The sequence below is a fragment of the Aotus nancymaae genome, unplaced genomic scaffold (genome assembly GCF_030222135.1).
Source record: "Aotus nancymaae isolate 86718 unplaced genomic scaffold, 86718_ANA_hifiasm-v0.15.2.pri h1tg000072l, whole genome shotgun sequence".
Classification (NCBI taxonomy): Eukaryota; Metazoa; Chordata; class Mammalia; order Primates; family Aotidae; genus Aotus; species Aotus nancymaae.
This window is the reverse complement of record NW_026988487.1, coordinates 12488135-12620139: the sequence shown is the minus strand read 5'-3', so window position 1 is coordinate 12620139 and position 132005 is coordinate 12488135. Positions and strand designations below refer to the sequence as shown.

Genomic DNA, 132005 nt, shown 5'->3' with positions numbered 1-132005 from the left:
GGACCCTCCGAGCAAGGAGGGCGGGCTGGGGACGTGTCTCCGGCCTGGCGGAAGGCGGCGGGGGGGGGGCAAAGGCGTGCGCGCTGCCGCCTCACGACCCTTGATTTCACTTCTTCAAGAAATAAAGCAAAGGGGAGTCCCCTAGTCGCTTTCAGAGCTGAAGGCACCCACCGGGGCCACTTCTGTCCCCAGAGTCTGCCTGGCTCGTGCAGGTTGGGTTCATCAGTGCCCATTCTCGGTCCACAGAATTGTCCCTTCTCTGAATCGGCTGTAGTCCAGGGCCTCACCCCACGTCCCAGCCCCGCCCGCCCCGGGCAGGCAATGTCTGGATCACCGGCCGTGCCCCTTGGCCTGGGTCTGCAGAGGTCATTGAGCGCGGACACCCGCGGGACTTAACAGGCGGGGCTATTTTTCGAGGCGGAAGAATACTCAAGTTGCAAGAATGGCAACTTTTTCAAGAAGGGGAAAGTCCCTTCCACTTCGGGCCCGTTGGGCTTCCTCGCAGTCAGTTGTGCGCCTGCCGCCACCTGGGAAGGGCGGGACGTCCGTGCGGCGGCAGCGGTGAAGCAGCCCTCTCGAACCCGCAGCCGATGGCCGGGCAGCTTCCGGTGCCTGGGCTAGGGGCACCGGGTCATGGAACGCGGCTGGCGCGGAAAGGGACTTGGTTTTCTCTCTCATCCTCCCGAGCGTGGCGCGCAGCTCTGGCGTCCACTCTGGACCCCACCGTCCCCGACGCCCCTCGAGCCCGTGTTCCTAGACAGCCGCGCAGCTGAGTCACTGGCGGGCTTGGGCGGGGCCGCACCCGGGCACGTGGCGGCGCTCCCCGCCCGCCATCTCCTGACCCCTGGCCCGCCGCACCCCTACCCCGGGGTGGAAAAATCCCGGGAGGAGCGGCCCGAGATAAGGGGCGGGGCGAGAGAAGAGACTGGACGGGTGGCCGGGCAGGTGGCCTGGGGTTGGGGCTGGGAGGCTGCGCGTGCCGGCGGGGCGGGGAGCCGGGGTGGGGAGAGGGCGGCGGGGGTGAGTCACCCCGCGCGGGCTACCCGGGCGCCGACGGGAAGAACCTCCGAGGTGGGGCAGGCATAGCTGCAGAGGATCTCGGGGCGGACCCTGCACTGGCCCCAGAGCCGGCAAGATGAAGAGCTCTACCGACAGCAGAGATCCACCTCTGCAGTGCTACGAGCAGGGTCCCGGAGGAACCCTAGGCGTTCAGAAGTTCACAAAGGGCTACCCGTCCTCGGTCCATTCATTTTTGTTCACTCTCGATTTAACCCCATTCTTTGATGGGCTGGGACCGTGCGCTGAGCGCCCACAGTCGGTGGAGAGAGGGGCTCCTTAACGACAGAGTCCACGCCGGGCGACAAGTGCTTTCCCAGCTTTATCAGTCGGGCGCCAGGCCAGCCGAAAGGGCCTGTCTAAATTCGTCTCCTGGCCCCGAACTCATCCCCGCGCTGGCTGGCCTGGAGAGGGTAGGGGTGGGGCGGCACCGAGAATGGCCGTTATGAGGACCCTGAGAGGTGAGACCCTCTCGCCTTCTGAGTAGGGTAGGGGTTCAATTTTAGACCTCAGAGTTGCTCAGAAGTCCCGTTCCTTCCCCCACTGAGGGCAGAGGCCCGCCCAGCTATCTGAGCATGTGTGAACGTCAATCCTGCAGCCCCTCTTCCAGGCCCCCTCCCCAGCCCTGCAGGGCTCAGGTTACTCCTGGCCTTTCCTAAAGGTCACTCATGCTTCTTGACGTTTGCAAAAGGGGAATGTAATCCTGGAATGGGGGGACCCTCTAATCTGAAGCACCTCCCCTTCTCCTCCCAATGGGTGGAATTAAAAGAAGGGACTGTTATTGGGGGACAGAAAGAAAGTGGGAGATAGTAGTTGACCTTTGGTAAAGGGGCAGGTGCCCAGGGCCAGAGGCTTCTGCTTTAGGCTGTAGTGGGCACTTGGCTGCCGGCCCAGTGTGAATCGGGGAGGATGGAGAGAGAGAGAGGCGGGGCTGGCTGGGGACAGGGTGGCTCAAGGATAAATTCGCAGCCTGAGAGAGGGTGAGCTGACACTGTCCCAGCTGCCACCTAGACTCGGAGCTCCATCCAGCTCTCCAGCGAAGACATCCCAGGTTGGGTGAATCTTCCAGCCCCAGGGGGTGGAGGCAGTAAAGGGTGCACATGGTGTTGGCTTGGAGGAAGCAGGGGACATTTCTGCTTTTTTCCTCCTGGGATTCGGGGTGCTAGAAAAAGCTGCGGGAAGGGGCGGCTGGAGCAAGCAGATGGGACAAACTCTGGGAGCACCAAGAATCTAGGGAAAGGAGGCTGTGAGGAGGGGCAGCAGGGATGAATAAAGAAGGGCAGTTACAGTTGGAGCCTAACTGGGAATTGTGGGCCCACAAGGATTTGGGAGCAGGAAAACGAGAACCAGAAAGGATTTGAAGGCTGCCAGCCATGGAGAACAGACTGTTCAACCAGAAGGGTGGAAGGAGAAGGCAGGAGTGCAGCCGTGGGAAAGGTGGGGGCTTGGGGAGTAGTGGAATCCGAGGAGTTACAGATGAGAGGCCCCTGGAATCTTAGGATGAGAGGGTGGAATGAGAGCTGTTCTGAGTGGGGGAGGGGGCTGCGCCTGCCTCTTTGGTCTGTGACCTTTTTGTAGGGTATTTTTAGTTCCAGCACCTGCCTTCTTGGAGTGAGGAAGACTCTTAAAGGGCAAGGGATTTCTGATTCCTTAAGAGATCAACTGTCTACACTCACTCACACCTCCTGCCCCGCAGCCATGGCCATGCAGAAAATCTTTGCTCGGGAAATTCTGGACTCCAGGGGCAACCCCACAGTGGAGGTGGACCTGCACACAGCCAAGGGTAACACCAGGCCCATTGAATAAGCTTGCCTCAGAACACCCCAGCCCTTTGGCCTTTGACCCTCATTTCTGTGCTGTATCCTCCCCTTTCTCTGGGGTTCCCTTTCTCAGACTTCTTCCCAAGCTCTCTTCTTCCAACCTGGCACCAGAGCTAGAAGCTGGGAGACACAGGAGTCTCTCTCTGCACTGCGTCCTGTCCCTGAGCTCAGAGAGGATACCTCAGCCCTTTGAGGGGTAGACGGGACTCCCTGTGATCTCCCTTTTTTTTTTTTTTTGAGATGGAGTCTCGCTCTGTCACCCAGGCTGGAGTCAGTGGTACATTCTTGGCTCATTGCAACCTCTGCCTCCCAGGTTCAAGCGATTCTCATGCCTCAGCCTCCTGAGTAGCTGGGATTACAGGCCTGTGCTATCATGCCCAGCTAATTTTTGTATTTTTAGTGAAATGGGGTTTCACCATGTTGGCCAGGCTGGTCTTGAACTCCTGACCTCAAGTGATCCACCTGCCTAGGCCTCCCAAAGTGCTGGGATTACAGGTGTAAGCCACTGCACCCAGCCATCCCTGTGATCTTGCAATTCCTCCTGCTCCAGGCCGATTCCGAGCAGCTGTGCCCAGTGGGGCTTCCACGGGTATCTATGAAGCTCTGGAACTAAGAGATGGAGACAAAGCCCGCTATCTGGGAAAAGGTAAGGAGAAACCAGTGCAGAAGGAGCCTTTAGGACATGGGTGTACAATGGGTAGAGGACTGGAAACCCCAAAGCTCTTGAGGAGCTGGGGTCCACAGAAAGAAGCCCGATTGATTGAGATCCAAACCTCGTCCTCTGGCCTCTCTAGGAGTCCTGAAGGCTGTGGAACACATCAACAAGACTCTAGGCCCTGCTTTGCTGGAAAAGGCAAGTGGAGAATCCTGCTCCCTGCAGCCTCCTCCCGGACCCCTGCTTCCTCATCCCTCAAGGGCCTCTTCCCCCAGATATTTTCACTTATCCTCCTGCTGCATGTGCCCTGACTTCTGTGAAATCTGACCTCTGCGAAATCTGACCTCTGCTCTCCCCTCTCACACCCACCCTTCCAGAAACTAAGTGTTGTGGATCAAGAAAAAGTTGACAAATTTATGATTGAGCTGGATGGGACCGAGAATAAGTGTGAGTGAAGGGCTAGTGGTAGGGGCAGTAAGGAAGGGATGAGGTGTGGGAGAGGTGGCAAGAGGCCACAGGGGTGAGGCCTGATGGGTTATTTCTGGGTCCCCCGTTTTGGGTCACACCACAACTGGGTGGATTTGTCTTCATTCCACAGGCATTTCCTATGCCTGCCCTTTGCCAGGCCTGGGCCGGGCTGTGGACACAGACATGCAGCTGACGTTCCCTGGGGGTGGGGGCTCCCAGAGCTGCTCAGGCAATTGGGGAGAGATCTGTTAACCAATTCTTCATGCTCAGTGGTTTGGAGCTCTGGCTTCTTCCTGGACTGGCCACCCCAAACTCTCCAGAAGTTCTCACCCTTTATTCCCACTTGCCTCCTTCCAGCCAAGTTTGGGGCCAATGCCATCCTGGGCGTGTCCTTGGCCGTATGTAAGGCGGGAGCAGCTGAGAAGGGGGTCCCCCTGTACCGCCACATTGCAGATCTCGCTGGGAACCCTGACCTCATACTCCCAGTGCCAGTGAGTGCAACTGCCCACCCCCACCCCCTGCCAGATCTCTCCTTGCTAGAGCCACCCCTGTCCAGCCAGGGATGCCCCGCCGGAAAATTCACCTTTCAGATGAGCTCCTAAGAAGCATTTCCTGAAACTGAATCTCTCTTGCTGTGGTCCAGCCCCTCCCTCTTTTCCACAATCCAGACCTTCCCTGAAACCTCTCTGTGCTTCCTTCCCTGCCATATAACCCCATTCCTTTGCATTCCAATCCTAGGCTCGATAACTCCTGCCTCTTTCCAACCCCACACCCCACCCCTCAAATCATATTGAGAGTTTCTTTGTGCCAAGGATCTTGGCATTTCTTTGTATCTTCTTGAGTCCCCTTTTTTTTTTTTTTTTTTTTTTGAGACGGAGTTTTGCTTGTTACCCAGGCTGGAGTGCAATTGTGCGATCTCAGCTCACCGCAACCTCCGCCTCCTGAGTTCAAGCAATTCTCCTACCTCAGCCTCCCGAGTAGCTGGGACTACAGGCGCGCGCCACCATGCCCAGCTAAGTTTTGTATTTTTAGTAGAGACGGGGTTTCACCTTGTTGACCAGGATGGTCTCGATCTCTTGACCTCGTGATCCACCCGCCTCGGCCTCCCAAAGTGCTAGGAGTATAGGTGTGAGCCACGTCCCTGTTTTGTTTTTTTGAGACAGTCTTGCTCTATCCCCCAGGCTGGAGTGCAGTGGTGCAATCTCAGCTCACTGCAACCTCTGCCTTCCGGGTTCAAGCAGTTCTCCTGCCTCAGCCTCCCAAGTAGCTGAGACTACAGGCATACGCCACCATGCCCAGCTAATTTTTGTATTTTCAGTATAGATGGGGTTTTACCATGTTGGCCAGGATGGTCTCGATCTCTTGACCTTGTGATCCTCCACCTCAGCCTCCCAAAGTGCTGGGATGACAAGTGTGTGCCACCACACCCAGTCCTTGAGTCCCTTCTAAAACCAGTGCCTTCTTACTGAAGGGAAACCTTTTGAATTTAATCTCACTAATAATGTTACCATTTCTTGTTAGTTACTAGGAAGATTGCCTGAGAGCATGGACTCTAGAGAGAGATTGCTGGGTTTGAATCCTGGCTCTGCCTGTTATTGTATGGTTTTAGGCAAGTTCTTTAACTGCTCTATGTGTCCCTTTCTCCATCTGTAAAATGGGGGTTAATAATGATACCAATTAATATAGGTGTTTTGAGATCGAAATGAGCTAAAATGTCAAGTACTTAGTGCCTGGCATGTAGTAAATGCTATAAAAGTGTTAGCTATTATATACCAGGCACATGCTAAGCACTTTACACTCAATTTCTCTAATTTTCAGCAAAAGATCCTACAGGGAAGTTGGTGTTATCCCCATTTTATAGAAATGAGGAAAGAGAGGCCGGGTGCAGTGGCTCACACTTGTAATCCCAGCACTGTGGAAGGCTGAGGCAGGCGGATCACGGTCAGGAGTTTGAGACCAGCCTGGCCAACACAGTGAAATCCCGTCTCTACTAAAAATGTAAAAATTAGCCGGGCACGGTGGTGCGTACCTGTAGTCACAGCCACTCAGGGGGCTGAGGCAGGAGAATCACTTGAACTCAGAAGGCAGAGGTTGTGGTGAGCGGATAGTGCCACTCAACTCCAGTCTGGGCAACAGAGCAAGACTCTGTCTCAAGAATAAAAAAGAAAAAAAAGAAATGAGGAAAGAGGCTCATGAGCAAAATTACTCATCCTAGACCACTGAGCCAATAAGTAGTGAAGCCAGGTTTCCACCCCAACACCCCCTGCCCCCATCCCTTCTTGAGCCCTTATGCCCCTGCCCAGGTCCAGGCACCCTCTCCCCATCTCAGGCTTTCAACGTGATCAACGGGGGCTCCCATGCTGGAAACAAGCTGGCCATGCAGGAGTTCATGATTCTGCCTGTGGGAGCCAGCTCCTTCAAGGAAGCCATGCGCATTGGTGCTGAGGTCTACCACCACCTCAAGGGGGTCATCAAGGCCAAGTATGGGAAGGATGCCACCAATGTGGGTGATGAAGGTGGCTTCGCACCCAACATCCTGGAGAACAATGAGGGTCAGTGTTGAGCACCCCGGGGGGCAGACCCCCTGGATCTCCACACGGGCAGGGGAGGCTGCAGACAAGGGGGCACTGGAGTCTCAGGTCCTGTCTTGCTCCTCTCCCAGCCCTAGAGCTGCTGAAGACGGCCATCCAGGCAGCTGGTTATCCAGACAAGGTGGTGATCGGCATGGATGTGGCAGCATCTGAGTTCTATCGCAATGGGAAGTACGATCTTGACTTCAAATCACCTGATGATCCCGCACGGCACATCACTGGGGAGAAGCTCGGAGAGCTGTATAAGAGCTTCATCAAGAACTACCCTGGTGAGGCTCTCACGTGCCCTAGTGTCCCTGCCCAAGTCCCATGCAGCTCCCTACCATACTGATGTCAGTGACCTGCTTTACCATCGACTTGGATCCTTCCTATCCTTAGCCCCACGGAAATCCCCATTTAAGCTCTTCTGCCGCGTCACCCCTCCATGAGGCCCCTTCTGACCTCTAGCCCTGTCTCTGCTCCCAACCCCCACCAGTGGTCTCCATTGAGGACCCCTTTGACCAGGATGACTGGGCCACTTGGACCTCGTTCCTCTCGGGAGTGGACATCCAGATTGTAGGGGATGACCTGACAGTCACCAACCCCAAGAGGATTGCCCAGGCCGTTGAGAAGAAGGCCTGCAACTGTCTGCTGCTGAAGGTCAACCAGATTGGCTCGGTGACTGAATCGATCCAGGCGTGAGTGCCTCCTGACCCTGAGGCTCACCGTAGCCTCCCTCTGCCCCAGCTCTGTTCATTTCAGCTACAGTCTCACTCACTAATTCCAAGTTTACCCTTCTCCTGGCACCTGACCTACCCACACCTTGACCTCAAGGCTTTGACTAATCCTTGGCCTGACTCCAAGAGCTTTGCCACTGTGGCCCTGGCATGACGCTCACCCCCACCCCACACTATTCCTCTCTGATTCTGCTGTTCTTCTCAGCAGCATCTCAAGAGCCCAAAATCAAGATAAGTCTTTTCCTCTCCTACTTCTCAACAAAGTTAGTCACTGCCCTCCCTGCAGAGTGCCTACTACTCAAAACAGAAGGGAGAGGCCCCACCCAACCCTGCTCTCCCACTGAGGAGGTTCCAGAAGTCCTCATCAAATGTCCTCCCCACCCAGGTGCAAACTTGCTCAGTCTAACGGCTGGGGAGTGATGGTGAGCCACCGCTCTGGGGAGACTGAGGACACATTCATTGCTGATCTTGTGGTGGGGCTCTGCACAGGACAGGTACTTGTAGCTTCTCTCTACTGAGTGTCTGACCAAGTTTTCTTGGGGTCCCTGGCCTCCTCCCGCTAAGGTGAATGCTCCCTTGGGGCCGGGTCCAACCCCCTCCTCTCTAGCCTCACCCAACCCTCCAAATCCTTCTTCCCTCATCAGATTAAGACTGGCGCCCCCTGTCGCTCGGAGCGTCTGGCCAAATACAACCAACTCATGAGGTACAGTGGGAGCATTGGGCCTGGGCATTGGGGTACTGAAGGCTGTTGGGTTGGAAGGCAGCAGCCCTGACTTTGCCTGCATTCTAGGATCGAGGAGGCTCTTGGGGACAAGGCTATATTTGCTGGACGAAAGTTCCGCAACCCGAAGGCCAAGTGAGAAGCTGGAGGCTCCAAGACTCCACTGGACAGACCCAGGTCTTCCAGACCTGCTTCCTGAAATAAACACTGGTGCCAACCAAGACTGCTGTGTGCTTCTTTGTGGGAGGGAGGAGAGGGATGCTGGTTTCTGGACTGAGCTGGGAAAGACAGGCGGTGGAGAGATAGGGGCAGGGAGGGGAGGCAAATAGATGTGTAACCTACTAAGACAAAAAGGAGATGAGGGACTCAGAGAGGAGCCTGGTGGATCTAGAACAACAGAGGCATTCACATTTCTGAAGGAGGTAGGGGGAAGCAGATGCTATATGTTAAATGAAACTGCAGAGTTGCCAGTGGAGCCGGGCATGGTGGTGCACGCCTGGAGTCCCAGCTACTTGGGAGGTTGAGGTGAGAGGATCGCTTGAGCCCAGAAGGTCAAGGCTGCAGTGTGCCATGTTCACACCACTGCACTCCAGCTTGGGCTGCAGAGCAAGACCTTGTCTCAGAGGAACAAAAAAATGAAAACAAACAAAAAACTAAATAAAGAGTTGCAGATGGAATAAGAAACCAGCTCCAGGCCAGGTGTGGTGGCTCATGCTTGTAATCCTAGCACTTTGGGAGGCTGAGGCAGGTGAATCAAGAGGTCAGGAGTTGAAGACCAGCCTCACCAACATGGTGAAACCCTGTCTCTACTAAAAATACAAAAATTAGCTGGGTGTGGTGGCGGATGCCTGTAATCCTAGCTACTCGGGAGGCTGAGGCAGGAGAATCATTTGAACCCAGGAGGCAGAGGTTGCAGTGAGCTGAGATTGTGCCATTGCACTCCAGCCTGGGTGACAGGGCAAGACTCTGGTTTTTTTCCAAAAAAATACACACACACTCCATCACACACACACACACACACACACACACACACACACGAAGCCAGCTCCAGGAGAGGGAAGCAGTGTGGGGAGGGTCCCGCCATCACCACGAGGGGGATGCTGGCTGTGGAATTGAAATGGTCTGCAGAGGACACTGGAGTGAGGCTGCAGTCCTAATGAGGGCTTTGTGAGGATGAGATTGATGACAGCAGCTGCCTCTCGTATGGAGCTTACAGGATCTGAAACTGTTCTAAATATTTGACTTATATTGCCCTGTGCAATCATTCAGACAGTTCTGTCAGATAGCTGCCATAATTATCCTTATTTTATGGGGGAGGAAACTGAGGCATAAAAGATTAAATGCCTTACCCAGCAGCTGGCAGGACTAGGATCCAAAGCCAAGGTATTTGACTTTAGCGATTATAATCTTGTATATTTATTTTGAGCCAGCTTCTTCATCTGTCACCCAGGTAGGAGTACAGCAATGTGATCATAGCTCACTGTAGCCTCAAACTCCTGGGCTCGAGCAATCCTCTTGCCTCAGCCTGCAAACTAGCTGGGAGTACAGGTGCATACCACCACACATGGCTAATCTTTAAATTTTGTATATTTTATTTTCTTTTTTTGTAGAGAAGGTTTGTGGCCTAGGCTGGTCTCAAAACTCCTGGGCTCAAGCGATCCTCCTGCCTTGGCCTCTTAAAGTGCTGGGACTGCAGGTGTGAGCCACTGCACCCAGTCAATTTTTTAATTTTGTAGAGACAGAGTCTCACTATGTTGCCCAGGCTGATCTTGACCTCATGGCCTCAAGTGATCCTTTAGCCTTGGCCTCCTAAAATGCTGGGATTACAGGTGTGAGCCACTGTACCCAGCCTGACTGCACTTTTTTTTTTTTTTTTTTTAAAGACGGGGTTTCACCATGTTGGTCAGGCTGGTCTTGAACTCTTGACCTCAGGTGATCCGCCTGCCTTGGTCTCCAAAGTGTTTGGATTACAGGCGTGAGCCACTACGCCCGGCCACTGCGCTCTTAAAATACTGCTTATAAAACCCTCTAGGCCAGGAGCAGTGGCTCATGCCTATAATCCCAGCACTTCAGGAGGCTGAGGCAGGCAGATCACCTGAGGTCAGGAGTTAAGAGATCAGCCTGGCTAACATGGTGAAACCCTGTCTCTCCTAAAAATCCAAAAAATTAGCTGGGCATGGTGACACACTCCTGTAATCACAGATACTCAGGAGGCTGAGCCAGGAGAATCACTTGAACCCTGGAGGCAGAGGTTGCAGTGAGTCAAGATCACACTACTACTCTAGCCTGGGCAATGGAACAAGACTCCGTCAAAACAAACAAACAGAAAAACCTGTGATAGTGCCAATTGGCCATCTTCAACACATACAAACAGCAATTTTATGCTGCTCAACTGAAAATTATTCCCCTTCTTTCCTACCAGTGGCTCCAGGACCCACCTTTCTGTGTTAAAACAAACCAGGACATTGGGTTAAACAGTATTTATTGAATGTAAAGTAACCCCAGCCCCATGGGAAAAAAAATTCCAAGAACGGGGAACAATACAGATTAAATACCCACTTGTGCATTCACACTCACGCACACACACTCACACACAAACACACCCCACACACATCCAAGCTCCAACAGTGACAAATAAAACATCTGTTTTCCCCCAGCCTGAGGGACAGCTGGTAGGAGGCGGTTCAGAGGTGGGGCTACAGGATGGGTTCTAATAGCAGCAGCCTTGTCCCTCTGTGTTCCCTGCCCTGCCCCAGGGGTCAAAGGGAGCTGGGCGGGGTGCCTAGGACGTTGGTGGCAACTCTTCCCCACTCTGCCGCAGACGCTTCTTTGCTCTGATCTCATTCATGGCCTCTTCAATGGAGCGGGTGTCCCTCTTGTTGGCCACGGGCACTAGGGGCAGAGAGGAGGGTAAGGAGGGCCTAGAAAGCCGTGCCTCAGCCTCCACTCCCTCCCCTCACATCCTAGGCTCCCCTCCCAGCCACCCCAGCTGCACTGTGGCCTCACCACAGCCGTAGGTCTTATTGGCCTGTAGCATGTGGGCTGCATCTTTGGCTGCTCCCTTGCCGATGAGGTGGCTGTACTTGTCCTTGTAGTCGCTGGCAGGGCTCACCACCACAGGTCCCTGCTGGGCTGCCTCCTCCTCCTGCCTCTGGGCCAGCTCCTAGGAGTGGAAGGGGAGGGCACTGGTGCTCAGAGGCCCAACCCAAACCCCCACCCCTCTCAGGAATGAAGTAACTCACCTTCAGCTTCCGCTTCTCCTCGGCCTTCTGGGGGTCCCATTCCTCCCCACGACGGTAGGAGTCTAGCTCTTCATCTGAGGGTGCAAACTCCTGGAGAAGAGCAGAATGATGGGGTCAAAGTCCACACAAAGGTTTCATCTCATTCCTTGGTCAGGGAGCGGGGATAAGGCTATAAAGGGGAGAGGAGAGAGTGAGGAACTCAGGCTTTTTACCTTTTTGAAGATCATGACATAGCGACAGTCATCATCTTCCCCAAAGGAGAAGGACGTCAGGCCAGCCACTTCCACCACATCATGTCTGGGATGGGACAACAGAGGGGAAAGAGTATCTTGAGCCAGGAGGGGGCCTAGTGCCCTCCTCCTCTAGAGGAGCCTGCTGCCGGCCCTTTCAGGCCCCCGAGCCACCCGTTTCCATCCCCACCCCAGCCCAGAGACACTCACAGTATGCTCCTCTCTATCTTGTTCATTGGCTGAAACTTTTTCTTGACCTGCCCACTGTCTTGAATGAAATCTGACACCTCCTTCTCCATCTTGGGAGAGGCGAAAGGAAGAAGATATGAGACAATGGTTCCACCCAAGTAGCCCTATCCCCAGCTGAGCCAAAAACGCTTCTACACCTCCCCATTATCCTCCCCAGCCTCCATGCTACTGGCTTCCAGGCGTCACCTCTCTCAAGACATTTTCAGCGAAACTGAGTCCTCAACCTTCCCATTTTAACTTATTGGAAGTCCTTCCTGACTCTGCCATTGATCACTCCAGTTGATCTTACCCTTTTTTTTTTTTTTTTTTTTTTTTGAGACGGAGTCTCGCTCTTGTTACCCAGGCTGGAGTGCAATGGCGCGATCTCGGCTCACCGCAACCTCCGCCTCCTGGGTTCAGGCAATTCTCCTGCCTCAGCCTCCTGAGTAGCTGGGATTACAGGCACGCGCCACCGTGCCCAGCTAATTTTTTTGTATTAATAGAGACGGGGTTTCACAATGTTGACCAGGATGGTCTCGATCTCTCGACCTCGTGATCCACCCGCCTCGGCCTCCCAAAGTGCTGGGATTACAGGCTTGAGCCACCGCGCCCGGCCCTGATCTTACCCTTTTACGAAACTCCACTTTCTGTTGTTTCTCTTGCTCTTGTAGTTTCTTCAGGCGGGCAGCCTGTTCTGGGGGTGAGAAATGGCAGCATGAGGCCAGGGCTGGAAGCATGGGGGGGAAGGTTTTTTTTTTTTTTTTTTTTTTGAGATGGAGTTTCGCTCGTTACCCAGGCTGGAGTGCAATGGCGCGATCTCGGCTCACCGCAACCTCCGCCTCCCGGGTTCAGGCAATTCTCCTGCCTCAGCCTCCTGAGTAGCTGGGATTACAGGCACGCGCCACCATGCCCAGCTAATTTTTTGTATTAGTAGAGACGGGGTTTCACCATGTTGACCAGGATGGTCTCGATCTCTTGACCTCGTGATCCACCCGCCTCGGCCTCCCAAAGTGCTGGGATTACAGGCTTGAGCCACCGCGCCCGGCCTGGGGGGAAGGTTTTTAAGGTTTCAAGTGAAGTGTGGTGTCCGTTGGGAGGTATCAAGCTGGGAAGATAGGGTTAGCGTTTATTCATCATGCATTTTTATTTTTATTTTTTTTTTATTGAGACGGAGTTTCACTCTTGTTACCCAGGCTGGAGTGCAATGGCGCAATCTCGGCTCACCGCAACCTCCTGGGTTCAGGCAATTCTCCTGCCTCAGCCTCCTGAGTAGCTGGGATTACAGGCACGCGCCACCATGCCCAGCTAATTTTTTGTATTTTTCAGTAAGCCGAGATCACGCCACTGCACTCCAGCTTGGGGAAGAGAGCGAGACTCCATCAAAAAAAAAAAAAAAAAAAGAGAGATTAAGAATAACAATAATAAAGTAGAACAATTATAACAATGTACTGAATAAAAGTTTGTAACTATGTTCTCTCTCTCTCTCTCAAATACCTTATTGTATATAATAGTTCCAGACTGCAGGTAACTAAAACCTTGGAAAGCGAAACCTTGGATCAGGGAGAAGCGGGGACTATTGTATCTGACACCAAGTGAGACCCTGAAGTACTGAGATGATTAAGACATAAGGTGGCCCTTCAAGAGCTCCCAGTTTGGTGGGAGTGACAAAGATCAGAATAATGCTTAACCCTCTTTTCCAACTCTACTGAGGAAACTGATTCACAAATATACATACATACATACTTTATTTATTTATTTATAGATGAATCTGGCTCTGTCACCCAGACTGGAGTGCACTGGCATGATCTCAGCTTACTGCAACCTCTGTCTCCTGGGTTCAAGAGATTATCCTGCCTCAGTCTTCCTAGTAGCTGGGATTACAAGCAAGCACCACCAAACCCGGATAATTTTTGTATTTTTAATAGGGATAGGGTTTCACCATGTTGGCCAGGCTGGTCTTAAATGCCTGAGTTCAAGTGATCCACCTGCCTCAGCCTCTCAAAGTGCTGGGATTACAGGTGTGAGCCACTGCACCCAGCCTATTTATTTATTTTGGGGATAGGATCTCACTTCATTGTCTAGGTTGGAGTGCAGTGGCATGATCACAGCTCACTGCAGTTGTGATCTCCCTGGCTCAAGGGATCCTTCTACCTCAGCTTCTCAAGTAGCTGGGACCACAGGCGTGTGCCACCATGCTCAGCTACTTTTTAAAAAATAATTTAAAAAATATATTCGTGAGATGAGGTCCCACTACGTTGCCCAGGCTGGTCTTGAACTCAACCTCAAGTAAACCTCCTACCTTGGCCTCTCAAATTGACAGGCTTGAGGAGCCTCTGCACTCAGCCTTGGATAATTTTTTTTTTAATTTTTCTGTTAAGATAGGGTCTCAAGGCCAGGTGTGGTGGCTCACGCCTATAATCCCAGCACTTTGGGAGGCCAAGTAGGGCAGAACATGAGGTCAGGAGATCAAGACCAGCCTAGCCAACATGGTAAAACCCCATCTCTACTAAAAATGCAAAAAAAGTTAGCCAGGCCTAGTAGAGCATGCCTGTAGTCCCAGCTACTTGGGAGGCTGAGGCAGGAGAATAGCTTGAACCCAGGAGGTGGAGGTTGCAGTGAACCAAGATTGCGCACTGTACTCCAGCCTGGCGACAGAGTGAGACTCCATCTCAAGAAAAAAAAGATGGGGTCTCAGTTTGCTGCCCAGCCTGGTCTCCAATTGGCCTCAAGCAATCCTCCCACCTTGGCCTTCCAAAGTGCTGGGGTTATAGGTGTGAGCCACCATGCCCAGCCTAGAGTTAGTTCTTTGTACATTGTTGGCATTAAATAAATGTTTGGGTTGAGCGTGTGCAATCCCAGCACTTTGGAAGGCTGAGGTGGGAGAACTGCTTGAGGTCAGGAGTTTGAGACCAGCATGGGCAATATAGTGAGACCCTGCCTCTACAAAAAATAAAGAATTAGGCATGGTGATGCATGCCTGTAGTTCCAGCTACTTGGGAGGTTGAGGTAGGAAGATTACTTGAGCCTGAGAGGTCTAGGTGACAGAGCAAGACCCTGTCTTAAAAAAAAAGAAAGAAAGAAAGAAAGAAAAAAGAACTATGATGCATCCAGGAAAGTGAGGAGAACAGACTAAGACCCTGGCCTCAAAGAGTCTATTATCTCATTGCCTACATAAGAAAAGGGCAAAAAAAAAAAAATTGTTTTTGAGACAAAGTCTCGCTCTGTCACCAGGCACCAGGCTGGAGTGCAGCGGTGCAATCTCAGCCCACTGCAACCTCCGCCTCCCGGGTTTAAGCAATTCTCCTGCCTCAGCCTCCCGAGTAGCTGGGACTACAGGCATGCACCACCATGCCTAGCTAATTTTTGTATTTTTTAGTAGAGATGGGGTTTCACCATGTTGGCCAGGATGGTATAGATCTGTTGACCTCGTGATCCACCCGCCTCGGCCTCCCAAAGTGCTGGGATTACAGGCGTGAACCACCACACCCGGCCAAAAAAAATTTTTTTTTTTTTTTTTTTTTTAGATGGAACCACTCTGTCGCCTAGGCTGGAGTGCAGTGGCATGATCAGCTCACTGCAACCTCTGCCTCCTGGGTTCAAGTGATTTTCCCGCCTCAGCCTCCTGAGTAGCTGGGATTACAGGCGCCCACCACCATGCCCAGCTAATTTTTGTATTTTCAGTAAAGACAGGGTTTCAGTATATTGGCCAGGCTGGTCTCAAACTCCGGACCTTGTGATCCTCTTCCCTTGGCCTCCCAAAGTGCTGGGATTACAGGCGTGAGCCACCACGCCTGGCCAGAAAGGGGAAATTATTTAACTTCCTATATTTTGTGAAATCCCCCACTTTCCACTTCTACGGACAGGATGAAGCAGAAATGGATAATCTTACACCCTTCTCCTTTAGGAGTGTAGGTGTCCAAGGTTAGCTGTGAAGTGTCTTTTTTTTTTTCTGACCTCCTGGGCTCTAGAGATCTGCCTGCCTCTTGCCTGAAGATTCCTGAGACCCCAACTTTAAACTTTTTTTAAAAAATTAGGCCGGGTACGGTGACTTATGCCTGTAATCCCAGCACTTTGGGAGGCCGAGGCGGGCAGATCAGAAAGTCAGGAGTTCAAGACCAGCCTGTGCAATATGGTAAAACTCCATCTCTACTAAAAATGCAAAAATTAGCTGGGCATGGTGACATGCGCCTGTAGTCCCAGCTACTCGAGAGGCTGAGGCAGGAGAATCGCTTGAACTTGGGAGGTGGAGGTTGCAGTGTGTTGAGATCACGCCACTGCACTCCAGCCTGGGCAACAGAGCAAGACTCCATCTCAATAATAAAAAAAAAAAATTAGCCAGGGCTGGGTGCAGAGGCTCAAGCCCCTCAAGCAATTTGAGAGGCTGAGGTGGGAGGATAACTTGAGGCTAGGTGTTCAAGACTAGCCTCTCAAAGTGCTGGGATTACAGCTATGAGTCCCCTCGTCTGGCTAGGGGTCTTATTTAACTTTCTTCCTCTTCCTTAGATCTTGCCTCTGCACCACATCTCCTCTGCCTCTAGAGGAGGAGGATGAATTTCTAACCCGGGCTCCCTACTCTTGCCTGTCTTCCCCACAATGTGATTTTACTACCTCTCGAGATTTGGGTGCATGCTTCTTCCTATTCCTGCTCTTTGGCCTGAGATGTTTTTCTCTTTTGCCATTTCAAACCCTTTACATCCTTAAGGCCTACTTCTTCCACAGATCTGAATCCCCTCCAGCTGCACTGAACCTCTTCCCATCATTTATTGATTGATTGACTAATTGACAGAGTCTCGCTCTGTGCCCAGGCGGGGGTGCAGTGACACAATCTCGGCTCACTGCAACCTCTGCCTCCCAGGTTCCAGCGATTCTCCTGCCTCGGCCTCCCAAGTACCTGGGATTACAAGTGTGAACCACCACACCCGACTAATTTTTGTGTGTGTGTGTTTTGTAGAGACGAGGTTTCACCATGTTGGTTAGGCTGGTCTTGAACTCCTGATCTCAAGCGATCTACCCACCTCAGCCTCCCAAAGTGCTGGGATTATAGGCATGAGTCACCACACCCAGCCCTCTCCCCATTTTAAAATAACTCCATGCCTTTACACATGTTGTTCCTCTGCCTGGAATGTTTTTCCTTCTCTTGCAAACGTCGAGATCTTGCAAACGTTGAGATCCACCGTGAGTCAGAGTTACTTCTTCCCCTGGGCTCCAAGCTCCTTTGGCTCGGACACCCAGCATAGCATAGACAGAGAACTAACATATCATAACTTTTTGTCTCCTCCAGCATAGTATGAGTTCCTGGAAGGCAGGAACACTGTTCATCTACTGTTTAGTTATCCTCTGGAGCCCCAGGGCCTGATAGCCTAGGAGCTCTCATCCCTCTGTCCTCACTGACCATCAGTGCATCTCGTTTTTTGTTGTTGGAAACAGAGTCTCAACTCCATCACCCAGACTGGAGTACAATGGTACGATTAATCACCTCTCACTGCAGTCTCAACCTCCCAGGCTGAAGCGATTCTCTCCACCTCAGCCTGCCAAGAATTGGGACCACAGGAGCACACCATCACACCTGGCTAATTTTTTTTTTTTTTGAGATGGGGGTCTCACTCTATGGCCAGGCTGGAGTGCAGTGGTGCGATCTCGGCTTACTGCAACCTCCACCTCCCGAGTTCAAGCGATTCTCCTGCCTCAGCTTCCCGAGTAGCTGGGATTACAGGCACACACAACCACGCCCAGCTAATTTTTGTATTTTTAGTAGAGACGGGGTTTCACCATGTTGGCCAGGATGGTCTCGATCTCTTGACCTTGTGATACGCCTGCCTCGGCCTCCCAAAGTGCTGGGATTACAGGCGTGAGTCACCGCGCCTGGCCAATTTTTGTATTTTTTTTGTACAGACAGGGTTTCTCCATGTTGCCCAGTCTGGTCTTGAACTCCTGGGCTCAAGCAATCCGTCCACCTTGGCCTCTGAAAGTGCTGGGATTACAGGTGTGAGCTACTAGTTTATACTCGGTTTTTACTTGGTTTTGATTCTTCTCTGCATCTAGAGAAGTGGTATACGATTATGGTTAAGAACACAGGCGTCAGGCCAGGGGTGGTGGCTCACCCCTGTAATCCCAACACTTTGGGAGGCCAAGGTGGGCGGATCACCTGAGGTCAGGAATTCAAGACCAGCCGGGCCAACCTGGCAAAACCCCATCTCTACTAAAAATACATAAATTAGCCGGGCCTGGTGGCACACGCCTGTAATCCTCAGCTACTTGGGAGGCTGAGGCACGAGAATCGCTTGAACTCAGGAGGTGGACGTTGCAGTAAGCTGAGATCGCATCATTGCACTACAGCCAGGGCAACAAGAGCTAAACTGTGTCTCAAAAAACAAACAAACAAAAACAGCCTTCAAACCCAGTCACACCTGGGTTTGAAACTCTGCCACCTACCAAACTAACCATGTGACCTCAGGCGAGTGACTACCTTAAGCTTCCTAGTCTGTCAACTCCGCTGGTGATCCCCCACTTAGACAGTCATCGGAGCATTAAAGAATTCCAGTTCCCCATTCCCATCATGCTTCCTCCTTCCTCAGAGATTTCAAATAGACTTCTCTTCTGCCTGTAACGCTTTGCTTCTCTCTCTCTACGAAATCATCTGTTCTGATCTCGGCTCACTCCTGACTGGGGGAGAACCTCAGGTGGCCGCTCTCACAATTATTTTTCTCTCAGAGCACCATCAAGTTGGTTATTAAACTTCCGTGAGATCACTGTATCATTAAGCGTCCCAGCCCCGGATTTTGGCCTGAGGGGTATCCCTGGCCCCTAACAGTGGTTCAGGAAATAAGGGGACGAAGTGTAGGCATTCAGCAGCCTTTAAACATTTGAAGGCGTCCTGCCTGCCCTGGCCCCCCTAGGGCACGGTGAGGAGCCGGGATAGGGCTCGTTCGCGCTCAAGGCTTGCAGGTTTGGAAGTTGGAGTCCAGCGTTCCACCAGGGTCATCTCACGCCGCGGCACAAGCAACCCCGGGGAGACTCCCACCACCCCACCGGGTCGCGCCCTATGCCGGCCGCCGAACTCCAACCCGCCCGCAAGGAAGCTACTCAGAAAACGCAGGCGGAGACAGTGGCCAATCGGACCCAGCGAGCTTTCTCATCCCTCCTCCAATCAACACCACGATCCGCCCGGACAGCTCGGGAATTTAAGGCTACAGATGAGAAAAAGATTGTCGGAAGAAGGCAGAAGGGACGGGGTTAAATGAAGCAGGAGGGGCAAGAAGACACGGAAGACCCAGCAACCAATGGGAGTGCTGAGGCTGGGGTGGGTCTGAAGGAAGGTCTAACATGCCTCAGGGGGCAGAGCTTTGAGATAGCCAATAGAGATGAAGGCATAGTGGATGGGCGTACCCCAAATTCAATCGAAATAGAGGTGGGCGGGGAAGGAGTGAGGCAGGTTGGAGGCATCTTACCAATCAGAGCACCCAGGCAGCGGACAGGCGGACAGACCGGCTAATGGGAAACAAGGACTACGGAAGGCCAGGGTCGGGAGAAGAGGCAGGAGGCTAGCGCTATCTTTCAGGTAGCCAATCACTGTCCGCTAAGAACAGCGGGCGTGTCAGCAGCCCTTTTAGGGACTTTGAGGGTCTCGGAAGAGGCCTGTGAGGGGGTCTTTCAAGGTTGAGGCGGCGGCATTGTCCAAAGAGAGAAAAGTGCGGTCGCGAGAACCGGGCGAAGGAAGGCGGTTGTGAATTTGGGATCCTCACCTCGGGCCTTGCGCCGAGTCTCCTGGTCACCGAGGCTGGGTGGCTTCTCCATGGAGCTCAGGATGGAGCCCAGTAGGTCCGCCATCTTGGGAGTGACTGAGAGGGGGGCGGCGCGTCTTAAAGGGAAGAGCGGAATGCCTTTAAGGCCGGAAACACGTCGGAGGCGGAAAACTCCGCGCCCGCCCTGCTTGGGTGCAGATCCAAGGCCCGCGGCGCGTGGCGGCTTCCAGCCGGCCGAGGCCCCGCCCCGCCCCCGCAGACAGAGGCCGGAGGCTTGCTGGTGCAGCGATGTTTAATGGCAATTCGTATAAACCAAGCCCATGCACAAGTAGAAAGTGCCCGTGGAGCCGGCAGGTAGCCCCCACCGCGCCAGAGAACCACAAGCCCGGCCGTGCAGCCCTCTCTGCGGCGCCTTAAATAGATTCTTCACTATACTCTGTATCTTACAGTATGTACAAGCCCCCTCCCCTCGGGGGACGGGGCAGACTCCGCAATGCGTTGCTATGTACACCACCTCCCCTTCGGCCCTGAGGTCGGTGGCCAGAGTCGGGTGATGGGGTAAGACAAGGCCAGAGAGGGAGGAAACAGACGCAAACATGCGGAGTCGAGTGGTGGGCACGGTCAGCCCTGAAATACGAGGGGCGTGTGCAGCGAAGGCTGAGGTCGGGACCGAGGTGGATACATTCAGAGACGCGTCGAACAAATAAATAAGGCAAGTCAGGAGGGGGCCGAGTCGGGTGCAGGCAGGAGGAGCTGGGGACCAGGGGCAGGCAGGGCTCCGGAGGTCACAGCGGAAGATGCAGGTATGTGGGGCGCGGGTCTTTTGGAGCCAGGACCAAAAGAGATGGGGCACAACCAAGAGGGAAGAGGAGATCGGTTTGGGAGCAAGGCGTGGGGAGGAGGGAGGAAGCCTATGAAGGGCTCCAGCAAAGGTGAACGGGAAAGCTGCCGACAGGGGATCCCCCTGCCCCAGAAAGCGCTCCCTGTTAAGACTGCACGAGGTGCCCCCAAGGGTGGGGAGAAAGGCGGTGGCCAGGTCAGGTGGCCAGTCCCGGCTGGGGAAGCCCTTCCAGCTCCTGGTTCTGCTTCAGTTCCCTCATCCTGCAGAGAGAATGATAAGAGTCAGGAGAGACTGGTGGATCCCGATGGGTGGCAGCGCAAAAGCCTAGGGGAAGAAAGGATGAGTACCTGTGTCGGCAGCGCCGCAGGAATCTCATGATCTTCCGGGCTGCCTGGTCCTGCTTCTTGGTGAGAAAGGAGCCTCTAGTGAAAGAAACAAAAGATGGACCTCACAGAACCCCCAGGCACCGCATGCCTTCAGCCCCCCAGGAACCCTAGGCAGGGAATGGCTTGGACACAGTGGGTGGGCACAGAGAGCTGGGGGCGGACCCTACTTGTTGCGGGCAGGCAGGGTGGCCGAGGGCCGGTGGGGAGGCCCAGGCCTACGGCGGTAGGAGCGGTAGTGCTGCTGGATGAGCACAGCCGCTCGGCGGCTCTGCTGAAATCGCTTCTGTTCATAGTAGCTTCGGAACTTGCTCTGGATCAGGATGGCCGCCTGGGTCATCTTCTTATAGAGTGCAAACTGCAGGGGTGAGAAGGAGGGACAGGGGCTGAAATAGAGGGACAGAGACCCAAAGCCCTGAGGGTCACCCAAGTTAGGCTGATGCAAGGCTCTTTCTCTAACCCACACACTCAAGGAAAGACTGAATCATCACAGACAACTCACACTCAGACCTCATGCCTAATACCTTAAGTGCAATCCAGGTCAGCTTGTGGAGAGAGAAGGGGAGTTAGGGCTCTGGCAACATTGTGTAATGGTTAGGCGTGGGTGTGGATGTGGGTATGGGTTGGTGGGTACGCTTTTGAGGGAGAAGGGTCTCACCTGCTTGTACTTCCGGTAACAGCGCTGGATTACAGCTGCTGCTACCTCCTGCTGCTCCTTCAGCCGCCGGCCCTGAGGGGAGAGAAGTCTCAGCACCTCATGACCCATATAACGGGATATCTGATTTGTCCCTCCAACTTTTCTGGAGTTTCTCTGGCCCTTTACCCCATCCAAGGCCTGTCTGCATGACTGCTCATCCTCCAAAAGCCCGGGGAGCCCACGGTCTTCCCTGATTCAAGACGGTAGCTCATCCTGAGACCCATGCCCCTCTGACCTTATACTTCCGGAAGGCCGTCTGGATGACTCGGGCTGCCTCATACAGTTCCCGCTGCTCATGATCTGATAGTGTCAGCAAGGCAAAATCGCTTTCCATCTTGCCACTGGTAGATGCAGAGAGAAACTCTGCCCAGGAGGGTGCTGGAGGGACAGCCAGGCGACCTCGCTCAAAGGGCAGTTCGCTGTGGGGGACAAGGAAAGAGGGTGTCATGAAGCATCTAAAGTCCCTTTTCTGCCACCTATGGATGGCTATGAAGGAATCTGGAGAGCGGCTTAAGAGTTTTTCAGCCAGTTCAGTTCCCTCCTCCAAGGCCCTGGGGCCTCTGCCAGAAAGGAGCTTTGGCTGTGGGAAAACCAGCTTTCTTCCTTCCTCCCACTTCCTTTGAAGAATCTGGAGGCTTTGTCCTGAGCTGGTCACCTGGGAGGGGTTGAGCTGGGGAAATGGTCCACATTCTCCAGGTAGCTGGCCAGCCAGGACATTGTCTCACTGAGCCCCACAGCCCCTGTCCGCTCCCGCATTGAGGCTCCAGCCTCAGGTAGCCCCACGAAGTCCTCTTGTTTAATCCGCTCTGGTGTGGCTTCGATGATCTGCTTGGCCAGTGAGATCATGTCCACCTGGATGGAGGGACAAACTGAATGAACCCTTAGGGGCCCCACCTGCCCGATGTTCCTGCCCTGCCAAAGCTGTAACCTCAGTCCATTCCTTTCTCGTTCCTTCTCTCACTGGCAGGCACTGGTAACCTTGTCTTTCTGGGTCACTGTTCCAGACTCATTCATTTATACTGATTGGGCTGCCATTTGGGGGTCCCTCTGTGCTGCAATGCTATGGAGAATATAGGATAAAAAGGAGATACTTCAAATGGGGATTCAGAAGCTGAACAAATGGAGGACTTGACACCCTTTTAGGCCAACCATCCACTGTCCTACCTGGGCCTGCCTTATGCCAGCTGGCCAGCACATCATCCTCATATGCTTGGCTGTGCCCACCCCCTACTCCCCTTCAGCTCACCAGGAACCAGCCCAACACTTGCCAACTATTACCCTGATGAATGGTTCCCATCTGGCCTTTGCTCCAGCACTTACTGCTGGACACACTCAATACAGCCTACTTGTGGAGTTCTCAAATTTTTTTGTACTTAAAATGCCACCCACTTACTCCATTAGTCTCTCTAAAGCAGATATGTCCCAAAAGTCTCTAGCAGAGAAGAACAAGGCTGTACTTGAAGATTCACTTTCATTCCACAAGACTTTCTCAGCTTTATAATGTGCAAGCTTCCTTCCTGCATCAGATCACTGCCAGATACCCTCATCTTGCCAACCTTACCTCTCCACACAACTCCCAGCTGCCCTCCATCATCCTGGTTCTCCTAGAACCTTGTCCCTACATGGATCAACAGGTAACTCGTACAACCTAGCCTCTAACTGAAGATATTCCCCAGAATTTTTGTTACAGAGACAGGGTCTGTGTTGCCCAGGCTGGGGTGCAGTGGCATAGTCAGCCCACTGCAACCTCATACTCCTTGGGGTCAAGGGTTCCTCTTACCTCAGCCTCTCAAGTAGCTACAATTACATAATTTAAAAAAAATTACATTTTGTGGAGATGGGGTTCTTGTTATGTTTCCCAGACTTGGTCTCAAACCCCTGGCCTCAAGTGATCCTCTCACCTTGTTCCCTGAAAGTGTTGGGATTACAGGTGTGAGCCATCGTACCCAGACAGAATTTTTAATACTTTTTATATTTTTTGTCTTTTAAAAAATTTTTTGAGACAGAGTCTTGCTCTGTCACCCAGGCTGGAGTTGCAGTGATGCAATCTCGGCTCGCTGCAGCCTGTGCCTCCCAAGTTCAAGTGATTCTTGTGTCTCAGCCTCTCAAACGGCTGGGATTACAGGCATGTGCCACCATGCCCAGTTCATTTTTATGTTTCTTGTAGAGATGAGGTTTCGCCATGTTACCCAGGCTGGTCTCAAACTCCTGGCCTGAAGTGATCCACCCGCCTTGGCCTCTCAAAAGTGCTGGGATTACAGGCATGAGCTACCAAGCCCGGGAAAAAAAAAAAAAAAATTCCCAACATCTGAATTATGGGACCAGCTGGAATTTTTAACCTCTGCTGCCTCATGACTCCAAGTCACATGGTCTGAAAGGAGCTAAGCAAAAGCCTACTTTGCCTGTCCCAAAATGAAGTAAATGGCCCCTTCCTAAATTGAAGCCAGACTTTGATTCTGCGTCATGGAAGCTGGCCTCACCCCATCTCTACACCCTACTCCACTTCTAGCCCCCATAACTCCATCAATATAAGCAGTACCGGGATCACATCCACAGCCTGTGGGCTGTCAGCATCCTCTGGAGTAGCCCCATCATCTGAGGCTGGTGGGAAAGCAGGAGGGGAGGAGAGAGGCCCCTTGGAATTGGTAGCCTCATAGTCCATGAGAAGTAGGGGGGCCTCTGGGGCACCAGTGGAAAGCTGGCCTGGGGCCATGTCCTCCATAGTAATCTCAGAGGCTGGCAGAGGTGCAGGGGGGGGACTGCCATCTGGGGCACTAGAATAGGCAGATGTGACGGAGAAAGTGCCATCCGACAGCTCCGAGGGTGAGGAGACGCTGCTCAGACCTGTGTGAGGAGGGAAGAGAATGAGGGCAGCAGGAGCCATGGCCATCCCTCGCTTGAGTCTCCTGCCTCCCCCATCCTGTTCTCAGTCTCCCTGTTTTTGCTTCTGTTATCTCCCATCTCTGTCCCTGTGATTTGTCTCCTCTCTTACTTGTTGTTTCCCACCCTTTGGGTTTGCCCTGACCTCTCCTTCTATCCACATCCCCCTCTCCAGAAGATTAGGGCCACCCTCACCAGTGTCTGGGCTGGAGGAGGGTGGCGATAGGGCAAGCGGGGGCTCCATTGAAGCTTCCTGTCTCTGTAGTTCCTCAAGGCAGCGGGCAAGGCGAACATGACCCCGGGAATGAGCGACAGACAATGGCAGACGGCCCAGAGAATCGGGAATGCTCAGTGCCTGTCGGTTCCAACGGAAAAGGAGCACAGCAGCTTCCAGGTGTCCCAGGGCACAAGCCCACATCTGAGAAAGGAGGCAGGAGACGGAGGTGGAGGTGAGGCCTGGGGCTCCTCCTCCAGGTAGTCAGGTCTTCAGACCCTAGCCCCCGACTCTCTGCGTTCCTCAGGATCTTCCCTTTCAAGGGCTGTTCCCATTGCCCACTGCCCATGTGCACTCAGGAATCATCATCCTCACCAGAGGGGTGCAAGAGAAATGATCCACGTTGAGCGGGTCAACCTCTTGCTCTAAGTCCAAGCTTCCAGTCTCCACACTCCTGGAGGGTTTGGGAGAGAGATGACAGAGCCCAATCAGAGAAAAAGTGGGCAAAGTAGGAATATCAGAAGTAAAGGGACTAGCAGGCAAGCTGTACAGGGCCAGTGGGAAGAGGCAGTCAAGGACACTAAGGAGGTCAAGAAGTGAAAGTGTCATAAATCAGGATATGAAAGTTCCCCAAGATATCAGTCCTCTCTCAGCCCCCTCCCTTCCCACAATGACCCCAGCTCCCTCTTGGCAGGGCCCCAGGTCCTCCAGTTCCTCCTCAGTCCCCTGACACTTCTGTCCCAGAGGCTGCCCAGCCCCCACCCAGCTGCCATTGCTCACCGCCACTGGCTCAGGGTCTCGATGAGGCGGGCATAGCCCTGGGCAGCAGCCAGGTGCAGAAGGCTCATGCCCCGGAAGGGGCTTCCATGGGCCAGACGTTCAGGACCCTTCCAGGTGGTGCGTGGGATCATGCTTTCTACCAAGACCACTACCCGTGCCTCGAACCCAGGCCCCTGGCCTTCATCCTGTGATATACACACTCTTAGGCAGAGACCTGAACATCTGCTCCCCTGGTTTAGAATGGCCACCTCACATCTGTCCTCCCAGCTTCTAATTTTGCCCCGTCCCCACACGTCCCATTCTAGGATCCCGCCATCAGGACCTTTGATGGCCCATCAAGTTCCTGTGTGGCCTCAGTGTCTCCTACTCCCACAGCCACTTCCTCCAGCCCATCTAGCAGCCACACCTCACACCATCTTGCCCATTTGCCTTCCCATCAACTCAGAGTATTGCCATATTCACACGTGGCTTCTCCCCCCTCAGAAGCCTTCTCTGAGCCTTTCCTCGGCCCTCTTCTTTCAGAAACTTGGGACCCACAGAGATCTGAGCCCCAATGCTCCTGACCCCTCCCCCGCCCTCTCCTTCACCTCCACCCTTCTTCAGACCAGAAATAGCTGAAGCCTGTCATGCCAAGAGGGTGCCCAGAATAGCCACTCTTGCCACAAGGTGGGGATGGGACAGGGTAACGTCAGGGAGAGGGAAGACTGGCTGAGGAGGCTAGGGACAGGAGAGGGAGGAGAGTCACACACGCTAGACATTTTCTTTAGCTGCGTCCTCCCCCTGCTCCCCACCATAGACCACTTCCCTCCTCACAGAAGTACCTGAATTGGAGGAGCATCAGGACCCTGGCAAGGCACCTGCCCAGCTGCTGCAATCTCTGCCATCCGCTTCTCCATCTGCTCCAGTCGCTCTAGTATGGACATCCGGAACTGGTTGTCTGAGGAGGAATGGATATGGGAGGCTGAGTGGGCAGAGTCTAGGTGATGCCCTGAACACCAAGGCTGGACCTGTCCCAAGATCTGGGGATGAGGACACAGAATCATATTCTTTTATCTTCCCCAAAACAACAGCTCCTTTACCCACTCACCTAAATAAAGCACACCAGAACTCAGTCCTTAAACTAGGGCTCCTAATATTACCCACTGACCTAGAACCCAGATCTGGAACCAAAACTGTTTCCTTCAAGGTACAGAGATAGTAGGAATTCCCAAATAGCCATCCAGCCCCCAGCTGCCCCAAATTTCACATGTACACACTCTTCCCCTAAGCCTTTTTCTGGGTGCAATGTTCCATCAGTTTTTGCAGCAGACACTACCTTTGTCCCCCATGCTGAAGCTGAAGGATTCCAGAGTCCTCCTCTCTAATAACGGCTGCCCCAAAGAGCTCAGGGACTGTGATTTGAAAAGCACCTCCCCCTCCTCCCAGCCCCCCGCAGCTGTCCACAAAGACTGTGGTGGGGGAGGGAAGGTGACAGAGATGGATAGCCATGTCCATTTTTCCTCCTCCTCCTCCTCCTCCTCCCCCCATCCACAAATATACACACACACACCCCCAAGCTATATCTGTCCCCTCCTGAGATCAAACAAGAAGGGGAGGCAGGAGGGGATCAGAGCCATAGGAAAACTGACACAGAGAAACAGGGTGAAGGTTGGAGATGTTCTGAGATGCCAGGATAGAAGGGGATGAAGGCCCAGAGGTGACAGTAAGGGAGGACAGGACAGAGAATGATTAACAGAAACCCAAGTAAGACAAAGGGAGGAGAGAGCAAAAAAGATGAAGGAGAGAGAAAGGACAAAGGAGAGATAGGGGAAAGTGCCAAACAAGCAGTAAGAAAGGACGATAAAAGGGCCGGGCGCGGTGACTCATGCCTGTCATCCCAGCACTTTGGGAGGCCAAGGCGGGTGGATCACGAGATCAAGAGATCGAGACTATCCTGGTCAACATGGTGAAACCCCGTCTTTACTAAAAATACAAAAAATTAGCTGGGCATGGTGGCGCGTGCCTGTAATCCCAGCTACTCAGGAGGCTGAGGCAGGAGAATTGCCTGAACCCAGGAGGCGGAGGTTGCGGTGAGCCGAGATCGCACCATTGCACTCAAGCCTGGGTAACGAGCGAAACTCCATCTCACAAAAAAAAAAAAAAAAGAAAAGACAGAAAGGACGATAAAAGAGAGGCAAGTTAAGACACTGGTTCAAGAAGAAATGAAATGAAGAGGGATGGAAGAGACTCACAGGAGAGATGGTAAAATGCAGATTAGACCGGCACAGAAAACTAAGGTGATAAACAGTCAGAGCAGGACAGAGACAGAACAGGACTGAGAGACCTGGCCAGATCTCTAGGTAGGCTCGCTCAAGTCAGAGACAAGCAACCCAACACACACACACAGTCTTTGTGATGGGGGCCAGCTCCAAGAGTGAGGCAAAACTAGGGACCAGAGCTTCGGAGAGAGAGAAGTAAGGAGAGAAGGAGACTAAGGTAAACAACACGGACAGCAGTAGAACTGAGAGAAACCAAGAGGCAACAACAAAGACACAAGAGGAAGAGACAGAGAAAAGCAAACCTTGAGAAAGCAGCAGGTGCAGACAAACAATTCTCAAGGCCACAACAGAGATAATCAGTAACAGGAACAAAAACAATCCCATTTTTTTTTTTTTTTTTTTGAGACGGAGTTTCGCTCTTGTTACCCAGGCTGGAGTGCAATGGCGCGATCTCGGCTCACCGCAACCTCCACCTCCTGGGTTCAGGCAATTCTCCTGCCTCAGCCTCCTGAGTAGCTGGGATTACAGGCACGCGCCACCATGCCCAGCTAATTTTTTGTATTTTTAGTAGAGACAGGGTTTCACCATGTTGACCAGGATGGTCTCGATCTCTTGATCTCGTGATCCACCCGTCTCGGCCTCCCAAAGTGCTGGGATTACAGGCATGAGCCACCGCGCCCGGCCTGTTTTTTTTTTTTTTTTTTAAAGACGGAGTTTCACCATGTTGCTCAGGCTGGTCTTGAAGTCCTGACCTCAGGTAATCTACCCACCTTGGCCTCCAAAGTGCTTGGATTACAGGCGTGAGCCACCGCGCCTGGCCACAATCCCAGATTTAAATAAACACACACACATATACATGTATGTGTATGCATCTGTGTTTGTATTAGTATACTATGATATTAGCAATGGATATCGCTGAAAAGTAGCAGTATAGGAAATTTTTATTTTCTATTTTGTGCTTTTGTATACTTTCCGTATTTCCTTTAATGAACACGTCTTTATAATCAGAAGAGGAAAACCAATAGAAATTTAAATAGATAAGTATAGCCAGGTGTGGTGGCTCATGCCTGTAACCCCAGCACTTTGGGAGGCTGATGGGGGCAGATCGCTTGAGGTCAGGAGTTTGAGACCAGCCTGGCCAACATGGTGAAACCCCATCTCTACTAAAATCACAAAAATTAGCCAGGCGTGGTGGTGGGCGCCTATAATTGTAGCTACTTGGGAGGCTGATGCAGAAGGATTGCTTACATCTGGAAGGCGGAAGTTGCAGTGAGCCAAGATTGAGCCACTGCATGCCAGCCTGGGGGACAGAGCGAGACTCCATCTCCAAAAGAAATAAAATAAATATATAAGCATATATATACTTGTGCATAGTACCTATATATTGCTCTAGACCCTGTTCCTGTCCTGCCTCTTGGCCTTCCTTGTCTAGATACCACACTTTGAGATTGAGAGGGCAGGTCAAGAATTGGTATAGCCGGGTGTGGTGGCTCATGCCTATAATCCCAGCACTTTGGGAGGCTGAGGCAGGCGGATCACCTGAGGTCAGGAGTTTGAGACCAGCCTGGTCAACATGGAGAAACCCCGTCTCTTAAAAAAAAAATTAAAAAAGAAAAAGAACTGGTATAAAGGCCGGGCACCGTGGCTCATGCCTGTAATCCCAGCACTTTGGGAGGCCGAGGTGGGCAGATCATGAAGTCAGGAGTTCGAGACCAGCCTGACCAACATGGTGAAACCCTGCCTCTACTAAAAATACATAAATTAGCTGGGCATGATGGCGTAAGCCTGTAATCTCAGCTACTCAGGGGCCTGAGGCAGGAGAATTGCTTGAACCCGGGAGGCGGAGCTGAGATCGCACCATTGCACCCTACCCTGGGTGACAGAGCAAGACTCTGTCTCAAAAAAGAACTGGTATAAAAATGACCCCAAGATTTATGGGGAAGATGAGATTCGGGAAGTTTGTTGCTGCAGTTAGAAATCAGTAATGAAATGATTGAAAAAAAAAAAAGAATGGTGAAGTGGGGGCTCAGTGGTGGCCACCTGAAACCTGAGGGGTCTAGGAGGATGTCATGCTCAAAGGCTGTGGGCCTGATACTTGGGGTCAGAGGGCTAGGTACTCACCGTCCAGTGACAGCCAGTCAAGTTGAGTACTAGGCAGAGACAGGAATCGGCGGGCTCGATACTCAAAGAGCACAGAAGCAGAAAGAGGCCCCTCCTGCCCTGCCACCTGCAAAGACACCAGCCCTACCTCATGGGCTGGAGAGGGCAGGATCAGCAAGAAGGGCTCTCTTTCCCTGGCTCCTTCTCTGGCTATCTGTGTCACAGCCATAGACAATCATTCCATATCTATTTCCCCTACTGCCCTGCTGTGGGCCAAGAGGCCCCTGGCTTCAGTGGCCTTGGCACTAACTGGGAAGGGAGTCTATTCATTTGAGAACTTACTACATATTATAGGCCAGAGATCCCTTGGATTCTAGACCCTGTAGTTGAAGATACTTGTTATTCAGCAAGAAAGTCTGCAAACTGAGGGTCAAGAGATTCCTATAGTTATGAACAATCTGATGGTGGATAAACCTCTTGATCCCCAGATTAGAGTCCAGAAGTTATGACCCTGTTACTAAGATGGAGGAAAGGGGAGCTAGCTGCTCATAAACAGTGTCCAGTAGCCATAAGGATGGAACCAGCAGGCCCTGATCCTAAGACCAGGTGCTGAGATGTTTTCTCCCAATCCCCAGCTTATCTGGTCTCATCCCCTTTCCTTACACACATGTTGAATGGGGCTGTAGAGACTGGGGAGAACACACTCATAGACAGCAAAGCTGCCAATCTGTCACTCTGGTGGTCCTTGAGGTCCCATAGTAAGGCTGATTTTTGAGTGCAGGGTAAGGGCAAGGCTGGTGGCAAAAGGGCAGAGACGAACCTTGGCAATGAAGTCTAGACTAGTGCTGTCCAATAGGACATTTCTGCAATGACAAAAATGTTCTATATCGGCACTATCCAATAGGGTAACTACACCAGTCAGGTGTCGATACTGAGGACTTGAAATGTGGTCAGTGAGACTGGGGAGGTGAATTTTAAGTATTTTTTAACTTTAATTAAATAGGCACATGTGGCTAATGGCTACCATACTGGACAATACAGGTCTAAAAGCCAATGTCCTTCTGTCCCAAGACTGGTTAGAGGAAAGCCACAGTTCTTCTTTCTCATTCTCCCTGGATTGGAGTTGGAGACTCTAGCTCTAACCAAGCCAGAAAGCCTGGGTGGACATTAGAAATACCTTTGGTCAGTGCCTAACCCTACAGGAGGGGAGGCCAAGGACTTCAGGAAGGATCAGACTCATCTGAGGTCACTGGTCAGCTAAGGAGTATATTTCTTGGACCAGAACCTAGATCTTCTGACACCTAAGTCCAGGCTCTTCTGCCTGCTGGGAGAGCTTGGGGCTCAAACTCAGGACTGGATGAAGTCCTTATGCTCTCAAAACAACCCATTTGTTCCCAATGCTTTTTGGAAGCCTGGAGGTCCTGATCTGTCCTAACTGCCCATGTCAATCCCTCCCTCTATGGTTCCCAATCCCCATACCGGGACAGTAGCAGCGTAAGACACCAGGCTGGACAAGTGAGGCTGGCACTGCGATGTGATCAAAGACACAGGAGTAATGCTCGGAGGCCTCGGTCCAAGGACCTGTGATGAGCACCTTGACCCCACCCTGCAGACAGAAGTCAGAAAGCATGTGACTGGAGTTGGGCATTCATCCACCCACTCATTCATTCATTTATTCAGACCCTTAGAGGGTATCTACCATATGGCAGGTCCTGTGCTAGAGTCTGGGGGTACAGGGATAGACAGGATCCAGTGGGGTGAGGTCAGTTAGTCTATCCCTCCCCAGCATTCCTGCCAAGTGGTTACCTGGCCTCTACCTGAATCTGCCACCCACTGGGGATTCAGGGCCTCCCCCAAAGCTACCACAGAGCTGTCACCAGAAGGAAGTTCTGTTCTTGGGCTAATTCACCCCCACTGTAGTTCCTCCTTTTCATCTCAGAGGCAGCATAAAACAGAACTTCTCTACTGCTGAAAACAGTCTTTCAGCTACTCAAAGTCTGCAGTCACATCCCCGGTGTTTTTTTTTCTTCTCCAGGCTGCACAGCCCCCAGTTCCCTACCCCTGAAAACAGTTAGGAAGGGAATGAGGTCCTAGGAAACTCCAGAAACCATGCTAACATGTGGAAGGGAGAGGAAAAGAAAAAGGGTTAAGTTGCTGAGGACTCTGGAAACAGGAAAGTAGTTTCACTCTACATAATAAAAAGATTGGCAGCCAGGTGCAATGGCTCATGCCTGTAATCCTAGCACTGTGAAAAGCCGAGGTGGGCAGATCATGAGGTCAGGAGTTTGAGACATGGTGAAACCCTGTCTCTACTAAAAATACAAAAATTAGCTGGGCATGATGGCAGATGCCTGTAATCCCAGCTACTCGGGAGGTTAAAGCAGGAGAATCATTTGAACCCAGGAGGTGGAGGTTGCAATGAGATGAGATCACGCCAGTGCAATGAGTGACAAGGGGAGACTCCGTCTAGCCTGGGTGACAGGGCGAGACTCCATCTCAAAAAAAAAAAAAAGAGATTGGGTAGAGAACTAAGAAGCCATGAAAACAGGGAAACTAGGTCACAGACTACAGAAAACAAATGGGAAAGGCTGGGTGCGGTGGCTTACGCCTGTAATCCCAGCACTTTGGGAGGCCGAGGCAAGCGGATCACGAGGTCAAGAGATCTCGACCATCCTGGCCAACATGCTGAAACCCCATCTCTACTAGAAAATACAAAAATTAGATGGGCATGGTGGTGCGCACCTGTAGTCCCAGCTACTCAGGAGGCTGAGGCAGAAGAATTGCTTGAACCCAGGAGGTGGAGATTGCAGTGAGCCAAGATTGCACCACTGCACTCCAGCCTGGCTCCTGGTGACAAAGCAAGACTCTGTCTCAAAAAAAAAAAAAAAAAAAAAAAAAGAAAGAAAGAAAAAGAAAACAAATGGGAAGGAGAAAGGAGGATAAGCATTAGGCTCACCTCTGGGTAGGACCACTCTGGGGAGAAGTCTGTGATGGTGCTAAGAGCAGGAGAGAACTGGGGGGTTGGGGCAGGGATGCTCGGAGCTTCGTCACTGATGAGTTCTCCCATAAGATCTGGGAATGATGAAAGACTGAAGGGCTCCAGTTCGCTGGCCCCAACAGGTCCTCCAAACAAGGTGTCTCCTCTTCCTACCCGGCTTGATGGCTCCAAGGGGGCAGGTGAGGGTGGGGGTGAGGGAGGGGGTGAAGGTATGGGTGGGGCAGCCCCCTGACCCTTGAGCTCCTCCCCACTGTCATCATCTTGGATGAAGAAGCAGTTTCCTCTTCTCCCACCTGCTCCCAACTGTGGAGGGGGACCCCGAGTGGCTGCCTGGGGCTCCAGGGCAGCAGCAGGCTCTAGGGCAGAACAGGGGGTATGAGCGGCCTCTGCCTCAGGGAAGTCTGGGCTTACTCCCTGCCCTCCTCCATATGTCTGGCCCCTCTGGGGGCTGTTGAGAAAACGATCAGGGTCAAAGGCAGGACTGGGAGGAGCCGGTGGGGCAGAAGGCTCAGTGCCTACAACCACTGCCAAACTCATGGAAGGCCTAGGATCAGCCTGGGGAGCCAAGTGCCTGGTGGGTGTCAAGCCCCCAGCCCGCTGCTCCAGTCCTGTCAGGAGGAGGATAGCAGTGCCTCCTCTTGAAGAACCCCCTCGAGAAGTGGGAGGGCTAGGTCTGATTTCTAGGGGCTCTGAAAAACCTGATGAGGAGGAAGAGGAAGAAGATGGGGAGGTGTGTGCCTTGGGAAGCTCTGGGGGAAGTGGGGCTATTAGTGGAGGAGGCTCTGGGGTGTGAGGGTGGGGCATAGAGGTAAGGGTTAAAGCTCGGGGCTCCATTTTGGGAGAAATGATGCGGTGTTTCGTGCTGCTGCATTTGTGGGTAAGGCTCCCAGAACCTGGAGTGGAGAGGAGTAGCAAGGAGAGGAGATAAGACACATTCTTCTGCAGCCTTCCACATCCTATCTGGAAGTCCTCAAAAATATTTCCTGGGACTGCCCTATAGACCAGAGGTGTAATACTGATTGTAGCCACAGGGAGGCATCAGAAATGTCTGGTTTTTCCCTCAATCCTTTATTGCCCCTCCCCCTCCCCATTTCCCCTCAAAACTAGCAGGACCAGAGGAACACTGTAGAGGAGAACAGAGGGATTGGGAGAGTAGCTAAAAGCAAAAGGTAAAGGAATAGGAAAAGGACAAAAGAACAGAACCAAGGGGTGCCAACTAGGAGTAAGGCTGGGTGTAATTGGTGCTGAAGGGACAGGAATTGCTAAAGGTAGAAGACAGGAAGGGCAGAGGCTGCCCCGACAGCTGAGTAGAAGGCTGGAGCCAGTGTGCACCCAGATGGGAAGGTCTCTGTTCATCTGGCCCCTCTTTCTGGGACATGCAAAAGACTTGCAAATCAGCATGCAAATCCCATCAAGACAGATATCCCCCTGGCTTGAGTAAGAGCAGAGTGGCTAGGTGGGAAGACAGCCACAGGGTCAGGGAGTAACTTACCAAGCCCCCCACTGCAGAGACAGGCGTGGGTTCGGGGTGCAGGCTTGGTTGGGTGGGTGTCCAAAATCTGCTGCACCAGCTGTTCTACAGAGAACTCTTCTGCTCCATTCCCACAGCTCCACTTGATGCCATGAACTAGAGAAGTTAGGGGGAAGTGCTGTGGGACTCCCACAAAATAGGCTCCAGAGTACCTTGATGGCTCCTCCAAGCACCTGACATGCTTCAAGACTTCTGGCCAGGTGAACAGAAGCCAGCAGCCTCAAAACTGCCCAGACATGTAGCTTTCGTCCTTTCGCCATTTTCTTTTTCTTTTTTTTTTGAGACGGAGTTTCGCTCGTTACCCAGGCTGGAGTGCAATGGCACGATCTTGGCTCACCGCAACCTCCGCCTCCTGGGTTCAGGCAATTCTCCTGCCTCAGCCTCCTGAGTAGCTGGGATTACAGGCACGCGCCAACATGCCCAGCTAATTTTTTGTTTCTTTAGTAGAGATGGGGTTTCACCATGTTGACCAGGATGGTCTCGATCTCTTGACCTCGTGATCCACCCGCCTCGGCCTCCCAAAGTGCTGGGATTACAGGCTTGAGCCACCGCGCCCGGCCCCCTTTCTCCATTTTCTAATACCTAAGAACACGGTGGGAATCCTAGCATCCTCCCAGCTTGAAGGGAAATGATCACCCCACAGGCTTTGGGTATAGAACCATGGCCCCTCTGGGAGCCCCTGTTTCCACTCTCCCCTTGGAGCTCTATCCCACCCTGCTGCCTTACACATGGGCTTCAGCTGTCCCAACAACTCCTCCCGGGACCACTTCAGCCACTCTCGACGGTCGCTGCTGATGGAACAAAAGATGGGGCTGCAGCCCTTTCCACAGTCCTCCAGGGCTGGGACGTTCAGGTAGTGCACAAGGACGATGTCGGGGTTCTGAGAGCATAACGGGACACAGAGCCATGGGGTCCTGAGGTCCAGGGGCTCAGCTTCCTAATCCTCACTTTCTTCCTGGGCACCCTCCTCACCTCACCCCCAATTTCTGGCTCTCTCCATCCCCAAGCCCCTTTCTCTTCTTCCCAGGCCCCTTTCCTCACTCAGAACCTAGTCATCCTTTCACTTCATTCTTTCAGACCCATGTCCCTCAAAGAGCCAGGAAGAGTCTGGCTCCCTGGGCTCCTGTCCTTACCTGGAGCAGCCAGTAGCAGCGCCGATGGAATGTGGGGACGATGGAAGAGTGAACGTAGCAGCCATAGAGACACTGCCAGGAGACAGGCTGGGGTGGGGGGAGGGCTAGTCTGCTCCCCAACTCTTCCTCTGTTCAGTCCCTTTGCAGGAATCCCAGTCTTTCCACCAGTTCCTCTTCACCCCTTCCCCCACCCTCAACCCCACCTATTTTCCCACCCCTTTTGAATCTCAGCAGCCCTGTCATAGATGAGGGATGGAGAGAAAGGAACAGTGAGGCTGGGACCTTACAATAAGGACCAGATTTGAGATATGGGACCATCTAGAAACCAGAGGGCAGAGCAAGAATGCATCTGAGATGAGGGGCAATGATTTGGGGAAAAGAAATCTGTGCTGAGATAGTCACTGCTTAGATCCCTGAGGGAAACACAAGAGCAGTGAGGGGCCTGGGCATCAGTTCTGGAAGGGAGGCATGGCCTAAGAGAGTTGAGTCATGGAGGGAACTGGGAAGTGGAGAGTGGCCAACGCAATCAGTCAGCCGATCCAGAGTGAGAGAGAAGGGAAGACTGACTGGGAGGGAGCTGGGGTGGACAATGTCACCAAGCCCTGGTAGGGCTGGAGCCCAGCTAAGGGTGGAGGAGGGCAGGCTTAAGCAGATGAGCTGAATGTCTGAGTCTCTTACCTCCATGCCCTGGACCTTCAGCTTCATGTGGTCCTCTCGCGTGGTCTTCCCATCCTTCCGCTTCTTCCAGAGGTAACCATCCTTCCGATATTTCACCTTCTTCCGATTGTAGAGGATGATGGAGCCATTCTGAGGCCTGGGAAGGGAAGAGTTGTCCTGGAGTTCTGTGAACAGAACCCAGGGCCCCTGCCACTCCCCAAAGTTCTCAAACTTTCTCACCTTGTTTTTGGGGCACAAGATAGCCACTCATCATGCTTCTCAAATGTGATCAAGTAGGATGCAATCTCCTGTAGGAGAGGAGGCACTCAGGTGGGTGTCTCCTTCATAGAGAGTATCAGCCTGGCCTCTTGGTCATCCCATCAGTGTCTCACTCTGCTAAGTTGTGGCAGCTAGTGGAGGATGTGGCAGCTAGCAGTGGACCCAGCAAGACCCACTGCCCTCATAAGAACCCCTCTTTTGTCCTAAGACAAAAGTCTAACATTTTCTCCTTCTGTTGCTCCCACCTCGGGCCTTTATCTTGGGGACAGGTCCACATTCTTCATCATCCATTCATCATACTGTGAATTATTTTATTCTCCAACAATTTCATTTCTGTGCCCTTTTTTTTTTTTTTTTTTTTTTTTGAGGCAGAGTCTCACTCTGTTGCTCAGGGTGGAGTACAATGGCGTGATCTCGGCTTACAGCAACCTGTATCCCCTAGGTTCAAGCTGGGATTACAGGCACCCGCCACCAATTTTTGTATTTTTAGTAGAAATGGGTTTCGGCATGTTAGCCTAGCCAGGCTGGTCTCAAATTCCTGACCTCAGGTAATCCACCCACCTCAGCCTCCCAAAATGCTGAGATTACATGAGTGAGCCACTGCGCCTGGCCTCTGTACCCCTTCCTGACTCAAAAAACTTCAGTGGTTTGACACTGCCAGGAATTTCCGATTCTTTAGCTTGACTCCAAGGTTCTCCCCCACAAGGAATCAAACCACTGTTCCCACTATTTACCCATATTGCTCCTACAATTCCTGCCAGATGGGACCACTGATTCCTTCCTGAACATGCATTGAACAGTCACCTCCTGCATGTTAGCGCCCTACAAGGCAGGTACTATGTGCATACCTCTCTGTGTCTGGAAATTCTAGCCATTTCCATAAACCAAACCCCTTTTCGGATGCTCCATGAAACCCTGCTGACCACACTGGCCCTTCTTATTTTATTTTATTTGAGACAGAGTCTCATTTTGTCACCCAGGCTGGAGTGCAATGGCTCGATCTTGGCTCACTGCAACCTCCGCCTCCTGAGTTCAAGCAATTCTCCTGCCTCAGCCTCCCAAGTAGCTGGGACTACAGGCACGTGCCACCACGCCCAGCTAATCTTTTTTTTTTCAGTAGAGATGGGGTTTCACTGTGTTAGCCAGGATGGTCTTGATCTCCTGACCTTGTGATTTGCCCACCACAGCCTCCCAAAGTGCTGGGATTACAGGCATGAGCCACCGCGCCCGGCCACACTGGCCCTTCTAAAGGCTCTATAGCACTTACAACAATTACACATACACATATACACCCTTTTACTGACACTCCTCTTCTGACATCAAATTGATAATTATTGACAACCAACTGCATACGAGGCACTAAGTACGCAGAATACAGAAGGTGTGTAATACAAGGACTGTGCCCTCCAGAAGGAGCCAGTATCAGTAGTGGTTAAAAACAAAGGCTCCAGCAGGGTGTGGTGGCTCACGCCTGCAATCCCAGCACTTTGAGAGGCCAAGGCAGGTGGATCATGAGGTTGGGAGTTCCAGACTAGTCTGGCCAACACAGTGAAACTCCTTTTCTACTAAAAATACAAAAATTAGTCCAGCGTGGTGGTGTGCATCTGTAGTTCCAGCTACTCAGGAGGCTGAGGAAGGAGAATCGCTTGAACCTGGGAGGCGGAGATTGCAGTGAGTGGAGACCGTGCCACTGCACTCTAGCCTGGGTGACAGAGTGAGACCATGTCTCAAAAAAAAAAAAAAAGGCTGGGCATGGTAGCTTACGCCTGTAATCCCAACACTTTGGGAGGCCAAGGTGTGTGGATCACCTGAGGTCAGGAGTTCAAGACCAGCCTGGCCAAAAAGGTGAAACCTCATCTCTAAAAAAATAGATCGGGCGTGGTGACTCCTGCTTGTAATACCAGCACTTTGGGAGGCCGACATGGATCACTTGCAGTCAGGATTTTGAATCCAGCCTGACCAACATGGTGAAACCTCATCTCTACTAAAAAATATAAAAATTAGCCAGGCGTGGTGGCACATGCCTGTAATCCCAGATACTTGGGAGGCTGAGACAGGAGAATCACTTGAATCTGGGAGATGGAGGTTGCAGTGACCCAAGATTGTGCCATTGCACTCCAGCCTGGGCAAAAAGAGTGAGACTCCATCTCAAAAAAAAAAGAGGCTCTGGAGTAAGTTACATAAACCATGAGGTAAATCAGTTTCCTCTCAATAACATGGGAGCAGTAACAGGGCCTGCTCTATAGCATCCTTAGAGGATTAAATGAAACAAGGCAGGCCAAGTGTTTAGCACAGTGCCCAGTATGTAAGGAATACTTTCTTGGCAGTAGCTTTTGTTTTTACCCAGGTGGCTATGCCACAGAGAACAGGGATTCTACGAGATCCATGACTTTTTTTTTGAGATGGAGTCTTACTCTGTCACCCAGGCTGGAGTGCAGTGGTGCAATCTGAGCTCACTGTAGCCTCCGCCTCCCAGGCTCAAATGATTCTCCTGCCTCAGCCTCCTGAGTAGCTGGGATTACAGGCATGCATCACCATGCCTGGCTGATTTTTTGTATTTTTAGTAGAGATGGGGTTTCACCATGTTGGCCAGGCTGAACTCCTGACCTCAGGTGATCCACCCGCCTCGGACTTCCAAAGTGTTGGGGTTACAGGCATGAGCCACTGCGCCCAGCCAAGATCCATGTCTTTATACCTCTCCTATGATCCCCAAAGAGTGGAGCTCTGCACTTAGGAGTGTCGACAGATAGAGAGAGACCCCCCCATTCACCCTCCTCCAGCCCACTAGGTCTTGCTGGGCCCCAACCCCAGCCTCCCTAGAAAACCTCATTTGTATTCCACCGTAGCCTCTCTGGAGGCAGCAGCGGGCAGCGAGGAAGACACTCCAGCAGCTTCTTGGGGAGAAAGATCTTCAGGTGGTGGCTGTTTTCTAAAGGGAATTAGAAGGGAGGGCTTAGTGTGCCACCCCAGGACATCCCTGTGACAGCCCTGGGGGAAAGGGCTGAAGGTGATACAGAGCACTGGGGAAAATGAAACCTTGCTAAAGAGAACAGGGAATCCAAGAATTAGAGGGCCACTAAAGCATGGGGAGAACAAAAGGCTGTGACCCAATTGGAAACCTGGTTTGTGAACTTACCAGCAACCTCAGTGGTGTCCTTGGTATTCATGGTGAGGGCTCCAAGGGGCAAGGTCACCCCCGGCCTGAGGGGCCGGGGGGAGGGGGAGTCTGTGCTGGGAAAGGAGAGAACAAAGTCATGGCAGAAGCCCTCATATTAATCCTGAATGAGATGTATGAGGTGGGGAATGAATATAGAACTGGGTCATGGTGTCGGGGAAGGATGAGGAAAGAGAGGAAGGGACTAACTATGATGTGACAGTATAAGGGAGAACCAGACACAGTGCCCGGAGCCAACATGAGTGAGGATACAGGACAGAAAGAGTGACCAGGAAGAAATGGGTTGGGGTGGGGGAGGGGAGAAGACTGGCAGGGCTGAGGCCTCAGAGGCCCTAAAGCTTGAGCCTTTGCACAGACTGGGGCTACGGTTGGGTCAGGTCTTGGGGATTGGGACTCAGGCCATCCAGTCCTTAGAGGATGGTTCGGCAAGACAGCCTGGATCCTGGAGGCAGGGCAGGAGATTCTACCTCCGGTAGAGAGCTAGGCCTTTAGAAGACACACCCTGAGTTCCTTCTCTATTTGATTTTTCCAAGAGGAAGGGCTGATCTGATAACTGAGCCTAACCTATTCTCTCCTCCAGGTTGGTTAGGGCCTCGTAGAATCTGGGCCAGATACCCAGCTTCCCACCTTCAGGACAATCAGCCCTCCGGCTGACAGCCCTCTCTACCTCCCTCTCCCCAAACGCCTCTGCCTCCCCTGGCCTTCAGGCCTAGTCTACCCCATCTACCGCTCTGGTTCCAGCCTGAGCCCCCCCGCCCTCCTGGGGGAACAGATGGGAGCTGAAGGAGGCTCTCAGCACGGGCTCCGCCAGGTGTCCAGGATGGAGAAGGGAGGAGGCCCGTCGGGCACAGCTGTGTGCAGTGAAGCTGGGGTTGGGGTAAGGACTCCGCCCCAGGGCGCAGGTGCGCACTCCGGGCTAGGCAGCCAGCCAGGGTGCGGAGCGGGAGCGGGTCCTTGGGCTGCAGGCCTTGGGGCAGCGCCGGATTGGACGCTTGGCCCTCTGGGCGGCCCCCCGGCGAGGTGGTGGTCCCAGGAGAACCTCCGAGGTGGGAGGGTCCCGCCCGCACAGAGGGATGTTCTGGAGAAGCCGGAAGCAGAGTCCGTGGGCACGGAGTGGAGGGACAGTGTGGGTGCCGGGTGCGGTGGTCCCCGGGACAGTCCCCGGCACGCGCTGGTTCGCTGTGGGGCCCTGCGGGGAGCGGCGCCCCCTGGCGCGGGGGAGGAGGACGGAAGCGGGAGGTGAGGGCGAACCGAGAGTAGGGACGGTGGTCTCCGGCGCGGCGATCCGCGTTGGGACCAGAGGGAGCTGCGCCCCCTGCCGCGGGGGCGGAGAGACGGGCGAGAGGCCCTGGCTCTTACCTCCAGGGGTCCCGCGGGTGACGGCGGCAGCGGCCATTCTACCCCACACCGACCCCCCCCAGCGCCGGCTCACAGCGGCGTCCGACGTCACTGCGCACGGGGCGGGGCCTCCCAATTAAGGGGATGGGGTCAGGAAGGGAACCTGGGGTCAGCACACGTGGGGTTCTGGGTGGGGCGCTGGGCAGAGGGACTTGGCTTCTAGGGCTCTGAGCCAGGCCGAGGGACAGACTGCCGGGAAGTCCCCAAAAGGGCAGCAGCGCTGAGGGCCAGGATTCCAGGGTCCTGGAGGCGGAAGCTCGGCAGACTGATGCCCCATCCGAGAGAATGAAACGGGGGCGGCGGTCCAGTGCTGGAAACCTAGGGGCTGGGCGAGGAACGCTGGACGGGGAGCAGGACCCTTCTCGCCTCGGACAAGACTCCTTGAATTTGGGGACCCAGCCCGACCTCACTGTAGTTGGGTCCTCGAGAAAGTGAAAGGAACCCTCCTCAATTGGCCTCTCCATCACTGCTTTCCAGGAAGAAAGATGACTCGGGCTCCACTTGCTTGCTTTTTAATAATACAGTAGAGAGAACACAAGGCCAGGAGCGGGGCCTAGAGGAAAACAGGACTTGGGGGTGCTCTTGTGAGAGCGGTGGGTTGAGATGGGAGCCCGGGGTCGCGGGGAGGCTGTTAATGCCTAGTTCAGAGAATGGGAAAGGCAGTTGGTGAGGCTAAGGAAGGGGAAACACCTTCATGTCAGCAATGGGGTTGATTCTAGTGTCGAACTAGTCTTGGGTCCCCGAGGCACCACTATCATCTTGGCATCAGATCTCCTTACTCTTCAGACTCCAACTCCATCCCCCAGGGATTGTGCAGGGGGTTCCTCCTGGCTGTGACAGTGCTGAAGGAGGTCAGAGAGCGCGGCTGCCTGAAGGCACAAGCCTCCTCCTGACCCAGGGGACTCCAGGGAGACCAAAGCAGCTGTAAAGATGAGAGAAATTGAAAAAGAGAATGGAAAAGTAGGTCTTTCTCCAGATTTCCTAGTCCCCAAGCTTAGGTACCTCCAAGTCTCTGGCTCTCACCTATGTTGTTTTTGTTCCTCTCAAATCCAGCTATCTAACCTGGCCCTCGGCTTCTGCTGCCTCTCCATGCAAGATCAGAGGCCCTCATAATTCCCTCTCACTCCACCCAGTTCCACTCCAACCATACCTGGGCTCTGCCAGGAGTGAGAAAACGGTTCTCTTCCTGTGGATAGGTTGCCCTCTCCTCTTCCAGATCAGGGTATTCATTGGTGCTGGAGAATCCACAGCCCTCTTTGCCAAGCACCACTGGCTCAGATGCAGCCCCAGAGCTACCCCACTGGGCCTTCTTCAGTCTGTGGAGACTTTAGGCTGAGGAGAGAGGAGCCTGGAGGCCAGGCTTCCTGTCTCTCCATTCTTCACTTTTCTGTTCTGAAATACTTCCTGCTGGAACTCAAGGGTGTTGTCATTTGACCTCTAACTCTCCACTCCCAAATTTTCTGCTCCCTTCGGAACTGAAGCATTTTGTCTAGGAACCCAGAGGTAACCCCAACCTCCCCACTGTCATCCAGTTCTATAGTTTGCTTTCCTGTGTTCAGTGATCCAGTTTCTAATCCTTCCAGCTCATGTGGCTCATCCCATATCGCAGTTCCCTCTTTCTTTCCATATTACAGAAATCTGTTTCAATCACACCAAAGCCCACAGCTCCCTCCCAAGCAACGTGCAGTTCCCTCAAAGCTCTCAACCCCTTCCTTAGCTCAAACTGTTCTGCCCCCAAACCCTGCGTGACTCCCAGAACCCAGATGTCTCCCTTCCTTACTCATTGATGATGCTCTGACGCCTTCTTAGGTCCTCCAGGTGGTAAGTGACAGCCCTCACCCGGGCGGGGACCCCCCCAAATCCCTGCTGCATTCCTTCCAAACACAGCCTCCTCTTCTTTCTTCTGCAAAGCATCTCAGGGGGTGGGAGCTGCTCAGGAGGATACAGACCAAGCTGGGAGCAACCAGTGGTTCCCTGTGCCAGAGAATGGGGGAAAAGAGCTAGAGGAAAGAACTGACTCTCTCAGGGGAGCTTGGGTTGAACTAGGTAGGGAGTCTGGGAATCTTGGGAAGATTCCTGTGATCTGGAAAACATGATGACTGATTCATAGAAAGGAAGGCCTCGTCAGTGCACTGGTTGGGGAATAACAGAAGGACGCAGTAATAAGGAGAGTTTGGGACAGGATAGCAGTGGGTGCAATTTTAACAGAGAAGTGTTGAGGGGCAGAGGGTCTGTCTTACCAGCTTGGGTGGTATGTGCTGTTCCTCCATCCAGCTGGGGCTGTGAAGAACAAAAAGGGGGCTATAAGTGCAGAGGGGATACGTCCATCCAAATTGCTTCTTTAATGATCTCTCCCAACCTCCTTTCTGTCATTAGGAGCTATAATGTCCATCAGCCAGTGGGAATTAACCCCAGACTAGGACTTATTGCTATATGGATTTGTGGTAGTTTAAAATTGTACATCCTCAACTTCCCACATCCAATTAGACTCCATTTTCTTCTCTACTCACCTGGGCCTTTGACTGAGGTTCTTCCAGAAGACATCTCCATAACGCTGGGGCATTGGTCTGAGGCTCTGGGAAGGCAACCTGGGGAGTGGAGATCGGCTGACCACCCTGGAACACCTGAGGTGAGGACAAGACAGGCTCGGGTCTGGCTTTTCCCTTACAGCAATCTACTTACCCCAGGGATTCAGGGGCCATCTTTCCATGGGACTATAATGCTGCCTGGGTTCCCTCAGGCCATGTCTTCTCCTAACCCCTTTAGCTGAGGAAGGTGGGTTAGGCCTCTGCTTTGAAAGGAAATTGAAGCTGAGTTGAGGGTAGAGATTGGCTATGGTTTGAGCCTCAAATCTCACTGAGTCTAAGCTCTATACCAGGGATATCCAATCATTTGGCTTCCTGGGCCACACTGGAAGAAGAAGAATTGTCTTGGGTTACACATAAAATACACTAACACTGGCTGGGTGCAGTGGCTCACGTCTGTAATCTCAGCATTTTGGGAGGCCAAGGAGCGCAGATCAACTGAGGTCTGGAGTTCGAGATCAGCCTGGCCAACATGGTGAAACCCTGTCTCTACTAAAAATACAAAAAATTAGCTGGGCATGGTGCCGGGTGCCTGTAATCCCAGCTACTCTCTAGGCTGAGGCAGGAGAATCCCTTGAACCCAGGAGGCAGAGGTTGCAGTGAGCCGAGATCGCGCCATTGCACTCCAGCTTGGGCAAAAAGAGCAAAACTCTGTCTAAAAACAAACAAACAAACCAAAAAAACCGAACAACACTAATAATGACTGATAAACTAAAAAAATAAAATCACAAAAAAATCTCTCTTTTTTTTTTTTAGTGGAGTTTCGCTCTTTTTGCCCAGGCTGGAGTGCAATGGCGCAATCTCTGCTCACTGCAACCTCCACCTCCCAGGTTCAAGTGATTCTTCTGCCTCAGCCTCCCAAATAGCTGGGATTACAGGTGTGCACCAGCATACTCGGCTAATTTTATATTTTTAGTAGAGATGGAGTTTCACCATGTTGGTCAGGCTGGTCTCAAACTCCCAACCTCAGGTGATCCATCCGCCTCGGCCTCCCAAAGTGCTGGGATTACAGGTGTGAGCCACCGTGCCTGGCCTAATCTCATGATGTTTTAAGAAAGTTTACGAATTTGTATTGGACTGCATTCAAAGATGTCCTAGGCTGCAGGTTGGACAAGCTTGCTTTATACCTCATAGTTAGAGAAGGCAATATTTAGCAAGCAGAGTTGTTAAAGAGGAAGGCCTTGGCTACTCAGGTGATATGACAGATAGGGTTCATTTAGTTCAATGCAAGGATCCAGGAGAGAGAATTTCTGTTTACCTCTAGTTTGTCTCCTCTATCTCAGAAGGACTAATATCCTTGTAGATAAGAAGTGTGCAAAGCTGTTTGAGAACAGTGCTCATCAACTCCAAAGCCCAGACTGAATGATGACTGCCCTCCTGCTCTCTAAGAAATGGAATATCTTAGGGCTTAGGGCTGGGACCCTTTATCTTCTCTGTTTTCATCTCCTCTTAGGTGATCTCACCCAGTCCCATGCTGCCAATAAGCTAATGACTCCCAAATCTATATATCTAGCCCTGGTTCCTCTCTGGGCTCCACTCAACATCTCCCCAACCTTCCTCCTCTCAATGAAAGGCATCCAAATGCCCAGTTGCTGAGGCCAAAAAATGTCTCTTTCCCTCACCTCCCACATCTAATCCATCAGCAGTTTCTGTCAGTTCTATGTCTAAAATACTGTGTACCTGAATTTGACTCCTTACCATTCCCACTCCTACCACTGTATTTCAGGTCATCTTCCCCTTCCTGGATGGTCGCAATGGTCTCTTCTCCCTCTCTCAGCTTCCATTCCCATCCCCCAACAATCTATTCTGCACAGAACTCTGAGAGTAATCTTTTAAAACATGATCATGTGAAATCATATAAGGTTTGAGATGTGCTTCTAAATAATTTGAGAAGTAGGGGACTACATGGGTATAGAGATGAAAAGATTATCCATATAATGGTAATTATTGAAGCTGACTAAAAAGGGTACATGGGGTTCATGATACTATTTTCTCTACTCTGTTTGAAATTTTCCATAATAAAAATGTTTAAGGAAAAAAGGTTGGTCATGCCACTGTCTGCCTTAAAACTTTTCTACTGATTTTTACTGCCTTTAGAATAAAATCCAAACTGTTTTTTTTTCTTCTTCTTTTTTGAGACAGTCTCACTCTGCAACCCAGTCTGAAGTGCAATGGCTGGATTAGAGCTCACTGCAGCCTCAAATTCCTGTGTTTAAGCAATCCTCCTGCCTCAGCTTCCTGAGTGCTGGGACTACAGGCATGTGCCACCATGCCTGGCTAATTCTTTTAAATGTTTATCAGAGACGGGGTCTTGCTATGTTGCCCAGATTGGTCTCCAATTCCTGAGCTCAAGCAATCCTCCCACCTTGGCCTCCCAAAGTGCTGGAATTACAGATGTGAGCCAGCAAACCCGGCCTATACTTGTTTTATTTATTTCTTCTCCCCTCCCTTCCCCCACTTCCTTTTCTTTTTCTTTTCTTTTTTTTTTTTTTGACTCCATCAGCTCTAGTACTTTTTCTTTTCTTTCTTCCTTTCTCTTTCACACCTTTTTTTCCTCCTTTCTTTCTTTTTAGAGACAGGGTCTTGCTTTGTCGCCCAAGCTGGAATGCAGTGCTGTGATCATAGCTCACTGCAGACTCAAACTCTTGGGCTCAAACAATCCTCCCACCTTTGCCTCCTGAAGTCCTGGGATTACAAGCATGAGCCACCACACTTAGCCTAGTGTTTTTGTTTTTGTTTGAGATGGAGTTTTGCTCTTGTCACCCAGGCTGGAGTGCAATGGTGCAGTCTTGGCTCACTGTACCCTCTGCCTCCCAGGTTCAAGTGATTCTCCTGCCTCAGCCTCCCAAGTAGTTGGGATGACAGGCGCCCACCACCACACCTGGCTAATTTTTGTATTTTTAGTAGAAATGAGGTTTCACCATGTTGTTCAGGCTGGTCTCGAATCCCTGATCTAAGGTGATCTGCCTGCTTCAGCCTCCCAAAGTGCTGGGATTACAGGGGTGAGCCACCACACCCGGACTTGTTTTTTTTGTTGCTGTTGTTTCTTTGTTTTTTGAGGTGAAGTTTCACTCTTGCGGCCCAGGCTGAAGTGCAATGGCATGATCTCGGCTCACAGCAACCTCTGCCTCCCAGGTTCAAGTGATTCTCCTCTCTCAGCCTCCTGAGTAGCTGAGATTACAGGCATGTGCCACCAGGTCCGGCTAATTTTGTAGTTTCAGTAGAGACGGCATTTCGCCACGTTGGTCAGGCTGGTCTCGAACTGCCACCTCAGGTGATCTGCCCACCTCAGCCTCCCGAAGTGCTGGGACCACACCTGGCCCAGACTGGTTTTTTTGTTTTTGAGATTGAGTCTCATTCTGTCACCCAGGCTGGAGTACAGTGACACAATCTTGTCTCTCTGCAACCTCTGCCTCCTGGGTTCAAGCAATTCTCCTGCTTCAGCCTCCCAAGTAGCTGCAATTATAGGAGAGTGCCATCATGCCTGGCTAATTTTTTTATTTCTAGCAGAGATGGGGTTTTGCCATGTTGGCCAGGCTGGTCTTGAGCATCTGACCTCAGGTGATCTGCCCGCCTTGGCCTCCCAAAGTGCTGGGGTTACAGGAGTGAGCCACCATACCCGGACCCCTGTTTTATGTTTTAAATAGTACTCATCACTAGCTGAAATTATATTTGTTTACACATTCTTTGTTCCCCTCTCTAGAATGTAAGCTCTACAAGAGCAGGACCCCTATCCTGCTAATTGCTGAATCCCCAGTGCCTAATACAATCCCTAGAACATTGTAGTATTCAAATTATTTGTTTTGTTTTGTTTGACATGGAGTCTCCCTCTGTTAACCAGGCTGGAGTGCAGTGGCGCAATCTCGGCTCACGGCAATCTCCGCCTCCTGGGTTCAAGCGATTCTCCTGCCTCAGCCTCACAAGTAACTGGGATTACAGGCGTGTGCCACCATGCCTGGCTAACTTTTTTGTATTTTTAGTAGAGACAGGGTTTCACCGTGTTAGCCAGGATGGTCTCGATCTCTTGACATCATGATATGCCCACCTCCACCTCCCAAAGTGCTGGGATTACAGGTGTGAGCCACCTCGCCTGGCCTTCAAACTATTTGTTTAATAAATTAATGAATCATCAATCTCCTGAGACCAGGGATTGCACTTCCTGTTCTTTAGTTCCTAATCCTTTTAGGGAAAGACCCAGGCTTGCAATCTTCCCTCCATCCCATCCACATGCTGCCCACCCAGTGGGAGGACTCACTTGGCAAAGGGGATGAGATTGTCTCCATCTTCCTGGACCTGCATCACTGGACTGGGCTGGGTAGCTAGTTTCCTCTTTGGTCCTGGGAGGATAATGGAAAATAAGTCGTTCATTCATATAATGGCTATAGGGATGAAACCAGTAGCAGGTCTAAAGATTGAAAAAAGAATGTGTGGATGCTGAAAAAAGAGAGAGCTTAAAAGGCATTTGTAGCAGCCAGGCGTGGTGGCAGCTCATGCCTGTAATCCTAGCACTTTGGGAGGCTAAGCAGGTGGATCACAAAGTCAGGAGATCAAGACCATCCTGGCCAACATGGTGAAACCCCATCTCCATTAAAAATACAAAAATTAGCTGGGCATAGTGGCACATGCCTGTAATCTCAGCTACTCTCGAGGCTTAGGCAGGAGAGTCGCTTGAAGCAGGGAGTCAGAAGTTGCAGTGAGCTGAGATGGCACCACTACACTCCAGATGGCACCACTACACTGCAGCCTGGCAGCAGAGCAGGACTCCATCTCAAAAAAAAAAGAAAAAAAAAGTATTTGTAGTGCTGGACTATTAATTGAACATTCACGTTGAAGACAGCATAGGAAAAGTGGATGTGGCAAAAGATAAAGAAAGAAAATCTTCTGAAGTTAAATGTGCAGAATAAGTGAAATTTACAGATGGCAGTTAAGCAACAACTGGCAATATGGGACAATGAAAATGAAAAATGATGACAGTGGAGACTGGATGGGGTGGAGACATTTGGGGGTGGCAAGAGAAGTGGCAGAATTGAGGGTTATCAACGAATCAATTAGGAGTGGTTAGTTGAAGTTTAAGTGTGTGCCTGGGCGCAGTGGCTCACTCTTGTAATACCAGCAATTTGAGGGGCCGAATTGTGAGGATTGCCTGAGCTCAGGAGTTGGAGTCTAGCCTGGGCAACACAGAGAGACGTCGTTTCTATTAAAAAAAAAAAAAAAAAAGTTAAGTGTGGAAGTAATGGGCAACTGGTGACAGGGTGGGAGGGGGCAGTTGGGAATGCCTATGGATAGGAAGGTGAGCAGGGAGGTCAGTTGCATAGCTAAAATTAGGGACAGCCAAAGATGACCTGAAGGCCAGTTGGGGTGGGGAGAAAAGGCAGTTAAGGCTGGGCACAGTGGCTCACGCCTGCAATTCCAGCAATTTGGGAGGTGGAAGTGGGTGGATTGCTTGAGCCCAGGAGTTTGCGACCAGCCTGGGCAACATGGTGAAACCCTCTCTCTACAAAAATATTTTAAAAATTAGCCAGGTGTGGTCGTGTGCACTTGTACCTGGAAGGCTGAGGTGGGAGGATCATCAGAGCCTGGGAGGTCAAGGCTGCAGTGAGCTGAGATGGAACCACTCTGCACTACAGCCTGAGTGACACCCTGTCTCTAAGGAAAAAAAAAAAAGTAGACTGTAATCCCAGCACTTTGGGAGGCCAAGGCGGACCACCTGAGGTCAGGAATTCGAAACCAGCCTGGCCAACATAGTGAAACCACGTCTCTACTAAAAATACAAAAATTAGCCAGGCGTGGTGGTGAGCGCCTGTAATCCCATTACTCGGGAGGCTGAGGCAGGAGAATCGCTTGAACCCAGGTGGCGGACGTTGCAGTGAGCTGAGCTTGCACCACTCCACTCCAGCCTGGGCGACAGAGCAAGGCTCCGTCTGAGAAAAAAAAAATGCTAGGGCCGGGCGTGGTGGCTTACGCCTGTAATCCAAGCACTTTGGGAGGCCGAGGCGGGTGGATCACGAGGTCAAGATATCGAGACCATCCTGGTAAACATGGTGAAACCCCATCTCTACTAAAGAAACAAAAAATTAGCTGGGCATGGTGGCGCGTGCCTGTAATCCCAGCTACTCAGGAGGCTGAGGCAGGAGAATTGCCTGAACCCAGGAGGCAGAGGTTGCGGTGAGCCGAGATCGCGCCATTGCACTCCAGCCTGGGTAATCAGTTAGGAGAGTGCATGTAGGCTAGGACAGAAGCAGCTGGTTGGAACTGCAGAGGTAACTCGGATTTATCCTAGGGAACTAGGGATGGGCTGAGAAAGCAGGTGGGGTGAAAAGCAGAGAGAGAAATACGCGGAACTGAAGCGGCAGATGGGGCTAGCTGGAGTTAGGCTGAAAGGGGCTAAAGTGGGGTCTGAAAGGGATGTCCTGACTCGGAGGGCGGTCGGCAGAACCTGGGGGGCACGGGAGCTGCGGGACATTTGGGCCTCGGATAGTTGGGCCGGAGCGGGTGACCTAGATCCAAGGGCAGGACAGAGCTAAGGAAGCCAGGAAGGATCCTCCACAGTTGACCTCGGGGTGGCCCCGGCCTGGGAGGGTGGATGAGGACCCGAGGGTCAGGCTGGGGCTGAGGGGCTGCCTGGAGCCTGGAGCCCCGCTGGAGGGAAGCGCCGGGCCGGAGGGCGCGGCCTGGGCCTGAAGGGGCGACTGGGACCCTCTGCAGGTGGACCGGACGTGGCCGGACCTTCCGGGTAGCCCAGCCCGAGGGCACGACTGGGGACCTGCGTCCCCGCCGAAGAGCGGCCCTGAGGTGGTGGGTCCAGGCTGAGAAGCAGGCTGGGGCCTGAGGGGAGTCCCGGGCCTGAGAGCGGCTCCAGCCTGAGGCGGCACCGGGGCCTCAAGGGATTGTTTGGGCTTGAGGCGGCGGCCGGGGCGACCGAACTTGAGGGCCAGGCTGGGACAGAGCGCCCGAGGAGCCGCGCCACGACCGGCCACACTTGGCCTCAGCACCTGAAGCAGCTGCGCGGCGAATTCTAGAACTCGGCGGGGAGGGGAGGAGAGACCGCGATTCGAGCAGCGGGAGGAGCTGGCAGGCGGCGCGCGCCTGAGGGTGGGACCTGAGCGGAGCCACCTTCTGGGCGGGGCTCGGCAGGAGGCTCCGCCCCCTGAACGCGCCTCCGACGGTGGCGGCGTGCGTGGGGCCTGGGCCTGCGTCCCGCAGTGGGTCAGACCCCGACCTTTCCCTGCTCTTTAGGCGTCCACAACCCTCCTGTATCGCATCGTCTGCCCGCCCTTCCGCGTCCGGAGCTCAGTTCCCGCGTCCCCGCTCGCTGGGCCCCACAGGCCGGGAGCGTTGCCCCTTTAACAAGAGAAGCCCGGGTCGCTCCCGGCCCCTTCCTGGGACGGCGCGCGGCCGCCCCTCCGCGCGCGCTCGCGCGTCCCCCGCCCCTCGCTCCCGCCCCAGCTCGCGCTGCCCGGGCGGGCGCCGGCCGCTGGCGCCGCTACTGCTGCCGCCCCCGGGGCGCGAGTCCGCCGCCCGCCGCCCGGGGACCCGGCGAGGGGCGGGGGCAGCTCCGAACCGGCCCCGGATCCTCCCCGCTGCCGCCTCACGCTTCCCGGAAAGCTTGCCCCTCTCACTCGGCCGAGCTGCTCCGGGAGCCCCGTCGCGCCGAGGTGAGGGCTGGGGAAGGGGGAGGGTAGGGACGCCCGCGGAGGAATGTGCCGGGTTGCGGGGCGGGGAGCCGGGGTCCGGGTTGCGTACCCCGGCGGCGCGATCTAGGCTCGAGAGCCAGAATCATGTGCTGTTTGTTCCGCGGAGGCGCAGAGAGGTGCCAGGCCCGGGCGGCCGCCGGCTGGCTGGACAGGAGGACGGGTCCGCATGGCCGCCCGGAGAGACCAGGCGGGGACCTGTGTGAGAAGCGCTGGGTGGGCAAGGTGCAGATGGCCCGAGACCCCCTGTCGGCCCCACCCCAGCCGCCCAGTATCCTTCTTGTAGCCCTCTGCTCCTTCACAGCTGCACCGGCCAACCCTGTCCCTACCTCTATTCCCTTACCCCGCCGGCCCCCAGCCGTGCCACCCCATTCTCTGTCCCATTAGCCACAGCAGCGGCGTCATCATTGCTTGTCGCCACCAGTGTCCTTCCCTCCCCTGGTCAGGGTCTTGGGGGTCAGGGCTGTTCTTCCTGAGCCAGCTTCTGTGATTCCAGCTACTCCCTTCCTGTCTGGGGACAGACCAGTCCTCTCATCGTTCCATACTCTGCCCAGGAAGGCTGGTGAGGGGAGGCAGGAGTTTGGGGCCCATTGGGGCCACAGGAGGGGGCTCAGCATCCCTTATCCTTCTTCATAGTCCTCCTCCCTGCTCTCCGTGGGCGTGGGCTACTCAGCCTCTCCTCCCAGGGTGTGGGCACCCGATCACCCACATTCCTGGGCTTCAGCCTGGCACCTTCCCCAAGACAGTGGACGCCATAGCACTAGCCCCAGGCTGGGACCAGCCGGCTTCCTTTTCTTTTTCTCCCTTTCAGGGAGGCCCTAGGGACCCTCTACCCTCAGACAGGTATTTCTGGGTGCCTCAAGGGTGGTGCCCTGAGGGTTGGTCTGATGGATACAGGATGACCCCACCCTCCCCTGCCCATTGTCCTGGATCCTGAGGAGGAAGTGCTGGGGGCTGGTCAAGGGGCTTAGAGCCCACAAAGTAGGCCCTGTGGAGCCCAGTCCTGGGTTATATCTCCAGTCCTTGGACTTTGCCCATCAGCAGTACCGGCCTGGTGTGTGGAGATTGTGGGCCCTAGGTGGGAACTGAATTCTCTTTTGCTGACCCTGTGGGGGAATTTTAAGACAGTTTTTTTTTTTTTTTTTTTTTTTGAGACGGAGTCTCCCTCTGTTGCCAGACTGGAGTGCAGTGGCATGATCTCGGCTCATTGCAATCTCTGTCTCCTGGGTTCAAGCGATTCTCCTGTCTCAGCCTCCCAAGTAGCTGGGACTACAGGCGTGTGCCACCATGCCCAGCTGGGTTTTGTATTTTTAGTAGAGATGAGGTTTCACCACGTTGGCCAGGATGGTCTCGATCTCTTGACCTTGTGATCTTTCCGCCTTGGCCTCCCAAAGTGCTTGGATTACAGGCCTGAGCCACTGTGCCCCACCCAAAGGACAGGTTTTGCATTTGCATTTTCCTCTCCTCTCATCTCTCTTCTGGGCTCCCAGTTTGTGCTTTGGCCTGAGAGTTCCCTACTTTGCCTCTTTAACACCTTGTGTTTGCTGTTCTCTGTCTCTTCTTTCTTTCCTCTCCCCTTTTTCCCTTCATAGCATGACTGCAGACTTGCCTTTTGTCTTATTTCTCTTATTTGCTTGGTGTCTATGACTCTGCTCCCTTCTCTTTCTTACTGCCACCCTCACGTCTCTGCCCATGTGCCCCTCTCTCTGAATTACCTCTGTCCAGCCTCTTTCTTTCTCTCCTCTATCTGAACGTTGAGTACACTTGCAAGTGACGAGGAATAAAAATATCACTCTCCCTGTCCTTGGATTCACATTGCATTCAGCCACTCCAGAGGGGCAGCTGTCCGTACCTTTCCTACCATTGTTCCCCTACCCTTGGCCCTCCAACCTGGGAACCCCACATAGGTCTCTGGAGCCACAGGTGCTTCCTAACAACTCTTCCCCCACAACCAGGGTATCTCCCAGAGCCCCAGCTGTGTGGCCAGGCCCCAGGAATAGGATGGGGCTCCCCCTACGAGGGCCGGTGGCAGCCAGAACTGATACAGCCCCTTTGGTCTGGGGCCAGGACACCAGGTAACTCTGGGAAGATGACCCAGGTCCCGGCAAGCTGGAATATGGCTGGGGAGAAAGGCAGAAATACCTGTGGGGGTCTCTCAAGACAGTGATATTTGGGAGGAAAGCCAGGAGAGTGAGAACTGGGTCCTTGAGAGGCTGGGTGGCTCTGGGGAGATGTGAAGAGGCTGGTTCCAGGAAGAAGCCGGGAGACAATATCTGGGTCCCCCCAGTGGCTCTGACCCTACCATACCTTTTTTTGTCCTCCAGCTGAGGAGGGCAGGAGTGTCTGGAGCCATGGCTGGTGCTTCAGTGAAAGTGGCAGTGAGGGTTCGGCCCTTTAATGCCCGTGAGACCAGCCAGGATGCCAAGTGTGTGGTCAGCATGCAGGGCAACACCACCTGTGAGTGAGTCCCTGGGGCCTGGTTGGGCACAGGCAGGGAAGGCCGAGCCCATCACACAGGCCAGTCCCGCTGGGCCAAACTAGGGGGAGGGCTGTGCTGGGCACAGAGCAGGTGCTAGTCGTAAGGGCGGGGGCTGGGGCAGGCTGCCCTTTCCCGTGTTCCCAGTCCCTGGGAGGGGGAATGTTGGCCTGGAGCCCTCCATTGCCCAATCCAGGGAGGCAGCTCAGTGGGGGCGGGTCCTAGGAAGCCAAAATTAGCTTTGATGGCTGGAGGGGGTGGGGAATATCAAAGGGGAGAGATGAGTCAGGACAGTGGTGGGGAATGGGATGCTTGGATTCCCGGGGCTGGTGGGGATATGGGCAGGGGCTGGGAGTACCTGACCTTGACTTTCCTTTGTTTACCCTTTCCTACCCCTTAGCCATCATCAATCCTAAACAGAGCAAGGATGCCCCCAAAAGCTTCACCTTTGACTACTCCTACTGGTCACACACTTCGGTGAGGTTGTTGGGCTGGCTGAAGAGCAAGGCAGTGAGAGACAGTGGATTTAGGTCCTGGGGAGGGGACATGTTAAGAAATAGGACCTCCAGGGGATTAGTCAGGCTGGATTGCAGGATGATCCTGGGCAGGGGTGGTAGGACCTTTGGGCTATGATTGAGGCCCCGAAGGGGAAGGGAGAATCCCTTGGGGCAATTAGGACTAGCAGGGGCTGGATAGGATCCTCTGGGCAATTAGGACAATAATGGGGATGGGAGAGCACACAGGACCTTTGGGGAATCATCAGTGATGGAAGCAAGACCCTTGGGACAGAGACACGAAGGATAAAGTCATCCAGGGTTCCTTCTGTTTTTCTCTGCTGCTGCTTTCTCCTAGGCGGAGGACCCCCAGTTTGCATCTCAGCAACAAGTGTATCGGGACATTGGAGAAGAGATGCTGCTCCATGCTTTTGAAGGCTACAACGTGTGCATCTTTGCCTACGGGCAGACTGGGGCTGGGAAATCCTATACCATGATGGGCCGACAGGAGCCAGGGCAGCAGGGCATCGTGCCCCAGGTACTCCCAGGACCTGGTGAGGCAGCCAGGGCAGGAATATCTTTACCTGCCCCCTGAGGGAGGAAGGACCAGGGTCTGAGGATTATGAAACAGAGACCTGGCTCTGAGGCCATTGGTGAAAGGCAATGTAATGGGAGATAGAGGCTGATTGCAAGCTGGACAACCCTTTGGGGTGGGGGGGTCTTTGCCCCATGAGAGACAGCAAGCCTTGGTGAGAAGAGTAAGGCTTTGGCGTCAGTGAGCCAGTTTTACCACTTACCACTGTTTTACTTAGTTTCATGATAATTTGTGAGTATGGTTATCCTACAGGCTTGTGTACCACCGGCAGGGTGTTAACTGTAGAAATGCCGGTGGGGATAACAGAGTTAACTGCAATTGTTCCCAGCTGTGCAGCATAGTGACCTGGCACACAGGCTTGGGAGTCAGGATGCCTGGGGTTTGCACTCTGGCTGGCTGAGTGCTAGCCTGTGATCTTGGGCAAGTGGGAACCTTTCTGAGGTTATTTTCCCATCTGTAAAATGGGAATAACCCCTCCCTCAGGGCTGTGGCAAGGGTTCAGTGGGGTCACTTGGGACTGGGCCTGGCCTGTGGCTGGACACTTCAGGTATGCCCTGAACAGGAGTGTCTGTGTTTCTCTATGTCCCTCTCCAGCTCTGTGAGGACCTCTTCTCTCGCGTTAGTGAGAACCAGAGTGCTCAGCTATCCTACTCTGTGGAGGTAAGCCCAGGTCTCGGTGACAGGGCTGAGAGGGGATCCAGACTGCTGAGGACAGTTGCTAGAACCAGATAGCTTGGGGTCTAATCCTGTCTGATGGTTACTAACTGTAACTTTGGGCAGTGATTCTGTCCTTCAGTTTCGTGTGTTCATCTGTGAGATGCTAATGATCGGACCTACCTCCTGGTTTGTTGCGCAGGCCACTGAGCCAGCATCTGCAGAATGTTTCACACCATGTATTAGCTGCAGTCACTGGATCCTGTCCAGTGGATTCAGATCAAGTTTCATTGTCAGTGTTGTTGCTAGTTTTGTTACTTCTAATTTGCTTCTCCCACTCAGGTGAGCTATATGGAGATCTATTGTGAGCGGGTACGAGACCTCTTGAACCCCAAGAGTCGGGGTTCTCTGCGGGTCCGGGAGCACCCCATCCTGGGCCCCTACGTGCAAGACCTGTCCAAATTGGCTGTGACCTCCTATGCGGACATTGCTGACCTCATGGACTGTGGAAATAAAGCACGGTGAGACAGACTGACGGAGCGGAGGGCAAGGGAGCCAAGGCTGGGAAGGTGAGAGGCAGAATCCAGTGACGGCTCCCTTTGCCCCCAAGGACTGTGGCTGCCACCAACATGAATGAGACCAGCAGCCGTTCCCATGCTGTCTTCACCATTGTCTTCACACAGCGCTGCCATGACCAGCTTAGTGGGCTGGACTCGGAGAAGGTGGGACGCCCCCGCCAGCCTCCCCTGGCAACAGGAACAGTGACATGGTAGAAGGGTCTTGGGCCCTCTCTGCCAATGCTGGGTTGAGTGCCTCCTTAAGACTTCCATGACCGCCCCCTACCCAGATTAATCTGTCCCCCTCTTCTACTGTTTACTTGTTTGGTTTGTCCTTTTTTTTTTTTTGAGATGGTGTCTCGCTCTGTCACCCAGGCTGGAGTGCAGCAGTGTGATCTTGGCTTACTGCAACCTCCACCTCCCAAGTTCAAGCAATTCTCCTGCCTCAGCCTCCCAAGTAGCTGGGATTACAGGCACACGCCACCATGCCCAGCTAATTTTTTGTATTTTTAGTAGAGATGGGGTTTCACTCTGTTAGCCAGATGGCCTCGATTTCCTGACCTCATGATCTGCCTGCTTCGGCCTCCCAAAGTGCTGGGATTACAGGCGTGAGCCACCGCACCCAGCCATTTTTGTTTTTGTTTTTTTTAGACAGAGTCTCGCTCTTGTCCAGCCTGGAATGAAGTGGTGCAATCTTGGCTCACTGCATCCTCCACCTTCTGGGTTCAAGTGATTCTCCAGCCTCAGCCTCCTGAGTAGCTGGGATTACAGGCATGTGCCACCAGGCTCGGCTAATTTTTTGGTATTTTTAGTAGAGATGGGGTTTCGCCATGTTAGCCAGACTGGTCTCGAACTCCTGACCTCAGGTGATCCACCTGCCTCAGCCTCCCAAGTGCTGGGATTACAGATGTGAGCTACTTTGCCCAGCTGTTCTTTTTACTAGACCCAGGACAGGGCTTGGATCCCCCTGTGTGTCCCTTGTCCCTGCCTGCAGTGAACTTGTAGCTATTTGTAATTGAGTGAGTAACCACCGTCTCACTGTTGTCGTGTATTCTATTTCCCCTGGCCTCCTCCCTTGCTCCCTCCTGGCTCTTTCCAGCCCTTGCCAGCTGCCCACATTCCCGCTGGGTGATCCCCTGATTTGCCTGTCCCGTCCCTCAACCCTACCTCGTCTCCTGCCTGTTTCCTTTGACCCCAGGTCAGTAAGATCAGTTTGGTGGACCTTGCTGGGAGTGAGCGGGCTGACTCCTCAGGGGCCCGGGGCATGCGCCTGAAGGTGAGGGGGCTGCAGAGGGCTGGTTGGTTGGAGGGCAGTGTTGTGGGCTGTGTGTGGAGGTCTCCATTCGGAGGAACCTGGGACTCTCGTTGGGGAGATACAAAGGGGAAGTGGATCAGATTGAGAGAGGAGGGCCTCATCCCTACATTCCTCATCCTTTTCTAGGAGGGCGCCAACATCAATAAGTCCCTGACTACTTTAGGGAAGGTGATCTCAGCCCTTGCGGATATGGTGAGACCTGGGTGTTGGGAAGAGAAGGGGCTTGGGAAAGTGGGGGTGACCCACCCTAACTTCCTTCCCTCTTTTATCCTCCAGCAATCAAAGAAGCGGAAGTCGGATTTTATTCCCTACAGGGACTCTGTGCTCACCTGGCTGCTCAAGGAAAATTTGGGTGAGGGCCTCTCCTCTCTCTCTGCTGACCCTGACATATCCCACAAACCCCTTTGATACATCTGACAGATCCCCTTGCCATGCCAAGAATCCCAAATCCTGTTGTCTCACTTCTCCCTCTGACCCAGGGAAACATCCTTTGAAGATTTCCTGATGCTGAGATAAAGGCCGCACCCTCCCTGCCAAGCCTCACTTACCTGGCTACTCATGAACCCTCCCTGATCCCTAATCCCAGATCCCAGATCCCATACCCACTGCTGCACTGCTGACTGCATCCCCCTCCCGTGGTTCTGTGACTATCCTGCAGATACCTGGTATCTCCCTGACCTCACTGTCTCCTGTAACCAGATATCATGGTCAGTTCCACACTCTTAGCTTCCCTTACCTCAGACCGTGACCCTATCAGACCCCTGCCTAAGCAGTGAGGCCGTGGCCCCATGACCCAGTCTGACTTTTTTTAGCCCCTACCTCAGCTAAAGCTTTTCCTTGCATTCCATTCATAGGTGGGAACTCACGCACAGCAATGATTGCAGCCCTGAGCCCTGCTGACATCAATTATGAGGAGACTCTCAGCACCCTCAGGTGGGGCTTCTGGCTGTAGCAGGGATGGGGCAGAACAGGAAGAGTGCCAGGAGTTCAGAGGCGAGTTGCTTAGGACCCTGCTAGTGAGATGGGGTAGATGTCTGAACCCTGCCACAATATCTTGAGACCTGGGAGAGGGAGAAGGAGAAACAGGCAGCAGACCAAGGGTCCCCTGCACCCAGGCCTCACCGATCCTTCTCTTCCCTCACCCAGGTATGCTGACCGCACCAAGCAAATCCGCTGCAATGCCATCATCAACGAGGACCCCAATGCCCGACTGATTAGGGAGCTACAGGAGGAGGTGGCCCGGCTGCGGGAGCTGCTGATGGCTCAGGGACTGTCAGCCTCTGCTCTGGAAGGTAGGGGTTCCAGGGACAGGCAGCTCAGGATGCCCCTTGGCCCACCCCATCCTTCTTCTCACATGCCTTTGCCCACTTCTGGAACCAGAGAGGGACCATGAACTATGACTCAGTGACTTGGAAACAGATGTGGAGAGGGGACGTATGTCTTCAGATGTGACAGAGCTGGGAGGGACTAATTCTCTCGGGGAGAGTCAGGATCCAGAGGGACTTGTCAGCCTCCTGGAACTAATAAAATGACAGGTACAGGAAATAGGTACTTATGGGTCAAACAGTAAATTGTTAAGAGGCTAGGCTACTGGCTAACTCTGTTGGCAGACGTTCTTGTAAAATATCAGAGTCAAAGTGGATGATGGTGTAACAGTTCGCAGTGGAGTGGTTTCTAACATGTCGTACTCAGCCTCACTTATAGGAAACAGTGTCCAAATGAGAGCATGTATAATCCATGCTGACTGGGTCAGGAATGGACCCTGCATTCAGTCTTGAGATCATCCCATTGAGGATAGGGTGCTAAGGGGCACAGTGTGGGGAATGTAAGTGGGAAGAGAAGGATAATGTAGATAGGATATTTGCCTTCCAACATTTGAGGGATTGTCTCGCAGAAGAGAAAGCAGTAAGGTCTTTTGTCCCAAAGGGCAGAACTAGAAACACTAGTACACATGATGTGGGGCCTGTTTCAGCTCAACACAGCTAAGAATTCTTACCTTTTTTTTTTTTTTTTTTTAATTGAGACAGAGTCTCACTCTTGTCTCCTTGGTTGGAGTGCAATGATGCAGTCTCTGTTCACTGCAACCTCCGTCTCCTGGATTCAAATTATTCTCCTGCCTCAACCTCCTGAGTAGCTGGGATTACAGGCACCTGCCACCTCACCTGGCTAATTTTTGTATTTTTATAGAGACTGGGGTTTCTAGAGACCATGTTGGCTAGGCTGGTCTTGAACTCCTCCTAACCTCAGGTGATCTGCCCTCTTGGCCTTCCAGAGTGCTGGGATTACAGGTGTGAGCTACTGCGTCCAGCCCAGCTAAGTATTTTCTTTCTTTCTTTTTTTTTTTTTTTTGAGACGGAGTCTCACTATGTTGCCTAGGCTGGAGTGCAGTGGCATGATCTCATAGGTCGCCGCAACCTCCGCCTCCCAGGTTCAAGTGATCCTCTTGCTTCAGCCCCCTTAGTAGCTGGGATTACAGGCATGCACAACCATGCCCGGCTAATTTTTGTATTTTGAATAGAGACCGGGTTTTGCCATGTAGGCCAGGCTGGTCTTAAACTCCTACCTCAGGTTCTCCATCCATCTCGGCCTCCCAAAGTGCTGGGATTACAGATGTGAACCACTGCGCCCAGCTCCAGCTAAGAATTTTCTGATGGTGCAAGTCATCTAACAGTGGAAAGGACTGGCTGCCTCATTCAGTAATGAGCTCTGCACCCCTGGGGTTCAAGTAGAGAGACTGGGTACCCATTTGTCATGGCTGTGGTAGGAGGGCTCCCTGTCTGGTAGGAGGCTAACCAGCTGTCTTCTGTAGTCCTTACAGACTCGTCCTCTGTGAAACTCTTGGTCTCCTTGATGTCTCTCATCTGCTTCTTCTTTCCTTAGCCTCATTCTTTTTCCTCTGTCTCGCACCCAGGCTTGAAGACAGAAGGGAGTGTTGGAGGTGCCCTGCCAGCTGTATCGTCTCCCCCCGCTCCGGTGTCACTGTCATCACCCACCACACATAACGGGGAGCTGGAGCCGTCATTCTCCCCCAACACGGAGCCCCAGATTGGGCCTGAAGAAGCCATGGAGAGGCTGCAGGTGGGAAGCTGGAGCTGGCAAGGGCTAGGGGTCTGGGTGTTGCTGGGAGTTTACTTCTCCAAAGTCAAGCTTGAGAAAGAAGGAATTCTAGGAGTAGAGTGGCCCCAGGGTAGATGCTTGTCCCAGACCATCCTGAAACCTACCCACCCTTTTTCCCCAGGAGACAGAGAAAATTATAGCTGAGCTGAATGAGACGTGGGAGGAGAAGCTACGCAAGACAGAAGCCCTGAGGATGGAGAGGTGTGAGGGCCGACAGCTGGGGCCCTGGGAGGAGTTGGGGGCAGCAGTGGAGGTTGGGCCCCAGAGGGAAGGAGGTCACGGGCAGTGAAAGTAAGACCGACATTTGCCTGTCCTTTGCACACAGAGAAGCGTTGCTGGCTGAGATGGGGGTGGCCGTCCGGGAGGATGGGGGAACTGTGGGCGTCTTCTCTCCAAAGAAGGTGAGTGAGGAATCGGGTGAGGAGGCCTAAAGCGCTCTCTGAATGCTTAGAGAAGAGGCAGCAGGTGCAGGGTAGTGAATCTCCGATCTCTCCCTTTGAGGTCCCTGGCTTGTCCCTCCATCATTTCTGTCCCCTCCCCTGCCACCTTCTCTTTGTATTGTCTAGTCATCCCTGCCTTCTCCCTCCAGCCATTTGATAGCCTCAGGAGAGAGGGAGAGGACCTGGGAAATTGGAAGTTGGTTGTGATAGAGACTGAGACACTGTACATACCTTTGTCTCATTTGAGTTTTATATTCTTTACATGTGCTCAAAAAAACAACTAAAGAAATCTGTTTTTCAAAAGGATAACTTGGGAAGACAAGACTAAAGGGAATAGAGGAGGCATAAGCACTATGCTGTAAGGTAGTGGGTACCAGTACAGCGAGGGGTTGGTTAATAGATGGAGGCACCAGTATGGCCTGGAGCTATGCCGCAACTGGTTTCCTGGAGAAGGTAGTTTGGAAAGTGGAACCTGAAAGATGGACAGGACTTGCAGGGTATGGAGGAGTAGGGACAACATGAGGTTGAACAGCCTGGGGTACATGTTGGTCTAAGTGGGACACTCCAGTGCCTGACACGTACCTGCTGCCAGATTTTAGGTGCCTCATAAATCTTTGCTGAAAGGAAGGAAGGAGCAGGGCAAGGAGAGGTCAGGCTCAGATGGAGGCAGGAATAATACTCAAAATATGAATAACCAGCCAGCACAGGGACTGACCAATCAGAAGGGACACTGGCTGTAGACAGCCAGCACTGCTGTACCAGTGCATACCAGTGAAGGAATGGGCAGAGGCCAGTTTGAGCAGAGCAGGAACTTCCAGTTCCACCAGGGAACCAGCCCAGCCTGTCTGGACCATAGTGTGAAGCAGCAGAGGATCAGGCCCTAAGTCAGATACACTGTGCTCTGGGCCAGACAGAGTCACTAGGGGCTACCTGGAAGAGGTGATAGGTTACCAGAATGAGGCTCCTCTCTCTTTTGTAAAGTCAAGTCCATCTAGGGGACTAAGCAAGCAGGGATCACTGAACCCCTCTTCTGAAAAGAGAAGGGTTTTGCCTTGTCTGGCCCAAGCCACAGCAAGGGAGTGAGAGAGCTGTGGGCAGCAGGCCAGGCTGCTTGTCTGGGGTCTTGCCTAGGTCTGGGGACCCTGGGCTTTGGAGTCCTTCTGAGGGAGCCAGACTCTTCTGGGACCCAGCCACATCTAGGTGGAGAGAGGGGCTACAGATCCTCTCAGCATGGCTTCCAGCCACCTTTACCTGTACCTGGGATGCTTCCACCATGGTTGCAAGGATGGAGAAAAAGCAGAAAGGAGTGTGGAGACTGATGGGGTGGATGTTTCTTCCTTGGACAGCTTGCAGATACGCCACCTGCCAAAGCCTGGAGACCAAAGGAGGGGGATCTTGTTTTATTATTAATTGTTCTTATAAAGGTAATACACACCAGAGAGAACATTCTAGTAGTTCTAAAAGGTGTATACAGTGAAAAATGAGTCTCTCAGTTTACAACATTTTGTTAAAGAAAAAAAAAAAGTAAGTCTCCATCCTTCCCACCCTTAAGTTCCTCTCTCAGAGGCAGCCTCCATTATGAGGTCTTAATGTGTTCTCCTAGAGATAGTGTCTAGAAGGTGTTACAATACATGTTACAGGCATGTGTTATATAGAGCTATACACATTTGCACACATTTACAGCCTCTCTCTCTGATAGTTGTAGTTGCATACCTTATTTTATTTTATTTTATTTTATTTATTTATTTATTTTTTTGAGATGGAGTTTCGCTCGTTACCCAGTCTGGAGTGCAATGGCGCGATCTCGGCTCACCGCAACCTCCGCCTCCCAGGTTCAGGCAATTCTCCTGCCTCAGCCTCCTGAGTAGCTGGGATTACAGGCACGTGCCACCATGCCCAGCTAATTTTTTGTATTAGTAGAGACGGGGTTTCACCATGTTGACCAGGATGGTCTCGATCTCTTGACCTCGTGATCCACCCGCCTCGGCCTCCCAAAGTGCTGGGATTACAGGCTTGAGCCACCGCGCCCGGCCTTATTTTATTTTTTTGAGAGAGAGTCACATTATGTTGCCCAGGCTGGAGTGCAGTGGCACATTCTCAGCTCAGTACAAACTCTGCCTCCCGGGTTCAAGTGATTCTCATGCCTCAGCCTCCTGAGTAGCTGGGATTACAGGTGCCTGCCACCATGCTGGGCTAATTTTTGTATTTTAGTAGAGACAGTGTTTCGCCATGTTGGCCAAGCTGGTCTCAAACTCCTGGCCTCAAATGATGTGCCTGCCTTGGCCTCCCAAAGTGCTAAGATTACAGCTGTGAGCTACAGCACTTGGCCTCTGTACCTTATTTTAAAGATTCCTTTATTTTTTTCACGGTGTCAGGGTATTCTGTTGTGTTGATGTAGGGTAATTTAACCAGCTTCCCACTGACAGACATTCAGATTCTTTCCTATTCCTTGATGATACAAACAAGGCTACCATGCATAGTCTTACAAATGAGTGTTATCTGTAGAGAGATTCCTAGAAGTGGAGATTTTGGGTCAAATGGTAGCCATTTAAAATTTTAATCTATATTGCGAAAGTGCCCTCTGAAGATTATAACGATACCAGTGTATACTCCCAACAATAGCATGCAAGAAAGGTTATTTCCCCTCACCCTTTTCCACATACTGGCTTAATGAGACTTTTATCTTTGCCGGTGTGATTGGTGAAGAGGTGTCTTAGGGTAGTTCACTTTTACGTTTTTCTCAGGGTGGTGAGGGTGAACATATTCTCATGTTTAAAAGCCATGTGGTCTGAAGCCAGAGAACTGTTAGATACATGGGGAAATGGGTTTGGTGGGGGTAGCTCCAACAGGGAATGGTTGGGCCCCAGAGGAGAAAACTACAGTTTGTCTTGGAGGGAGCCCCCTCTCGCTGGGATCCCCACCACTGGGGCTAAGCACTGCTTAAATCAGTAGTATTCAAACGTAGCTCTGAACTTCCTTCTCAGGGTTGAGGGGGGAGGGACAAGACTAGACCCTGGGGCTCCCACCCCCAGCCTGGGCCTGAGCAGCTCCTTGCTAATCTGCTTGATGTCCTGGGCTTCTAAAGAAGGTTTCGCTTGGAACAAAGAGTTATAGGGTTGAACAAAAAGTTGAAAAGCACTGCCCCAAATAGTCTTCCCTCTCCCCAGGGATAGATTGCCTTCTGCTTCTGGAGCCCATAATGTTTGCCAGTCCCAGAGCCGGCCTGACACTGCGGTGTAGGGAGAAGCATGGGTGTCCCTCAAGAGAAGTGTTGCAGGAGTGGTCCTTGGAGCACTTGGGTGAGGGGTGGATGAACAGATATACAGATACCCGTGGGGGACACAGCCTTGGGCTCTGACTGTTCAGGTGGCTCCCAGAGAAATAGGGGTTCAGCTACGTGCTGTTTCCCTTCCGTACCCTGTGCTTTTCTGCCTCTGTGCTTCTGTGCAGGCTCCTTTCACCTGGAGCGCTCTTCCTGGTGTGTGTACACACCCTCCTCTTTCTTAAAGGCCAGCTTCCATGTTGCCCTTCCCATTAAGTCCTTCTGATCCCTTTGGAATCCCAGAGTTCTTCACTTTATTCATCTTTGCCTTTGAGTCCCTCCTAGAACACAGGGGCACTCAACCCCCTGGGAATGAATGAACAAATGAACTTAAGGAAGGGCATGAGAAAATCAGAAACTCCTCCGTGAAGCATCCATTTCCCGCTTGTAACAGTGATTCCACACCAAGCCTCACATCCCCTAGCTGACTTTGATTTCCTGACTGACTGGACAGCAGTGCCTGGGCTTGACTCATCTCTGAACCTCGCCTAGCGCTTCACCAGGGCAAGGTAGAAAGGCCATAGTAAATCCTTCTGGAGCAGAGGCAGGAGGTCTTGTGTTCTGATAGAAGGCTTAGGAAAAATTCCTGGAGGAAGTCACATTTAAGACAGACTGGGAGGAATGGGAAGGAAGTGAATGATTTTGGCTGGTGGGGGTGGAGCGGGAGCGGGGGCTGTTGTGGGGGCCGTCGGATGCAGGAGGCCTGCTTTGGAGTGAGTGCTTGGGGGTCCTCTGAGTGGAAGTACAGAGCCTGGGAGAGAGGCCTGGGAGGGGGGCTTGGACAGGTGGACTGGAGCCTGGACATGGAGGAGGCCCCAGGGATGCCAGGGTAAAAAGCAGACTCAAGTCCAGTGGGCCTGGGGTTCCAGCTGGAGAGGTCTCAGCAAGGACATGGCCATCGCTAGGTGTGGGCAGGAAGCTGGGAGACCCGAGGGGTGGCAGGAAGGCAGGTGGGCCTGGGGCAGGGTGGTGCCCAGGGGTATACAGGTGTCGAGGCACAGGCAGCAGCTGGCATGAATGGGGGTATAGAGGCAGCAAGGCCTGTGTGCTGCCCAGAGTACTGCCCATGGAGGGTAGGGCTGTTGTAACAGAAACAAGTCAGGAGAAGGGAGTGGGCTGGGTTTTTAGCACAAAGGAGCATAGCAATCACTCAGGTATTCAGGATGGACTTGGTTGGGGACTTCAGGCAGGGACAGCCCCAGGCAGCTGCTGCAGGGACCCAGGCTTGAGGGGAAGGGGTAGTCATTGGGGAAGAGTCAGGGAGACTGACAAGAAACATGTTGGTTCCATTTGCTTTTAAGTTGAAGTGACACTTTTTATTTTTTAATTGTGAAAGTAATTCATGTGTGTAAGAAATTCAAGGTTGATGAAAGGTGGGGAGTACCAGTGTGCTCACTCAGTCTCCCCACTTACTCTCCAGAATTTGCACATTACATTTTGAGGAAAGAAAAGATGGGACCTGGGACAGAGGAATATAGGGAAGAAGAGAATGCAGGGGTGTCCGGGGCTTTTGGTCAGGGAGCCTGGCAGGTTAAAGTGCTTCTGAAGAGACAGGCCTTGGGAAGGGTTGCAGACCTGGACGTAGCTGGATGAGTGGGGCAATTTTTTAGGACCCTTGCGTGAAGAGAGGGTGGATCAGGCTGTCCCAAAGGCAGTTGGTGTGAGAAGTGGGAACCAAAGAACCTAATGATCCTCAGGGTGGAGGGATGACGATGGGAGGAGTACAGAGGGCGTAAGAGCTCTCCAGAGTGAGGGGGCACAGCTGGCAGTGCCAGGCCTGGAGGGGTGTCTCCTCCCACCCCTTCCTTCCTTCCTTTCCATGGCACCCCTGGATGGCTCCCCCAACCATCCTTCTCTCCCACCTTAGACTCCCCACCTGGTGAACCTGAACGAAGACCCTCTGATGTCTGAGTGTCTGCTCTACCACATCAAAGATGGCGTCACCAGGTAGCGTGTACCCAGCAGGGGTGGCCTCTGCTTTTGGGGTGTGGCTGCAGAGATTGGCCACATTGGTGACTCCCTTCCCTGGTGGTTCCTGGAGACACCTCAGATCTCTCTAAACAGCCACCTCCACAGCCCTGCATGCCCTCCCAGCTTCAAGAGAAGTTGCTGAGCCTGCCTCCTCAGTGGCTGTCTCGCCTTCATCTGCCAGTTTGGTTAGGGTGAGAGATCTTTGTTTACTGGGGCAGGAGAGTTAGGAAATGTAGACCCCCACATTCTTAGCCCCTGATGCCAATGCCTTGGCATCCCTTGGTGGGGCCTTCCCTAGGGGCGGGAGCAGGGAAACATGACCTGGTCTGTGCTGTTGAGGGCTGGGTAGCTAAGGGCAAGTGGCTCCTTGGGCTGGTATTAACAAGTCCTGGGGGTCGATGCCTCCCCTAAAGGGGTGAGGGTGCCCTTTCCCTCCCACCATGGGCATTTGTGGCTATCTTTGGTAATCATCGTGGATAGGGAGTGAGCTCTCAGGATCATCAGCCTTAAGGAGGGTGGAGACCTGTGGCTGAGGGTGCCCATTTCTCCCAGATTTGCTTTTCCCCTTTGCTGTATAACATGGTGCCTAAGAGCATGGCTTCAGAGTCAGGCACACCTGGACTCAGATCTGAGCTTCACCACTGCCCACCTGAATGACCCTGGGCAAGCCATTTCACCTCCCGGAGCCTCTGCTTCCTCATCTGTGAAATGGGGAATAATTTGCTTGGCTTATTGAGTTGGATAAACTGGTGTTCAGGAGGGGCTTGGTTAAAGTCTGACACATGCTCAGGAATGTTGGCCATTGCTTCCCCAGGGTCGGCCAGGTAGATATGGACATCAAGCTGACTGGACAGTTCATTCGGGAGCAACACTGTCTGTTCCGGAGCATCCCCCAACCAGATGGAGAAGGTAATGGCTGAGGGGGTAAGAGAGGCCCCATGTTCCACTCCAGACACGAAACACAGAGGCCTGAGATGGGCACTAGGGAGTGCGGCCATATAAAGAGGAGTGGTAGCCTTGTCCTCAGAGGGGCTTCGGACTCATGAGTATAAATTGAGGACTATCACAGGCCTGGCCCTCTGCACCCACCCTGAGAGGGCAGACTACTGTGTGGTCAGGGACTGGTGAGGGTCCCAAAGCAGAAATGGAACACTGGTGAGCCAGAGGGTGGGATTTTGCTGACGAGATCCTGCCCTTCTTGATCTTGTTAGACAAAACTAGCACTCTGGTCCTTTTTAAATGAAAACCTGTATTTGAATATCTGAACTTTCCCTGTAGAAAACCTGCTTCTATCCAGTTATGACTACAGAGGTTTCTTTTTTTGTTTTTTCTTTTTCTTTTATTTATTTATTTATTTTGTTTATTTGTTTGTTTGTTTGTTTTTTGAGACATAGTCTGCTCTGTTGCCCAGGCTGGAGTGCAGTGGTGTGCTCTTGGCTCACCACAACCTCTGCCTCCCTGGTTCAAATGATTCTGCTGCCTCAGCCTCCCAAATAGCTGGGACTACAGGTGCATGCCACCCTGCCCAGCTAATTTTTGTATTTTTAGTAGAGACTGGGTTTTACCATGTTGGCCAGGATGGTCTCTATCTCCTGACCTTGTGATCCACCTGCCTTGGCCTCCCAAAATGCTGGGATTACAGGTGTGAGTCACTGTGTCCAGCCTTTTTTTTTTTGAAACAGAATCTCACTCTTGTTGCCCAGGCTGGAGTGCAGTGGCATGATCTCCCGTCACTGCAGCCTCCGCCTCCTGGATTGAAGTGATTCTCCTGCCTCAGCCTCCTGAGTAGCTGGAATTATAGGAGTGTGCCACCACACCTGGCTAATTTTGTATTTTTAGTAGAGACTATGTTTCACCATGTTGGCCAGGCTGGTCTCAAACTCCTGGCTTCAGGTGATCCGCCCCCCTCTGCCTCCCAAAGTGCTAGGATTGCAGGTGTGAGCCACCTCGTGGGGCTGACTGCCAAGGTTTCTGAGAGTTAAGGGGCCATGCGCCCCTTTGGTTTGAAACTTCCAGGCTTTAGCCCTTATATGGCCATAGCAGCAAAAGCTTTTAAGAATCACAAACTCTAAGGGTAAAGTCAATAGCCTGACATATTAATAAAACAATACTCATGAGGTTTAAGGTGTATTATTATTGTTATTTATTACTTTTTTGAGATAGGGTCTCACTGTGTCACTCAGGGTGGAGTAAAGTGGCATAATCACTGCTCACTGCAGTCTTAATCTCCCAGGCTCAAGTGATCCTCCCACCTCAAGTGGTCTTCCCACCTCAGCCTTTCAAGTACCTGGGACCACTGGCGAGCGCCACCACGCCTAATTTTTGTATTTTTTTGTAGTGATAGGGCTTCACCATGGTGTCTGGACTGGTCTCACACTCCTGAGCTCAAGTGATCCTCCCGCCTCGGCCTCATAAAGTGCTGAGATCAGGCGTGAGCCACCGTACCCAGCCCATTTTTTAATTATTAGTAGTAGTAGTGTGGGTTTTTTTTTTTTTTTTTTTTTTTTTTTTTTTTTTTTTGAGACAGAGTCTCACTCTGTCCCCCAGGCTAGAGTGCAGTGGCACAATTTCGGCTCACTGCAACCTCCACCTCCCGGGTTCAAGCAATTCTCCTGTCTCAGCCTCCCAAGTAGCTGGGATTACAGGCGTGTGCCACCACGGCCAGCTAATTTTTGTATTTTTAGTAGGGACAGGGTTTCACCATGTTGGTCAGGCTGGTCTTGAACTCCTGACCTCGTGATCTGCCCACCTTGGCCTCCCAAAGTGCTGGGATTACAGATGTGAGCCACTGCGCCCAGCCATTTTTTTTAATTTTAAATTTTTATATATAAAAAAAGAGGAACACTATCTCATTATGTGTCCCAGGCTAGTCTCGCAACTCCTGGGCTCAAGTGATCCACTTGCCTCAGATTTCTAATGTGTTGGGATTACAGGTGTGGGTGACTGTACCTGCCGAGGTGTATTTTTGAGGTTACCAGTTTGTTTTAGTTCTGACACTTAAAAAAAAATAGAATGATTTGGGTTCACATAAGCTCAATGAAGTCACGCTCTGTGAAAATGAGTTGGGCAGGGAGGCAGAACATGGTACACATATGCTATCTGTCAGCTTGGACCTGGTGTATGCATTGTGCCTCAGAGACCTAGGAATGCTTAGCCTAACACCTTCCAGGGGACAAGGGACCTGGGGTGGGTATGGTCAACACATTTTGTTTTTTGAGATGGAGTTTTGCTTTTGTCGCCCAGGCTGGAGTGCAATGGCGTGATCTCAGCTCACTGCAACCTCCGCCTCCCAGGTTCAAGCAATTCTCCTGCCTCAGCCTCCCTAGTAGCTGGGATTATAGACACATACCACCACATCTGGCTAATTTTTGTATTTTTAGCAGAGATGGGATTTCACCACATTGGCCAGGCTAGTCTCAACAGAGTGAGACTCTGTCTCCAAAAAAAGGAAAAAAAAAAGACAAACCTTTTGGGTTTCCATTTGGTTCAGGGTCAGCAGATTAAGGTAGTTGTTCTGGTCTGATTCAAGTCCTCAGTGACAGCAAATGTTTCCAGCATTTTGGGTTGAAAACTGTTGAATCAATTCAGCCCCGTGAGTTATTGCCAAGTTCCTGTTGTGTGGCTGCCTCAAGCCATTTTCTGGGGGAGATGTGAAAGCCATACAAGTCACCAAAAATATACTTCAGCAGAGCGAGCCCAACAGCAAGGAGCTCAGATTGTGGGGAGATGACACATGTGTGCAAGACTGTGACATAAGTCACAGTAAAGGCAGCCAATGTTTCTGTGTTGCAAAGGGTGCAGATTGTGATGGTTTAGTCCCTGTGGGTCTTGGTTCTTAACAGCAGATTTAAGACCCAGCCAGAGGTTGGGCTGTACACCTGTATTCCCAGCACTTTGGGAGGCTGAGGCGGGCAGATCACGAGGTCAGGAGTTCGAACAGCCTGGCCAAGATGGTGAAATCCCATGTTAAAAAAACCCCTACTTAAAAATACAAAAATTAGCTGGGCATGGTGGCACACAACTGTAATCCCAGCTACTCGGGAGGCTGAGGCAGGAGAATCTCTTTCTTTCTTTCTTTCTTTTTTTTTTTTTTTGGAGACAGAGTCTCACTTTTCACCAGGCTGGAGTGCAGTGGTGCAATCTCGGCTCACTGCAACCTCTGCCTCCCGGGTTCAAGCAATTCTCCTGTCTCCAACCTGGGCAACAAGAGCGAGACTCCATCTCAAAGTAAATAGATAAATAAATTGCATCCATCACAATGAAATACTTTTGATTATCTTGTTTATTGTCTGTCTTACCAGCCAGAAGTAAGCTCTATAAAAGCAGGGATGTTTTGTTTTATATCACCACTGTATTTCTAAGGCCTAATAAAATAGTGTCTAGAAGGTAGTAGGAGTGTGATATATTTGGGTTTGAATCAATAGATGAATTTTGGGTCATGGTGGGAAATGAAGTAAAGGTGGGGATAGATGGCATCCCGCTCTACACACCCTGCATCCCTTCTTGCTGTCCACTTCTGCTGCTGCTGTTCCCTGACTCCCGTGATGCCCTTGGCTGTCTCTGCCCATTCTCTTCTAAGTCTCCCTTTGCACTGGCTCGTTTCCCTTCCTCTGCCCCTAAGCTGAGTCCTCTGCTCTCCTTGTTCTCCCAGCAACATCATTTGTCCCTGTCCTTGCCTGATGTTATATAGTTCATCCCAGTCTCTCTGTTTCTCTATTACTTTTAGTATTATAATAATAAAACTCATGTTTGCATGTTATTTTATGGTTTACTTATTTGGGTCTTCTAACCACTCTTTAAAGGAAGATTTCATTATCCCATCTTTTTTATTTTTTATTTTTTTTTGAGACAGAGTCTCACTCTGTCGCCCCCGTTGGAGTGCAGTGGCGCGATCTTGGCTTACTGCAACCTCTGCTGCTGGGGTTCAAGTGATTCTCCTGCCTCAGCCTCCTGAGTAGCTGGAATTACAGGCACACAGCACCACACTCAGCTAATATTTGTAGTTTTTGGTAGAGACAGGTTTCACCATCTTGGCCAGGCTGGTCTTGAACCCCCGACCTTGTGATCCACCTGCTTTGGCCTCCCAAAGTGCTGGGATTACAGGCGTGAGCCACTGCACCCGGCCTATCCCATTTTATAGACTGACACAGAAGTTATATTGACTTGTTCAGCATCCCTAGCTAAGGAGATGCAGAGCCTGGGCCTTTGGGATACCAGGGTTCCTCTGTGGCAATAGCCACTGCTCCTCTAGGGCAGGGAGCTGCCTTGTGCATCTTCATGTCCCCAGAAACGGGCAGACTCAGTGATTTGTACTGAGGAGCAGCTTGATGGATGTTTGGGTTGGGTTGACTTTCTCTTGTCATATGTCAGCTGTGGTCTGAGAAGATGAGTCAGATGACAGTTTGCAAGATGCATGAGGCAGAGAGCTGGGCTTGAAGCCTGCTGGAGGAATCCAGGCCCCACCAGGGATAATGTCAGTGGGAAAGGTAGGAATGGATATCTGGAAGGCAGAAATGATAGGACCTCTCATCAGTTAAACATGAAGAATTAATCCTTTTGAGAATTACTGGTTTTCTAAGCTGCTGCTGGGGAGGGTAGAGGTGGGTGAGTCAGGAGCCACTGCAGAGGCTTCTGGGAATTGTAGTTGGGGCTCTAACCCTCCTTCTGCTCTTCCTTTCCCGTGCTGCCTGCCACCAGAGGGGCCATGGCACCCCCCACAGGTACTGGGGGTGGGACTGGTGGTGCATGTGTGGTTTTTCGGGTTAAGGCAAGGTGGGAATCTGACTATGACCCACCTTCCTCCAAGATCTAATCTTTCCCTTTGTTCTGCCCTTCTGTTCAGTGGTGGTCACTCTGGAGCCTTGTGAAGGAGCTGAGACATATGTGAATGGGAAGCTTGTGATGGAGCCGCTGGTGCTGAAGTCAGGTAGATAATGTGTTGCAGAGTGAGGGTTCTGGGGCGTAGCTGTGTGTAGGAAGTCTCAAGGGAGGGCCTTCTGGGTGCATCCTAGAGGAGGACCCTGAAATCAGAAATAGCATGAGGATATAAAGAAGGAACTGGGAAGTGAAGGTAAAGGAGTCAGGTCTTGGTTTCTCTTGCTGCCCCAGGGAATAGGAAATGGATGCCCAGCTCTTGCAATTCCCTTTCGCTGGCAGGAATGGGGTTGGTCCCTGGGTGTCAGCCAGGGGAGCATAGGCTCTGGCTGCCCTCAGACTTGGGGTGATGGAAGAGAGGGTGTCACAACCCCCGGGGCCAGATTCTCTATGCCTTGGGTGTAGGGATGGGTTTGTTGTTGGGGAGCACGTTTACTTTTCCCTCCTCCCATCTCCAGGGAATAGAATTGTGATGGGCAAGAACCACGTTTTCCGCTTCAATCACCCGGAGCAGGCGAGGCTGGAACGGGAACGAGGGGTCCCTCCGCCCCCAGGACCGCCCTCTGAGCCAGTCGACTGGAACTTTGCCCAGAAGGAACTGCTGGAGCAGCAAGGCATCGACATCAAGCTAGAGATGGAGAAGAGGTACGAGGGGGTTACCCACATCCCCCATGGCCCTCTAGGCTGTCCTTCCTGGGCCTCTGCACCCCAATGTCCTCCTCTTGTTAGATACCCCACTGAAGTTGCTCTTCCTTCCCTCCCGGCTCAATCCCAGGCTGCAGGATCTGGAGAATCAGTACCGGAAAGAAAAGGAAGAAGCCGATCTTCTGCTGGAGCAGCAGCGACTGGTGAGGGGAAGCAGGGACTGGGGATGGGCTGATGGGCAGATGAGCAGCAAGCCTGAGTCCGAGTGCAGTGCTCACTGCCTGAGCCAGAGTGGGAAGTGGGCATGGGGATAAGGGGAAGGGTCAGAGAGGAAAAAGCCAGGAGAGAGATGTGACTGCTGGAGGAATCCATTGTGAGGAAGGAAGGAAGATTCCTCCAGTTGACCAGAACTTCCCATACTCTAGTTGAACATGCCAAGTTTTTGATTTTCACCATATCCAATTATCACCTGTGTTGCTATTAAGATTGTTCTTCTTTTTTTTTTTTGGGACAGAGTCTCACTCTGTTGCCAGGTGCCAGGCTGGAGTACAGTGGCGTGATCTTGGCTCATTGCAACCTCCATTTCCTGGGTTCAAGCAATTCTCCTGCCTCAGCCTCCTGAGTAGCTGGGACCACAGGTGCGCGCCACCACGCCCAGCTAATTTTTGTATTTTTTTAGTAGAGACGGGGTTTCACCATGGTCTCGATCTCTTGACCTCGTGATCTGCCTGCTTCAGCCTCCCAAAGTGCTGGGATTACAGGCTTGAGCCATCATGCCCAGCCTCTTTTTTTTTTTTTTTGAGACGGAATCTCCCTCTGTTGTCCAAGCTGGAAAGTGATGGCACGATCTCAGCTCACTGTAGCCTCTGCCTCCTTGGTTCAAGCAATTCTCATGCCTCCCCAGTAGCTGGGATTACAGGAGCCTGCCACCACGTCCAGCTAGTTTTTGTATTTTTACAAAGGAGGTTTCTTTTTTTTTTTTTTTTAAAGATCAACAAACATTTTATTAATTTTGATTCCTTTTATCGTATGCTTTTTTATACAAAGCACTTTCAAATAAATCATCTTAAATTTATAAGTTTCTTTCTGATTCAGTTTAAAAATGACAAATAGCATTTGTTGTGCCCAAGTTAGATTTATACCAGAATTACCATATGATGGCACATACAGTCATCCTACTGGTGGCTGGAAAACTGGCTTGCAGGAGTATCTGTCACTCAGATGGGCCACCATACCAGTGGGCACATGGTGGAGATGAGGGAAGGCTATACTAGAAGCAAGCTGGGTCTTCTGGAAGCAAGACGGGGTTTCACCATGTTGACCAGGTTGGTCTGGAACTCCTGACCTCAGGTGATCCGCCCCCCCTCAGCTTCCCAAAGTGCTGGGATTTCAGGCATGAGCCACTGTGCTTGGCCAAGATTGTTCTTCAATCCATTTATGCCAGAGGTTGCAATTTTTTAAATTTTTATATGAGCTAAAAATCAGACTTTGGTGATGACCTTGAGCAGTAGGACATAAATAACTCCCACATGCTTACCGTTCCAATAATGGAACGTAGTGGCAGGCTCCTTAGCGTTCCAATAATGGAACACTAGGCATAAATGGGTCAAATGGACTTTCTGTTTTGTTTTTAAAACAGTATCTTGCTCTGTCACCCTGGCCGGAGTGCAGTGGCCTGATCATAGCTCAGTGCAGCCTCAAACTCCTTGGGTTCAAGCAATCCTCCCACCTCAACCTCCTGAGTAGCTGGGATCACAAGTGTGCGCTTCCATGCCTGGCTAAATTTTTTATTTTTTATAGAGATAGGGGCCTCACTACATTGCCCAGGCTGGTCATCAGCTCCTGGGCTCAAGCGATCCTTGTCCTTCCAAAGTCCTGGGATTACAGGCACAAGCCACCAAACCCTAAATGGTCTTTTAAGTCTTGCACAAAGTTCCACACTTGATTAGCTACAGCCAATACTTATGGTAACTTTCTCGGTGCCAGCCATGGTTCTTTTTTTTCTTTTTTTTTTGTTGAGACGGAGTTTCGCTCTTGTTACCCAAGCTGGAGTGCAATGGCACGATCTCGGCTCACCGCAACCTCCATCTCCTGGGTTCAAGCAATTCTCCTGCCTCAGCCTCCCGAGTAGCTGGGACTACAGGTGTGCGCCACTATGCCCAGCTAATTTTTGTATTTTTAGTGGAGACGGGGTTTCACCGTGTTGACCAGGATGGTCTCGATCTCTTGACCTCGTGATCCACCCCTCTCGGCCTCCCAAAGTGCTGGGATTATAGGCGTGAGCCACCGCGCCTGGCCCAGCCATGGTTCTAAATACTCCAAATGCGTCTAGGAGGTAGATACCATCATTATCTCTGTTGTAGAGGAGCAGAGTTAAGTAGTCTGCCTGAGGCTGCACTGTTGGGGTGGAGCAGGACTTGAACCCAGGCTCCCTGATGAGTGTTTTCTCTCTGTGGCTCCAGTATGCGGACTCGGACAGCGGAGATGACTCTGACAAGCGCTCCTGTGAAGAGAGCTGGCGGCTCATCTCCTCCTTGCGAGAGCAGCTGCCACCCACTACGGTCCAGACCATTGTCAAACGCTGTGGTCTGCCCAGCAGTGGCAAGCGCAGGGCCCCTCGCAGGGTTTATCAGATCCCCCAGCGACGGAGGCTTCAGGGCAAAGACCCTCGCTGGGCCACCATGGCTGACCTGAAGATGCAGGCAGTGAAGGAGATTTGCTACGAGGTGGCCTTGGCTGACTTCCGCCATGGGCGGGCTGAGATTGAGGCCCTGGCCGCCCTCAAGATGCGGGAGCTGTGTCGCACCTATGGCAAGCCTGAGGGCCCCGGAGATGCCTGGAGGGCTGTGGCCCGGGATGTCTGGGACACTGTAGGCGAGGAGGAAGGAGGTGGAGCTGGCAGTGGTGGTGGTAGCGAGGAGGGAGCTCGAGGGGCAGAGGTGGAGGACCTCCGGGCCCACATCGACAAGCTAACGGGGATTCTGCAGGAGGTGAAGCTGCAGAACAGCACCAAGGATCGAGAGCTGCAGGCCCTGCGGGACCGCATGCTCCGCATGGAGAGGGTCATCCCCCTGGCCCAGGTATGCCTGGCTCTGTCTTCTCTCTCCCATTCTCTCCTCCCTCAGCTCTTTCTCTCCTCCCTCAGCTCTTTCTTTTAGGAGTCTGACCCTCCCATCTCAGAGCCTAACCTCCTTTCCCTTGAGTCTGGAAAAAATTGCATTGAAGTATAGCACAGTTTTTATCAGTATCGTTTATGAACCACATGTGTCACCACCAGCAGGCTGCTAATTAAAAATGCAGATTCCTTGGGTTCTACCCCAAACCTACTGAATCCACGTCTTTGAGGACCATTCTGCATTTATAATAAGCTCTGGGTGTTTCTGAAGTACAGCGAAGTCTAAGACCCATTGATATGAAGTGTACAGTTTTAAGTTAGTGCTTTAAGAGTGTCACCCATATGTCTTCTTATCTCCACCTGCCTCCCCCTCTCCCTTCTTGTTGGTCATTTACTCTGTGGAGCTGCTGTGCCAAGTGCTTTCTGTCTGTGGTCCTGTTTAATCTTCACAGCAGCCCTGTGGGTGGTCGTCTTATCACCTATTCCTGTTTTGCATGTATTTGCTTAACAAATAAATAGTTGATTTCCTACTGTGTGCCAGACATTTGTGCAGGCCATTGGGGTTACTTAATCAGCTGACAAAATTTTTGCTGTTCCAGCTTTCTAATGGGGACCAACCGTCAGTCATGGCAACTGAAGGCTTACCTCTCTGAATTCAGCTCCTCCATACCACTCCAGCCTCACTGGCTTCCTTGCTGTTCCTTGAACTTGGTGGCCTCAGGACCTTTGCACCTGCTCTTCCCTCTGCCTAGAATGCTTTTCCCTCAAATAACCATAGAGATTGCCCCTCACTTCAGGTCTTTACTGAAATGGTGTCTTCTCATGAATCTTTTTTTTTTTTTAATCGTTTAAATTATTTTTATTTCCAGAAAACTCTACAGTGTACATTTCACCCCATTCAGTTTCAAGTTCTTTAGCCTTTGCTTTTTCGAGGCTTGGCGATGCGAGCCACAGACTTGGGACCCAGGACATTGCCACCTCATTAGCGGCGGATCTCATCATATCTCTCACTGTAATTTGTCCTGATAGCTTCCACCAGCTTAGCCAAAGCACCTTTGTCTTCCGCATTAACCTGGGTGAATGCGACAGTGGTGCAGGTCTTCCTGTGGACTAGACGTCCCAGTCTTGCCTTCCCCTTGATAATACAGTAAGGGACTCCCGTTTTCCGACACAGGGCAGGCAAGAAGACAGCCAGCTCAATGGGATCCGTGTCATGGGCAATCACCACCAGCTGAGCCTTCTTGTTCTCCACCAAGGCAGTGATGGTGTTAACTCCTGCTCGAAGGACAGGTGGTCTCTTAGTGGGGACGTCCCCTTTGTCAGCAGCTTTCTTCTCGGCCCGGGCCAACAGCCTCTGCTTCTTCTCTTGTTGTGTTTCAGGCCGATATTTCTGGGCCAGCTTTAGCAGCTCAATGGCTGTTTGGCGGTCCAGGGCCTGGGTGAACTGGTTAATGGCAGGAGGCACTTTCAGCCTCTTATAAAGGATGGCTCTCTGCCGCTGCAACCTGATACAGCGGGGCCATTTCACAAACCGGGTGAGGTCTCTTTTCGGTTGGATGTCCTGTCCAATGCCAAAATTCTTCGGCCTTTTTTCCAGCACGGGATTCGCCACTTTCTTGGCCTCCTGCTTCTTCACGACAGCAGGGGCCGGAGCCACCTTCTTCCCCTGGGCCTTCTTTCCTTTCGGCATCTTGGGCGGCAGGAAGACCTCTCGTGAATCTTTTGTAGCCACCTCTGAGCTGGCTTTGTTTCTTCCTTTCCTGCTCTGTTCTTCTCCATCTGAAATACTAATTTCTTAGAACAACCCTAAACACCAGGTACTATTATTGATGCCATCTTACAGATGCAGAAACTGAGGCACTGAGAGGTTACAAGCCAAAGACCCAGTCACATAGCTGGGAAGTGGCCGGCCCAGGACTGAGCTCAGACCTTCTCAAGCCCATGCTCCTATTCCACTACTTTTCTAGCTTCCTTATCTCCAGGCTTTTCTCCAGACCCTTGACATCCAGCCATTCCAGGTCCCTCTTGAATCCACATGTCCTCAGGATTCAGTTCTCCTTACGTCCCTTCTTTTCTCTCACTCCCTCCCAGGATCATGAGGATGAGAAGGAAGAAGGTGGTGAGGTCCCCTGGGCCCCGCCTGAAGGATCAGAGGCAGCAGAGGAGGCAGCCCCCAGTGACCGCATGCCGTCAGCCCAGCCCCCCTCACCACCACTTTCAAGCTGGGAGCGGGTATCACGGCTCATGGAGGAGGACCCTGCCTTCCGTCGTGGTCGTCTTCGCTGGCTCAAGCAGGAGCAGCTACGGCTGCAGGGACTGCAGGGCTCTGGGGGCCGGGGCGGGGGGCTGCGCAGGCCTCCAGCCCGCTTTGTGCCCCCTCACGACTGCAAGCTGCGCTTCCCCTTCAAGAGCAACCCCCAGCACCGGGAGTTCTGGCCAGGGATGGGGAGCGGGGAGGCTCCAGCTCCACCCCAACCCCCTGAGGAGGTCACTCCCCCTCCAGCCACCCCTGCCCGCAGGCCTCCGAGTCCCAGAAGGTCCCACCATCACCGCAGGAACTCCCTGGATGGAGGGGGCCGATCCCGAGGAGCGGGTTCTGCACAGTCTGAACCCCAGCACTTCCAGCCCAAAAAGCACAACTCTTATCCCCAGCCGCCCCAACCCTACCCAGCCCAGCGGCCCCCAGGGCCCCGCTACCCACCATACACTACTCCCCCACGAATGAGACGGCAGCGCTCTGCCCCTGACCTCAAGGAGAGTGGGGCGGCTGTGTGAGTCCCACATCCTGGGCAGAGGTCCTGGTGGGGCCCCTTGCTAGGAGAAGGGAAGATGCCCAAGACGCTGCTTCCCCAGAAGCACTGGGGCAGGGAGGCCCAGGAGATGAGAGAGAAGGTCCGAGTAGGTGATGGGAGACAAGTGGAGACTGAGCCGGAGGCTGAGGAAAGGAAGGGGCATGGAGTTGCCAGGAGCAAACCAAAGTGAAGGGAGAGATAGGAAGCTGCCTTGGGGCCACCCCTTGCCAGGGGGTGGGTCCCACAAATGCTGCTATGGGTGGGGTGGGGGGCTGGGGGGTTGCATAGCCAATGTTTGACTTTCTTTTCAAGTAGGGGAAAGGGGGAGAAGACTGAGAGTGAGGCGAGTTCTCCCCAGCCCCTGTCTGTGGTGGTTTCTGTTTCTAGGGAGGCATGGTAGGATCATAAGTCACTCCCCTCCCCTTCCAGGCCTCCTGCTATATTTGGGGGACCTGACTGGTTTGGCTGGAGTCCCATGAGAACGTGGGCCCTTTAATAAAGGATAGCAAACAGGGAGCTTGTGGCCTGTTTGTTTTGGGTTTTCATGGAGATGTAGGTGGCACAGGTCTTACACATACTTATCAGTGAAAGTTTACATGTGTGTGCCATGCAATACCACCCAAATCGGGATATGAGAATGTTTCCATCCTATCTTCCTGAAATTCAACCTCCTGTCTCCTCCTCCAGGGTGCACAGCCCAGTCTTTCTGTTTCCCCTGCTTTTTTTTTTTTTTTTTTTTGGACAGAATCTTGCTCCCTAGTTGGAGTACAGTGGTGCAGTCTTGACTCACTACAACCTCTGCCTCCTGGGTTCAAGCAATTCTGCCTCAGCCTCCCGAGCAGCTGGGATTACAGGCATGCACCACCACACCTGGCTCATTTTTGTATTTTTAGTAGAGATGGGGTTTCTCCATGTTGGCCAGGCTGGTCTTGAACTCCTAACAAGTGATCTGCCCACCTTGGCCTCCCAAAGTGCTGGGATTACAGGTGTGAGCCACCGTGCCTGGCCTCCACTGCTTTCATTTTTGCTTACCCAGTGTCTCAGTTTGTGCCACTGACAGCACTGTCTGTTATGAACAAAGTACAGAAGGGGGATGGGAGGGGAGGTAGAGGGACTGCCAGCCTGTCAGTGCTTAACTGGCTGTTGCTGACAAGATACAGAAGGATTTGTGGGATACAGAGGAATTCCACCTTGTTAAGTCACCTAACTTGTTTGAAAGGTCTCCCAAGTAGCCAGTTGCTCCTGATAGCAAACTGGCTACTTGGGAGTTGGGTAAGCTTACTGCATCTACCTGATTGTTTTCATCCTGGTTGTGTTACCTGCCTTTTGGCAGGTTACAATTTGTATTAAGACTGTTTGTTGCCTGCTTGTTTTTTTTTTTTTTTGTTTGTTTTTTTGAGACAGAGTTTCGCTCTTGTTACCCAGGCTGGAGTGCAATGGCGCGATCTCGGCTCACCACAACCTTTGCCTCCTGGGTTCAGGCAATTCTCCTGCCTCAGCCTCCTGAGTAGCTGGGATTACAGGCACGCACCACCATGCCCAGCTAGTTTTTTGTATTTTTAGTAGAGACGGGGTTTCACCATGTTGACCAGGATGGTCTCGATCTCTTGACCTCGTGATCCACCCGTCTCGGCCTCCCAAAGTGCTGGGATTACAGGCGTGAGCCACCGTGCCCAGCCCTGCCTGCTTGTTTTAATGTTCTGTCTTGAGGCAAGGAGCCCTTGACTATGCCATATCGCCAGGATTTTGCAGGTTAGATTGTATTCCTACTCTGCCTTTGGCTTGCCAAAGTCTGGAGACCCCACATTTTCATCCTGTTCTCAGGAAAACAATTTCATCCACTTGAAGCTCTGAACTACTGCTTCAGAGCTTCCTGAGGTCAGTCTCCAGTTGCAAGCAGCCAAAACCATAGATATTCCAACTACAGCCAAACCATGGCTCTGGGTGAAGGAACGATTAGGTTTATTCTTGTTTCCACACTCTGATGCTGCTACCTGTATTTTGACACCTCTGACTGCCAGGTTTTTACAGACCTGTTGACAGTGACCCAAGATCTGGAATGTAAATGGATGGTTTGGCAACAGTGTGTGCTCAAGCAGTTTATAATCTGGCTGAGGAGACTAAATGAGCAAGAAAATGGTAGAATACAAAGGTCTTTGCAGGTCAGAGGGAGCTGAGAGTTACAGAGAAAGCTGTGGGATTCCAGATGGCAAAAATAGCTTGCTAGTTTAAGACAGATTTATTTTTCCCTAAAGACCCTGCCTTATATAAATGTATGTTATCCATGATTTTAAAAATCCACTTATGGCTGGGCACAGTGGCTCATACCTGTAATCCCAGCACTTTGGGAGGCTGAGGTTGGAGGATCAGTTGAGCCCAGGAGGTTCAGATCAGCCTGGGTAACATAGTGAAACTGCGTATCTACAAAAAATACAAAACTATTCTGGTGTGGTGGTGTGTACCTGCAGTTCTAGCTACTAGCGGGGTGGGAGGATCACCTGAGCCTGTGGAGATTGAGGCTGCAGTGAGCTGGGAAGGTACCAGCACTCCAGCCTGGGAAAGAGTGGGACCCTCTCAAAAAGAAAAAAAAAAATCCACAAATCCAGCCTTCCACATCAATCTTTAATAATGTGAATGGGCCAGGCACAGTAACTCATGCCTGTAATCCCAGCACTTTGGGAGACTAGGTTTAGAGCATCACTTGAGGCCAGGAATTTGAAACCAGCCTGGGCAACATAGTGAGACCCCCATCTCTACAAAAAATAAAAATTGACAGTCTCGGTGGCTCACGCCTGTAATCCCAGCACTTTTTGAGACTGAGGCGGGTGGATCACCTGAGGTCAAGAGTTCAAGACCATCCTGGCCAACATGGTGAAACCCCATCTCTACTAAAAATACAAAAATTAGCCAGGCATGGTGGCACGCACCTCTGGTCCCAGCTACTTGGGAGGCTGAGGCAGAAGAATTGCTTGAACCCAGGAGGTGAAGGTTGCAGTGAGCCGAGATTGCGCCATTGCACTCCAGCCTGGTGACAGAGCAAGACTCCATCTCAAATAATAATAATAATGCAGGCAAACTTGTTTAGATTTTATTCAGAGTGAGCCTATTTATCTTTTATCTGTGCTATATGTGTCAGCATTCCATAGGCATTTCATTTAGCCCTTAAAGTACCCCTGTAAATAGGTCTTTTGTCTGTGTTTTTCAGATGGGAAGACTGAGGGGTTTTATTTATTTATTTCTTGAGATGAAGTCTCGCTCTGTCACCTATGCTGGAGCGCAATGGCGTGGTCTCAGTTCACTGCAACCTCTGCCTGCTGGGGTCAAGCGATTCTCCTGCCTCAGCCTCCCGAGTAGCTGGGATTATAGGTGCATGCCACCACACCCAACTAATTTTTGTATTTTTGGCAGAGATGGGCTTGAACTCTTGACTTCGTGATCCGTCCACCTCAGCCTCCCAAAGTGTTGGGATTACAGGCATGAGCCATTGCGCCCAGCCTATTTATTTATTTTTTAAAGTAAGATCTTGCTATATTGACCAGGCTGAACTCAAACTCCTGGGCTCAAGCAATCCTGCTTCAGTCTCCCAAGAAGCTGGTACTGCAAGCATGTGCCACCGTGCCTGGCTCCTGAAGACTGAGGTTTGATTAATGAGTTGCCCAAATTTATACAGTTCTTAAGTGGCAAAGTTAGGATTCCAACCCAAGTCAACCTAACTAAGGCCAAAACCCCATCTCACCCCCTAGGCCATCAGATATTGGCTGGGCGAGGTGGCTTATCCCTGTAATCCCAGCCCTTAGGAGGCAGAGCAGGAGGATTGCTTGAGCTGAGGAGTTTGAGACCAGCCTGGGCAACATAACAAGACCCTATCTCTACAAAAAATATAAAAATTAGCTGGGTGTAGTGGCTTACACCTGTAGCTACCTGGGAGGCTGAGGTGGGAGGATTGCTTGAGCCTGGAAGGTCAAGGCTACAGTGAACTGTGATTGCACCACTGCACTCCAACCTGGATGACAGAGACCCCGTCTCAAAAAATACATAAAAAATAAAAAGAACATCAGGCCGGGCACGGTGGCTCACGCCTGTAATTCCAGCACTTTGGGAGGTTGAGGTGGGTGGATCACCTAAGGTCAGGAGTTTGAGACCAGGCTGACCAACATGGAGAAACCTCGTCTCTACTAAAAATACGAAATTAGCTGGGCATGGTGGTGCATGCCTGTAATCCCAGCTACTTGGGAGGCTGAGACAGGAGAATTGCTTGAATCTGGGAGGTAGAGGTTGCAATGAACCAAGATCGTGCCATTGCACTCCAGCCTGGGCGATAGAGCGAGACTCTGTCTCAAAAAAAATAAATGAATAAAGGTCAGACATCACCATTGCCTCGCCTCTCCTAGAAACCACGGGGCCTTCTCCTCAAATTAGATCTTCCCAGGCATTTTATGAACTTGCATCTAGTTTCTGATCTCTCCCAAATTGCCCAAGATGCCCTGTGAGTGAGAACCGCTATCTTATGGGCCTCCTCCAGAATAATGAGAAGTCACCCAAACAATCTGTTTTCTGGCTCACTCAATCTTGACATATGTACAATGTCATCCTTGGTTTTCTTGGAAATTTTCTTTTCTTCATTGTCTTTCTTTGGAGGCTTATTTCCTTTTGTTGGTTACTATTTTATTTTATTTTTTTATTATAATTCAGTCTCCATAGAGACTGTCAAAAATTGCCAATGTTGACTATATTTCAAGTCGTCATGGCAGGATATTGGGAAAAGTTTTCAATTAGCAATAATTGTGCCTTGGATAAACCTCATTGGCTACAATACTGCCACTGCGCAAAGCTATTTTATTTTTTTTGAGACAGAGTCTACTCTGTCACCCAGGCTGGAGTGCAGTGGCGCCATCTCAGCTCACTGCAACCTCCACCTCCCGGGTTCAAGGGATTCTCCTGCCTCAGCTTCCCGAGTAGCTGGGACTACAGGTGTGTGCCAGCACACCCGGCTAATTTTTGTATTTTTAGTAGAGATGGCCAGGCTGGTCTCGAACTCCTGACCTCATGATTCACCTGCCTCAGCTTCCCAAAGTGTTGGGATTACAGGCATGAGCCACTGTGCCCGGCCTTCTATTTTATTTTTAATTTCCCACACCACAATGACATATGTTGGTTATTGTTTTAGACTTTTTTTGTTGTTGTCACCTGGAACTTTTGTATCTTGAATAAATTTGGGGATTAAATACATTTTTTCTCCACCAGTCCTATTTATACCTTTCTATATTCAGAGCTTGAAATCTGGTTTGGTTTAAAATTGTTCTCTCCTCCACCTCTTTTTTTCAAGGCGAGTTTTGCTCTTGTCACCCAGGCTGGAGTGTAGTAACGCAGTCTTGGCTCACTGCAACTTCTGCCTCCTGGGTTCAAGAGATTCTCCTGCCTCAGCTTCCTGTGTAGCTGGGATTACAGGCGCCTGCCACCATGCCCAGTTAATATTTGCATTTTTAGTAGAAATGGGGTTTTGCCGTGTTAGCCAGCTGGTCTCGAACTCCTAACCTCAAGTGATCTGCCCACCTCAGCCTCCCAAAGTGCTGAGATTACAGGCATGAACCATCGCTCCTGAACTTTTTTTTTTTTTAAACTTTTATTTATTTCTTTATTTTTGAGAAAGAATCTCACTCTGTTGCCCAGGCTGGAGTGCAGTGGTTCGATCACTGCTCATTGCAGCCTCAACCTCCCAGGCTCAAGTGATCCTCCCACCTCACCTTCCCAAGTAGCTGGGACTGCAGGCGCATGTCACTGTGCCCAGCTAATTTTTTGTAATTTTCGTAGAGACAGGGTTTTGCCATGTTGCCCAGGCTGATCTGGAACTTCGGAGCTCAAGCGATCCACGCACGCCTGCCTCCCGAAGTGCTAGGATTACAGGCATGAGCCACCACGCCCAGCTTCTTTTCCATTTTATTATAATATTTATTTTATTCTATTTTTGAGATGGAGTCTTACTCTGAGTAAGTAAGTAAGTAAGTAAGACTTACTCTGTCGTCAGTCTTACTCCAGTGCAGTGGCGCAATCTCAGCTCACTGCAACCTCCGCCTCCTGGGTTCAAGCCATTCTCCTGCTTCAGCCTCTGAATAGCTGGGATTACAGGCCATCATGCCTGGCTAATTTTTTGTATTTTTAGTAGAGATGAGGTTTCACCATGTTGGCCAGGATGGTCTTGATCTCTTGACCTCTTGATCCACCTGCCTTGGCTTCCAAAGTGTTGGGATTACAGACGTGAGCCACCGCGCCCAGCCTGCTTTTCCCTTTTAAAGAGTTAGTGTCCACAGCTACTGGATGCCATTTTGGTTCAGGTGGTTCCACTCATCATGCCCAAAGGTTGCCACTCCTGATGAGTCACAAACAATGCTTGCACCATCATCCTATTCCTTCAAACAGAGTCTTTGGGCCCCTGGATGTCCCTGGGACTTGCTTCCTCTGCTACTCAACACCACTCAAGGCAGGCTGGCTTTAAATATCCTACTTAATCTAATCTGGGTCACAGGCTCTCCCTGCACCTCTGGTATTCTGTGTTGCCTCGTTAACATCTCTAGCTACTCAGTTAAGATTGGCTTAGTGTCCATCTCTTGAGGTCAAAGGCCAGCAGCCTTTGTCTTATTATACAGGAGTGTTCTTACTCCTGCTACCCAGTTGTTTCTACTGAAAGGCAGAAAGAGACTGTGGCATCATCTGGATAGTATGTTTCATCTAAAGGCCTGGTCAACAGATGTGAGTTTTAGAAACTGCTTCTTTCATCCCTCAACAATTTCACAATTGTAGGAGCCAACATTAACCTGCTGTGTCCCAAACGGCCTGGAATGGTGGCTCATGCCTGTAATCCCAGCACTTTGGAAGACTGAGGCAGGTGGATCACCTGAGGTCAGGAGTTCGAGACCAGCCTGGCCAATATGGTGAAACTCCATCTCTACTAAAAATACAAAAAATTAGCTGAGCGCGGTGGTGTGTGCCTGTAATCCCAGCTACTCGGGAGGCTGAGGCAGGAGAATCGCTTGAACCCATGAGGCAGAGGTTGCAGTGAGCGGTGATCATGCCACTGCACTCCAGCCTGGGTGACAGAGTGAGACTCAGTGTCAAAACAACAAAACAAAACAAAAGCAACAAAATAAAAACCTTCCTTGTCCCAGACAGCCTCACCAATGAGGATTTCCACCTTAACTCCTCAGATTTCTTCCCCTACTTGCCCTCCCCACCTTAATCGCTGGAGAAGGAATATTTTGAGATACCTGGGAAAGTCTTGCCCTGTGGTACAACCCACTAAAGGTTCTTTACAAATGACTAGGGAAGCTGTTCTGGTTTTTTTGTTTTTGTTTTGTTTTTGTTCTTGTTCTTGTTTTTGTTTTTGTTTTTTTGAGATAGTGTCTTGCTCTGTCACCCAGGCTGGAGTGCAATGGCGCGATCTCGGCTCACTGCAACCTCTGCCTTCTGGGTTCAAGCAATTCTTCTGCCTCATCCTCCCAAGTAGCTGTGATTACAGGTGCATGTCATCACATCCAGCTAATATTTGTATTTTTAGTAGATACAGGGTTTCACCATGTTAGTCTGGCTGGTCTCAAACTGCTGACCTCATGATCCACCCACCCGCCTCAGCCTTCCAAAGTGCTGGGATTACAGGTGTGAGCCACAGTTCCTGGCCGTTTTTTTTTTTTTTTTTTTTTTCCTGAGACGGAGTCTTGCTCTGTCACCCAGTTTGGAGTCCAATGGTGGAATCTTGGCTCACTGCAACCTCCACCTCCCTAGTTAAGCGATTTTCCTGCCTCAGCCTCCTGAGTAACTGGGATTAGAGGAGCGCGCCACCACCCCGGGCTAATTTTTGTGTTTTTAGTAGAGACAGAGTTTCACTATGTTGGTCAAGCTGGTCTTGAACTCCTGACCTTGTGATCTGCCCGCCTTGTCCTCCCAAAGTGTAGGGATTACAGGCGTGAGCCACCATGTCCAGCCTGTTGTTTGCTTCTTAAAGGCAGAAAGACAGGGTCTTGCTCTGTCACTGAGTGCAGTGTTGTGTCTATAGCTCACTGAGGCCTCGAACTCCTAGGCTCAAGGGATCCTCCTGCCTCAGCCTCCCCAGTAGTTGAGACTACAGGTGCGTACCACCATGCTTGGTTCCGGCTATGTTTTGTTTTTGTAGAGGCAGGAATCTTGCTATGTTGTCCAGGCTGGTCTCAATCTTCTGGGCTCAAGTGATCCTTCTATCTCAGCCTCCCAAAGTGCTAGGATTATAGGCATGAGCTACAGCACACTGCCTGTTCTGGGCTTCTTGCAGAGCCTCTTCAGCTGCAGAGAAGCTGCTCTCCTTTCTCCAAGTCCAGAGCCTCATCCCCAACAGGTGAGGGCTGCAGTGAGAATCTTTGAAGCACACAGACCTGGGCTCCAGTCTTCTCACTAATTAGCTGTGTTACTCTGGGTAAGTCACCTTCTCTGAGCCTCAGTTTTCTTCTCTGCAAAATAGGACTAATAATGAAGCTGTTGGGAAGATTTACTGATAATACGTTTAAAGGGTCTAGCATATTTTAGGAGCTCAAGGTTGGCGCCTTCCCTTTTTCTTTACTCTGAACTTGGGATGAGGCCTTGAGAAAGAAGAGAGAGGCACTTGTAAAAGGAGGTCAGGTCTCAGGCTGGGCGCAGTGGCTCACGCTGTAATCCCAGCACTTTGGGAGGCCGAGGTGGGCAGATCACTAGGTCAGGAGTTCGAGGTTAGCCTGGCCAACATGGTGAAACCCTGTCTCTACTAAAAGTACAAAAATGAACTGGGCGTGTTGCCGGGTGCCTGTAATCGCAGCTACTCGGGAGGCTGAGGCAGAAGAATCGCTTGAACCCAGGAGGCGGAGGTTGCAGTGAGCCTAATCGCGCCACTGCACTCCATCCTGGGCAACAGAGAGAGACTCCATTTCAAAAACAAAAACAAAATACGAGGTCAGGTCTGAAAAGATGTCACCCCCAACCTGTCAAAACTTCTCCTCAAGCCCTGTTGTTCCACTTTTGTCCGCCAGGGGGAGAAAAGGTTCCCTCAAAGGATGTCTTTGCTTTTGCTTGAGCATTCACGGAGCCTCGAGAAACAGTGGCCGTGCGGGCGCCCGCGGCCGTGTGCGCCCATTAGACTCCCGGAGGCGGGGCGGGAGGGCGCACGCGCAGAAGGCTGGCTGGGCGTGACGCGGCGCCAGGCTTGGGCTTTTTCTGTATTCCGCGTGGCTGGAGCTGGGGCTGGAGGAAGGTCCAGAGGTGGGCGGGAGCCCTCCGGGGATTTCTTCTTACCGCAGTACTAGCTGTCATCTTCGTTTTCCACAAGGGAGGAACTGACTCCTTTCAGAGTCAGCATTTCTTTCCCTTCCTGGATGCTCTTGAGTTCCAAAGAAAAGAAAGTCTTCATTGAGCAACTTCTTCTTTAGGGACTTGGCAAGGGGGTAGATCGACCTTAGGGGAAATGATGCCCCCTTACTAGAGAAAGTTTTGAATCAGGGTTTGCTTTATTTGAAATTTAAACAAATACAGAAAAGCAGAAGGTAGAAAATGGAAGTAATCCATGTTTCCATTACGCCAAAGTATCCATTGCTGTCTCCTGAAAATGAGTCCTAATAGGTTTGTTCAACAAATATTTATTATACACCTACCTATACTAAGCGCTTAGCACTGTTATAAGGGGACTACAGAGGGAAAGGAATGATGATTAGTAAACAAGATTTTTAGAAATCTGTGCATGTGAGGCTGGACATGGTGGCTCACGCCTGTAATCCCAGCACTTTGGGATGCTGAGATGGGAGGATCACTTGAGGCCAGGAGTTGGTCAACATAGTGTGACCCCATGTCTACTAAAAAAAAAAGAAAAAAGAAAAAGGCAGGGCGCAGTGGTTCACGCTTGTAATCCCAGCACTTTGGGAGGCCGAGGCAGGTGGATCAGCTGAAGTCATGGGTTCAAGACCAGCCTGGCCACCATGGTGAAACCTCCTCTCTACTAAAAATTCACAAATTAGCTGGGAGTTGTGTGGCGCACCTGTAATCCCATCTCCTCAGGAGGCTGAGGCAAGAGAATCTCTTGAACCTGGGAGGCAGAGGTTGCAGTGAGCCATATCACACCACTGCACTCCAACCTGAGCAACAGAGCAAGGCTGTTGTCTTGAAGGGACAATCCCATAATAGCAAATAGCAAATGACAGAGACTCATGTGACTAAGAAAGATTTTTTTTTTTTTGAGATGGAGTCTCGCTCTGTCATCAGGCTGGAGTACAGTGACACGATCTCGGCTCACTGCAACCTCTACCTCCCAGATTCAAGTGATTCTCCCACCTCAGCCTCCCAAGTAGCTGGGACTACAGGTGCACACCACCATGCCCAGCTAATTTTTGTATTTTTAGTAGAGATGGGGTTTCACCGCATTAGCCAGGATGGTCTTGATCTCCTGACCAACCTCATGATCCGCCTGCCTCAAACTCCCAAAATGCTGGGATTATAGGTGTGAGCCATGGCACCCAGCCAACTAAGAAGGGTGTGTGACCAGAAAACCCACAGAAGAGATAAACCATAGACATGATGAGAAAGGCACTACAATCCGCATTTAAATCTAATTGTACATTAGATAATATACATAAAAAATTATTTAACCTAGTCCCTGATTTCATTAATATATTTTTATAAGGTTTTCATTAGTTTTTTTTTTTTTAATAAAAACACTTTATTGCACAAGTTCCACAAAGGTCTCGGGCCCTGGGGCCAAGCCCATAGCCCCAACCTGGCTCCAGGCCTGCTCTTTGGTCCCCACCCTGGCCTGAAGTGCCAAGGTCTTCTGCAGAGTGTGCAGGTGTCCATGAGCGTTCCTGTGTTGGGGGAAGCCTGCCTGGGCCATAGGTAATTGGGAACTGTGGCAGCCTCAAGATGCAGACAGGTTGGGTGGAATGGGGTCCCCACCTGCCCAGGCTCAGGGGCCGCAGGGGTCAACACAGTCCTTTCTGCTTTGAAACACATGGTAGATGCTAGTGGGAGGGAACATGACGCCGGCACCAAGCAGGGAGCCCATCTGGATGGCCACACCAGCTGCCAGCAATGCTGGCCGGCCCCCACCATGCAGCAGGGAGCTTGCAGCCACCTTCACATATGAGAACACACACAGACACAGCATCCACGACAGCACCTGCAAGGGGGACACGGCAGCAGGCTAAGCATGAGATGCACTTGTTCCAGGGAACACCCTCCTCCCCCTTTATGTCCCCACTTGCTCACCACAAGGATCACCCCTGCAGTGGTGCCCACCAGGGGTGGGCAGGGGCTCAGGATTGCCAGTGCCATCAGGTAGGCCCCAAAGAGCATGCCCAGCAGAGAAAGACCACCCAGCCCTGACAGGGACCTGTCAGAGATGAGCAAAGACTCAGGGCTGGCTGTTCCAGGACCTGGACCCCAACCTTGTGTTCCACCCACCAAGGAGCTTGGGGCCCCTTTGCACCTGCACAGCAGGCCCATGGCCAGGAAGCAGGCAAGGGGGTTGGCAGCACTGCCCAGCACCACAGCCAGGTGGTAGGCCAGGCGCCCATAGGGCAAGCAGGAAAAGCTCTGCACAGCAGGCAGCACACCATTGGTCAGGGCACTGGTGATGGCCAGCAGGCCAAGCAGGAAGGCACCATGGGCTGAGAGCAGCTGATGGGCCTCAGGGTCTGGGTCAGGGATGGTGCCTGCTGCCTGGCTTGGTGGCTCCTGCAATGGCAAATCCTCTTCTTCCTCCTTCTCTTCCTCCTCTGCTCCTAGGGATCCCAGTTGATGTCCAGGCCCTGAGCCCCCTGTGGATACAGATGGTAGTGATGGCAACAGCAACAGGAGACCCTGGAAGGCGGCAGCAGAAATGATCAGAAGGGTAGTCAGTGCCCAGAAGAAGGTGCTGGCAGGAAAACGCTCAGGGAAGTTGAGGGGAGGCCCAGAGGTGCCGTTGGTGGGGTCTGTCGGGCACTCAAGGTGGCCCACACCCTGCACAAGGGCCAGCACACAGGGTAGCAGGGCACTGAGACCCTGACCCAGGAAGAAAGACCGTAAGAAAAGAGGTGGCAGGTGGTTCAGGAAGGGCAGGAAAGTGACATTAGAGGTACAGCAGGCCAGTGCCAACACCAAGGCCAGCGTCAGGAAGGCCACAGAGTGGAGCTGCCCTGCCACTGGGACCACGTGGTGCCACAGAGGGGCCAGCAGGGCTGTGCCCACTACACTCAGTGCCTGTACCACCTGGATGGGCACCCGTTCACCCTTGCCCGGGGCCAGCCGCCTCCATAGGGTCACCACCAGCAGACCCAGGTTCCCCAGTGCCACACACAGAGAGAGGTATGAGGGGAGGCTCCAACCTGCAGGGAAGGAACGATGCCATGTCAGGAGCACGGTGGTTAAGGGACAAAGAGCTGCCACAGGCCACCTTCCTGGGCACACCTGCCCCATGCTTCCCTGCAACTCCCTACTTACCCTCCGGAAGGTCTTTTACCACCACGGGCAGCTCCACCCAGATCCCATTGACAGCAGCCCAGGAGCCCATGCCAAAAAGGGCCACCAGCAGGTGGGTCAGCACCAGACGGCCCAATGTGGGTGCTGCCATTCAGCCCAAAGCTGGACCCTCCAGGACAGGGCAAAGGTCACAGGCAGGTCTTTCCCCACCTAGGTCCAAAGATGCTTTGGCTCTTCTGGAAACGGAACACCTCTTCCAGCTGGAAGGAAACAGACAGGCTGGCAGGTAATAGGCTGGTGGGACAGAACCAGAGTCAGAAGACAAGATGGTCAGACTGCTAAGACCAGGACAACTGGAGGGAGAGGTAGGCGGGGGGTGGGTGGAGAGGAGGAGGGGCCAGGACTTACCAGAGGCACCAGCTGCGCATGTGGAGACTGACCCAGCAGTGCTGGCAGGGGGAGAGGCAGGAAGCTGGCCGAGGCGCAGCTGCCCCAGGGGAGCAAAAGGGAGCTGATCTTCCTACCCACGGAGGACCCCGGGTCCGAGTTGTCAAAAAAGCTATGCACTGGCCGGGCACGGTGGCTCACACCTGTAATCCCAGCACTTTGGGAGGCTGAGGCGGGCAGATCGCCTGGGATCAGGAGTTTGAGACCAGCCTGGCTAACATGGCAAAACCCTGTCACTACTAAAAATACCAAAATTAGCTGGGCATGGTGGCTGGTGCTTGCAATCCCAGCTACTCAGGAGGCTGAGGCATGAGAATCACTTGAGCACAAGAGAGGGAGGTTTTAGTGAGCCGAGATCTGGCCACTGAACTCCAGCCAGGGCGACAGAGCGAGACTCCGTCTCAAAAACAAAACAGAACAAAACAAAACAAAAAAAACAGCTCGGCACCAACACCACCCTCACCCTCAAATGGACCTCGGGGCAAGGGCACCTCTTAGGTGCCACGCGCAACCCGAGCGCTTCTGTGACAGGACTTGCCGAGGCTGGTCGGGTTGGAGAGGGGAGTGGCCAGAGCGGGCTCTAGCGCGAGGGACGTCTCTGTGCTGCCCTTCCGCTGGCGTCAGGAGGGCGTCCCAGGAGCCGCCAGGGGCTCAGGGATCCCCACGCCTCCGAATCCAGCAGCCCCTGGACCCAGCGGCGGCTGGCGGTCCGCCTGAGAGGGAGCACCCTCCGCTGGGGAAGCGACCCAGCCCAGAACCCGGGTTTTTTTTTTTTTTTTTGAGACCGAGTCTCGCTCCGTCACCAGGCGCCAGGCTGGAGTGCAGTGGCGCGATCTCGGCTCACTGCAACCTCTGCCTCCCGGGTTCAAGCAATTCTCCTGCCTCAGCCTCCTGAGTAGCTGGGACCACAGGCATGCGCCACCACGTCCAGCTAATTTTTGTATTTTTAGTAGAGATGGGGTTTCACCACTTTGGCCAGAATGGTCTCGATCTCTTGACTTCGTGATCCGTCCGCCTTGGCCTCCCAAGGTGCTGGGATTACAGGCATGAGCCACTGCGCCCGGCCCGAGTTTTGTTTTTTTAAAAATAATTTATTATTATTATTATTATTATTTAAGACGGAGTTTTGCTCTTGTTGTCCAGGCTGGAGTGCAATGGTGCCTCCCGGGTTCAAGCGATTCTCCTGCCTCAGCCTCCTTAGGCATGCACCACCACGCCTGGCTAATTTTGTATTTTTAGTAGAAAGGGTGTTTCTTCATGTTGGTCAGGCTGGTCTTAAACTCCTGACCTCAGGTGATCTGCCCTCCTCGGCCTCCCAAAGTGTTCGGATTACAGGCATGAGCCATTGCGCCCGATTAGTAATTATTTTTGAGACAGGGTCTTGCTCTGTCACCCAGGCTGGAGTGCAGTGGCAGGGATCATGGCTCACTGCAGCCTTTACCTCCCAGGCTCAAGCAATCCTCCCACCTCAGCCTCCCTCTAGAGTACCTGGGACCCCAGGCGAGCATCACCATGTTCAGCTAATTTTTTTTGTTGCTAATTTTATTATGTTGCTCAGGCTGGCTTAGAACTCCTGGGCTCAAACAATCTTCCTACCTCAGCCTCCCAAGTAGCTGGGACTACAGGCACACCATGCCCAGCTACTGCCACGCTCAGCTGTTTTTACATTTTTAAATGGTTGAAAAAAGAATTAGCTGGACGTGGTGTGTGCGCACACCTGGCTAATTTTTGCATTTTTTGTAGAGACACGGTTTCCCCACATTGCCCAGGTTGTTCTTGAACTCCTGGGCTCAAGTGATCTGTTCGCCTCACCCCTCAAAGTGCTCAGATTACAGGCACGAGCCACCGCACTCAGCCCGTCATTTGATTTCTAAATCACAACATAATGCACGTTACTTTTACACAACATTGTAAATGCTTTTAGGATTTTAATATCATGAGGAAAATGAGACCCAGAAAAGCTAGAAGACTTACTTAGAATCCAGAAGGATGGGATTGGGACTAGACCCACTGACAATGGATTTCTAGACTGGTACTCTTCTGTTGCATCACACTAAATGTGGTTCAGGCATTAATAATACTTTGTACTTGTTCACTCATTGACCATCTCAGGGATTGCTGTGACCTACTGCCCATTTTTGTGTGTCCTGCTAGCTAAGGTTTTTACATTTTATTTATTTATTTATTTATTTATTATTATTTTTGACAAAGTGGACCGGGCATGGCGGTTCATGCCTGTAATCCCTGCAGTTTAGGAGGCTGAGGTGGTGGATCACAAGGTCAGGAGTTCATAGATCAGGCTAGCCAAGATGGTGAAACCCTGTCTCTACTAAAAATACAAAAAAAATTTAGGCAGGCATGGTGGCGGACACCTGTAGTCAGCTACTTGGGAGGCTGAGGAGGAGAATTGCTTGAACCTAGGAGGTGGAGGTTGCAGTGAGCCGAGATTGTGCCACTACACTCCAGCCTGGGCGATAGAGTGAGACTCCATCTCAAAAAAAAAAAAGAGAAAGTTTCTTGCTCTGTCACCCAGGCTGGAGTGCAGTGGCACAATCACAGCTCACTGCAGCCTCAAATTCCTGGGCTCAAGGGATCCTCCCACCTCAGCCTCCTGAGTAGCTGGGACTCCATCCCCCGCCCTCCAACAAAAAGAAATTCAGTGCCCATAAATAAAATTCTATCAGAACACAGCCAAGCCCATTCATTTACATATTGTCATATACCTGCTTTCCTGCTACAAGAGCAGAGTTGAATGGTTTACACATTCAACTTTGTGTGGTCCACACAGCCTAAAATGTTTACTATCTGGCCATTTACAGAAAAAGTTTGCTGGTCTGTCTCCCTGACTAGGATTTAAGTTTCCTGAGAGAAGGCACTTTGTCTATTTCACTACCTGCTCTATTCTCAGTGATCAGTATATCACCTAGGAGGTGCTCAAATTGTTGTTGAATAAATAAACTAATAATACCCTAAAATCTGTGTTTCAAAAAACACAAGCCTGGCACACTGGTGCATGCTTGTCATTCCATCTACTCAGAAGGCTGAGGTGAGAAGATCACTTGAGCCCAGAAGTTCGAGGCTGCAGTGAGCCATGATTATGCCACTGCACTCCAGCCTGGGCAACAGAAGGAGGCCCTGTCTCTTAAAAAAACAAATAGTAAAATAAATTTTGAAAGTTCCCTAGATGACTCTGATGTGCAACCAAGCTTGGCCTCACTGCTGAGGGAAAGGGTAAATCAGATAGAAATGGGGTCACATTGGCTGGGTGTGGTGGCTCATGCCTGTAACCCAGCACTTTGGGAGGCCGAGGCGGGCAGATCACAAGGTCAGGAGTTCGAGACCAGCCTGGCCAATATGGTGAAACCTCGTCTCTACTGAAAATATGAAAAGTTAGCAGGTATGGTGGTGGGTGCCTGTAGTCCCAGCTACTCAGGAGGCTGAGGCAGGAGAATCACTTGAACCCAGGAGGCGGAGGTTGCAGGGAACCAAGATCGTGCCACTGCACTCCAGCCTGGGCAACAGTGGGAGACTTCATCTCAAAAATAAAAAAGGAAAGAAAAGGGGTCACATTTAGTTTCCTACAGTAATACCAAGCAATGATGTTTCTAATACTCCAAGAGGATGAGAAATGAAAAGACACTATTTATCCAACACTTTTCTTGTACTTACTACATGCCAGATACTGGCATAAATATTTTGAAAAAATATTAACAAAAAATCCTCCCAACAGTCCAATGGAGTGGCTACCATTATCAATACTCCAATTATAAGTAAGAAAACCAGAAACCGAGGTACATAAAGATTCAGTAGGCTGGGCTCGGTGGCTCATGCCTGTCATCCCAGCACTTTGGGAGACCAAGGCAGGCGAATCACCTGAGGTCAGGAGTTCAAGACCAGCCTGGCCACCGTGGTAAAACCCCGTCTCTACTAAAAATACAAAAATTAGCTGGGCGTGGTGGCACGCACTGGTAGTCCCAGCTACTCTGGAGGCTGAGGCAGGAGAATTGCTAGAACTCAGGAGGTGGAGGTGCAGTGAACCGAGATCATGCCACTCTATTCCATCCTGGGCGACAGAGAGACTCCGTCTCCAGAAAAAAAAAAAAAAAAGATTCAGTTATTTGCCCAACGTTCCACAGGTCGAGAGCAGAGCCATGATCTGAGTGTTGGTGACAGTCTAACTGCAGGGACTGTTCCCTTAATGTAACTGATCACCTCACCCCTTGGCCAAAGACCCTGCTGCCACCGCCCAGGCTGGAGTGCAGTGGTGTGATCTTGGCTCACTGCATCCTCTGACTCCCGGGTTCAAGTGATTCTCCTGCCTCAGCCTCCCGAGTAGCTGGGATTACAGGCGAGAGCCACCGCGCCCGGCCAGTAATTAACAATTTATAGACATAGTTCCCTATATGTTAGGGACCTTGCAGAAGAGGGAAAGAAAAATTGTAAAGTGCAGATGCTTCTCTTAGAATGACTTTGGGACAAAAGAGATCACTATGTCTTTAGGAGCAGAGCTCCAACTAAAGAAAGGCAGAATGCTAGAGAGGTTGAAACAGAAGAGGAGAGACCTACCACGGAGAGAGTCAAGGAGCAGTCTGTGAGCGATCATTGTTGGATGTGTGCCTGGGGTGATTGTGATTTGTAGGATTATAAAAGTGCCTTGTATAGGGCCGGGCGAGGTGGATCATGCCTGTAATCCCAGCACTTTGGGAGGCCGAGGCAGCAAATCACGAGGTCAGAAGTTCGAGACCAACCTGGCCAATATGGTCAAAGCCCATCTCAAAAAATACAAAAATTAGCTGGGCACGGACGCGCTCGCCTGTAATCCCAGCTATTCAGGAGGCTGAGGCAGTGAGCTGAGATCGTGCCACTGCACTACAGCTTAGGCGACAGAGCGAGACTCTGCCTCAAAAAAAAAAGTGCCTGTGTGTGTGCCCCACTGAGGGATGGATACTTGAAGTAGAAAGTGGAAGAAGGGGCCAGTCGCGGTGGCTCATGCCTATAATCCCAGCACTTTGGGAGGCCATGGTGGGTGGATCACAAGGTCAAGAGATCAAGAACAGCCTGGCTAACATGGTTAAACCCCGTCTGTACTAAAAATACAAAAATTAGCTGGGCGTGGTGGCACATGCCTGTAGTCCCAGCTGCTTGGGAGGCTGAGGCAGGAGAATCGCTTGAACCCGGGAGGCGTAGGTTGCAGTGAGCTGAGATCGTGCCACTGCACTCCAGCCTGGGCTACAGAGTGAGACTCTGTCTCAAAAACAAAAAAAAAGTGGCAGATCAGTTAATGAAGGAGAACATCAGTGGGCACTGCTGTGTCCCTAGATCGAATTTGCTCTTTTTCTTCTCTTTTTTTTTTTTGAGACAGGGTCTTGCTCTGTCACCCAGGCTGGAGTGCAATGGTGCCATCATGTCTCACTGCAGCCTTAAACTCCCAGGCTCAAGTGATCCACCCACCTCAGCTTCCCGAGTAGCTGAGACCACAGGTGTGCACCCCCATACCTGGCTAATTTTTGAATTCTCTGTAGAGACTAGGTCTTGCTAGGTTGCACAGGCTGGTCTCAAACTCCAGGGCTCAAGCAATCCTCCCAGCTTGGCCTCCCAAAGTGTTGGGATTATAGGCATGAGCCATTGTGCCTGGCCTAAATTTGTTCTTGTATAGGGTGAGAGGGCTAATGCAAATGATAATATCTGTCATTGTGGTTTCAATGGTACATGCCTTAAACCTTAGCTTCACTCAGAATTTTTAGAAAAGAGAAACGAATAGCCATGGGATAGGGGTGGGGGGCGCAGGGAATAACCAAGGGGACCCAAGGTCTAACTTGCCAAGGTGTAGAGTCCTTCTCACCTGGAAGATCCCCATGCTCCCTGGCAGATGGGCTCCCTGGTGTGCTCCACTATGGCTACACAGCCCTAAGGCTATTACTTGTCATCTCGGTTCACCATAACCTTATAGCATCGAATAGCACTTTTTTTTCCTTTTTTTTGAGTGCAATGGTATGATCTCGGCTCACTGCAACCTCCGCCTCCTGGGCTCAAGTGATTCTCCTTTCTCAGCCACTGGAGTAGCTGGGATTTTTTTTTTTTTTTTTTTGAGACAGAGTCTTAGACTCTGTCTCCCAGGCTGGAGTACAGTGGTGCTAACTTGGCTCATTGCAACTTCTGCCTCCCAGGTTTAAGTGATTCTCTTGCCTCAGCCTCCTAAGTAGCTGGGACTACAGGTGAATGCCACCACACTCGGCTAATTTTTGTATTTTTAGTAGAGACAGGATTTTGCCATGTTGGCCAGACTGGTCTTGAACTCTTGACCTCAGGTGATCCACCTGCCTCGGCCTCCCAAATTGCTGGGATTACAGGCATGAGCCACTGCGCCTGGCCCTTCCTTCTCCAAATCTTGACAACCTGTGAAAGAATAGCTCTTCTTAGATAGGGGCTGAGTTTGAAGGGAGAGGCATAGGCTGTTCCCATTCAGCAGGCAAGAAGATGATGAGCCCTCCTACTCACTCATAACAGCCAGTGCAGATGGGTGGGAGGGGCAGGGGTAAGGATTTTCCAAGTCTCCAATCTCCAATTTTTTTTGGTTGTTGTTATTTTCGAGACAGGGTCTCATTTGTCACCCAGGCTGGAGTGCAATGGCAAGATCATAGCTTGCTGTGGCCTTGAACTCCTGGGCTCAAGTGGTCCTCCAGCTTTGGCCTCTGGCTACCACAGGCGAGTGCCACCATGCCTGGGTAATTTTTACTTTTATTTTTGTTTATTCATTTTTTTGAGATGGAGTCTCACTGTGTTGCCCAGGCTGGAGTGCAGTGGTGCAATCTCTGCTCACTGCAACCTCTGCCTCCCAGGTTCAAGCGATTCTCCCATCTCAGCCTCCTGAGTAGCTGGGACTACAGGTACATACCACCATGTCCAGCTAATTTTTGTGTTTTTAGTAGAGACGGGGTTTTACCATGTTGGCCAGGCTGGTGTTGAACTCCTGACCTTAAGTGATCCACCCGCCTTGGCCTCCCAAAGTGCTGGGATTACAGGCATCAGCCACCACACTTAGCCTGTTTATAAAGATGAGATCTCACTATGTTCTCCAGACTGGTCTCAAACTTCTGGTCTCAAGCAATCCTCCTGCCTTGGCCTCTCAAAGTGCTGGTATTACAGGCATGAGCCACCATGCCCAGCCATCCAGCTTCCAATTTTTCACTCTTCCTATTTCCTTACCCAGAAAGTACCTGGAATCCTAGACAATGGTTAGGATTCCTATTTTGAAGCCCTCATAGCAGCATTTAGCATTCTCATGTTGGAGATGGATGGGAGATTGGGCACAGAATCCCCACAGCCTTTGGGGCACTGGGCTGGCCTTACAGTCAACCTGAAGGCCCTTCATTCATGAACGTTGTGTATGGGATAAACTCTTCTTACTGACTTCCTTCAAACCTCCTGTCTTACTTTCTGCGTCTGTGTAGAGGAAGGTCATTGCAGAGGAATGTGCTGTCTTGCTGCATTTGCCTTCTGCTCTGGCAGCAGCTCTCCACCCTCTCCTCTATCTCAGGAACACCTGGCCTCAGAGCTCAGAGGAGGAGGTAAACCCAATCAGTCTGAATTCTTATCATATTCCTTCTGGCTTCAATATGGTTTCTCCGGATCTTGAACTCTTCCCCACCCTGTGGGTGGTTATAAAAGGCCATAGTTTTTTTTTTTTGAGATAGAGTCTCACTTTGTTGCCCAGGCTAGAGTGCAGTGGCGCAATCTCAGGTCACTGCAAGCTCCACCTCCTAGGTTCAAGCAATTCTCTTGCCTCAGCCTCCGGAGTAGCTGGGACTGCAGGCACATGCCACCACGCCCAACTAATTTTTTATATTAAAAGAGACGGGATTTCACCGTGTTGCTTTGGTTGGTCTTCGACTCCTGAGCTCAGGCAATCTGCCCTCCTCGGTCTCCCAAAGTGCTGGGATTACAGGCGTTTGCCACTGCACCCAGCGAAAGGTTATAGTTCTTACCCCTCCAGCATAACTGTCTCTGGGCCTGGCCTGGTTTTGATAGCTCACCTGGTCGGGAGAGAAAACCCAACCAACTGGTAGAACTTAAGCCTTTAGGGTGAATTTAAGATTGCCTTGTCTCCTGCCCAAACAGATACTCCTACAGAGCAAACATTTTGTGAAATAAGCCCATAGATGAGGTTTGATACTCTTCCATTAAAGACTTGGTAATCTTTGGAACTCAAATCTCAGAGAGGCCTTGAGCGGCAACACTGACTTTTGAGGGCTGGAAAGAACTTTGCAGAATAATTTAATCCATCATATAATTATATTTCTTTCCTGGGTTTTTTTTTTGAGATGGAGTCTTGCTCTGTCGCCCAGGCTGGAATGCAGTGGCATGATCTCAGCTCACTGCAATTCCACCTCCCGGGTTCAAGTGACTCTCCTGCCTCAGCCTTCTGAGTAGCTGGGATTACAGGCGCCTGCCACCTCACCCGGCTAATTTTTGTATTTTTAGTAGAGACAGGGTTTCACCATGTTGGTCAGGCTGGTCTCGAACTCCTGACCTCAGGTGATCTGCCCACCTCGACCTCCCAAAGTGCTGGGATTCTTGGCATGAGCCACCATGCCTGGCCAATCATTGTCTTCATTTTTGGAAGTATTTATGGAAGGCCCACTGTATAGAATGCATTTTGTTATGTATTTGGATGATACAAAGGCATATTATATATATAAGTAAAATCCTGCAAGGCCTGGCCCTCTCCTTCCTCCCCTACCTCCTTTCTAGCACTCTTGGCTTCCCACCAAATTGCTTATGGTTCTTTGCAGACCCCACACTGTGTCCTGCCTTTGTGCCTTTCCTCTTCCTGGAAGATCCTCCACACCTCGCAGCCCTCTTCTACTGGCTGGTTCCTACTCACCAGTGAGTCTCAGCTTAGCTGCTATAGTTTTAGGAGGCCTTGACTCTCTCAGACTGGGTTAAGTAACTTCTTCCTTCTTTCCGTCTTTCCTTCTTTTCTTTTCTTTCTTTTCCTTTCCATTCCTTTTTTTTTTGAGATGGAGTTTTGCTCTTGTTGCCCAGGCTGGAGTGCAATGGCGTGATCTTAGCTTACCGCAACCTCTACCTCCTGAGTTCAAGTGATTCTCCTGCCTCAGCCTCCCGTGGGATTACAGGCATGCACCACCACGCCCAGCTAATTTTGTATTTTTAGTAGAGAAGGGGTTTCTCCATGTTGGTCAGGCTGGTCTCGAACTCCTGACCTCAGGTGATCTGCCCACCTTGGCCTCGAAAAGTTCTGGGATTACAGGCATGAGCCACCAAACCCGGCCCCTTTCCTTTCTTTCTACAGGGTCTTGCTCTCTTGGCCAGGCTGTAGTTCAGTGGTGCAATCACAGCTCATTGCAGCCTTGATCCCCAAGGCTCAAGCAATCCTCCCACCTCAGCCTCCTCAGTAGCTGTGACTGCAGGTACATGCAGCTACACCTGGCAATTTTTTTTTTAATTTTTATTTTTTGGTAGAGACAGGGTCTCACTATGTGTCCCAGTCTGGTCTTGAACTCCTGAGCTCAAGCAGTCCTCCTCCCTAGCCTCCCAAAGTGCAGGGATTACAGGTGTGAGCCACTGTGCTCAGCTCCCTTTTCTTTTTAAGCTTACCCTATCACCACACTTACCATATGATCATGAAATTATAGATTTTGTGCTTGTCATCTCATCCCTTGACCCCTGACTGCTTACCATTAGGGATTGAACCTTATTCACCCTTCTAGTCAGACCTAGATTTTCCTCTATTAGGGACTACAGTCTAGTCAGAGAGAGAAAGCAGCATGACCTTATAACATGATTCCATCAGTGTGGGTGTGATAGATGCCAGAAGAGCAGTACAAATGAGGAAACTGAGGCTGTGGTGACTTGCCTGAAGTCATTCTCAGCTTCTTGGCAGCTGGCCAGGCTGGAAATCTACCTCCAGCTGGAGGCAGTAGCCTCGGAAGGAGTTTGAAACCAACTCAGCCTTTCACCTCAGAGCCCACAGCCTAAACAAGGGAATGTTCTGGATGACGAGGCAGTGAGGAGTAGTGAAAGGCGCATAAGACTGGGCACAAGGAGGCCTGGGTCTTGGTTCATGCTTTGTTCCACTTGTCCTCTTGCCTTCAATTCACTTCAGTCCATGACCAGAACCCACTGGCCAAATGGGCCTCCCCAAGATGTCACACCTTTTTCTGAGCGTAAGGTGACTTTTGTCCTTCCCTAAGTGTTAGGAGCATTTGAGAGCAGGCCTTAAACCTGGCATAAACAGGCCTTAAAGAAACTGGCCATAAACAGAATATCTATAGCACTGTGACATCCTCGTGATGGCAGTGACGCACATTGCTAGAAGTTGTTGGTTTACTGGAGCCAGGGAAAGATCTAACCTGCCCTTGGGCAGAAGACCGATTGAGGGGTTTCTGAACCATAAACAATAGCATGAGTGACACATGCCTTAACTTCATGTTCCAGCTGCAATAGATAAGCGAGCCAGAGCCTGTTTCTTGCCACTAAAGAATGCTTTGTTCCCTGCGAAGAATGCTTTTGGTTAAATGATGATTATCGCTTGCTGTCAATAAATGTGTGGGTCAGACTGTGCGAGGCTCTCAGCTGGGAATGCTGAGGCCCCCCTGTCTATCCCATACCTTTTTGTGCTCTATCTCCACGTCTGTTTCTTAATTCCCTCAGCATCGCCTGGGTTGGGGTCTCTGCAACCGAGCTGGTCTCGATACCCAAGTATCTCCTGGCCAGTAAACTGCCCTTCCTTAAGATCCAGCTCAGCTTCTATCTCCTGAGTGAAGCCTCTTCATTTTCCTCACCAGGTGTGGGCTGAGGTTTTTTCTTCCCTCCTCTGAACTCCCATAGAAAAAATTTATTGACCAGGTGTGGTGGCTCACATCTATAATCCCAGAACTTTGGGAGGGTGAAGCAGGTGGATCACCTGAGGTCAGAAGTTTGACCAGTCTGGCCAACATGGTGAACCCTGTCGCTACTAAAAAAAAAAAAGAAAAATAGGCTGGGCCCCATGGCTCACGCCTGTAATCCCAGCACTTTGAGAGGCTGAGGTGGGCGGATCACCAGGTCAGGAATTTGAGACCAGCCTGACCAACAAGGTGAAACCCCGTCTCTACTAAAAATACAAAAATTAGTTGGGTGTGGTGGTGTGCACCTGTAATCTCAGCTACTTAGGAGGCTGAGGCAGGAGAATCGCTTGAACCTGGGAGGTGGAGGTTGCAGTGAACCAAGATCATGCTCCTGCACTCCAGCCTGCACTCCAGCCTGGGTGGCAGAGTGAGACTCCGTCTCAAAAAAAAAAAAAAAAAACAGAAAAAATTGATGTTCTCTTAGGAAGCTGAATCTTGTCCTGCCTTACTATTTATTTACTTATGTGCTTATCTTGTTTTCCCCTAGTAATTTACCCCCATTATGTTTCCCCCTCTCAAGAGCAAAGGCCATATTGATTTGTGTAGCTTCCTTATTACCTAACTTATACTCAAATATTTGTTGACTAAAAGAATGGTTCCCTCTTATCAGTAAACTGCAGTGACCAAAGGCGTGGACTCTGAGCCACTCACTAGCTGTGTGAGTTTGGAAAGTCACTTAAGCTTTCTGTGCTGAATGTCCCCAACAGTAATGGGAACAATGGTGCCAACTTCATGAGGCTGTGCTGAGGCATCCACGGGCACCTGGTCCATGCCTGGCACATGGTAAGCGCTGCCCATGTTAGCTCCTAGGCCATTCCTCCTTCCAAATGTGTCAGAGATGCGAAGCTGTCCTTGCTACCGAAACACTGTTGGGGAATGAGACATTTCCCCTCCCTGAGAGGCTTCTTCCCTGACCTCCAAATCTGCTCTGACCAATCCACTGATAAGTGGTGAAATTTTCCCAGGGAGCTTTTCTTGTCCTAGATATTTTTGTGGATTACTTGGTTTGGGTCTGCAGTTGAGAGTGTAGATTTACTTTTGAGACAGAGTCTTGTTCTGTCACCCAGGTTGGAGTATAGAGGCACAATCACGGCTCACTATAGCCTTGACCTCCTGGGCTCAAGTGATCCTCCCACCTCAGCCTCCCAAGTAGCTGGGACCACAGGCATGCGCCACCACTCATGTCTAATTTTTTTTTTTTTTTGAGATGGAGTCTTTCTCTGTCACCCAGGCTCAAGTGCAGTGGCGTGATCTTGGCTCACTGCAACCTCTGCCTCCCAGGTTCAAGCAATTCTCTGCCTCAGCCTCCTGAGTAGCCAGGATTACAGGTGCCCATCACCATTCCTGGCTAATTTTTGTATTTTTAGTAGAGACAAAGTTTCACCATCTTGGCCAGGCTGGTCTTGAAGTCCTGACCTCATGATCCAACCACTTCGGTCTCCCAAACTGCTGGGATTACAGGTGTGAGCCACCGTGCCTGGCCTTGGCTAATTTTAAAATTATTTGTAGAGATGAGGTCTCTCTATGTTGCCCAGGCTCATTTTGAACTCCTGGGCTCAAGCAATCCTTCTGTCTTGGCCTCCAAAAGTGCTAGGATTACAACCATGAGCCATGGTGCCCAGCCTAGGTTTACTTATTGTGTGTGTGTGTGTATGTGTGTATGTGTATGTGTGTGTGTGTGTGTGTGTGTGTGTGTGTGTGTTTTACAAGAAGGAATGCCTTTAGATAGCTTCCTGATTTTCAAAGAACCCACAGAGGTTTTGATATTGGTAGAGTTAATTAGAGCTGGAATAGTAATGCCATTGGAGTTAATGATGATTAGGTCCAGGAGTCAAGTCAGCATCTTAGGATCAACATGGTTTACAACTTCATGGAACAAAGACAGTTTTCCACAACAAACGCCCAAAACAAACATAGATTTTTTTTTTTTTTTTCTTTCTGAAACAGAGTTTTGCTCTTGCCCAGGCTGGAGTGCAACGGCTCAGTCTTGGCTCACTGCAACCTCTACCTCCAGGTTCAAGCGATTCTCCTGCCTCAGCCTCCCGAGTAGCTGGGATTACAGGCATGCGCCACCACGCCTGGCTAATTTTTGTATTTTTAGTAGAGACAGGGTTTCTCTGTGTTGGTCAGGTTGGTCTCGAACTCTCAACCTCAGTTGATCCGCCCGCCTCGGTCTTCCAAAGTGCTGAGATTACAGGCGTGAGCCACCAGGCCTGGCCCTCAAACAGATGTAGATTCTTGTAGCAAACATGCAGACTCAAGGTTTCAAGGTTACAAAGTAACAATTCTCACAATTATGAAAATGACCTTTCTAATATGAAGGAAAAGCTCTTTGTGTCTTATAGAAAACCAAAAGAAACTGAAACACAGTTTTAGCAGGCCAAGATACAGAGTAAGTAAAGATTTAACACAAAGGATAATAACTCACCCAGGGCCTTGCATTCTCTAACCATTTAGTAGAGATGGGGTTTTACCAAGTTGGCCAGGATGGACTCTATCTCTTGACCTCGTGATCTGCCCGCCTCAGCCTCCCAAAGTGCTGGAATTACAGGCGTGAGCCACTGTGCCCATTTTTTTTTTTTTTTGAGACGGAGTCTGACTCTATTGCCCAGGCTGGATATTTCAGTGGCACAATCTTGGCTCACTGCAACTTCCACCTCCTGGGTTCTCATACTTCAGCCTCCCCAGTAGCTGGGATTACAGGTGTGGGCCACAACGCCCGGCTAATTTTTGTATTGCATTTTTTTTTTTTTTTTTGACGGAGTCTCACTCTGCCTCCCAGGCTGGAGTGCAGTGGTGCCATCTCGGCTCACTGCAACTTCTGCCTCCCAGGTTCAAGCAATTCTCCTGCCTCAGCCTCCTGAGTAGCTGGGACTATAGGCACACGCCACCATACCCAGCTAATTTTTGTATTTTTAGTAGAGACAGGGTTTCACCATATTGGTCAGGATGGTCTCAATCTCTTGAGCTTGTGATCCGCCCGCCTCAACTCCCGAAGTGCTGGGATTATAAGCGTGAGCCACCGTGCCTGGCCGTGAGATGGATTTTCTTAGGATGAAAGAGACTGAGGTGCTGAAGTGGGAGGAGGTGAGATAACACTTGAAGCGGAATGAAAGCGGGCTACAACCCAGTGGAGTGAAAACGAACACATTTCCCCGGGCCATGGTTTTCCACCGGGCATGGTGGCTCATGAACACTGGGAGGCTGTGGAGGGAGGATTGCTTTGAGCCCAGGAGTTCGAGGCTAGCCTAGGCAACATGGTGAAATCCCATCTCTAAGAAGAAAAAAAAAAATTAGCGGGGTGTGGTACTGCGCGCCTGTAGTCCCAGCTACTCAGGAGGCTGAAGCAGGAGAATCACTTGAGCCTAGGAGGCAGAGGTTGCCGTTAGCCCAGATGGCACCACTGCCCTCCACTCTGAGCAACACTTTGTCAAAAAAAAAAAAAAAGAAAGAAAAAGAAATAAACATGTTTGTTTCCAATTGTCTATTAGCCACACCCCTGAAGCTGAAAGCAGCTAATCCTTTGCCTGTTTTTCCTCCCCTACACCACTAATAATTTCTGTTAAAGAAACTTTGACTATTTTAAGGCTCCTGATTGTAGCTGTGCTTCTTTTCACAGAGCCTACATCTGGCACCAGACAGAGGCCTGCAGGGAAAGTGAGGCTTCTCAACAAGCCCTGCATTCTTTCAAAGATGGAACAAATGACAGACACCCATTTTGGGTGTCTTCCCAGGCACGGGCGCTGAAATTACCCTCTGTTCTGGTGTGGGGCAAGGGTGGGATTGGAGGAGGCTGCCGGGGCAAGCATGGTCCTCCTCATGCTGTTGCTTGTCACCTTTTAAGGGCATTTATTTTGTTTCTGTTCTGATAAACAAATAATGAGATTTTCTGTGGAGGACTGGAGAGATCTTAAAATATGTTTGACTGATTTTTACTAGGCTCCTCTAGTGGATTCAAATTTCATTTGAGGCTACTAAGTCTAGCATGGGTCAGCAACCCTTTTGTCCCTTAGGGAACTCTAAACCTTCTATGATTTTCAGCATAGAACTTCACCAGTTTAACAAAAGAAATTTAAAAAGACAACAAACCTTCTAGGAAGAAGAAAAGGTTGAGAGGAAGAGAGAAATAAGAGTAGAAGTGGGAAAGAAACACAAGAAGACCAGAAATGGCCGAAGGGCAAAGCAGCAGGTGCATATGGTAAGAAGGGCCGCAGTCCCCAAAGGCAGGTCAGGGATAGTTCAAAGTGCGGAATCCACAGGCTGCCCAAACTGAGAACTTCTTTGTTGTAAATAATCATCACTGCTTTATCCTTTGTTCAGTCCTGCCATTCCCCGCATTGATCTATCTTGTGATGGCCCAATATTCCTTCCTCCAGCACAAGTTTCCGTGTCTGTTGAGGACACAGGCTGTCCTGCCCTGTTGGTTCCCACTTTGGAAGCCATAGTGTTCTCAGGAACCACTTTTTTTTTTTTTTTTTTTGAGACAAGATCTTGCTCTGTTGCCCAGGCTGTAGTGCAATGGCATGATCTTGGCTCACTGCAACCTCTGCCTCCTGGGCTCAAGTGATCCTCCCACCTCAGCCTCCTTAGTAGCTGGAACTACAGGCAAGCACCACCACACCCGGCTAATGCTTGTATTTTTGTTTGTGTGGAAACAGGGTTTCACCATGTTGCCCTGGCTGGTCTGAAACTCCTGAACTCAGGGTATCCACCTGCCTCAGTCTGGGGATTACAGGCATGAGCCACCCTGGCTGTACTTGTAATGGATACATCTATTTTATGGATGTATCTTAGTTAAAACACTTCCCTCTGGATACATTTAAAGTGTTTCAAACTATTTGGTATTATGAACAATGTTGCACCAAATAACTTTGTACACATGTAAATTTACAAACAAGTGTATCTGTAGAATGCATTTGCAGAAGTGGAATTGCTCAAAGGGTGCATGACTATTACATTTGGGAAGATTTGCTCACCCTGTAATTTGCACCAATTTGCACTCCTTAACAACAAATGAGTGCTCTTACCTCCCACCCCGCCCCCAACAAAGTTGTATCATTAAAAAAAAAAATCTTTACCAGTGAGCTAGGTGAAAACGTGACATGTGGCAAACAAAATTAACACCATATGTATCAGTTTGTTCAGGCTGCCATAATGAAATACCATAGACTGGGTGGCTTAAACCACAGACATTTATTTTCTCACAGTTGTGGAGGCTAGAAGTCCAACATCAAGGTTCCAGCCAATTTGGTTTCTGGGAAAGGCTCTCTGCTTGGCTTGCAGATGGCTGCCTTCTCGCTATGTCCTCACATGGCCTTTCCTTCGTGCAAGTGTGCAGGTTTGGGGGAGGTGGGGGGGTGGGGTTAGCGGAGTGCTGGGGAAAGGGAGAGAGAAAGGGAGAGGATAAGAGAGCTCTCTGGTGTAGCTGTCTCTTTTTCGCCTCCCTCCCTCCCTTCCTTCCTTCCTTCCCTCCTTCCCTCCCTCCTTCCTTCCTTCTTTTGAAGACAGGGTCTCACCTTGTCACCCAGGCTGGAGTGCATTAGCCCAGTGATCATGGCTCACTGTAGCCTCAACCTTCTGGGCTCAAGGGATCCTCCCACCTCAGCTTCCCGAGTAGCTGGGACTACAATCAAGCAACACCACCATGCCCAGCTGGTTTTTTAACTTTTTGTAGAGATGGCATCTTATTATGTTGCCCAGACTGATCTCAAGTTCCATGGCTCAAGCCATCCTCCTGTCTTGACCTCTCAAAGTGCTGGGATTACAGGGGTCTGAGCCACTGCTTCCGGCCAGGGACTCAAATTTATGACTTCTTTTTTTTTGACAGAAGGAGTCTCGCTTTGTCACCAGGCTGGAGTGCAGTGGCGTGATCTCAGCTCACTGTAACCTTCCGCCTCCCGGGTTCAAGCAATTCTCCTGCCTCAGCCCCCCGAGTAGCTGGGACTACAGTGCCCGCCACCATGCCCAGCTAACTTTTGTATTTTTAGTAGAGATGTGGTTTCATCATGTTGACCAGGATGGTCTCTAACTCCTGACTTTGTGATCCACCCGCCTGAGCCTCCCAAAGTGTTATTACAGGCCTGAGCCACCACTCCCGGCCATGACTTCATTTAACCTTAATTACTTCCAATTAATTGTTCCAAATACAGCCACGCTGGGAGTTGGGTCTTCAACGTATGACTTTTTGGGGACACATATGTTCAGTCCATAACACTATAATCAGAGAATTCATATCATAGAAGAATTATATACACATAGTAGATGTGAGAGCCCTTTCAAAGGGAAGTTCGAGCTCATTAGATATTGTTGAATTCATAGTAGAAAGAAACCTTATGAATGTGATAAATGTGGGAATTTTTTTTGAGACAGAGTTTCGCTCTGTTGCCTAGGCTGGAGTAAAGTGGCATGAGCGTGGCTCACTGCAGCCTTGACCTCTCAGGTTCAAGCAATCCTCCCACCGCAGACTCCCGAGTAGCTGGGACTACAGGTGCATACCATCATGCCCGGCTAATTGTTTTAGTTTTTGTAGAGACAGGGTTTCCCTATGTGGTCCAGGCTGGTCTGGAAATTCTGGACTCAAATAATCCTCCTGCCTTGGCCTCCCAGAGTACTGGGATTTCAGGCAAGAACCACCACCCCGGGCTGGAAAATATTTTCAATGATGATCTCAACTTGTTCAACATCAGATAATTCATTTGGGTGGAAAACCCTGTAAGCACATTGAATGTGGAACAGCCTTCAGCTATAACTTAGGTCTTATTGAACATCACCAGATTCACATTGAGAAAAAACCCTGTGAAAGTAAGGAGTGGAGGCTGAGCACAGTGGCTCATGCCTGTAATCCCAGCACTTCAGTAAGCTGAGGTGAGTGGATCACCTGAGGTCAGGGGTTCGATACCAGCCTGGCCAACATGGTGAAACTACTCCCAGCTACTTGGGAGGCCGAAGCAGGAGAATTGCTTGAACCTGGGAGGTAAAGTTTGCAGTGAGCTGAGATCGCGCCATTGCACTCCAAACTGGGTGACAAGAGCAAAACTTCATCTCAAAAGAAAAAAAAAAAAAAAAAGTAAAGGAGTGTGGGGAAATATTTAGCTATAATTTAGCCTTACTGGAGACTTCATGTTAGAAGAGAAATCCTTTGAATGTAATGACTGCAGGAAAGCTTTTCCTGAGTCCAATTCTTATTCTACATCACTGCATTTACTAAGGAGACAAATCCCATAATTTATTGAATGTGGTAAACCTTTAATCAGAGCTCAAATCTTAGTCCACATCAAAGAATTACCTCTGGGGAGAAAACCTGTGAGTATCATAAATATTGGAAGTCCTGCAATTATAGTTCATGCCTTACTGTACCCCAGAGAATTCATACTGGAGAGAAACTATTTGGATGGAATAGATGTGTAAATGCTGTCTGGCCTAGGTCAATCTTTATGACAATATCAAATAATTCGTTTCAGGGAATAATCCTATGACTTCAATGAAAAAGAAGACCTTCAGCCAGTCTGAAAAAAAAACAACAAAAACATAGAGTATGCATGTTTACACATGTTCCTTGATATAAAAATAATTAGAAAAAAACTAGAGGAGGTGAATTAGTCCACATATTGAATTTCATGTGTTCACTGAAATTTAGACACCTGAGTTAAGATACTCTATCCATACAAAATGGCAGCTGCAGCCGGGCATGGTGGCTCACGCCTGTAATCCCAACACTTTGGGAGGCTGAGTTAGGTGGATCACGAGTTCAGGAGTTTAATACCAGCCTGACGGGTGAAACCCCGTCTCTACTAAAAATACAAAAAAAAAAAAAATTAGCTTGGTGTGGTGTCGCACGCGCCTGTAATCCCAGCTACTCAGGAGGTTGAGGCAGGAGAATTGCTTGAACCCAGGAGGCGGAGGTTGCAGTGAGCCGAGATTGAGCCACTGCACTCCAGCCTGGGCAACAGAGTAAGACTCCGTCTCAAAAAGCAAACAAACAAACAAAACAAAGTGGCAGCTGCATCAGGAGTCCTGGGACTCAATTTTCCTTCTTCATCCCCTTTCCCAGCTATAGTTGAAATTATTGTTTGTAGGTTCCTGGCGCCACCTGATGCCCAGCAAGAAAACTGTCTCTTTATTCCCAAGCAGGGAGGAGGACACCTAAACCTGTAAACGTTATCTCTTTTTCTTTTCTTTTCTTTCCTTTTTTTTTTCTTTTCTTTCTTTCTTTTTTTTTTGAGACAGAGTCTCATTCTGTCACCCAGGCTGGACTGCAGTGATGTGATCTTGGCTCACTGCAACCTCCGCCTCCTGGGTTCAAGCCATTCTCCTGCCTCAGCCTCCTGAGTAGATGGTAGTTTTTAGTAGAGACGGGGTTTCACCATGTTGACCAGGCTGGTCTCAAAACTCCTGACCTCAAGTGATCCTCATGCCTCGGCCTCCCAAAGTGCTGGGATTACAGGCATGTAATCAGCCTCCCGAGTAGCTGGGACTACAGGTGTGCGCCACCACACCCAGCTAATTTTGTATTTTTAGTAGATACAGGGTTTCACCATCTTGGCCAGGATGGTCTTGATCGGCTGGCCTTGTGATCTGCCTGCCTTGGCTTCCCAAAGTGCTGGGATTACAGGCATGTGCCACCATGCCCGGCCTGGAGAACTCTTTTAAAAGTACCAATGCTAGCTGGGCACAGTGGTAATGCTTGTAATCCCAGCACTTTGGGAGGTCAAGGTGGGCAGACTACTTGAGCCCAGGAGCTCCAAACCAGCTTGGGCAGCATAGTGACACCCCCATATCTACAAAAAAATTAGCCGAGCATGATGGTGCATGATTGTGGTCTCAGCTCAGCAGATGGGAGGGTCACTTGAACCCAGGAGACAGAGAGCTGTGATCACGCCACTGCATTCCAGTCTGGGCAACATTGTGAAACCATGTCTCAAAAAAAAAAAAAAAAAAAAAGGAAAGAAAAGGTACCAATGCTTGCCCTCCTCCTCCAAATTTTAATTGATCTGGGGTGCGGCATGGTGTTACAGACTTAACTGCATTCCCCCAAAATTTGTATGTCAAAGCCTTAATCCTAAATGTGAATGTATTTGGAGATAAGGCTTATAAGGAGGTAATTGAGGTTAAATAAGGTTGTAAGGGTGGGACCCCTATCCAATATGATGGGTGTCCTTATAAAAAGAGGAAGAGACACCAGGAGTATGCACACAAAGAGGAAAGGCCACATGAGAACACAGAGAAGAAAGAGGCCATCTGCAAGTCAAGAAGAGAAGCCTCAGGAGAAACCAAACCTGGACATTTTCATCTTGGACTCTTAGCTTCCAAACTGTGAGAAAATAAATTTTCTGTTGAGTCATCAGTCTGTGGTACTTTGGTATGGTAGCCCTAGCAGACTAACACAGGGACATCGATTTTTTTTTTTTTTTTAATTTTTAGATTGAGTCTCACTCTGCTGCCCAGGCTGGAGTGCAGTGGCACGATCTTGGCTTACTGCAACCTTTGCCTCTTGGGTTCAAGCGATTCTCCTGCCTCAGCCTCCCAAGTAGCTGGGACTACAGGCGCGTGCCACCATGCCCGGCTGAATTTTTTGAATTTTTAGTAGAAACAGGGTTTCACCATGTTGGCCAGGTTGGTCTCGAACTCCTTACTGCAGGTGATCCGCCCACCTCAGCCTCTCAAAGTGCTGGGATTACAGGCATGAGACACTGTGCCTGGCTGGGTCATCAATTTCTTTACACTCCCCAGGTAATTCTAAGGTGCACCTAGGATGAGAATCAGGGCAAATCTCAGCGCCACTTAAACATAGTAGTGAGCCAAAGAGATAACCCTAAAAGAGAATACAGTCTTGGGCCAGGCGCAGTGGCTCACACCTGTAATCCCAGCAGTTTGGGAGACTGAGGAGAGTGAATCACAAGGTCAGGAGTTCGAGACTAGCCTGACCAATATGGTGAAACACTGTCTCTACTAAAACTACAAAAAAATTAGCTGGGAATAATGGTGGGCACCTGTATTCCCAGTTACTCGGGAGTCTGAGGCAGGAGAATCGCTTGAACCTGGGAGGCAGAGGTTGCAGTGAGCCGAGATTGGGTCACTGCACTCCAGCCTGGGTGACAGAGTGAGACTTCTGTCACAAAAAACAAACAAACAAAAACACAACCTTGTATTCTAGGCAGAAAATGGGCTAAAAACATTGAGAGCTCTTCAAATAATGCAGAAGGCTGGGTGTGATGGCTCATGCCCTTAATCCCAGCACTTTGGGAGTCCGAGGCAGGTGGATCACCTGAGGTCAGGAGTTTGAGACCAGCCTGGAGAGCATGGCAAAACCCCATCCCTACTAAGAATACAAAAATTAGCTGGGTGTGGCGGTGCATGTCTGTAATCCCAGCCACTTGGGAGGCTGAGGCATGAAAATTGCTTGAACTCTTGAGGTGGAGGTTGCAGTGAGCCAAGATTGCACCACTGCACTCCAGCCTGTCCAGCCTGGGTGACAGAGTGAGACTCCAACTCAAAAATAAGAAAAAGAAAAAAAGAAAAAAAATTCTGAAATTAAAAGTTTATTTAAAATAAATAATTACAAAGATGGCAAAGGTGTACTGTTACAATTTTAAATGTTTTATATTCTATAACGTTGCCCTTGTGTTTAGGAATGGTGCTAATGTTAACATTGAAAACGTGCACATAAAAAAATCTCTCTTCCTTTTTTTAAAAAATAGAGACACGGTCTCACTATGTTGCCCAGGCTGGCCTCAAACTCCTGGGCTCAAGCAGTCCTCCTGCCTCAGCCTCCCAAAGTGCTAGGATTAAAGGCATGAGCCACTGCTCCTGGCCAGTAAAAATCTTTCTTTAAAATGAAAGTTGGGACGATCACCTAAGCCTGGGAGGTACAGGCTGCAGTGAGCCATGATCATGCCACTGCACTGCAGCCTGGGTGATAGAGACTCTGTCTCAAAATAAATAAATAAATAAATAAATAAATGAATAAATAAATAAAACAAAATAAAATGGAAGTAAAATTTCTGCAGGATTGTCTGAGGGAAAAAAAAGAGAGAGGAAGAGAAATGGGAGTAAGATATAATCAACTCCTACAAACATGTTTCAGCAACTACCATGATACTCGGTAGTATAAACAATTTAGGAGCGAGCACCCTGTTAAATCTCAGAGATAATGAGCACAGCTGTAAACAAAGATGAGTACATTGCAGGTTTACGACCTATGTTATGCCATCACCTCACCTGATCTTTATTACTGTGGGGACATTGTCTTAAACTATGTGATGATTTCAGAAATGCATTTCTCGTTTCTTGTGTAAAACTGACAGCTCTGTACTTGGTGGTCTTTGTATCAAGCATGTCATGGGAAGATGTGGTAGACCCTGTTCCCATTTTCTTTCTTCTTCTTCTTTTTTTTTTTTTTTTTTTTGAGACAGAGACTCACTCTGTCACCCAGGCTGGACAGGCTGGAGTGCAGTGGTGCAATCTTGGCTCACTGCAGCCTCCACCTCCCAAGTTCAAGTGATTGTCCTGTCTCAGCCTCCCGAATAGCTGAATAGCTGGGAATACAGGTGCCCACCATCATGACTGGCTAATTTTTGTATTTTTAGTAGAGACGGGATTTCACCATTTTGGTCAGGTGAAACTCTTGACCTTACGTGATCCACCCAACTTGGCCTCCCAAAGTGCTGGGATTACAGGTGTGAGCCACTGTGCCCAGCCCCCATTTTCAATAAGGGAACCAAGAGGTTAAGCAACTTAATGAAGGTCTCAGAAATAGTATAGGGCAGAGGCACGATCAGAATCCAGGTCTTGTGATGCTTACTCCAACACTGTTTCCACCCTCTTGATGGCAGGCCCTGTTGTAGGCAGTAGAACTGGTCCTTAACCCTTAAAGGGTATGCTGGCCTCCCTTTCCTCCTTCTTAGCAGAACTCCACATTTACTCAGAGTTCTGAGTTACTATGCCTTGTCTGTTTTCTGGAGCACATGAACTCCAGAAAAGCTGGTTTGGTCCAGCTCTAGGTGGTTCCTCAATAGTCTAACCAGGGTTACTCAGCTTTGCAGCACATTGGAATCACCTGGTTTTGCATCTAGAAATTCCAAAATATTTGGTCTAGAAAGCAGTCTTGGAATTCCCACACCTCCCCTGCCCTGGCCCAAGACTGTGTTATGTTGATGTTTAACGTTGCTACCAAAGAACGGAAAAGGATTTGCCCATTCAATCTGCCTCAAATAAGGTCACAGAGGTTTGACTGGATATAATTTTTGCTGACCTTATCCGGAGAAGTCAGGATGCTTTCTCCTTTGAAGCAGAATGCTTGGCTTTGAGCAAAGCCCTTTGAGTCTTCTCCTCAACAAGGTAGAAGTTCTAGATCTTAGGATATAAAAAATAATTCATGTGTTAGATGATTTTAGGGCAGATGGCCAGTCATACAAGCTGAAGGCTGAAACAAAGTAACATGTGAATGTTGGGTGCAATTGTTTTGAGTAGAGACTAAAGGGGCAGAATTGTTCTTTGTTCTCTGAGAAGGCTGAAATGTCCACTGCATTGCATAATTTAACGCTTAGTCCTTGTCAAGAGAAAGGAATTCCCATGATTTTGAAAAGTCTTAATACAATTATTTATATCCATCTCCACACTGCCCATCCCCTCTGGGTTCAGCCACTGTCTCCTGTGATTCTTACAACCCACATTCCATATTAAGCAGTGATTATTTGGATGATGGGAGATGTCATCTACTTACCCAGTTTGGACATGTTTGTCTATCTCTGCTAGTAATGCTGTTTTTCCCTTTGTGGGCTCTGGTGACTTTCAACAGTTGCCCATTAGTGCTGGAAATGGGCCCAGATTCTTCCAACATTTTGGCACCAAAGACACTGCCAAGAACAATCTACCCCTCCTTGGGTCCAGCACTGATAGGTCAGATTACATACTCAATCACAAGTGGAGAAGAGTCTAGTTTTGAGCATCTGTTGAATATAACTTTACAGTTATATATATATACAGATATATATATCTCTCTTTTTTTTTTTTTTTTTTAAAGACGGGGTTTCACCATGTTGGTCAGGCTGGTCTTGAACTCCCGACCTCAGGTGATCTGCCCGCCTTGGCCTCCAAAGTGCTTGGATTACAGGTGTGAGCCACCGCGCCCGGCCGCGAATATAACTTTACAAAACTGCTGTGGTCCTATGGAAAAATAAGGAAAGGCCAAATAGAGTTTAAAAAGTATGTGTAGTGAGACAAGAAAGATGAAGAGGAGCAGAAACCCAAATGGATTTGAAATATCTGCAGGCTTGTCATGGTGACTTACACCTGTAATCCTGGCATTTTGGGAGGCAGAGGCAGGGGGATTGCTTGAGCCCAGGGGTTTGAGGTCAGCTTGGGCAACACAGGGAGACCCTACCTCTACAAAAAATACAAAAAATTAGCCAAGCATATTGGTACACACCTGTAGCTCCAGCTACTCAGGAGGCGGAGGCAGGAAGATCACTTGAGCCTGGGAGTTGAAGACTGCAGTGAGCCCATACCATGGCACTGTACTGTAGCCTGGGCAACAGTGTGAGACTCTGTCTCAGAAATAAAAATAAAAGAAATATCTGCAAACATCAGCTCCTTACACTGGTTGCACACATACTTCACCTCAATTCCATTTGAGAATCTCCTCCTATTTCAAGTTTTCTTTTTTTTTTTTTTTTTTTGAGACAGAGTTTCGCTCTTGTTACCCAGGCTGGAGTGCAATGGCGTGATCTCGGCTCACCGCAACCTCCGCCTCCTGGGTTCAGGCAATTCTCCTGCCTCAGCCTCCTGAGTAGTTAGGATTACAGGCACGCGCCACAGTGCCCAGCTAATTTTTTCTATTTTTAGTAGAGACGGGGTTTCACCATGTTGACCAGGATGGTCTCGATCTCTTGACCTCATGATCCACCCGCCTCGGCCTCCTAAAGTGCTGGGATTACAGGCGTGAGCCACCGCGCCCGGCTATTTTAAGTTTTCTAATACCCCAGTCAAGATCCACCAATCTCATTAGTCAGTCATCTGGTTTCTACATTTTGTTTCCCTGACCTTCCGATGTTATATGGAAATTGTGGACTCTAGTGCCAGCTAGTGTTTCTCATTCAGTCCTATAAAAAAGTTGAATTCAGATAACTATTGAGGCCTGGCATGGTGGCTCACGCCTGTAATCCCAGCACTTTGGAAGGCTGAGGTGAGCGGATCACATGAGGTCAGGAGTTAGAGGCCAGCCTGGCCAACGTGGTGAAATCTTGTCTCTACTAAAAATACAACTATTAGCTGGGTGTGGTAGTGCATGCCTGTAATCCCAGCTACTTGGGTGGCTGACACAGAAGAATTGCTTGAAACCAGGAGATGGAGGTTGCAGTGAGCTGAGTTCACGCCACTGCACTCCAGACTGGGCACAGAGTGAGACCGTCTCAAAAAAAGAAAGAAAAAAAAAAAAAAAAGCTGGGTGTGGTGGCTCACACCTGTAAGTCCAGCACTTTGGGAGGCTGAAGCGGGTGGATCACCTGAGGTCAGGAGTTTGAGACCAGCCTAACCAACGTGGTGAAACTCTGTCTCCACTAAAAATACAAAAATTAACTGGATGTGGTGGTGGGCACCTGTAATCCCAGCTACTTGGGAGGTTGAGGCAGGAGAATCGCTTGAACTCAGGAGGCAGAGGTTGCAGTGAGCTGAGATTATGCCACTGCACTCTAGTCTGGGCAGCAGAGGGAGGCTCCATCTCAAAACAAACAAATAAACAAAAAACCTATTAATCTAATGTGATGTGAGGGTCTCTGAAAAGTCAGCTGGCTGGCTACCTTTGCTCTCTTGACCACTTTTACCCTGTGCATAAAATTCCTGCCATTAGTTTTAGACTTCTGCAGTAAGGTACTGTTTCTTGAAGATCACTGTTAACATTCAAGGTAATCTCGGAAGACTTTCCATATAAGCTTTTGCTTTTTTTTTTTTGAGACAGAGTCTCACTCTGTCGCCCAGGCTGGAGTGTAGTGGCATGATCACGGCTCAAGTTCATGCAATTCTTCTGCCTCAGCCTCCCGAATAGCTGGGACTACAGGTGCGTGCCACCACACCCAGATAATTTTTATATTATTAGCAGAGACAGGGTTTCATCATATTGGCCAGGCTGGTCTCGAACCCCTGACCTTGTGATCCGCCTGCCTCTGCCTCCCAAAGTGCTGGGATTACAAGCATGAGCCACTGCACACAGCCTTTTTTTTAAAAGATGGAATTTTACTCTTGTCTCCCAGGCTGGAGTGCAATGGCGTGATCTTGGCACACTGCAACTTCCACTTCCCAGGTTCAAGCAATTCTCCTGCCTCAGCCTCCTAGGTAGCTGAGATTACAGGCCTGTGGCACCATGCCCAGCTAATTTTTGTATTTTTAGTACAGACAGGGTTTCACTATGTTGGCCAGGCTGGTGTTGAACTCTTGAACTCAAGTGATCCACCCACATTGGCCTCCCAAAGTGCTGAGTGGAGTGAGCCACTGCCCCTGGCCCCATATAAGTATTTGTCAGTCAACATGTACAAACCATCTCTGGTCACTATGTGCTACCGGTGCAATGACTCCTGGTAGAGAACTGAGTGGGGAGATGGAAAATACTCTTACAATGGTCGGGCATGGTGGCTCATGCCTGTAATCCCAGCACTTTGGGAGGCAGAGGTGGGCAGATCACTTGAGGTCGGGAGTTCGAGACCAGCCTGACCAACATGGAGAAACCCTGTCTCTACTAAAAATACAAAAATTAGCTGGAAATGGTGGTACACACCTGTAGTCCCACCTACTCTAGAGGCTGAGGCAGAATTGCTTGAACCCAGGAGGTAGAGATTGCAGTGAGCTGAGATGGTGCCACTGCACTCCAGCTTGGGCAAGAGGGCAAGACTATCTCAAAAAAAACAAAAAAAGAAAAAAGAACATATTCTTACAAGACAACACAAGCTACAACAAGTCAACTTAACTCAAATACTAAGAGTCAGGAAGGGCAGTAGAGAAGTGGTGAGAGTGAGAGGAGAGGACTCAGGCTTTGTGCATGTGCTTGTTTTGAATGAGGTCTTGAAGTAACCCAAGTATTGAAGCCAGCTACGTAACCCAAACACCATCATTGTACAGGGTTTTATTTTGGTAGAAAGGGGATGCTTTATGCATGTTAGGCAAATGTGGATTTGCTGAATGTTAAATTTGAAATTTCCTGTTTTGACCATTAGCCGACTATGAGAAAGGTTTCATCATAAAGAAGGGATCTTGGGCCAGGCATGGTGGCTTACACCTGTAATCCACCGAGGTGGGTGGATTACCTGAGGTTGGGAGTTAGAGACCAACCTGACCAACATGGAGAAACCCCTTCTCTACTAAAAATACAAAATTAGCTAGGCGTGGTGGTGCTACCTGTAATCCCAGCTACATGGGAGGCTGAGGCAGGAGAATCGCTTGAACCTGGGAGGCGGAAGTTGCAGTGAGCCAAGATGGCGCCATTGCACTCCAGCCTGGGCAACAGAGCAAGGCTTTATCTCAAAAAAAAAAAAAAGAGAGAGAGTTTTGCTCTTGTTGCCCAGTCTGGAGTGCAATGGCACAATCTTGGCTCACTGCAACCTCTGCTTCTTGGGTTCAAGCAATTCTCTGCCTCAGCTGCCTGAGTAGTTGAGATTACATGCATGCACCACCACGCCCAGCTGTATTTTTAGTAGAGATGAGGTTTCTCTATGTTGGTCAGGCTGGTCTCGAACTTCTGATCTCAGGTGATCCGCCCACCCAGGCCTCCCAAAGTGCTGGGATTATAGGTGTGAGCTGCCGCGCCTGGCCTTGATCTAAGTAAACTTTGACACGTCGCTAAACTCTTTCTGGTCTCCCTCACCTATAAATAAGTTTTCTACAGTTGCCATAGACATTCTAACCTTCTAGAGACTCTCACCATGGCTAATATGTATGAGAGGATTTTGTAAACTATGTTGGGTATGTATAAAGTTTGGATTTTTTTGTGATTGTTGTTTTAAACCAAACTTAAAGCCTACATTTTGCTCACCTGTGTAAGATCTATACATCATTATTTCTTATATGGCATTGAAATAGTGAAGTCGAAAAGGATGGTTTAATGACTTACTACTGCAAAGGGTAGAGTGAGTTTGAATGATCCCAAGATTTTTCTAGAGAGAGAATCTGGGTGTTGGCAGCAGAATTACGCCCCAGAAACAAAGAGACCCTTTATTTGAGAGAGGTCCTGACGTAGCATCAGAGTTATGGTTTGTAGTCGCAGTGGGAATGAGGGCAGCATTGTGGGCAGGTGTGTGGCCTAAGGGAAAACAACAGTATGAAGAGTAACCGGAGTGTGCAGGATGGCAAACAGACTGTGTTAGCCCAAGGACAAAGGTGCATCACTGAGAAGGAATCTTGTGGGTGGACTGAGTATTAGTTCACTGAAGATTATTTTATATTTTATTCATTATTTGATTTGATTTTATTTTTTGAGATGGAGTCTTACTTTGTTGCCCAGGCTGGAGTGCAGTGGTGTGATCTTGGCTCGCTGCAACCTTCCCCTCCCGGGTTCAAGCAATTCTCCTGACAGCCTCCTGAGTAGATGGGATTACAGGAGCCTGCCACCACGCCCAGCTAATTTTGTACTTTTAGTAGAGACAGGGTTTCACCGAGTTGGCCAGGCTGGTCTTGAGCTCCTGATGTCAGGTGATCCGCCTGCCTCGGCTTCCCAAAGTGCTGGGATAACTGCACCTGGCCATAATTTTTTGGATATTATTCTAGAAGCACAGCCAACACAAGTGAAAAGAGACAAATGGGACTACATAAAATTAAAAAGCATACCCAAGGAAACAACATAGTGAAGAGACAATCTATGTAAGAGGGGAAAATATTTGTAAACCATATATCTTATAAAGGATTAATATAGAGAATACATAAGGAAAATGCAAGCAACTCAAATGGCAAAATAATAATAATAACCTGATTTTAAAATGGACAGAGAACTTGGATAGACATTTCTCAAAAGAAGACATACAAATACTCAACAGGTATATAAAAAAACACTCAGGATCACTGATCAGAGGCCAGGAGTTGAAGACCAGCCTGGACCACAAAGTGAGACCCTGTGTCTCTACAAAAAATAAAACATTAGTGGAGCATGGTGGTACATGCCTCTATTCCCAGCTACTTGGGAGGTTGAGGTGGGAAGATCAGTTGAGCCTGGGAGGTCAAGACTGCAGTTAGCTATGATGGTGCCCTAGCCCTCCAGCCTGGGTGACAGAGACAGATCCTGTCTCAAAAAAAAAAAAGTCACTCATCATAATGGAAACGCAAATTAAAGTCAAAATGAGATATAACCTCACCCTAGTTAAAATGGCTATTATCTAAAGACAAAAGATAAGTGTTGGTGAGGATGTGGAGAAGAGGATGTGGAGGTCGCGCCATTGCACTCCAGCCTGGGCGACTAGAGCGAAACAACATCTCAAAAAACAAACAAACAACAACAACAAACAAGCTGGCAGTGCAAAATTACAGGGTTAGTAACAACGTTCTGAGGTGGCTGGGTGCAGTGGTTCACGCCTGTAATCCTATCATTTTGGGAGGCCGAGGCGGGCGGATCACCTGAGGTCAGGAGTTTGAGACCAGCTTGACCAACATGGTGAAACCCCGTCTCTACTAAAAATACAAAATTAGCCGGGCGTGGTGGCGGATGCCTGTAATCGGAGGCTGAGGCAGGAGAATCGCTTGAATCCAGGAGGCGGAGGTTGCAGTGAGCTGAAATCGTGCCACTGCACTCCAGCCTGGACAACAAGAGTGAAACTCAATCTCAAAAAAAAAAAAAAAAAAGAAAAAAAAAAGAAAGAAAGGTTCTAAGGTGAGAATGGGCCAAGCTGCAAAGCTTGCTCAGGAAACCCAGGAAGGCTAGCTGCAGAATGCTGTTTTTGTGGCGGGAGCGGCTTAACCTAGGCCTTCTCCTAATTTAGGTTAATTCCCACTCAATCTTGAGATTTCAGCCCAAATGTCACTCCTGCAAGCCCTCCCGGAACTCAAAGCAGATGTCCCTTCGTTCCCGCCGAGGAATGGCCAGTTCCCAGGATCTACAGCCCTGTGTTTTTCAGACTCACCGAGTCTGGGCAAGGGAAGGACGGGATAAGAGCAATGCGGGTTGGGAAAGTTAAAGGGTCAGGAGTTCAAGACCAGTCTGACCAACATGGTGAAAAATAAAAAATAAAAATAAAATAAAAGAAAGTTAAAGGGATCCCGCAAACAGTCCCCGCCGGAATGCGAAGCGGATTCCGGAGTTCTCAGCCCTGAGCAATGCTTGGGGAGCGACATCAGGGCGCAGAGCGGCCGATCGCGGAGCGGAAGTTTATCCCTGGAGCCCTTCTAGGAAACCCGGAGGACTCAGCTCGTCAATGATCCCGGGGCTGAAGCCGACATCGATGGGTGCACGTTGCTGTTCCAGGGAGTCGGCTCGGCAGGCGGCGGCAATATGGAGCTTGGGCTAGGGCAAGAACCGGCGAAAAGCAAAGCCGGAAAAGGCAATGGGGCGTTGGTGAGCTGACCACCTGTTCCTCCAGCGGAGTGCGACGCGCGCTGATTGGCTGGAGTGCCGCCCGGGTACCGGAAGTGGCCGATGCCTGTCGCCAGTGACACCGGGACAACAGCTGTGGGCTCTGTGCGAGTGGCCCAGCAGCACGGAGATTGAGAGGAGTGAGCGAGCGCGGGGTGGTAGCGGCCTGCGGTGAGACCTCATTCCGTCGCGGCTGTTGGGGGAGGCGAGGGCTGGGCTCCCAACTCCCTAGAGAGCTGGGCGGAGACCCTACGTTTAGGCCCGTTCTGACCGGGGTTCGCTGTGTGACCTTGAACTTTATGCCTTCCCGTTCCCCCCACCCCCAGGCCTTCATTTCCACCTGCACACAGAGAGGGTAGAGGGTGACTGGACACCGCCAGGGACCGTCCCAGCTCTGGTTTGGTGCCTGTCAGCCGTGGAGATGGAAGAAGCAGGGCCACTCCCTTCTGTCCCGACGTGGGGACCCGTGGGAGCCGTGGTTTTCTCAGACATTCCACCCCCAAGTAAACCGCTAGGACAAACTGGTGGGCAGTGTCCAAAACTTAAGGCCTCAGTGGCAGATTGTGCCCTGTGCTGCCAGACCAGGATATTGGCTTATGAGGGGTGGTTGTGAAAAGGAGACAGGTTTGAGCTGCAAAGATAGAGCCTTGTTAATTGTGGGTACCAGGGGGAGAACAGAGGAAAGGAAGATAACAGTGCCATAAATTAAATTATCACCCAGATTGGGAGAAGGAACTTACTTTTACAAACAGTTATTGACATCAGCTATGTGTCAGACATTATCCTAGGCTCTTTAGACACAATGATTAATGAAATATCCAGGTAGCCATCAAGAGTATTGGAGAGGCTGGATTAGGTGACTCATGCCTGTAATCCCAGCACTTTGGGAGGCCTAGGCGGGAGGATTACTTGAGCCCAGGAGTTCAAGACCAGTCTGGGCAACATAGTGAGACACCTTCTGTACAAAAAATAAAGAAATTAGTTGAGTAGTTGGGTGTGGTGGCGCATGCTAGTAGTCCCAGCTACTTGGGAGGCTGTGGTGGGAGGATTTTCTTGAGCCTGGGAAGTTGAACTTGCAGTGAGCCTGGGCATTAGAGCCAAGACCCTGCCTCAGAAAAAAGGGAGGTGTTGCAGATTCATTATATATATAAGACAGTTACACAAATTCACTTAACATTTACCAGGTATCTGAAATATGCTAGGCACTGGGAGTACCAAGATAAATGGAACAGCATTCTTGCTTATGGTCTAGAGAAGAAAATAGGTATGAAAATTAATAATGCGGCCGGGTGCAGTGGCTCATGCCTGTAATCCCAGCACTTTGGGAGGCCCAGGTGGGCGGATCACGAGGATAAGAAATCGAGACCATCCTGACCAACGTGGTGAAACCCCATCTCTACTAAAAATACAAAAGTTAGCTGGGCATGGTGGGTGCACGCCTGTAGTTCTAGCTACTTGGGAGGCTGAGGCAGGAGAATTGCTTGAACCCAGGAGGCAGAGGTTGCAGTGAGCTGAGATTGCATGCGCCACTGTACTCCAGCATGGGTGACAGAGTGAGACTCTGTCTCAAAAAAAAAAGAAAATTAATAATGCAGTGAGGTAGCTGCTACAAGGTGAAGGAGTAGCTGCCTGCCTTGGAGGTCAGGGAAGAAAATGGAGGATTTGGCCAGGCCCAGTGGCTCATGCCTGTAATCCCAGCACTTTGGTAGACCAAGGCAGGTGGATCACCTGAGGTCAGGAGTTCGAGACCAGCCTGGCCAACATAGTGAAACCCTGTCTCTACTGAAAATACAAAAATTAGCTGGGCGTGGTAGTGCGTGCCTGTAATCCCAGCTACTTAGGAGGCTGAGGCAGGAGAATTGCTTGAACCTGGGAGGCAGAGGTTGCAGTGAGCCAAGATCGCACCACTGCACTCCAGACTGGGTGACAGAGTGAGTCTCCCTCTCAAAAAAAAAAAAAAAAAAAAAATGGAGGGGTCTGTCCATGCTTGAGCCGAGGCTTGGAGATGCTTGTGAAGTGCACAAAGTAGGTAGTAGATTTCCAGGAAGTGGGAATAACTTGTTCTCAAAGGCAAAGAAGTTTTAAAGAATAGAAAATGTTTCATCTGCAGGACACTGAGCATGACTGCAGCTTCCAACAGTTAATGGAGGGTGTGGGACAGTAGATGAGGAAGGGAAATGGGTTTCCTTGGAGGGATGTTATGAGCCATGGGAAGAAGTTTTTATTCTGTAGGCTTTGGGGTGCAATAAACAGGAAGTGTCATGATAACTATAGTACAATGAAAGAGAGAAAAGGGCCAATGAAATGCTGGCTCAGAGGACCAAGAGAGAACCTCTTTCCTGCAGATGTTAATGAAGACTTTGAGAAGGAATTTATCCTTGTACTAGATACAGAATATTTGGTAGGATCAGGTCTTTCAGAGGTTATGAAAAATCATTTGCATCAGTTAAAATGCTTTTGTCTGTAAGTAACAGAATCTAACTCAAGCTGGCTTTAAAATATGCAAGTATATAGGGTCTCATAATTGGAAGTCAAGAGGTATAGGCCGGGCATGGTGGCTCACATCTGTAATCCTAGCACTTTGGGAGGCTGAGGTGGGTGGATCACCTGGGGTCAGGAGGTCAGGACCAGCCTGGCCAACATGGTGAAACCCCATCTCTACTAAAAATGCAAAATTAGCTGGGCATGGTGGCAGATGCCTGTAATCCCAGCTACTGGGGAGGCAGAGGCGGGACAATCACCTGAGCTTGGGAGGTGGAGGTTGCAGTGAGCCGAGATTGCACCACTGCACTCCAGCCTGGGTGACAGAGCGAGACTCTGTCTCAAAAGAAAAAGAAAAAAAAGAGGTATAGTGGTTTCAGGACTGATTTAATCAGTGGCCCAGGTGGCATCTCCCTTGTTTTTCTTAGCTGTAGCTGCCCTCATCCACAAGCTGGTAGGGAGATGGCAGCAGCAGGTACAGGCAACAATATAGAGAATTATTTTCCTAAGGTTCTCTCAGGATGGCAGGAAACTATTCCCAGAAGCTCCCAGCAAACTTCCTCAAAATACTGACCCAGATGAAGGTGGATGTCCATTTCTGAACCAGGAATTCCTGCATCCTTACTGTTTCAGAACCAGTCCCTTGCAAGAAGTAGGGCATTTACTTGACTGGGTTAACTCAGTTGGAGTTTACTGCTGGAGCTCTTGGATGAGGTTAGATTTCTGGCAAAGAAAACAAAGCCACTGCAAATAGTTTTGCTCACATAACCCGTAAAATAATTTTGGAAGGTTTGTATCTCTTTATACATTTGCACATTGACATCTAAAACATTTCCATTTTTCATCATAAATTTTAATGAGTTTCAAAGGATATTACTTTTGAGGTATTAAAATTTTTGACATTTCAAAATAAAACCTCATCCCAGTTTCTCATAAACCTTCCCTTGGTTACCTTCCCTTGGAGCACAAAGAATGTGCTCATCACATCCTTCACCCTCTCTGAAACCTCCATCTGTTAGCATCTCACTCCTCCCTTTCCCCCTTCATTTGCATCCCTATGTCACTCAGTCATCTTAACTCCGTTCTGACTAACCTCCCTAGGCCTCACCTCCTCAGTCTTCCACCACACACCTCCCTGGATTCTCAGGCTGCCAGCACTGTCACTGAAAGAAGTCTGGAGAGCATAGTGATTGGCCCCTCTTCACTCTGATGCTCTCCAGCATGCTTCTTTCATCAGGAGGTGGTGAGGGTTCATGTCTGTAAATTGTTTTGCACATAGAGCTTATCATTACTCTCCCCATCAAAATGTCAGTGCTTCCCTGCTCATCTTCCCTCCTTCCATATTTATCCCAACCTTGTGCATTCTACATTGAAATTCAAATGTTTTTTCTGTTTCTTTTCTTACTCACCCTATACTTCCTGGCCTCTTGCTTGCCCACTTTCTGCCCAGAATGCTATAGTGCAGTAGTCTTCAAATGGAAATATAGGGAGTGGGTGCAGAGACACTTTCTATAACATCTATGGGCACATAGATTGTTGAATGGAAATCAACTTCTAGATCTTTGACTTTATTTTATATCCTTGCCTATGACTGATTTGCTTAAGAATGGGCCTATTGGCTGGGCATGGTGGCTCATACCTGTAATCCCAGCACTTTGGGAGGCTGAGGCAGGCAGATCACGAGGTCAGGGGTTCGACACCAGCCTGGCCAACATAGTGAAACCCCGTCTGTACTAAAAATACAAAAATTAGCTGGGCATGGTGGCGCGCACCTCTAGTCCCAGCTACTCGGGAAGCTGAGGCAGGAGAACGACTTGAACCTGGGAGATGAAGGTTGTGGTGAGCCAAGATCACGCCACTGCACTCCAGCCTGGGCAAAAAGAGCAAAACATCGTCTAAAAAAAAAAGACCGGGTGTGGTGGCTCACGCTTGTAATTCCAGTACTTTGGGAGGCTGAGGTGGGTGGATCACGAGGTCAGGAGTTCAAGACCAGCATGACCAAGATGGTAAAACCCCGTCTCTACTAATAATACAAAAAATTAGCCAGGCGTGGTGGTAGGCGCCTGTAATCCCATCTGCTCAGGAGGCTGAGGCAAAGAATTGCTTGAACTCGTGAGGCAGAGGTTGCAGTGAGCCAAGATCATGCCATTGCACTCCAGCCTGGGTGACAGAGTGAGACTCTTGTCTCAAAAAAAAAAAAAAAAGGGCCTGTAGCCTGTAGGTTTCTCTTTTCTCACATTTTTTTTACAATTGTTCTTTTCTTCCTTTATAAAAGAAAGACACCAGCTGGGCACAGTGGCCTATGCCTGTAATCCCAGCACTTTGGGAGGCTTAGGTGGATGGATCATTTGAGATCAGGAGTTTGAGACCAGCCTGGCCAACATGGTGAAACCGGGCCTCTACTAAAAATACAAAAATTAGCCAGGTGTGGTGGCAGGCGCCTGTAATCCCAGCTACTTGGGAGGCTAAGGCAGGAGAATTTCTTGAAACCAGGAGGTAGAGGTTGCAGTGAGCGGAGATTGCGCCACTACACTCCAGCCTGGGTCACAGAGTAAGACTCCATCTCAAAAAAAAAAAAAAAAAAATCAAGACACCACTCATCCATCTCCTTAATATTACTATGGTGCATCACTCTGGGGTGGAAAATCCCCTAGAATGCCACAGTCAATGTGTTGAAGAAGTGAGTTTTGTGGACCTTTTATAATACAAGTCCCAGTCTTTGCTTTCAACAAAATTTTACTTTATTTTTTGAGACAGGGTCTCTTATTCTGTTACCCAGGCTGGAGTGCAATGGTGCAATCACAGCTCAATGCAGCCTTGATCTCCCAGCCTTAGGTGATCCTCCCAACTCAGCCACCCAGGTAGCTTGGGACTATAGACATGTACCACCATACTTGGCTAATTTTTTGTAATTTTTGTAGAGACAGGTTTCGCCATGTTGGCCAGGCTGGTCTCAAACTTCTGGGCTTAAGTGATGTGCCCACCTTAGCCTCTCAGAGTGCTGGGATTATAGGTGTGCCCAGCCCTGACAAAATTTTTAAACAATGTAATCAGATTGTCAGTCAGCTGAAGATTATGTAGTAATTTTTTTACTATAAATCACAGTGTAATGTTTTGGCAGGTAAGTTCAAAAAATTGTGATATTGTTATCACAAGAAATTGCTATAAATGTAGATTTATGCTGTTTGGGCAAATTCAGGTCTGCCAAGTTGAGGATCCTATTCTGAGCTATAGAGACCCAATAGAGGTCTGTCTGTCATCCCCAAACCGAGGACCAATGGTCAACCTCTGTTCCTTCAGTAGCACCTCTATGTTATCTCTCTTCAGAAACATTTAATTTCAGATTTAGAAAAGTGAGGAAGTGAGAAACAGAAAGATAGAAAATTGTATTTGGGAATTTGAATTTAGGCTATGAGAGGTGGAGTGTTTCCATATGAGTCTGAGACCTAATGTATGGCTGTGCCTTTGGAAAAATCAGCGAAATGGAGATTGGCTTTGATTTGTATTTGAGAAGATACCCATAAAGCAATATTTAATAAATGACATTGATACTGTGTTACTGGCAGAGTGCAAAGTAAAAGAATGGTCAGAGGAGGTAAGATTTAGTTGGAGGGCCGGGCGAGGTGGCTCATACCTGTAATCCCAGCACTTTGGAAGGCCGGGGCAGTTGGATCACCTGAGGTCGGGAGTTTGAGACCAGCCTGACCAACATGGAGAAACCCCATCTCTACTAAAAATACAAAAAAAAAATAAAATAAAATTAGCCAGGACTAGTGGCGCATGCCTGTAACCCCAGCTACTTGGGAGGCTGAGGCAGGAGAATCGCTTGAACCCAGGAGGCAGAGGTTGTGGTGAGCTGAGATTGTGTCATTGCACTCCAGCCTGGGCAACAGAGCGAAACTCTGTCTCAGAAAAAAAAAAAAAAGATTTAGCTGGGGAAGACTTCTGTGTGTTTTTTTGAGATGGAATCTTGCTCTGTCGCCAAGGCTGGAGTGCAGTGGAGCAATCTTGGTTCACTGCAACCTCTGCCTCCAGGGCTCAAGCGATTCTCCTGCCTCAGCCTCCCGAGTAGCTGGGACTACAGGCACGTACCACCATGCCCAGCTAATTTCTTTTTGTATTTTTAGTAGAGATGGGGTTTCCATGTTGGCCAGGCTGGTATTGATCTCCCAACTTCAGGTGATCTGCCTGCCTTGGCCTCCCAAAGTGCTGGGATTATAGCCATTAGCCATGGCACCCAGCCAGGGGAGACTTTCTGAATTTGAGTTTTAAAATAGGTTCCGGTTACTTGACTGGGGATAGAGACATACCTAACTTCTGTTGTATCTTGTTTTACTATGAAAAAGTGATTTCTACTATAACTGAATATCTGAGACTGGGTAAAAAAAAGAAAAAAGAAAAAGTGATTTCCAGCCAGGCGTGGTGGCTCACGCTTGTAATCCCAGCACTTTGAGAGGCTGAGGTGCGCAGATCACCTGAGGTCGGGAATTTGAGACCATCCTGACCAACATGGAGAAACCCCATCTCTGCTAAAATACAAAATTAGCTGGATGTAGTGGTGCATGCTACTTGGGAGGCTGTAATCCTAGCTACTCTGGAGGCTGAGGCAGGAGAATAGCTTGAACCTGGGAGGTGGAGGTTGCAGTGAGCCAAGATTGTGCCTTTGCACTCCAGCCTGGGCAACAAGAGCAAAACTCCATCTCAAAAAAAAAAACTGATTTCCATTTGTTGTGGTACACATGTCGGTTCTATGAATGCTGATTTTGTAAAGAACTAGATGATGGAAAAGAAGCAACTATAGGAGGCATGAAGATGAAAAGGGAAGGCCAGAGAAGGAGTTGGAAGCAACTGGAGACTGAAATGCCAGCTTCTAGAACTTGCTCTTGGGTAGGGATTAGAGAGAAATTTATTTAAGACAGTACTTCCCAACTCAGATGGCACCATAGAGGAAGAAGATAGCTAAATTCTCTACAATAGCTTCTTACAGTTGTATAGATATACATTACCTGTAATTTTCAAAGATTTCAACAGAAAGAAGTACAGTTTTTAGATGGCCTCTCTTACTTCATGGGAAAATTAGAGAAGATGCTTGGGGAAAGTTGAAGAAAGTTCCATCTCATTTTCAGGTGTAGCACAAAGAGCTTCGGAAACTTCAGGATTCCAGTAGATCAGGTTCCTTTCAGGTGTCTGGGGAGGGGACATTACCAGGGCTGCTCTGATGAATGACTAGAGATGCCTGGGTCTGATGGTATTAGTAACCTAGTAACCAACATCCTGTGGATAATGGGAGGCTGGGCAGAGAAAAGGGCAGTCCAAAGTCACCCACCAAATCTCCACCTTTCCCCTTCCCTTACCACACGACTCCAGCGTCCACTGCTGCTCAGGGTCTTTGTTTGTTTAGTAATCTCATCTTTTCTTCGCTCTTAACCCATCTCTCTGCTGGAACTACTCAATTCCTTCTAATGTAAACATGTTCCTATCTCTTCCATCAGAGAAAAGCCTTGATCTATAGCACTGTCTGTCTTGGTCTTCTCCTTTCATCCACTTTTTTTTTTTTTTTTTTTTGAAGCAGCAAATGCATTACTCAGTCCACTACCACCTGGCTTCTGCTTCTGTCATTCCACTGAATCTGTGCTTACAGTTCATATGTGACTGTCTATTGTCCCAGTAGACATTTTCCAATTATTATCCTACTGAATCTCTCAACTGATTTGACTTTTTTTTTTCTTTCTTTTTTTTTTTTTTGAGACAGTCTCACTCTGTTGCCCAGGCTGGAGTACAGTGGCTCAGTCATAGCTTACTGCATCCTCTACCTTCCAGGCTCAAGTGATCTTCCCACCTCAGCTTCCCAAGTAGCTGGGACTATAGGCACATGCCACTATGCCTAGCTAATTTTTAAATTTTTAATTTGTAGAGATGGGGTCTTGCTATGTTTCCCAGGCTGGTTTCAAACTCATGGCCTCAAGTGATCCTCCCACCTACTCCTCCCAAAGTGCTGGCATTAAGGGCATGAACCACCATGCCTAGCCTTCATTTGATATTTTTAAATTCCCTCTGCTATTGCCTAAGTGACTTCTGTGATACAGTGTTCCAGTTTTTCAGCTCCACTACCATTCTTTATCTTCTTGGCTAATTCTCTTTCTGTACTCACCCCTTTATTAACAGGGTCTGAACAGGAAACAACTCAATTCAAATTACAATTTGAGGAGGGTTTATTTGCAAAGAGGTTAATTAGAAATGACCTAGGTGTGAGCAGGGTATTGAAGAACCCTGGGCTGGCAATAATAGAGTAGTCACTAGCCCTGAGCCTGAAGTGACAGGAGGGAGCAGAGGTTACTGGAACCCAGACAATTAGACTATTGAGTAGGATAGACTTGAGAGGAGTAGGGACCTCAGGTGAGGGATAACACCAGCCCAAGGTGACGTCACCGGTAGGAACCGGAAGAATAAATACCCTGACCCCTTTCTCCCACCCTGCCCTTTCCTCCCTGCTTCCAGACCCCTGCTGGGGCTCCTCATTGATGGAACACAGCTGGATGCCAGAGGGCCTGTTGATGTGTTCCATACAGGTTAGGCTTCTGGGGCAAAGAGGACAGGGAGAAAGGTGTAAAGAAGATCTAGAGGAGAAAATGGAAGATAACTGGAGTACTTGTGACTGTTAGCTTTGACTCCTAGGTTTCTGCTTGCAGTCTCTGATAGCTCTCACACTATACTCATGCTGAGTACTCTCAAGTCTGTATCTCTAGTCCTGACTAAGCTTTAGACCAACATATTTTGACTGATTCTTTGACACCTCTCTATGGATATCTTGAAACTCATTTTGTCCAAAACAGAGCTCATTCATCATCTTTATTGCTCTACTAACTTCTCCTCCAGTATTCTCAATATCGTAGCACCACCATCCATCTAATTACTATCTCTCAAATTGAGTGAGATCTGGGCACCATCTTTGACTCCTCCCTCCTTACACATATATCTAGTCACACAGGAAGTCTTGCAGAATTTGACCTCTTCAGTATTTTTCCAGTCTATCTCTTCTTCCCCACTGCTACTAGTGCTCTAGTTAGATCACATCACCTTTTGCCTTGATGACTGTATCAGCCTCCCAACTGATCTTCCTGTGTTCAGGCCTGCTGCTTTCTACTTCAGCCACTAAACGGTCATGAATGTGCATCTGCATGTAATACTAATCTGTGCAGGGACCGTGTCACTCCTTGGTTTAAAAACCATCCCATAGTCTGCATTGTCTAAGGGATGAAGTTATATATATGCTCATGTCCCCTTGAGAATTGCCTTCCACAAGTGAACACTTTTACTGATGGGAGGATTGTATTCCTCAGATTTACTGTAATGTACAAATACGCTGCCCTCAGCAAAAGGCCACTTTAATATTAGTTCCAGGTTGCTTACCATCTGAACAAAGGTCAGGCTTATTCTCCTGGCATTTGGACCCCTTGTCTGTGGTGGATATAGCTAAATCCCTAGGGCAATTATATTAGGAATAGGTTTAGCCTTGTAAAATAACAACAACAACAAAAACCCCAATGGCTTAAGCAAGGCAAAAGCTTATTTCTCTTTTAGATAAATGAAGCCCAGCAGCTGGCATTCCAGGAAAGGTATGGCAGTGCCACGGAGTCATCAGGGACCCAGGTTACTTCCAGCTCTGATCCTCAGTCCTAGGGTATGCCATTATACTCATGGTTCAGGATGGTGTCTAGCTATCACATCATGCTCTGGGAACAGCATGGAA

At 50.3% G+C, this 132005-nt stretch overlaps 7 protein-coding genes, 1 non-coding gene and 1 pseudogene across 20 annotated transcripts in view; 4 read left to right on the top strand and 5 right to left on the bottom strand.

Moving 5' to 3' along the window:
• The first annotated feature begins 1436 nt into the window (after window positions 1–1436).
• On the top strand, window positions 1437–8250 carry ENO3 (enolase 3). Of its 3 annotated transcripts, none has more exons than XM_021672746.2 (12): window positions 1437–1517; window positions 2753–2839; window positions 3427–3522; window positions 3671–3729; window positions 3909–3978; window positions 4357–4490; window positions 6329–6551; window positions 6662–6859; window positions 7066–7267; window positions 7692–7800; window positions 7951–8009; window positions 8097–8250. In XM_021672746.2, the coding sequence occupies exons 1-12, from the start codon at window positions 1493–1495 to the stop codon at window positions 8164–8166; spliced, it is 1332 nt and encodes a 443-aa protein (XP_021528421.1). In that variant the 5' UTR covers window positions 1437–1492; the 3' UTR covers window positions 8167–8250. The 3 variants fall into 3 exon arrangements, with proteins under 3 accessions (XP_021528421.1, XP_012315984.1, XP_012315982.1); XM_012460561.3 differs by lacking the exon at window positions 1437–1517 and adding an exon at window positions 2005–2107; XM_012460559.3 differs by lacking the exon at window positions 1437–1517 and adding an exon at window positions 2005–2107 and having other exon boundaries at window positions 2646–2839.
• Window positions 8251–10492: 2242 nt separating this feature from the next.
• Window positions 10493–19576, bottom strand: SPAG7 (sperm associated antigen 7). Of its 2 annotated transcripts, none has more exons than XM_021672749.2 (7): window positions 19470–19576; window positions 12354–12421; window positions 11710–11798; window positions 11482–11566; window positions 11270–11359; window positions 11034–11190; window positions 10493–10919 (listed from the first exon to the last, which is right to left on the bottom strand). In XM_021672749.2, the coding sequence occupies exons 1-7, from the start codon at window positions 19552–19554 to the stop codon at window positions 10810–10812; spliced, it is 684 nt and encodes a 227-aa protein (XP_021528424.1). In that variant the 5' UTR covers window positions 19555–19576; the 3' UTR covers window positions 10493–10809. The 2 variants fall into 2 exon arrangements, with proteins under 2 accessions (XP_021528424.1, XP_021528423.1); XM_021672748.2 differs by lacking the exon at window positions 19470–19576 and adding an exon at window positions 16822–17401 and having other exon boundaries at window positions 10712–10919.
• A 171-nt stretch (window positions 19577–19747) lies between these two features.
• Window positions 19748–40836, bottom strand: CAMTA2 (calmodulin binding transcription activator 2). Of its 9 annotated transcripts, none has more exons than XM_012460555.3 (23): window positions 40755–40836; window positions 39357–39451; window positions 39046–39149; window positions 36182–36249; window positions 35963–36098; window positions 35285–35356; window positions 34878–35031; window positions 34113–34247; window positions 32579–33513; window positions 31102–31228; window positions 29644–29778; window positions 26086–26201; window positions 25265–25449; window positions 24860–24938; window positions 24466–24688; window positions 23930–24234; window positions 22046–22242; window positions 21626–21809; window positions 21352–21423; window positions 21218–21238; window positions 20864–21051; window positions 20658–20732; window positions 19748–20570 (listed from the first exon to the last, which is right to left on the bottom strand). In XM_012460555.3, exons 2-23 carry the CDS (start codon window positions 39385–39387, stop codon window positions 20507–20509), a joined length of 3606 nt encoding a protein of 1201 aa, XP_012315978.2. In that variant the 5' UTR covers window positions 39388–39451; window positions 40755–40836; the 3' UTR covers window positions 19748–20506. The 9 variants fall into 9 exon arrangements, with proteins under 9 accessions (XP_012315978.2, XP_012315974.2, XP_012315975.2 ...); XM_012460551.3 differs by having other exon boundaries at window positions 35285–35371; window positions 40755–40816; XM_012460552.3 differs by lacking the exon at window positions 21218–21238 and having other exon boundaries at window positions 35285–35371; window positions 40755–40816.
• LOC105722765 (elastin-like) lies at window positions 40168–40956 on the top strand (annotated as a pseudogene).
• A 333-nt stretch (window positions 40957–41289) lies between these two features.
• INCA1 (inhibitor of CDK, cyclin A1 interacting protein 1) lies at window positions 41290–48557 on the bottom strand. 2 transcript variants are annotated; one of them, XM_064367604.1, is made up of 7 exons: window positions 48489–48557; window positions 47634–47715; window positions 43304–43417; window positions 43034–43073; window positions 42574–42767; window positions 41944–42109; window positions 41290–41715 (listed from the first exon to the last, which is right to left on the bottom strand). In XM_064367604.1, the coding sequence occupies exons 2-7, from the start codon at window positions 47675–47677 to the stop codon at window positions 41569–41571; spliced, it is 705 nt and encodes a 234-aa protein (XP_064223674.1). In that variant the 5' UTR covers window positions 47678–47715; window positions 48489–48557; the 3' UTR covers window positions 41290–41568. The 2 variants fall into 2 exon arrangements, with proteins under 2 accessions (XP_064223674.1, XP_012315973.2); XM_012460550.2 differs by lacking the exon at window positions 48489–48557 and having other exon boundaries at window positions 47634–47791.
• Window positions 48558–50934: 2377 nt separating this feature from the next.
• On the top strand, window positions 50935–78952 carry KIF1C (kinesin family member 1C). Its single transcript, XM_012460547.3, has 23 exons — window positions 50935–51033; window positions 53025–53144; window positions 53394–53526; window positions 53946–54022; window positions 54398–54577; window positions 55229–55294; window positions 55631–55809; window positions 55899–56010; window positions 57044–57121; window positions 57287–57352; window positions 57437–57512; window positions 58015–58093; window positions 58307–58452; window positions 60072–60238; window positions 60399–60478; window positions 60603–60678; window positions 65907–65986; window positions 66825–66919; window positions 71853–71936; window positions 72343–72529; window positions 72660–72732; window positions 74992–75609; window positions 77736–78952. Exons 3-23 carry the CDS (start codon window positions 53421–53423, stop codon window positions 78417–78419), a joined length of 3309 nt encoding a protein of 1102 aa, XP_012315970.2. The 5' UTR covers window positions 50935–51033; window positions 53025–53144; window positions 53394–53420; the 3' UTR covers window positions 78420–78952.
• Window positions 78953–83128: 4176 nt separating this feature from the next.
• On the bottom strand, window positions 83129–83269 carry LOC135271000 (U4 spliceosomal RNA). The gene has a single exon (XR_010339155.1). It is a non-coding gene; the product is annotated as a U4 spliceosomal RNA (small nuclear RNA).
• Window positions 83270–87931: 4662 nt separating this feature from the next.
• On the bottom strand, window positions 87932–91849 carry SLC52A1 (solute carrier family 52 member 1). Its single transcript, XM_012460546.2, has 5 exons — window positions 91286–91849; window positions 90899–91137; window positions 89904–90783; window positions 89684–89807; window positions 87932–89594 (listed from the first exon to the last, which is right to left on the bottom strand). Exons 2-5 carry the CDS (start codon window positions 91026–91028, stop codon window positions 89382–89384), a joined length of 1347 nt encoding a protein of 448 aa, XP_012315969.2. The 5' UTR covers window positions 91029–91137; window positions 91286–91849; the 3' UTR covers window positions 87932–89381.
• Window positions 91850–121826: 29977 nt separating this feature from the next.
• ZFP3 (ZFP3 zinc finger protein) overlaps window positions 121827–132005 on the top strand; it is a 17473-nt gene continuing 7294 nt past the window's right edge. The window contains exon 1 of the mRNA XM_012460542.3: window positions 121827–121945. The gene's annotated coding sequence lies outside the window, so the exon portion shown is untranslated. The remainder of the gene's footprint in view (window positions 121946–132005) is intronic.

Coding starts and splice junctions, on each gene's coding strand:
- SLC52A1 (XM_012460546.2), bottom strand. CDS start 91,028: ATGGCAGCACCCACATTGGGCCGTCTGGTGCTGACCCACCTGCTGGTG. Junction 90,784..90,898: donor GGTAAAAGACCTTCCGGAGG/GTAAGTAGGGAG, acceptor CCTTCCCTGCAG/GTTGGAGCCTCCCCTCATAC. Junction 89,595..89,683: donor CTGCAGGGGTGATCCTTGTG/GTGAGCAAGTGG, acceptor TCCCCCTTGCAG/GTGCTGTCGTGGATGCTGTG.
- CAMTA2 (XM_012460551.3), bottom strand. CDS start 39,387: ATGAATACCAAGGACACCACTGAGGTTGCTG. Junction 33,514..34,112: donor TCTCTGCAGTGGGGGGCTTG/GTAAGTTACTCC, acceptor TCTCCACTCCAG/GTTCTGGGAGCCTTACCCAC. Junction 25,450..26,085: donor CTGATGCTCCTCCAATTCAG/GTACTTCTGTGA, acceptor TGTATATCACAG/GATGAAGGCCAGGGGCCTGG.
- INCA1 (XM_012460550.2), bottom strand. CDS start 47,746: ATGAACGACTTATTTTCCATTATCCTCCCAGGACCAAAGAGGAAACTA. Junction 42,768..43,033: donor AGCACATACCACCCAAGCTG/GTAAGACAGACC, acceptor TCTCTGGCACAG/GGAACCACTGGTTGCTCCCA. Junction 41,716..41,943: donor TCACTCCTGGCAGAGCCCAG/GTATGGTTGGAG, acceptor TCATCTTTACAG/CTGCTTTGGTCTCCCTGGAG.
- SPAG7 (XM_021672748.2), bottom strand. CDS start 17,011: ATGCTGGAGGAGACAAAAAGTTATGATATGTTAGTTCTCTGTCTATGC. Junction 11,567..11,709: donor AAGATAGAGAGGAGCATACT/GTGAGTGTCTCT, acceptor GTCCCATCCCAG/ACATGATGTGGTGGAAGTGG. Junction 10,920..11,033: donor CAATAAGACCTACGGCTGTG/GTGAGGCCACAG, acceptor CTCTGCCCCTAG/TGCCCGTGGCCAACAAGAGG.
- KIF1C (XM_012460547.3), top strand. CDS start 53,421: ATGGCTGGTGCTTCAGTGAAAGTGGCAGTGAGGGTTCGGCCCTTTAAT. Junction 55,295..55,630: donor AGCTATCCTACTCTGTGGAG/GTAAGCCCAGGT, acceptor TCTCCCACTCAG/GTGAGCTATATGGAGATCTA. Junction 71,937..72,342: donor GCCGCTGGTGCTGAAGTCAG/GTAGATAATGTG, acceptor TCCCATCTCCAG/GGAATAGAATTGTGATGGGC.
- ENO3 (XM_021672746.2), top strand. CDS start 1,493: ATGGCCGTTATGAGGACCCTGAGAG. Junction 2,840..3,426: donor GGACCTGCACACAGCCAAGG/GTAACACCAGGC, acceptor CTCCTGCTCCAG/GCCGATTCCGAGCAGCTGTG. Junction 3,979..4,356: donor GGATGGGACCGAGAATAAGT/GTGAGTGAAGGG, acceptor GCCTCCTTCCAG/CCAAGTTTGGGGCCAATGCC.